The sequence below is a fragment of the Oncorhynchus clarkii genome, chromosome 26 (genome assembly GCF_045791955.1).
Source record: "Oncorhynchus clarkii lewisi isolate Uvic-CL-2024 chromosome 26, UVic_Ocla_1.0, whole genome shotgun sequence".
Lineage (NCBI taxonomy): Eukaryota > Metazoa > Chordata > Actinopteri > Salmoniformes > Salmonidae > Oncorhynchus > Oncorhynchus clarkii.
The window spans coordinates 32147249-32291427 of NC_092172.1; the positions used below are offsets into that span (position 1 = coordinate 32147249).

Sequence of the window (144179 nt, forward strand, 5' to 3'; positions counted from 1 at the left end):
GTTTGTCTACTAATAAAATAATAATGGGCAAATGTTGCACAATCCAGGTGTGGAAAGCTCTTAGAGACTTACCCAGAAAGACACACAGCTGTAATCGCTTCCAAAGGTGATTCTAACATGTATTGACTCAGGGGTGTGAATACTTATGTAAAATAGATATGTCTGTATTTCATTTTTTTAAATCTAAAAACATGTTTTCACTTTGTCATTATGGGTTATTGTTTGTAGATGGGTGAGAAAGAAAATCAATTTAATCCATTTTGAATTCAGGCTGTAACACAACAAAATGTGGAATAAGTCTAGGAGTATGAATACTTTCTGAAGGCACTGTAGGTCCTTACCAGCTCCCTACTGTGAATCACAACGTTGGACAAAATACATCACATAATTATGGGTATTCTTATCAGATCACACTAAAACAAACACTATTCTAACATTTCATACGTTTTACATGATAAAGAACCAGATGGTGATGTGGAAACTACTCACCTGTAAAGGTGAGCTGAGTCCCATTCCCAATCTCAAATACATTATCTCTCCACATGCCACAGTAATACAGGCCCAGGTCACTGTCTGTTAGGTTCAATATGGTCAGGTCAACAGTTGGCACAGCTTTGTTATATACAGGCACAAATCGTCTGCCAAATTGGGCCGTGGATCTTAGATTCTTATCCTGTTTTACAAAGGTAAAGGTGGCCTGCGACAGTGTGGTATTGGGACGCAGAACAAACCATATGATGTCGTATTTCACCGTGATATCACATTCTAGATTGATGGTGCCTCCAAGTGTCACCTGTTGGACAGTCACATCAGCTGTGGCCAGCACCCAGATCAAAGCACCTGGAAAAGTAAGAGCATGTGTTAGCATGGGACATGTCTGCTTTATAGGGAATGTTATTACATAATTGACCAAACACTGAAAACGTTTTTATGTGGCTCTTTACTTCACTTTTTCTTTATTTTATACTATTTTCTACATTGTAGAATAACAGTAAAGACATCACAACTATGAAATAACAAATATGGAATCATGTAGTAACCAAAAAAGTGTTAAACAAATCAAAATATATTCTTCAAAGTAGTGACCCTTTGCCTTGATGACAGCTTTTCACACTCTTGGCATTCTCTCAAACAGCTTCACGAGGAATAGTTTTCCAACAGTCTTGAAGGAGTTCCCACATATGCTGAGCACTTGTTGGCTGCTTTTCCTTCACTCTGCGGTCCAACTCATCCCAAACCATCTCAATTGGGTTGAGGTTGGGGGATTGTGGAGGCCATGTCATCTGATGCAGCACTCGATTGCTCTCCTTCTTGGACAAATAGTCCTTACACAGCCTGGAGGTGTGTATTGGGTCATTGTCCTGTTGAAGAACAAATGATAGTTCCACTAAGCGCAAACCAGATGGGATGGCATATCGCTGCAGAATGCTGTAGTAGCCATGCTGGTTAAGCTTGCAATGAATTCTAAATAAATCACAGACAGTGTCACCAGCAAAGCACCCCCACGCCATCACACCTCCTCCTCGATGCTTCATGGTGGGAACCACACACGCTGAGCTCATCCGTTCACCTACTCTGCTTTTCACAAAGACACGGCGGTTGGAACCAAAAACCTAAAATTTGGACTCATCAGACCAAAGAACAGATTTCCACTGGCCTAATGTCCATTACTTGTGTTTCTTGGCCCAAGAAAGTATCTTCTTATTATTGGTGTCCTTTAGTAGTGGTTTATTTGTAGCAATTTGACCATGAAGGCCTGATTCACGCAGTCTCCTCTGAACAGTTGATGTTGAGATGTGTCTGTTAGTTGAACTCTGTGAATCATTTATTTGGGCTGCAATCTAAGGTGCAGTTAACGCTAATGAACTAATCCTCTGCAGCAGAGGTAACTCTGGGTCTTCCTTTCCTGTGGCAGTTCTCATGAGAGCCAGTTTCATCGTAACGCTTGATGGTTTTTGCGACTGCACTTTCAAAGTTCTTGTATTGACTGACCTTCATGTCTTAAAGTAATGATGGATAGTCGTTTCACTTTGCTTATTTTAGCTGTTCTTGCCATAATATGGACTTGTCTTTTACCAAATAGGGTTATCTTCTAAATACCACCCCTACCTTGTCACAACACAAGTGATTGGCTCAAATGCACTATAAGAAGGAAAGAAATTCCACAAATGAACTTTTAACAAGGCACACCTGTTAAATGAAATGCATTCCAGGTGACTACCTCATCAAACTGGTTGAGAGAATGCCAAGAGTGGAGCTGTCATCAAGGCAAAGGGTGGCTATTTGAAGAAAATATAAAATATAAAATATTTATTTATTTGTTTAACACTTTTTTTGGTTACGAAACTATTCTCAATGTGTTATTTCATTTTTTTCACTATTATATTACAATGTAGAAAATAGTAAAGAATAAAGAAAAAACCCTCGATACACTATGACTTGTAGGCCTCTCTTGGTCTCTCACCCACTGTGAAATTTAGTGGAGGATCGGTGATGATCTGGGGGTGCTTCAGCAAGGCTGGAATCAGACAGATTTGTCTTTGTGAAGGACACATGCATCAAGCCACGTACAAGGTTGTCCTGGAAGAAAACTTGCCTCCTTCTGCTCTGACAATGTTCCCCAACTCTGAGGATTGGTTTTTCCAGCAGGACAATGCTCCATGCCACACTGCCAGGTCAATCAAGGTGTGGATGAAGGACCACCAGATCAAGACCCTGTCATGGCCAGCCCAATCTCCAAACCTGAACCCCATTGAAAACCTCTGGAATGTGATCAAGAGGGAGATGGATGGTCACAAGCCATCAAACAAAGCCGAGCTGCTTGAACATTTGCGCCAGGATTGGCATAAAGTCCCCCAACATCAATGTGAAAGACTGGTGGAGGGCCTGCCAAGACGTGTTGTTGTGTTGTTTAAAAATGAATTTGAACTTATTTTCTTTGCATTATTCGAAGTCTGACAACACTGCATATCTTTTGTTATTTTGACAAGTTGTCATTGTCTGCAAATAAATGCACTAAATGACAATATTTAGATTTGGAATTTGGGAGAAATGTTGTAAGTAGTTTATAGAATAAAACAAAAAAAATAATTTTACCCAAACACATACCTATAAATAGTAAAAACCAGAGAAACTGATAATTTTGCAGTGGTCTCTTAATTTTTTCCAGACCTGCATATATATATATATATATATATATATATATATATATATATATATATATATATATAGAGAGAGAGAGAGAGAGAGAGAGAGAGAGAGAGAGCGAGAGAGAGAGAGAGAGAGAGAGAGAGCGAGAGAGAGAGCAGAGTTTTCCATCGTATTCCCCCATGTTAGGCTAGCTTCCTCTCTGTAGTGTATGTAGGTCTTTGTTAACAAATATTTACGGTGTGATTTTTTGATAACACTTTACATTACAGTGCTCTTATTACTGTGTAATTAGTCCTGTAAGTACAATTTAAGTATTGCAATCACTCATTACAATCATTACATTGTACCTAGGGTAGGTTACTGCTGTAAGTTAGTGTAAGTACAATGTAACAATGCTTGTTCATCTGCACGTACAGGTATAATTACACAGTAATAAGGGCACTGTAATGTAAAGTGTTACAGATTTTTCCAAATGGTGGAACTAAATAGAGTTGAAGTCGGAATTTACATACACCTTAGCCAAATAGATTTAAACTCAGTTTTTCACCATTCCTGACATTTAATCCTAATAAAAAGACCCTGTTTTAGGTCAGTTAGTATCACCACTTTATTTTAAGAATGTGAAATGTCAGAATAATAGTAGAGAGTATTATTTATTTCAGCTTTTATTTCTTTCATCACATTCCCAGTGGGTCAGAAGTTTATATACACTCAATTAGTATTTGGTAGCATTGCCTTTAAAATGTTTAACTTCAGGTAGCCTTCCACAAGCTTCCCACAATAAGTTGGGTGTATTTTGGCCCATTCCTCCTGACAGAGCTGGTGTAACTGAGTCAGGTTTGTAGGCCTCCTTGCTCGCACACGCTTTTTCAGTTCTGCCCACAATTTTTCTGTATGATTGATGTCAGGGCTTTGTGATGGCCACTCCAATACCATGACTTTGTTGTCCTTAAGCCATTTTGCCACAACTTTGGAAGTATGCTTGGGGTCATTGTCCATTTGGAAGACCCATTTGCGACCAAGCTTTAACTTCCTGACAGATGTCTTGAGATGTTGCTTCAATATATCCACATAATTTCCCTTCCTCATGATGCCACCTATTTTGTGAAGAGCACCAGTCCCTCCTGCAGCATGCACCCCCACAACATGATGCTGCCACCCCCGTGCTTCACAGTTGGGATGGTGTTCTTCGGCTTGCAAACCTCCCCCTTTTTCCTCCAAACATAACGATGGACATTATGGCCAAACAGTTCTATTTTTGTTTCATCAAACTAGAGGTAATTTCTCTAAAAAGTACAATCTTTGTCCCCATGTGCAGTTGCAAACCGTAGTCTGGCTTTTTTATGGCAGTTTTGGAGCAGTGGCTTCTTCCTTGCTGAGCTGCCTTTCAGGTTATGTCGATATAGGACTCGTTTTACTGTGGATATAGATACTTTTGTACCTGTTTCCTCCAGCATCTTCACAAGGCCCTTTGCTGTTGTTCTGGGATCGATTTGCACTTTTCGCACTAAAGTGCGTTCATCTCTAGAAGACAGAGCGCATCTCCTTCCTGAGCGGTATGACGGCTGCGTGTTCCCATGGTGTTTATACTTGCATACTATTGTTTGTACAGACGAACGTGGTACCTTCAGGCGTTTGTAAATTGCTCCCAAGGATGAACCAGACTTGTAAAGGTCTATCATTTTTTTCTGAGGTCTTGGCTGATTTCTTGTGATTTTCCCATGATATCAGGCAAAGAGGCACTGAGTTTGAAGGTAGGCCTTGAAAAACATCCACAGGTACACCTCCAATTGACTCAAATGATGTAAATTAGCCTATCACAAGCTTCTAAAGCCATGACATTTTCTGGAATTTCCAAGCTGTTTAAAGGCACAGTCAACTTAGTGTATGTAAACTTCTGACCCACTGGAATTGTGATACAGTCAATTATAAGTGACGTAATCTGTCTGTAAGCAATTGTTGGAAAAAGTACCTTTGTCATGCACAAAGTAGCTGTCCTAACCGACTTACCAAAACTATAGTTTGTTAACAATAAATTTGTGGAGTGGTTGAAAAATGAGTTTTAATGACTCCAACCTAAGTGTATGTAAACTTCTGTCTTCAACTGTACATAAAGTGCTTTTATTCTAAATGGTCAAACTATTTGTCTCATATATTCATTATTTGATTTTCATAGACAATACTCACTTTTGATGATGAGAATCATCATGGTCCTCATCATGCGTTGTAACAGGAACAGCCTCCCAGTCCTCACTTACAGAAACTCTGACTTAAACATGAAATGAAAGTGTGTTGGGGGTGTGGTGGAGCACAATAACCACTTCCTAAAAGGCATTCACATCCTTCTTTCAGTAACTGACAGGAAACAATGAACAAGAGAACAGCTCTAACAATTCTATGCTGTAAGTAGAAATGCATTTTATCCACTTGGGAGATACATTGTTTATATTTCATTAGTTTTAAGTACTCTGTTAATTTGGTTTAAAACATGTAAATGTGTTATGAACATTTTATTTAAATAGCCTCAGTCAATAATATGGTCTTTGTTTTTATGAAAGGTTCCATGTTCTGTGAGGCTTTTGGAGCAGTTCAAAATGAGATTCTAGTGGAACCAGGGGACACAGTCACCCTTGGCTGTGACATTACCCTGGAGTATGAGGTCATGTGGTTTGTTCTTCGTCCTGATGCCACTCTTTCAGTAGCCATCACTATAAAGACAAATACACCCCTGAGACTCAAAAGGTTTGATGGTCGTTCCGAGTCAGTGTATGACACAGGCCTGTTCCGAAGCAATCTGAGCATACTGAACATCTCAGAGAGTGACGTGGGTCTGTACTACTGTGTTGAGCAGAGGGCTAACATATTTGAGATCGGAAGTGGGACCAAGCTCTCCCTTATCAGTGGTGGTGAGTAAACTGCATTATAACTGCATAACTGTGGTTTTGCATTGGGAGCATTCTAAAAAATATACACCTGGTTCAATAAAGTTTAATCTCAAGTCAATTCAGGATATGGATTTCAATTATAAATATATACCATAACATAGTAGGAAGAAACAAATATAATAGTTATGTACTCACATGCACTTGATACATTTCTTGATTGTTTTCAATACAGTATGTTTAGAATTGTTTTTCAATTGTGATAAATATAATGAAGTCTGATTAAATCTTTATATTCCCACACCAAGAAGGCATTCTGTCATTCTGTCATTTCAGATCAGCTCTCTACTACTGTTGTTGGGATGAAGTTGTCATGGTTTATCACCTTGATCATAGCCCCCATGTTCTCTGTGCTGGGGTCTGCTCTCTGTGTCTTCTGCTGTTGACGACCTGCTAAGAAATGATTTGCACCCAATAATTCTAATTTTCACATGGAATCAGCTTTCTGAAATGTATTTTTTTTATACTTATGTGGTGCAACTCACTGTCTGTAAATCGGGTATTGGTGTTTATTGCGCATTTCATGAAGATAAAAAAAAATAGCTGTCCTCTTACACTGTAGATCCTGACAAAATGAGGATTCTGGAACAATTTGGTTGAAGCCTGTCATCTAGAGGACCAAGAGTGAATATAGGAGGACAAACAGGAATAAAATGTAAAGATGCTGAGAGTAAAAGTAACATTTCTGATGTTTTATGAAGTCTCCTGTGACACACGGGGTTAAACTTCTGCCACTCCATACATCTAAGTAGGTGGACGATGGGATCTACATGTGTCCAGATTGGTTTCACATCTTTTTATTTATTGTGTTATTCCAGTGTTGATTGCATGACCAGTATGTTCAGGGTGTTAGAGATAGAAAAGTATTGAACAAGATCATTTTAGGCATCTGATCTTAAATCATTTACGTCATATCTACCATTCCATCCAAGGACCAATTAACAAAACAGTACTGGTTTAACCATAAATCTGCAACTATAAATATATTTTTTAATCTGCTGTTATACTGTATATAGTGTATTCGGAATGTATTCAGACCGCTTGACTTTTCCCCGCATTGTTACGTTACAGCTTATTCTAAAATTGATTAAATTATATTTTTCTTCATCAGTTTACACACAATACTATTTAATTACAAAGCAATTATTTATTTTTTTACATTTTGGCACGTGTGCACACATATATATATAAAAAAAAGAAGTAGTAAATATCACATTTACATAATTATTCAGACCATGCTTCACCATATGAATGGTGCCAGTTTTCCTCCAGACGTGACAATTGGCATTCAGGCCAGAGTTTAAAAGGTCAGTCCTTTAGCTGCCTTTTGGCAAACTCCAAGTGGGCTGTCATGTGCCTTTTACTGAAGAGTGGCTTCCGTCTGGCCACTCCACCATAAAGACCTGATTGGTGGAGTGCTGCATAGATTGTTGTCCTTCTAGAAGGTTCTCTCATCTCCACAGAGGAACTCTAGAGATCCATCAGTGACCAACAGGATCTTGGTCATCTCCCTGACCAAGGTCATTCTCCCGATTGCTCAGTTTGGCCGGATGGCCAGCTCTAGGAAGAGTCTTGGTCGTTCCAAACTTCTTCCATTTAAGCATGATGGAGGCCACTGTATTCTTGGGGAACTTCAATGCTGCAGAAATATTTCAATACCTTTCCCCAGATCTGTGCCTCGACACAATCCTGTCTCGGAGCTCTACAGACAATTCCTTCGATCTCATGGCTTGGTTTTTTACCTCTGACATGCACTGTCAACTGTGGGACCTTGTTTAGCTTTCCAAATAATGTCCAATCAATTGAATTTACCACAGGTGGACTCCAATCAAGATTTAGAAACAATCAAGGAGGATCAATGGAAACAGGACGCATCGGAGCTTAATTTCGAGTCTGAATACTTATGTAAATAAGGTATGTTTTAAATGTTTTATTAATTAGATAAAATTTCTAAAAACATGTTCTCCTTGTTATTATGGGCTATTGTGTGTAGATTGAGGAAAACAACAAATATATTCCATTTTAGAATAAGGCTGTAATGTAACAAAAAGTGGAATGCAGTGAATAACAAAGACCTTGGATACAAATCAGAAAAGAGCAAGATTTTATTCAAAAGGTTAGAAACATTTGTGTCACTCCACAACTGGTTGACAATACAAAATATATATTTTTAAAACACATTGTGGACCACACAGTTGAGACACTAAAAGCAGTCAGTCAAACATTGCACATAATTTTCCTTGGAGTCCTCTAAAATAGATTAAATCTAAACATTATTGCTATCTATACATAAACAAAGTACAGTAAATAAGAGGACATTCAGGAACTTCTAAAAGGTCTGTGATAGAGGATGAGACAGCAAGCTTTGAAAAGACATTCACATTGTTACCTGATCAAATGTAGCATTTCATTATGGCTGGACAGTTGTCAAAAAAGATCCCTAATTTTTCTTGGGAACCATCATTACAAAAAGAACAGTCACGTTTATCTGAAGGGAATGTTTGTGTATCGACCAGTCTTAATATCGCGAGGGGCCAATTCACATCTACATTAGCAAAAATATTCATTAGATAACTGTACATACATCAGGCTGTCACAAAAGTGCATTTAAAAACAGCAGTGTGCACAATTTGTTACTTTCAAATTACTTTCAGTAAAAAATACAAATAAAATCCAACTATGTTGACCTTAAAGAAAATCTTGGATCATAAATACGTATTTGAACGATCCCATCATCATAAGAGGTGTAATCATACAATAGAACATAATGGTTTTAATATCAGTATAATGACAGTACAGTAAATTGTGCACATCTGTATAAACGTCTCCCCGAATAGGGAACACAGAATGTAATGCTGACAATGATCAAGCGTTATAAAGGTTGAAGAAAATCATAAGTACAGTAGTTGTACAGTAAGGCTGAGGGTTTAAAGTGATAGTTTAGGATTTTACACAACTTATTGTTAGGCTCCTCACTCTGTCAAGTCTTTGGGCCAGGAGAAACCGTAATGCATGGTTCAGTTCCCTTTAAAACAGCCACTTCAAAACGTCACATAACTTAAGCCACCACTAGCTGACGCCCAATAGAAGTGAATGGGACATTGCATTTAGAAAGCACTTTCAAAAAGATTCCACCGGCGCAAAGCAGCAATCAACATGCCCCCGAGTTTGATTTGATTGATTAGAAATGTTCATGGCAAGACCACAGACAGGGCAAAATCATAGTGCCTAGCCAACCTTAGTAATAACAAAGCCATCATTTTCGTTGTTCTGCTGTCCGTTGACATGTTTTTTTTTTTTTTAAGATAAATTTCACCCCTTTTTCGTGGTATCCAATTGTTTTAGTAGCTACTATCTTGTCTCATCGCTACAACTCCCGTACGGGCTCGGGAGAGACGAAGGTTGAAAGTCATGCGTCCTCCGATACACAATCCAACCAAGCCGCACTGCTTCTTAACACAGCGCGCATCCAACCCGGAAGCCAGCCGCACCAATGTGTCGGAGGAAACACCGTGCACCTGGCAACCTTGGTTAGCGCACACTGTGCCCGGCCCGCCACAGGAGTCGCTGGTGCGCGATGAGACAAGGACACCCCTACCGGCCAAGCCCTCCCTAACCCGGACGACGCTAGAGGCCAATTGTGCGTCGCCCCACGGACCTCCCAGGCGCGGCCGGTTACGAAAGAGCCTGGGCGCGAACCCAGAGTCTCCGATGGCACAGCTGGCGCTGCAGTACAGCGCCCTTAACCACTGCGCCACCCAGGAGGCCCGTTGACGTGTTTTGATTTAGAACACAGGTGGATGATGGGATCTACAGCACGGCCGAGAGAGGTTCTTCATTCAACTTTTTACGATTCCTGATGTGTAGTACTACGCCGCCTAGGCATACTGGTACCAGTACCAGCCAAGCAAGATGTTCGACAGGTAGACCTTCAAAGGCAGAAAAAAAATTACTTATAGTACTCGATTACTTCCTGGTTCTAGCATTAACATAAATGAACACAAATTGCCATACAATTGAACCAATGTCATGTCATGATTTGTCATGACAGAAAATGACTTGATAGCACTACTGCGGGGAAGTCATTGTTGCCACAATACTAACATTGACTTTGATATATTTGTGGTATTAGATAAGCAATATGGTGAAAAAAATGCCACAAAGTCAACGTACTGTATAAAACATGTGGTTAACATTCCATCTGAAGAGCTAATGGGTATGTAGGCTTTAGTTACAGCCCTGCTCAAACACCCAATTCTGCTTTTCAAGGTCCTATTGAGCAGTAGAATCTGGTGTGCTAAAGTATTAATAAAACATTGAAACAATTACAATACTTTTTGAAAAACCTGAAATTAAAAAAAGAAAGGCCTAACTCCCAGTTAAAATGTTGACAAACTTTGAAGCAAGCTAATGTGATTAATATTTTACAAAGTAGCGTATGCATTCAGGTATCAGGGCAGATATAGACAAAATTGAATTATCAATTTCCATGTGTTCTATATTGCTAACGTTCTCTGAATCATTGTAGGGAAGAATGCAATCTCAGCAGCTTTCATGTGGTCCAAAACTTGAGCGAATGACAAATTGACTTATACAAATTATACTTTTACAAAGGTAATGCACCTGCAGCACTGGAAAGTTGTTCAGGAGTCGCCTGAAGTGTGAGAGGAATGGGAGATAGTGGAATCCTGCAGTGCTGAGAGCTTGTAGAGTGGACGACTGGCTACTACTCTGAACTTAGTGTGGTGAGCTAGCGGGGACTCAGAGCTGCTGAGGCATCACCAAAGTGGTGGTACACAGAGTGGAAGAGGAAAAGTCCAGTGGTCTAGCAGAGTACCAAATGTGTACGCAGAGTAGTGTTGGGATTGTTTACTTTCTGAATTCAAGCCATTTCTCCAACTGTCTACACATTCAAATGAATAGAGGACGCGTACTGGGAGATGCATTGTTAGGAATTGTGGGGAGGTTCGGCGGTCGGGCTGTGCGTTCCCCGCAGTTGGTGGACTCAGAGCCACGTAGCTATGTCACAACAGGACACAGGACTACCGCGTCTCAGCGTTTCATTAATGGTCCCCAGATAGTGGACGCATCAGATATTAAACTGACAGGAACAGATACTACACTTTATCTTAGCCAAAAGGCAGTCAAGTATCTTAACTGTCAAACTAAATATGGCCAGAGGAGCCAGATGTGTGCATACATACAATCACACACATTCCAAAACATATTGGCACATAAACCAGATCCGACCAACTTCTAACTCCTAATCAGAGGTGATCATGACATCGAGTTAGACAACTTTACTTTCTAGTTCTACATGACAGATCCCAAACAATAACTTGGAATGCATTTGATTTCAAATATAAACAGATCTCCCATTATTTAGAATGTTGCTGTGCATTAGTTCACACCATCGCTGTCTCTGCGATGTTAAAATGTGGCCTTTCAATGACAGATTGACAGGGTTTTCACTTGATACAATTCTGTTGGTTCTACTGCAACACAAACTCATTAAGTGCTTGGTAGATTTTTGTTATACTATTTGAACCCAGTTCTGCTATTACAGCACTACACAGCTCATAATCTGCTCAGTAATCTAGTTCAATTTAAAGATCAAATGATGACTATACCTGGTGTGGTTGAAAATGGTTGGGGGGCTGCTGTGGTGGTTGAACTCTCAGTGCTACCTGAAAATATATTGTAAGCTAAATACAATTGTCATGCTTGAATAACAAATACTTCTGCACTACAAAAACGGTTATCTCAGCATTTCCCAAAAATGGTCCTGGGGACCCCAATGGGTACACGTTTTGTTTTTTTTGCCTTATCACTATGCAGCTGATTCAAATAATCAAAGCTTGATGAGCTCATTAATTTAATCAGCTGTGTAGTGCTAAGGGGGGAGGGGGGAATCACAAATGTGTACCACCTGGGGTCCCCCGGTTTGAGTTTGGTAAACCCTGGTCTATGTACTTCCAGGTTAAAGATCAGGTGACAATAATACCCCCTGGTGTGGTTGTAGATGGTTGGGGGAATGCTGTGGTGGTTGAACTCTCAATACTTCCTGAAAATAGATAAGCAAAATACACTTGTCATGCTTGAATAACAAATATCTCTGTACTACAAAAACAATTATTATTATTATTATTATCATCATCATCTACTTCCTAGTCAGGGGACAACAATACCTCCTGGTGTGGAGGTTGTACTGAAAAAATACTTCATAAGCAAAATAAGCTTCATTAGTTTGTGTTAAATAGTGCTGCAATGTTTACAATAGCAATAACAGATTATAACTGATGTTTAATCCCTTCAGTACAGCTAAGCAACAGTGGAACTTCAGAAACTGCTCTACTGTCACATGTACTTCCACTCAAACTTTTTTTGCATTAAAAAATTGACAGGAGGCTTCTTACTTGAAATTTGAATTACAAATCTCTTTAGAATTGTAGAAGCGCAGTCCACATAATAGTGTTGCTTTACATCTTCTTTGGTTACATTCCAAATTACAACAGCAAGGCCGTTGGCGTCATTCTTCAACTGGATCCTGTCCTGATAACGTGGATCCACAGTCAACTCTGACAGCTTCTTGCTATACTCGAACACTTGGCCAATTTTCTCTGTACATACACTGAAGTTTGACACAGGACACTGGTCATCATCAGGTATTTCTATGGATAGGGATTCCCCCACACGACAACAAAGTATATCCAAGAAAACTGTAAAAAAATGAGAAAAACCATATTCACTGCACAATTTTTACAGCCACAACGAAAATTAAACATTAACATTAAATAATGTTACTCTCCAGGCTTATTTTCAAGATGCTGGTGCTATCTACATACACCTTCCCTCAGCCAACGCTACAGAAAAAAAATCTAAGCAGTATTTTTAAATATTGACTAATAAAGGTGTCAAGATTATTTTCAATAAAAACATTTTTTAAAGGCTATAACGATGATTAAAAATGTACCCTAAGCGACCGATAAATGGACAATGGCAGATTTTCTTCAATCCCGTCAGTCATGTTGACTGACTCAAATTTATGCTGGTGGAACCTCTGCTGTAGTGCAGCCATGTAAATGAGCTATTGATATAATAGCTGACCATGCAATAGCTGACCATTGTAACCTGGGCATGACAATCTTTCGGTGAACCAGTGTCAGTGTCTGGTGGGCAAAAAATAGTCACCAGCCACTCAGACTATTAACTAGCTCTCAAGAACCCAAGGGGCCATACAGCCATTGGGTTCTCATTCAAACCATTGATAACAGAAAATGTGTACAACACCCTGGACGCTCTGTCTAACCGTTAATAATCATTACATACAATATGCCTTTGAAATCTCACACTACTTTCATATCACCCCATTTTAAAAACACAGATTCCTACAGAGGGGAATCCTGAGCTAATTAAAACTCTGGTCAGTGTTCAATAAAAATCAGTGGGAAAAAAACATTTTGTATCTCTAAAAAGTTATTTTGGATAATAATTGAGTGTTTAAGACTTGCAAAATCCTAGATTTTCATTAAATGCAATAAGAAATTACATTCAAATAATGTTTTTGCTTTTTAAATAGAAATTCAAAAGCCCAAATTGTGAACATTAAATTGCCAAAACATTGAAAATATACTTAGTTTGCATTTGATGACTATTTTTTCCATTCCTTAGTCATCATCTCATCTCTGCTCAGGCAGTTACAGCCAAACATTAACTATGTACTCCCCATACTGTTCTGTGTTTAGTTATCCTATTTATACTGAACAAGAATTTCAACACAAAATGTAAAGTGTTGGTCCCATGTTTCATGAGCTGAAATAAAAGATCCCAGAAATGTTCCATACAGACAAAAAAAAAAAATCTTAAATTGTGCACACATTTGTTTACATCCCTTTTAGTGAGCATTTCTTCTTTGCCAAGACAATCCATCCACCTGACAGGCATGTAATATCAAGAAGCTGATTAAACAGCATGATCATTACACAGCAACTTGTGCTGTGGAAAATAAAAAGGCCAATAAAATGTGCAGTTTTGCCACAACAAAATGCCACAGATGTCTCATGCTTTGAGGGAGTGTGCAATTGACATGCTGACTGCAGGAATGTCCACCAGAGCCGTTGCCAGAGAATTTAATATTAATTTTGCTCACAACTGCAGACCACGTACGTGTAACTACACCAGCCCAGGACCTCCACATCCGGCGTCTTTGCCTGTGGGATCGTCTGAGACCAGTCACCCGGACAGCCGATGAAACAGTTATTACAACCAAATAATTTTTGCACAAACGGTCAGAAACTGTCTCAGGGAAGCTCATCTTTGTGCTCGTCATCCTTGCCAGGATCTTGACCTGACTGTAGTTTGGCGTCTTAACCGACTTCAGTGGGCAATGCTCACCTTCAATGGCCACTGTCACTCTGGAGAAGTGTGCTCTTCACGGATGAATCCCGGTTTCAAATATACAGGGCAGATGGCAGACAGCGTAGCGTGTACGGCGTTGTGGACGAATGGTTTACTGATGTCAACGTTGTGAACAGAGTGCCCCATGGTGGTGGGGTTATGGTATGTGCAGGCATATGCTATGGACAATGAAGACTATTGCATTTTATGGATGGAAATTTGAATGGACAGAGATACCATGACGAGATCCTGAGGCCCATTGTGCCATTCATTCGCCACCATAACCTCATGTTTCAGCATGATAACACATGGCCCCATGTCGTAAGGATCTGTACACAATTCCTGGAAACTGAAAATGTCCAAGTTCTTCCATGCCAGCACCCATTGAGCCTGTTTGGGATGCTCTGGATATACGTGTAGGACAGCGTGTTCCAGATCACACATATCCAGCAACTTTGCACAGCCTTTGAAGAGGAGTGGGACAACATTCCACAGGCCACAATCACCTATGCAAAGGAGATTACACCTGATACTGACTGGTTTCCTGATCCACGCCACTACCTTAAATGTTTGTTTTTTTAAGGTATCCGTTTTCCCAGTCATGTGAAATCCATAGAATAGGACCTAATGAATTATTTCCTGATATGAACTGTAACATCTTTGTAACAAATTGTTGCGTTAGTATTTTTCTTCAGTGTAGCTACGCTAGCTGCAGACCTGTGACAAAAATTATTTTACTAGCTCTTCAAATTAGATAAGGCATCATTTCACGAATTTTATTTGCCTACAAAATGATTCGATTTATCTCCAGATAAACGGCGCGTTAGGTGCACAAAAACGGACTAAACAGAATTCAAGTAATCTGAACAGACATCGGTCAATTAGTTGTTTAATAAACCCCCCCCCCCAAAAAAAGTTGGTTAATTGTTCATTACTAGTCAAGAAGAGATACAACTTGGATTAAAGGTATTTTAGTTGAGGAATGAGAATTTTAGGGAAGGTAACATTGATCTACTGTTTTGCACTCAGTCTGTTCGACTAATTTTCTGGTGTACATTTTCAAGTATGTTGTAAAAATACTAAATTCCAATGGTATAATTAATTAAAACAAACCTGTTTTCAACTGGCTGGAAGGCAGGATGGACAAGAACAAGATTATAACTGGGCCAACACTCAGACACCTAAAGAGAAATTGACAAACCCATTTTCAATAATCACATTCATAGTAACTTTATAACCAAGTGACTGTTAGGATATACCATTATTTATGTATTAGTTAACGTTAATGATATCCTTAGCTAAGAATTGAACTCCAATGATGTTGACATCAATTTTAGCAAACAGATCATGTTCCATTGTAGTTCGAATCAATATAGCGTTGCTCAGTAAAGTGAATTAACGAATGACTCAGATATAAGTACAAGGCAATAATTTACGTTTGAAACATAGGTAAATTAGCTAACGCTAACCCACTTGCTCCCGGAGTTCATTTCGACGAAGGATAGGTCATGGAAAGCTAGCTACAGTTACCGTTAGTTAACCTCTATCCTAACTTCAAGCCATACATTACACAGATACTTTTGTCTTCAGCTAGCTAGCTATAGCTTTTAAACTAGACACCGGTCAATGAAAAAAAATGTAAATGCAACTTCGTAAGCCTGCTAAATTTAGCTAACTTTACAATTCGAAAGGCCAAGGTAGCTAACGTTAGTTAACATTGACTTGTCTTCTTAGCTAGCTTGCCTGAGATAGCTACTGTAGCTAACACATCTACGAACTAGCAGAAGACTCACCAGCGAAAATCCATCTTGATTAACTAGCTAGCTACACTGGGTTGTTATAAGACCAAGCTTTGAAGGTGTAACAAGCTAGGTAAAGGACTGTTCTGTAGTGAATGACGTCACGACCATTCCATTCACGTGTCGCCTAATATCACTTTCTTGTTTTTAATTCTCGCGCTAAAGTGGCCATTGAGGGAGTTCTATTACGCTGTCCCGGTCTCAATCGAACGGTCATCGAAAGCGGGGAGGGAAGAGCGCCCTACTCAAATCAAACAGTAATCTGCTCCGCTCGATCACGTTGTCAACAAGGAATCTAGGTACATCGTCCAGAAACATATACAACATCTCTTTTCCATCAAATACATGTTTGAATTTTCAAACTAGATAAACCGTTCTCATCAAAAGCAATAATTATTTCTACCCGGTGTATGCCAGAATGGGGCACCTGTCTCTCACTCCCGGGAGTAATCCCGTTCTCCATTCGCGGGAGTTTCATAACATATGCCTCCCGGGAGTGAGACAGGTGCCCCGTTCTGACATACATCGAGTAGAATTAATTATTGCTTTTGATTATCTTACCTCAGTAAACAATGGACCTGATCGGACAGCTCAGAGCTTCTGCTCCTTTCTGTCCATAAGAAACAAATGGATTGGTGGAAGAGGCAGGGCAGGCCAGGAGCAAGGAAGGAGGGTGTGATCAAGCAAGGCATCCCCTGAGGCTAGATGCCCTAAGGTTTTTATCAGAACGGGCGTAGATTAGTTTCACCTTTCTCTTTTCATGAGTTTGTGGTGTTTACTTTAAAAAATAAAAGTAAAAAACGTAATTACAATTATAGCTCACAACTGTGTAGGGGGAGGGGGGAGAGGAGTGCATTCACATATATCTACACACACACTTGATTGTATTTTTTTTCTTCTTCTTCTCCTTTCTCCCCTTTCCTCTCTTCTAGGTCAGTTTCAGCATTATGGACATGGGTGTATCTGTGGTCCATTTGGCCTGTCCCACGGCTTCCTTCAGTGATGGGTTGTGAGTGGCTCTGTTGATGAACTTCTGGCCAATGATTGACTGTCTATTGTCGATTGATGTCAGTCCAGATATGCTGTTAACGTAGTGATTGTTGATGTATCTTGGTAGTCTGTAAGCCATTTTTATTGCCATGTTTTGGACTATCTGTAGCCGATTCATCTGCTGCGGTGAAGCTGTTATCCAGGCTGGTAGGGCGTATTCAAAGAGGGATCGGATGTAGCTGATGTAGACTTTCAGCACTCTCTGAGGTGAGGCTCCATATTTTCTTCCGCACAGCGTTTTTAGGTGGTTTAGTCTTTTTCGTCCCTCTCTCTCTATGTTCGCTATATGGATTTTTCAGTGCATGTGCATTTTCAGTGCACCTTCTTCTAGAAGGTGACTCCAAGGAATTTAGCTTCTTTTTCTACTTTTATTGTTTCACCGTAGAGTTTGAGATCTATGGGTTTCCTGTTTTTTTTTGCTGGTGCTTCTTGTGAAGAGGACACATTGGGTCTTTTGTGGGTTCAATTTTACTCGCCACATGTTAGACCATGTCTCGATCATTTAAATAGACTTCTGGAGTTTTTTTGCAGCAAGTTGAGGACATTTGGAGCTGGACCAGTAGCAGAGGTCATCGGCAAACTGTGAGACTTGACCTATGGTGGGTGGAGGGTAGTAAATATCTGATATGTAGAGTAGAAAAAGTAGCAGGCTTAGAACTGCCCCCTGTGGGACACCTGCTTCAGGGGTGAAAGGTGAGGATATTGCTGTGGAGACCTTCACTTTAATTGTACGGTTGTGGAGAAAGCTAGTGATTATGTTTCTGATGGAGAGTGGTAGTTTGAGATTGGAGTCTGCAAGCCGGTATCTTACCTCATTTGCACACACTGTATATATACTGTAATGGAGCAGGTCTCAAACCCTCGACCTTCCAGCCCAAAGTCCAGCACGCTATCCACTGTGCCACAAAAGCATGCTCCGAACGGCAAGGTCGATATCCCAGGGTCGTTACACTACTCCCTCCTTTCAAAGAGCGCATCCTCGCGCTAGCTTGCGACTCTACGTCTTACACGGAACCCAAAACAGCTGTGCTCGTGCGCTATCGTGCATAAATGTATTTTGTCCCCCTACACCAAACGCGATCACGACACGCAGGTTAAAATATCAAAACAAACTCTGAACCAATGACATTAATTTGGGGACAGGTCGAAAAGCATTAAACATGTTGCTTCTCAGCCAAGGGAGTGGGCTCACTCACAATTTTGCCTAAGAACTCAGCCATGAATAAAGAATGGTACCAACACATCCTCCAAGAGCAACTTCTCCCAACCATACAGGAACAGTTTGGTGACGAACAATGCCTTTTCCAGCATGATGGAGCACCTTGCCATTGGTCAAAAGTGGCTTGGGGATCAAAACATCGATATTTTGGGTCCATGGCCAGGAAACTCCCCAGACCTTAATCCAATTGAGAACTTGTGGTCAATCCTCAAGAGGCAGGTGGACAAACAAAAACCCACAAATTCTGACAAACTCCAAGCATTGATTATGCAAGAATGGGCTGCCATCAGTCAGGATGTGGCCCAGAAGTTAATTGACAGCATGCCAGGGCGGATTGTAGAGGTCTTGAAAAAGATCAACACTGCAAATATTGCCTCTTTGCATCAACTTCATGTAATTGTCAATAAAAGCCTTTGACACTTATGAAATGCTTGTAATTATACTTCAGTATTCCATAGTAACATCTGACAAAAATATCTAAAGACACTGAAGCAGCAAACTTTGTGAAAATTAATATGTGTCATTCTCAAAACTTTTGGCCACGACTGTACATCTGCTCTCCTTTCTAGCCAATGCAGCTAAAAACCCAGTGCAGGCTCCTGGCAGGTTTTTGCAGATAAAAGGGGAATTTATAACGTTAACATAACCACAAAAAGATAGCCAACCATTTGAGTTTATCTGCACGAACCCAGCCTTTACTATGAATCATCCATACACCAATTGGCTTAATCATTTATCTACTAACTAAATAATCACAGAAATGCATAAACAAACAACACAGTAGATATGGTTACCTTACAAGGAAATGATAGGGAAGGTTCCCTAGTGGGCTAAGCCGATATGACGGCTTGGTGGACAAAGGGAAGTTGGTGTGGACTGAGAACAGGAAGGGAAAGACAAAAAGGGAGGGAAAGACAAAAAGGATTCACTACACAGTTGATCATTATATTAATTTAAATGCTAATCCTTTGCACATGAACGCTCACTCATTCGGGAATAACTGGAATCAATATACAGTGTATCACAAAAGTGAGTACACCCCTCACATTTTTGTAAATATTTGAGTATATCTTTTCATGTGACAACACTGAAGAAATGACACTTTGCTACAATGTAAAGTAGTGAGTGTACAGCTTGTATAACAGTGTAAATTTGCTCACTCACTTTTGTTGCCAGCAGTTTAGACATTAATGTCTGTGTGTTGAGTTATTTTGAAGGGACAGCAAATTTACACTGTTATACAAGCTGTACAATCACTACTTTATATTGTAGCAAAGTGTAATTTCTTCAGTGTTGTCACATGAAAAGATATACTCAAATATTTACAAAAATGTGAGGGGTGTACTCACTTTTGTGATATACTGTATATTTACGCTCAGTGTGTCGTCCGTCTGCCTGTTGGAGAGTTCATCCGAGCGTCTCACTGCTTCCCTGGAAAAGTATTTTGTGGTTAGAATGGATACTTCAGAGTACCATTCAGAACTGTTCTCCTAGGATAGATGTTTCGGCAGTTGTCGGGCTTCGCATCCCAGGTTGACATCATTTCTAGCTGCAGACTAGTAATTAGTATCTAAGATTTGCTCTTATTCTGTCGGGATCGATAGTCTCAGAGTCTAACTATTTCCTGCCGTGTAGCCAATGCTAGTTAAACTTTAGGGAATACAATTCTTTCACATTACAGATTTAACATCATATTACATCATTTCACAAATAGTTTAATCTTTACTCATTCATTTTATACAATAATTAGATGCAAACCCCATAATTGAGAAATGTACATATTCAGAGATATAGTTATGTGTTTCCTGTCCTCTCTGAGGTCACCAAATGAAACACACTCATCATACCCGTCCCTTAAGTGTCCACGGACCACAGGGGAGAGTCTCCGCCAGGAATTTACGACCTGAGATAACAGAACCTGGGTGTAGGAGAGAGAGGGATAGAGGGGGATGCCACAATCTATACCCAGAAAAGGCCACATGACACAAGGCAAAAAATCTGTCGTTCTGCCCCTGGGCAAGGCAGTTAACCCACTGTTCCCAGGTACTGAATACATGGATGTCGATTAAGGCAGACCTCTGTACCTCTCTGATTCAGAGGGGTTGGGTTGAATGCAGAAGACACATTTCAGAGGAATGCATTCAGTTGTACAATTGACTAGATCTTTCCCTTTCTTGGTCACCTCCCTGACCAAGGCCCATCTCCCCCGATTGCTCTTTTTGGCCGGGGGGACAACTCTAGGAAGAGTCTTGGGTGGTTCCAAACTTCTTCCATTTTTGAATGATGGAGGCCACTGTGTTCTTGGGGACCTTCAATGCTGCAGATGTTTTTGGTACCCTTCCCCAGAGCTGTGCCTCGACACAATCCCGTCTCGGAGCTCTACGGACAATTCCTTCAACCTCATGGCTTGGTTTTTGCTCTGACATACACTGTCAACCGTGGGACCTTATATAGACAGGTGTGTTCCTTTCCAAATCATGTCCAATCAATTGAATTTACCCCAGGTGGACTCCAATCAAGTTGTAGAAACATCTCAAGGATGATCAATGGAAACAGGATGCACATGAGCTCAATTTCGAGTCTCATAGCAAAGGGTCTGAATACTTATGTAAATAAGGTATTTCTGTTATTGATTTGTAATACGTTTGCAAACATTTCTAAAAACCTGTTTTTCGCTTTGTTATTATGTGGCATTGTGTGTAGATTGCTGAGGATTGTTTATTTTGTTATCCATTTTAGAATAAGCCTGTAACGTAACAAACTTTTGAAAAGGTAAAGGGGTCTGAATACTTTCCGAATGCACTGTATAGAGAGCGAGAGAGAGAGCAGAGTTTTCCATCGTATTCCCCCATGTTAGGCTAGCTTCCTCTCTGTAGTGTATGTAGGTCTTTGTTAACAAATATTTACGGTGTGATTTTTTGATAACACTTTACATTACAGTGCTCTTATTACTGTGTAATTAGTCCTGTAAGTACAATTTAAGTATTGCAATTACTCATTACAATCATTACATTGTACCTAGGGTAGGTTACTGCTGTAAGTTAGTGTAAGTACAATGTAACAATGAGTAATTACAATACTTGTTCATCTGCACGTACAGGTATAATTACACAGTAATAAGGGCACTGTAATGTAAAGTGTTACAGATTTTTCAAAATGGTGGAACTAAATACATAAAGTGCTTTTATTCTAAATTGTCAAACTATTTGTCTCATATATTCATTATTTGATTTTCATAGACAATACTCACTTTTGATGATGAGAATCATCACAGTCCTCATCATGCATTGTAACAGGAACAGCCTCCCAGTCCTCACAGAAAACTGAAAACATGAAATTAAAGTGTTGGGGGTGTGGTGGAGCACAATAACCATTTCCTAAAATGTTTACCCCCAGACATATCAGTCAGAAAAGCACATTAAGAATGTATTTCTCAGAACAGCGACTAGATTTACTGATCCTTCGCATGTTTTGACTAAAATGTAAATGTTCAACTTTCACTGTCACAGTGTACTTGCAAAAATCTCATGAATTTGATGAAGAACATTGTGTTTTATTCCACAGTGTTTGTTAACAGAAATGTATTTGTTCCATGACCTCTGCACTGCATGGAGCTGTTCATTTCCAGTATCTATTCAATAGAACTGTGCTATTGGCTGTTCTATGAGCAAATACAAAACGTTAAATGGAGGAATCTTGAAAACATGAGAGCAGTTTTTTTTTAAACATTCTGATACAGTTCAAACCATGGCTTGATGGGCTCTTGGTGGCCCTGTTTCCTGTACCGGTGGTAGGTGGACTTGTTACCCACAGAAAAAAAGAAATGTGTTGATGCCTTCACATCCTATGCACAGTTCTTTCAGGAACTGACAGGAAACAATGAAAAAGAGAACAGCTCTAACAATTCTATGTTGTGAGTAGAAATGCATTTTATCCACTTGGGAGATACATTGTTTATATTTGATTAAGTTTCAGTATTCTGTTAATTAATAAGGGTTAAAACCTTTAAATGTCCATGCTCTGAGGCTTTGGGAGCAGGTCAAAATGAGATTCTAGTGAAACCAGGGGACACATCGGCTGTGACATTACCCTGGAGGACGAGATCATGTGGTTTTCGAGGCAGTGTATTACACAGGCCTGTTCCGAAGCAATCTGAGCATACTGAACATCTCAGAGAGTGACGTGGGTCTGTACTACTGTGTTGAGCAGAGGGCTAACATATTTGAGATCGGAAGTGGGACCAAGCTCTCCCTTATCAGTGGTGGTGAGTAAACTGCATTATGACTGCATAACTGTGGTTTTGCATTGGGAGCATTCTAAAAAATATACACCTGGTTCAATAAAGTTTAATCTCAAGTCAATTCAGGATATGGATTTCAATTATAAATATATACCATAACAGTTGGATGAAACAAATGTAATATATTTATGTCACAAGCTGCTATATGCACTAGATATATTTCTACGTTTTTAATACAGTACGTTTAAGATTGTGTTAAATGTGATTAAATCTTTATATTCACACACAAAGAAAGCTGTAAATAACAGTTGAACTGTTATGAACATTCTGTCATTTCAGATCAGCTCTCTACTACTGTTGTTGGAATGAAGTTGTCATGGTTTATCACCTTGATCATAGCCCCCATGTTCTTTGTGCTGGGGTCCGTTCTCGGTGTCTGCCTGTTGACGACCTGGTAAGAAATCATTTACACCCAATAATTCTAAAACGTTCACATAATCAGCTTTCTGAAATGTCTTAGTATTTACATGGTGCACCTCACACTGTCATCCAGCTGTTCTTTATTTTCACATTTATGATGGATAAAAAAAATACATGTCTTCTGTTATAGATCCTGACAAATGTGGATTCTGGAACAACTTGGTTGAAGCCTGCCATCTAGTGGACCAATATCCAGAAAAGCACATAAATTAGGGTAGAGGACCAAACATAATAAAATTGAAAGATGACAAAAATAACATTTCTGGTGTCCCGTGATCCACTGGGCCAAACTTCTGTCACGCCTTACATCTAAGTAGGTGGTCGATGGGGACTACAGATGTTCACACATTTGTTGCACACCTTGTGTGTCTGACTCGTGTTGATTGCATGAGCAAAATGTCAGGGCGTTAAGAGATAAATAATATTGTTTTATTCAATACATTTCTTAGACATCTTAAAACCATGTGTCACATTTACCATTCCATCCAAGGACCAATTTTCAAAACAGCCGTGGCTTTACCAGCAAGCTGAACAACCTGCTATGTATACAACACACTTCAACCAAATCAGAAAATAGCAACATTTTATTCAAAGGTTAGATGTAAAATGTATAAAAGTCACTCCACAACTGGTTGAAAATACAGAATAGGATTTAAAAACACATTGTGGTGCAGAGTTGAGACAGTAATAGTAAAACATTGCACAGTATTTCCTTTGGCGCCCTCAAATATATTAAATCATCTAAATATTATTGCTATCAGTTATCATACATCCATACACATTTGAAACAGTTTCATAGTTGAACACCTCTTAACTCACTTTCTACAAAGTAGGCTACTGACCTTGAGATACTGAGAAAGGTGAGGATTGTCTAGTTGTTTAAAAACTCATTTGGGAGGTTATACAAAACACAGCTTAAAACACTGTCCTGAAACAGGTCAGTGTTGTATACAGTAATGCATGGTTCAGTTCCCTTTAAACAGCCACTTCAAAACGTCACATAACTTAAGCCACCACTAGCTGACGCCCAATAGAAGTGAATGGGACATTGCATTTAGAAGGCACTTTCAAAAAGATTCCACCGGCGCAAAGCAGCAATCAACATGCCCCTGACATGTTCATGGCAAGCCCACAGACAGGGCAATATTTTTAATTTCACCTTTATTTAACCAGGTAGGCTAGTTGAGAACAAGTTCTCATTTGCAACTGCGACCTGGCCAAGATAAAGCAAAGCAGTGTGACACAGACAACAGAGTTACACATGGAGTAAACAATAAACAAGTCAATGACACAGTAGAAAAAAGTATATACAGTGTGTGCAAAAGGCATGAGGTGGTAGGCAATAAATAGGCCATAGGAGCAAATAATTACAATTTAGTAGATTAACACAAGTGATAAATGAGCAGATGATGATGTGCAAGTAGAGATACTGGTGTGCAAAAGAGCAGAAAAGTAAATACAATAAAAACAGTATGGGATGAGGTAGGTAGATTGGGTGGGCTATTTACAGATGGACTAAGTACAGCTGCAGTGATCGGTTAGCTGCTCAGATAGCTGATGTTTAAAGTGAAATAAGTCTCCAACTTCAGCGATTTTTGCAATTCGTTCCAGTCACTGTCAGCAGAGACCTGGAAGGAAAGGCGGCCAAATGAGGTGTTGGCTTTGGGGATGATCAGTGAGATATACCTGCTGGAATGTGTGCTACGGGTGGGTGTTGTTATCGTGACGGGTGGGTGTTGTTATCGTGACCAGTGAACTGAGATAAGGCGGAGCTTTACCTAGCATAGACTTATAGATGACCTGGAGCCAGTGGGTCTGGCGACGAATATGTAGCGAGGGCCAGCCGACTAGAGCATACAGGTCACAGTGGTGGGTGGTATAAGGTGATTTGGTAACAAAACGGATGGCACTGTGATAGACTGCATCCAGTTTGCTGAGTAGTGTTGGAAGCTAAATTTGTAGATGACATCGCCGAAGTCGAGGATCGGTAGGATAGTCAGTTTTACTAGGGTAAGTTTGGCGGCGTGAGTGAAGGAGGCTTTGTTGCGAAATAGAAAGCCGATTCTAGGTTTGATTTTGGATTGGAGATGTTTAATATGAGTCTGGAAGGAGAGTTTACAGTCTAGCCAGACACCTAGGTATTTATAGTTGTCCACATATTCTAGGTCGGAACCGTCCAGGGTGGTGATGCTAGTCGTGCGGGCGGGTGCGGGCAGCGAACGATTGAAAAGCATGCATTTGGTTTTACTAGTGTTTAAGAGCAGGAAGGAGTGTTGTATGGCATTGAAGCTCGTTTGGAGGTTAGTTAGCACAGTGTCCAAGGAAAGGCCAGAAGTATACAGAATGGTGTCGCCTGCGTAGAGGTGGATCAAGGAATCGCCTGCAGCAAGATCGACATCATTGATATATACAGGGAAAAGAGTCGGCCAGAGAATTGAACCCTGTGGTACCCCCATAGAGAATGCCAGAGGTCCGGACAACATGCCCCCCGATTTGACACACTGAACTCCGTCTGCAAAGTAGTCGGTGAACCAGGCGAGGCAGTCATTAGAAAAACCAAGGCTATTGAGTCTGCCGATAAGAATACGGCGATTGACAGAGTCGAAAGCCTTGGCCAGGTCGATGAAGACGGCTGCACAGTACGGTCTTTAAACGATGACGGTTATGATATTGTTTAGTACCTTGAGCGTGGCTGAAGTGCACCATTGACTGGCTCGGAAGCCAGATTGCACAGCGGAGAAGTTTCAGTGGGATTCGAAATGGTCAGTGATCTGTTTATTAACTTGGCTTTCGAAGACTTTAGATAGGAAGGGCAGGATGGATATAGGTCTGTAACAGTTTGGGTCTAGGGTGTCACCCCCTTTGAAGAGGGGGATGACCGCGGCAGCTTTCTAATCTTTAGGGATCTTGGACGATACAAAAGAGAGGTTGAACAGGCTGGTAATAGGGGTTGCAACAATGGCGGAGGATAGTTTTAGAAAGAGAGGGTCCAGATTGTCTAACGAGATATCATTTTCATTGTTCTGCTGTGGCCATTGATGTGTTTTGATTTAGAACTTGGAGCTCGGCCAAGGGAGGTTCTTCCTTCAACTTTTTGTTTTTACATATCCTGATGCATACCACCACCACCACCACCAGCCCCCCTAAAGGTACCAGCCCAGCAAGATGTTCCACAAGTAGACCTGGAGAGACAGGAAAAAAAAAAACGTTCTAGTACTAGATTATTTCCTGGTTCTAGTACTAACATATTAATGAACGCAAACTGCCATACAAGTAAACCCATGTTATGTAATGATTTCTCACGACAGGAAATTACTTGATAGCACTACTACAAAACTAACATTGACTTTGATATAATACTTGTAGTATTAGATATGCAATATGGTGAAAAAAGTCAATGTACTGTAGAAAACATGTGGCTAACATTCCATCTAATGGGTACAGGCTTTTGTTACAGCCCTGCTCAAACACCCAATTCTGCTTTTCAAAGTCCTATTGAGCAGTAGAATCTGGTGTGCTAAAGTATTAATATAAAATGTTGAAACAATTACAAAAAACATTTTTAAAAAGGCCTAATTCCCACAGTTAAAATTGAAGCAAGGTAAAATTGAAGCAAGGTAATGGGATTAATATCTTAGAGTAGCGTATGCATTCAGGTTTCAGGGGAGATATATTGACATTAATTTATACATTTCCAGGCGTTCTATATTGCTAACGTTCTCTGAATTATTGTAGGAAAGAATGCAATCTCAGCAGCTTTCATGTGGTCCAAAACTTGCACAAATGACACCAAAATGACACTTCTACAAACGTAGTGCACCTGCAGCGCTGGAAAGGTGTTTAGGACATGTTCTATAGTTGCCATGTCGTCTCCCAGTAGCGGCCTAAGAACAGAGCTCCCGTAAATTTGTACATAGTTGTTTTGAATTATTCATTTTTGATAACATTGTTTTTTTTTGCATATATCTGGGGGTTTGAGCCACGGATTTGCAAATTAACTGACAGGTTAACACTTAGGCTGGCTAGCTAGCTGACTAGTGTTTTTGTTAGAAAAATGCATCTGGACACAGTACAATCTTTTTTGTTTCTTTTGAGAACATCATTTTAGTTGGTGGCTGAAGTGTGAGAGGAATGAGACAGTGGAATCCAGCAGAGCTAAGGCAGAGGGCTCGTAGAGTGGACGACTGGCTACTATTCTGAACTTAGTGTGGTGAGATGTCTGGCGCGCAGAGCTGCTGAGGCATCACCCAAGTGGGTGCTACAGAGTGGAAGAGGAGAAGTCCAGTGGCTATACGACTCAGGCTGGTTCCCAGACTTGCCATCTACAAGATCTTCAGCAGACAGCAGACTCCCTTATCGTTATCTACCATCCTCTGTCTCGCTCCCGTCGCTCAAGCCATGAACTGACCCTCCATCTTTGGAGGATGCAGCTTTGAAAGACTTGACCTTTGCTTGTTTGTTTTGTTGCTCTTTAAGCACTTTGAAATTCTATGGAAAGTGTTAAAGAAATGTAATAAATTATTATTAATTAATACATAGTTAACTAGCGAGCTAACTTTTGATCTATCTAGCTAGGCCTAATGTTTACAATTTGACATCCAACCGCTAATGTATAGTCTCAACATTTAATACCATGCTGCTGCACTGACCCTGCTTCAGCACTTAAGGGTCTATCAGAGTATCAAACATGTACGCACAGCAGTGTTCTAAAATATTGGAGCATTGGGATCGAATTCAAGCAATTTCTATAACTGTCTAAACATTTAAATTAATAGAGGACGCATACTGGGAGATGAGTCTCAGAATTGCGTAGCTACAGTGCCTTGCGAAAGTATTCGGCCCCCTTGAACTTTGCGACCTTTTGCCACATTTCAGGCTTCAAACATAAAGATATAAAACTGTATTTTTTGTGAAGAATCAACAACAAGTGGGACATTTATTGGATATTTCAAACTTTTTTAACAAATCAAAAACTGAAAAATTGGGCGTGCAAAATTATTCAGCCCCCTTAAGTTAATACTTTGTAGCGCCACCTTTTGCTGCGATTACAGCTGTAAGTCGCTTGGGGTATGTCTCTATCAGTTTTGCACATCGAGAGACTGACATTTTTTCCCATTTCTCCTTGCAAAACAGCTCGAGCTCAGTGAGGTTGGATGGAGAGCATTTGTGAACAGCAGTTTTCAGTTCTTTCCACAGATTCTCGATTGGATTCAGGTCTGGACTTTGACTTGGCCATTCTAACACCTGGATATGTTTATTTTTCCCATTCCATTGTAGATGTTGCTTTATGTTTTGGATCATTGTCTTGTTGGAAGACAAATCTCCGTCCCAGTCTCAGGTCTTTTGCAGACTCCATCAGGTTCTCTTCCAGAATGGTCCTGTATTTGGCTCCATCCATCTTCCCATCAATTTTAACCATCTTCCCTGTCCCTGCTGAAGAAAAGCAGGCCCAAACCATGATGCTGCCACCACCATGTTTGACAGTGGGGATGGTGTGTTCAGCTGTGTTGCTTTTACGCCAAACATAACGTTTTGCATTGTTGCCAAAAAGTTAAATTTTGGTTTAATCTGACCAGAGCACCTTCTTCCACATGTTTGGTGTGTCTCCCAGGTGGCTTGTGGCAAACTTTAAACGACACTTTTTATGGATATCTTTAAGAAATGGCTTTCTTCTTGCCACTCTTCCATAAAGGCCAGATTTGTGCAATATAAGGATTGTTGTCCTATGGACAGAGTCTCCCACCTCAGCTGTAGATCTCTGCAGTTCATCCAGAGTGATCATGGGCCTCTTGGCTGCATCTCTGATCAGTCTTCTCCTTGTATGAGCTGAAAGTTTAGAGGGACGGCCAGGTCTTGGTAGATTTGCAGTGGTCTGATACTCCTTCCATTTCAATATTATCGCTTGCACAGTGCTCCTTGGGATGTTTAAAGCTTGGGAAATCTTTTTGTATCCAAATCCGGCTTTAAACTTCTTCACAACAGTATCTCGGACCCGCCTGGTGTGTTCCTTGTTCTTCATGATGCTCTCTGCGCTTTTAACGGACCTCTGAGACTATCACAGTGCAGGTGCATTTATACGGAGACTTGATTACACACAGGTGGATTGTATTTATCATCATTAGTCATTTAGGTCAACATTGGATCATTCAGAGATCCTCACTGAACTTCTGGAGAGTGTTTGCTGCACTGAAAGTAAAGGGGCTGAATAATTTTGCACGCCCAATTTTTCAGTTTTTGATTTGTTAAAAAAGTTTGAAATATCCAATAAATGTCGTTCCACTTCATGATTGTGTCCCACTTGTTGTTGATTCTTCACAAAAAAATACAGTTTTATATCTTTATGTTTGAAGCATGAAATGTGGCAAAAGGTCGCAAAGTTCAAGGGGGCCGAATACTTTCGCAAGGCACTGTATGTCACAATGGGACGCAGGACGACGTCTCAGCGTCTGGATTATGATTACGCTTTACTCTCCCGCTCCGGTCAGACGCATTTGAACAGAAACGCACATGATACAAACGTTGGCCTACACCAAAGAGACACAAACAAAACTTCCTGAAAGGATATTTCCCACTGATTTGTATAAAAAATGTCAAGCGTTGAGAGACGTTTGATCGAACGAGTACAGGAAAATCTTCATATTGGATTTTATTATTATTATTATTATTATTATTATTATTATATTACGCACTATTACCGACGGGAAAAGCAATATACATGCAACCCTACCCTGCAGTTGAAATTTGACCATTTTTAACCCAACCCCTTCGAAAGACACGCATACATATACAGGTTGGACAGGTCTAACCTGTCTAACCTGGAGCAGTTGTGTGTGTGTGTGTGTGGGGGGGGGGGGGGGGGTTCACTTTCCTCACGACTCGGGATTCAAACTGGCAACCTTCTTGTTGTTGGCTCACCTCTCTAACCACTAGGCTACCTGCAGCCAGAGAGGTGCACCCTTCCTGGAGAGCCTGCATTACTAGGTTGATGCGTGCAAGCCCCTATTCCATCTCCCCGTTCCAAAATACAATTTCATATATGGTCCCCAGATAAGGGACGTAGCAGATATTAAACTGTCAGGAACAGATTTTTAAGAGATACTACACTTGATCTTAGCCAAAAGGCAGAGAAGCCAAAAAAGTTGAAAAGTATCTTGACTGTCAAACTAAATATATATATGGCCAGAGGAGCCAGATGGGGGTAAATACACAACCATACACATTCCAAAACATATTGGCACATAAACCAGATCTGACTCACTTCTAGCTCCTGATCAGAGGTGATCATGACATCGAGTTAGACAACTTTACTTTCTAGTTCTACATGACAGATCCCAAAATAACTTGGAATGCATTTGATTTCAAATACAAACAGGGATCCTGTTATCTCTCTGATTCAGAGGGGTTGGGTTAAATGAGGAAGACACATTTCAGTTGAAGGCATTCAGTTGTACAACTGACTAGATATCCCCTTTCCCTCATTTAGAATGTTGCTGTGTGTCATTTTACAACACAGCTGTCTATGCGAGGTGAAAATTTGGCTTTTCAAAAAGACAGATCGGTAGGGTTTTCACTTTTGGTACAGTTCTGTTGGTTCTACTGCAACACACAAGCTCATTAAGTGCTTGGTAGATTTGTTATACTATTTGAACAGAGTTCTGCTATTACTGCACAACTCACAATCTACTTAAACTTAAAGATCAGACGATGATTATACCTGGTGTGGTTGAAGATTGTTGTGGGGCTGCTGTGGTGGTCAGACTCTCAGTGCTACCTGAAAATATATCATAAGCAAAATACACTGTTGTCATGCTTGAATAACAATTATTTCTGCAGTACGAAGATGGTTCTTAATCTCAGCGTTTCACAAACTTGGTCATGGGGACCCCAAGGGGTGTACGTTTTGGTTTTTGACTATGTAGTGCTCGGGAAAAAATAATGTACGTTTTGGTTTTTGACTATGTAGTGCTCGGGAAAAAATAACACCAACATGTGTATCCCCTGGGGTCCCCCGGTTGAAGTTTGGGAAACCCTGCATTATCTTCTTCCAGGTTAAAGATCAGGTGACAATAATACCTCCTCGTGTGGTTGTAGATGGTTGTGGGGCTGCTGTAGTGGTTGAACTCTCAGTCATGTCTGAAAATATACCATAAGAAAAAGCTTCATGAATTTGTGATAAATAGTGCTGCAATGTTTACAATAGCAATAACAAATTATAACTGATGTTTAATCCCTTCAGTACAGCTAAGCAACAGTGGAACTTCAGAAACCGCTCCGTCACACTTTTCACTGAAGCTTTTTAATGCAAAAAAGAGGAGGCTTCTTACTTGTCATTTCAAGTACAATTCTCAGTTGACCTGGAAGACCTCCGTCTGTATAATAAACTGTCTCTGTATCTTCTTTGGTTACATTGTGAATTACAACAGTACAGCCACTGGAGTCGTTCATCAGCTGGATCCTGCCCAGATAATTTGGCCCCTCGGTGATCACGTTGTTCTCATAAGTGACCACTGGGCCTTTCCTCTCTGTGCATAATCCGAAGTCCGACTCAGGACATTGGCCATCAGTTATTGGTATAGTTACGGACCCTCCTCTGGTTACACTAAGATAACGTATACCTGAGTGTAGCACTGTAAAAATGAGAGAAAAACACCCTTGTCATTTTTACCGCCACAGCAAAAGTTATTTAACATTATAATGTTGCTTCCGAGGCTCTCTTTCAAGATGCTAGTGCTATTTACATACACTTTCTCTCAGCCAACAAGGCAAGTAATTACATAAACAGAAGTCATGTAAAGCAGTATTGTTATGAATTGTATTAAAAGGTGTCTGACAGGATTATTTTTTTATAATTCATAAAAGATGCTGGGATTGTGTACAACAATCCCGACACTGTCTAACCGTTAATCATATATAATATGGTTTTGGAAAGCTCAAAATACCCTTATATCAATTGTACAGAAGATATATGTAGTACTGTGCACCATTTTAACACAGATTCCAACAGAGATGTTTTGCACTGCACATTTTCCCCAAACTTCATCACTTTCTGAGCAAATGGAAACATGGGAAGGAACAGAAAATAAACGTCCACTCAAACTATGTCCCACCAAAAACAAATACTGAAATATATGGTAAAACACAACAGTAAAAGTGTATATCTTCTATTTGTAAAGTCATTTAGGATGATAATTATGTTTATTACTGGTTTCCAAACCAGTATTGCAATTAAGGATAGAGCGTTTCACACCTTCAATTCCACTCAGCTAATTATAATGAAGTTGGTCAGAAAGGCAAACTTTACCAGCCACCAGCAGAAAACAAACATGCTTCGATGTCTCCAACTTACAATAGGAGTGTAACGGTACAGTACTCATACCGAACCGGTCGGGGACCGGTGTATGAATACATAAAAATAAAAAAAAAGAACACTAGGCCTGTGCCTACTCCGCATTGTACAGTGATCTCCAAAAGTATTGGGAGGTTAAAGGTACAGACTCAGCGTTTTTCCCTCATATCGGGTGAACTGAATTACAGCACTTTTTGTACATAGTGCCCCCCCATTTGAGGGGACCAAAAGTATTGGGACAAATTCACTGAAATGTGTATTCAATTAGTCAAACGTGTAGTATTTGGTGTCATAAACCTGGCACGTAATGATGACATCAAACTTGTTACTTTACAAACCTTTTGGATGCATTTGCGGTTTGTGTTTCAAATTATTTTGTGGCCAACAGAAATGAACAGTAAATAATGTATTGTGTAATTTTTATTGTAAATAAAAATAGAATGTTTCTAATCACTTCTAAATGAATGTGGATGCTACCATGATTATGGATAGTCTTGAATGAATCATGAATAATGATGAGAAAGTTAGACACACAAAATTGTCTGTAGCGGTGGTGTTCTCTATTCTGCTCTACGACCCCGACAAGCATCTTGGGGGACTCTGCCAACTTCTGTCTGTAGCGTCCAAACAGTTTGGGATACCCCTCTGTGGAAAGGTGAGACTCACAAACATGTACATGTGGCTTGTTTTTCTCTAAGACCATGGCCACAGGAAGTAGGAGTGCTGAGGGTGCTGCAGCACCCCCTGAAAAATCTGAATATTAATATCAGAATTTCACTAAATTAGTTCACTGGACTCACTAGTCCTGTATTAGCAGACAGATATAGCCTTCTCTAGCACAGCCCCCCAAAAATGACAGCGCTGCAATATATATATCAGTGTATTGCAGAAATCGTGCATGCATTGGATTGCAATGCAGGTGTGATAAAATAATCCAGTCCAGTTTAATGAATTATAGTGTAGGCTAATTCGAGACCGAGTGGCACAGTGTTTAAGACACTGCATCGCAGTGCTAGAGGAGTCAATTCCAGGCTGTATCACAACCAACCGTGACCGGGAGTCCCATAGGGCGGCGCACAATTGGCCCAGCGTCGTCCGGGTTAGAGAAGGGTTTGGCCATCATTGTAAATAAACGTGAATCATTTACAATAAAGGCCTACCCCGGCCAAACTTGGATGACACTGGGCCAATTGTGTGCCGCCCTATGGGACTCCCAATCACAACCGGATGTGATTCAGCCTGGATTTGAAACAGGGACTGTAGTGACACCTGCGCCACTCGGGGGCCCAGAAGAACACAGTGGCCTCCATTCTTTGACAAAGTTTGAGCTGGCCACCCAGACTCTTCCTAGAGCTGGCTGCCTGGCCAAACTTAGCAATCGAGGGAGAAGGGCCTTGGTCAGGGAGGTGACCAAGCACCTGATGGTCACCCTGACCGAGCTCCAGAGTTCCTCTGTGGATATGGGAGAACTTTCTAAAAGGACAACCATCTCTGCAGCACTCCACCAATCAGGCCTTTATGGTAGAGTGACCAGAGGGAAGCTACTCCTCAGTAAAAGGCACATGACAGCCCACTTGGTTTGGCAAAAAGGCACCTAAAGGACTCTGACCATGAGAAACAAAAATCTCTGGTCTGATGAAACCAAGATTGATCTCTAGTCTGAAAGCAAAGCGTCACACCTGGAGGAAACCTCGTACCGTCCCTATGGTACCCCCTGTATATAGCCTCACCACTGTTATTTTACTGTTGCTCTTTAATGATTTGTTTTTTTTATTTCTTATACATTTTTTACTTCACACTTACGTTTCTAACAACTGCATTGTAAATAAGCATTTCACTGTAAGGTCTGCACACCTGTTGTATTCGGCGCATGTGACAATTTGATTTATTTAATTAAAAACCAACCGGAGTTCGACTGGCTGGAAGACAGGAACCAGATGACTGCAACACTCAGACAACTAAAAAGAAATTGACAACTTGTTATCGACAAACTTTCATAACCAAGAGACTGTTAAGAGATGTTATTAATATAAACGGTCATCAGACCTGTTTGAAACTTCATAACCAGAGCCATATAACTAAAGTTAACTGTTAATAGATGGCTCTGATCGTTTCAAGCTCATTTGGTCTCTGGCTTCGTATTGAACTTATCTGACGTTAACGTTACTTCATCATGGTCAAATTAGCTGACGTTACATAGATATTATAACTAGTGACCTGTAGTCAGCTTTAACGTTAATGTAGGTTACCACAGACGCCGGTCAATAAAAAAAAACGCGACGTAGCCAAGTTAACTAGCTACAGGCCGAGAAGGTAGCTAGCGTTGACTTTGCTAGCTAGCTTGCCTGAGAGAGCAAACTCTCAGAAAATGTATACTTAACCTTGACTAAACAGTAGATATCGATCAGAATTGATGCCACATACATCGCCGAACAAGCAGAAGACTCACCTGCGGAAATTCATCTTGATTAATTAGTTACAGCTGAAAACGAATTTTAGTCCTGGAAATCTATAACCTAACTCGAACAGCACTAGAGGTATGCTGGAATATTGTAATGAAACAGCTATCGACTGTGCCGCAAAAGCATGCTAGTGGTAGGCGGAGTCAGAGGGAGCGTTCATTTTGTGCCCCGGTTCATAAATCAGTGCATCCTTTTTCCTCACCCCATCCTTAATATTGCGATTGGCAACTTCCATAAATTAGGTGCATTACCGCCACTGACCTAGTTCGTCTTCAGTCACCCACGTGGGTGTTAACCAATGAGGAGATGGCATGTGAATACCTGCTTCTATAAACCAAGGAAGAGATGGGAGAGGCAGGACTTCCTCGTTGGCGCTCGTGAGCAGTGTGGGTTGAATAACATGGATTTCTAAATGTATTTTGCAGTGTGGTCAGTGTTGCAAAATAAATGTAGAAATCTATGTTATTCAATTATTGCACCCACACTACTCGTGCGTCAACGAGCGTCTGCGTTGCCAAGACCACGGAACCCAAAGGCTGCGAGTGCGCCATCATGCATACATTTATTTTGTCCCCCAAAACCAAACGCGATCCCGACTTGCAGGTTAAAATATAAAAACAAACTCTGAACCAATTAGATTAATTTGGGGACAGGTCAAAAAGCATTAAACATGTATGGCAATTTAGCTAGCACTCGCTAACTAATTTGTCCTATTTAGCTAGCTTGCTGTTGCTAGCTAGTTTGTCCTGGGATTTAAACATTGAGTTGTTATTTTACCTGAAATGCACAAGGTCCTCTACTCCGACAATTAATCCACACATTAAATGGTCAACCTAATCGTTTCTAGTCATCTCTTTTGGGGACAGGTCGATACATTTATGCACAATGGCGCACGCGCGCAGCCAGTTTGGGTTCTGTGTTAGGCTACTCCTGTCTGGCAGACTATATCGGAACAAGGGGTCCGATACCAACAGGTTTAGACCGTTTCTGTCTACAAGCCGTCAGACTGCTGAACACTTGAACTGGATCTGCTCTGATTCTCTACACCTTAACACACACCCACACAGACATCCACAAACACACACATTAAATCAAATGAAAGTTTATTTGTCACGTGCGCCGAATATAACAGGTGTTTCACCTTACAGTGAAATGCTAACTTACAGGCCCTAACCAACAGTGCAATTTAAGTTTTTTTTTAAAGGTATTAGGTGAACAATAGATAAGGAAAGAAATAACAACAACAGTGAAAAATAACAGTAGAGTTACCTGTTCAGGAGTCTTATGGCTTGGGGGTAAAAACTGTTGAGAAGCCTTTGACCATTTTTAGGGCCTTTGACTGACACCGCCTGTAGAGGTCCTGGATGGCAGGCAGCTTAGCCCCGGTGATGTACTGGGCCATACGCACTACCCTCTGTAGTGCCTTGCGATAGAAGGCTGAGCAGTTGTCGTACCAGGCAGTGATGCAACCAGGCAGAATGCTCTCAATGTTGCAGCTGTAGAACCTTTTGAGGATCTGAAGACCCATTGAAAATCTTTCAGTTTCCTAAGGGGGAATATGCTTTGTCGTGCCCTCCTCACGACTGTCTTGGTGTGTTTGGACCATTCTAGTTTGTTGGTGATGTGGACACCAAGGAACTTGAAGCTCACAACCTGCACCACTACAGCCCGTCGATGAGATTGGGAGCGTGCTCGGTCCTCCTTTTCCTGTAGTCCACAATCAACTCCTTAGTCTTGGTTACAGTGAGGGACAGGTTGTTATTCTGGCACCACCAGGCTAGGTTTCTGACCTCCTCCCTATAGGCTGTCTCGTCGTTGTCGTGATCAGGCCTGTCGTCTGGCCACCCAGTCGTGGGTGAACAGGGAGTACAGGAGGGGACTGAGCACGCACCCCTGAGGGGCTCCGGTGTTGAGGATCAGCATGGCAGATGTGTTGCTACCTACTCTCACCACCTGGGGGCAGCCTGTCAGTAAGTCCAGGGTCCAGTTGCAGAGGGAGGTGTTTAGTCCCAGGGTCCTTAGCTTAATGCTACACACACATCACAGCTGCTGCTACCAGACTCTTATTATGATTGCTAAGTAGCCTAGGCTGCTGCACAATTTAAACACTTGACCCCCAACACCCCACCCCCTTCCCAAAAATTGTGCCTTCCTGTGTTATACTGATGCTAACATGTTTATTCTATTCTACTGAGCCATTTACTTTGTTTGTATACACTACGTGACCAAAAGTATGCGGACACCTGCTCATCGAACATCTCATTCCAAAATCATGGGCTTTAATATGGAGTTGGTCCCCCCTTTGCTGCTATAACAGCCTCTACTCTAGATGTTGGAACATTGCTACAGGGATTTGTTTCCATTTAGCCACAAGAGCATTAGTGAAGTCGGGCACTGATGTTGGGCGATTAGGCCTGGATTGCAGTCGGTGTTCCAATTCATCCCAAAGGTGCTCAATGGGGTTGAGGTCAGGGAGCTGTGCAGGCCAGTCATGTTCTTCCACAGCGATCTCGACAAACCATTTATGTATGGACCTCGCTTTGTGCATGGGGGCATTATCATTCTGAAACAGTAAAGTGCCTTCCTCAAAAAGTTGGAAGCGCCGAATCGTCGAGAATTACATTGCATTTTTTCATTTTTTTTATTTCACCTTTATTTAACCAGGTAGGCTAGTTGAAAACAAGTTCTCATTTGCAACTGTGACCTGGCCAAGATAAAGCAAAGCAGTTCGACAACTAAAACAACACAGAATTACACATGGAATAAACATACATACAATCAATAATACAGAAGAAAAATCTATATACAGCATGTGGAAATGAGGTAGGATAAGAGAGGTAAGGCAAAAAATAGGCCATTGTGCCGAAGTAATTACAATATAGCAATTAAACACTGGAATGGTAGGATGTGCAGAGTGTGAATGTGCACGTTGAGATACTGGGGTGCAAAGGAGCAAGACAAATAAATAAATAAATACAGTATGGGGATGAGGTAGATTGGATGGTGCAGTGATCTATGAGCTGCTCTGACAGCTGGTGCTTAAAGCTAGTGAGGGAGGTAAGAGTCTCCAGCTTAAGAGATGTTTGCAATTCGTTCCAGTCATTGGCAGCAGAGAACTGGAAGGAGAGGCCGTCAAAGGAAGAATTGGCTTTGGGGGTGATCGGTGAGATATACCTGCTGGAGCGCGTGCTATGGGTGGGTGCTGCTATGGTGACCAGTGGGCTGAGATAAGGCGGGGCTTTACCTAGCAGAGACTTGTAGATGACCTGGAGCCAGTGGGTTTGGCGACAAGTATGAAGCGAGGGCCAGCCAACGAGAGCATACAGGTCGCAGTGGTGGGTAGTATATGGGGTTTTGGTAACGAAACGGATGGCACTGTGATAGACTGCATCAAGTTTGTTGAGTAGAGTGTTGGAGGCTATTTTGTAAATGACATCATTGAGGATCGGTAGGACGGTCAGTTTTACGAGGGTATGTTTGGTAGCATGAGTGAAGGATGCTTTGTTGCGAAATAGGAAGCCGATTCTAGATTTAATTTTGGATTGGAGATGTTTAATGTGAGTCTGGAAGGAACGTTTACAGTCTAACCAGACACCTAGGTATTTGTAGTTGTCCACATATTCTAAATCAGAACTGTCCAGAGTAGTGATGCTGGACGGGCGGGCGGGTGCGGGCAGCGATCGGTTGAAGAGCATGCATTTAGTTTTACTTGCATTTAAAAGCAGTTGGTGGCCACGGAAGGAGGTGTATGGTATTGAAGCTCATCTGGAGGTTAGTTAACACAGTGTCCAACGAAGGGCCAGAGGTATACAGAATGGTGTCGTCTGCGTAGAGGAGGATCAAAGAATAACCAGCAGCAAGAGCGACATCATTGATGTACAATTTGGGCAAAAAAGTATTTAGTCAGCCACCAATTGTGCAAGTTCTCCCACTTAAAAAGATGAGAGAGGCCTGTAATTTTCATCATAGGTACACTTCAACTATGACAGACAAAATGAAAAAAAAAAATACAGAAAATCACATTGTAGGATTTTGAATGCATTTATTTGCAAGTGGTAAGGGTAGTGGTAAGGGTAGGTAACAACAAATCCGACACATTGATCATCAACACGGGGGCCCCTCACGGGTGCGTGCTCAGTCCCCTCCTGTGCTCCCTGTTCACTCATGACTGCACGGCCAGGCACGACACCATCATTAAGTTTTCTGATGACACAACAGTGGTAGGCCTGATCACCGACAACGATGGTACAGATTATAGGGAGGAGGTCAGAGACCTCACCATGTGGTGCAAGGACAACCTCTCCCTCAGTGTGATCAAGACAAAGGAGATGCTTGTGGACTACATGAAAAAGGGAACCGAGCACACCCCCATTCTCATCGATGGGGCTGTAGTGGAGCAGGTTGAGAGCTTCAAGTTTCTTGGCGTCCACATCAACAACAAACTAACATGGTCCAAGCACATCAAGACAGTCGTGAAGAGGGCACGACAAAACCTATTCCCCCTTTGGCGTGGATCCTCAGATCCTCAAAAAGATTTTACAGCTGCACCATCGAGAGCATCCTGACGGGTTGCATCACTGCCTGGTATGGCAACTGCTCTGCCTCCGACCGCAAGGCACTACAGAGGGTAGTGCGTACGGCCCAGTACATCACTGGGGCCAAGCTTGCTGCCATCCAGGACTTCTATACCAGGCGATGTCAGAGGAAGGCCCTAAACATTGTCAAAGACTCCAGCCAGAGGCTTCTAAACAGCTTCTACCCCCAAGCTATAAAACTCCTGAACAGCTAATCAAATGGCTACCCAGACTATTTGCACCCCCCCACATGCTGCTACTATTCTGTTATTATCTATGCATAGCCACTTTAACAACCCTACCTGCATGTACATAATTATCTCAATTACCTCGACATCGGTGCCCCCGCACATTGACACATTGACTCGGTACCTGTACCCCTGTATATAGCCCCGCTATTGTTATTTACTGCTGCTCTTTAATTACTTGTTATTCTTACCTCTTTTTAAAAAATATTTTTAATTTTTAGGTATTTTCTAAAAAACTGCGTCGTTGGTTAAGGGCTTGTAAGTAAGCATTTCACTGTAAGGTCTACCTACACCTGTTGTATTCTGCGCATATGACAAATAAAATTTGATTTGATCTAGGATCAGTCGTGATGGATCATATGCAGAGGCCGTAAAACAGATTGGTAGAACTACAGCGCGGACTGATGGAGTTTACATGGATGTACCTGTAGTAAGTGGACCTACTGTCAGACTGATGGAGTTTACATGGATGTACCTGTAGTAAGTGGACCTACTGTCAGGCTGATGGAGTTTACATGGATGTACCTGTAGTAGGTGGACCTACTGTCAGACTGATGGAGTTTACATGGATGTACCTGTAGTAAGTGGACCTACTGTCAGGCCGATGGAGTTTACATGGATGTACCTGTAGTAAGTGGACCTACTGTCAGGCTGTTGTAGTTTACATGGATGTACCTGTAGTAGGTGGACCTACTGTCAGACTGATGGAGTTTATATGGATGTACCTGTAGTAGGTGGACCTACTGTCAGACTGATGGAGTTTACATGGATGTACCTGTAGTAGGTGGACCTACTGTCAGACTGATGGAGTTTACATGGATGTACCTGTAGTAAGTGGACCTACTGTCAGGCCGATGGAGTTTACATGGATGTACCTGTAGTAAGTGGACCTACTGTCAGGCTGATGTAGTTTACATGGATGTACCTGTAGTAAGTGGACCTACTGTCAGACTGATGGAGTTTACATGGATGTACCTGTAGTAAGTGGACCTACTGTCAGACTGATGGAGTTTACATGGATGTACCTGTAGTAAGTGGACCTACTGTCAGGCTGATGGAGTTTACATGGATGTACCTGTAGTAGGTGGACCTACTGTCAGGCTGATGGAGTTTACATGGATGTACCTGTAGTAAGTGGACCTACTGTCAGGCTGATGGAGTTTACATGGATGTACCTGTAGTAAGTGGACCTACTGTCAGGCTGATGGAGTTTACATAGATGTACCTGTAGTAAGTGGACCTACTGTCAGACTGATGGAGTTTACATGGATGTACCTGTAGTAAGTGGACCTACTGTCAGGCTGATGGAGTTTACATGGATGTACCTGTAGTAGGTGGACCTACTGTCAGGCTGATGGAGTTTACATGGATGTACCTGTAGTAAGTGGACCTACTGTCAGGCTGATGGAGTTTACATGGATGTACCTGTAGTAAAAGGACCTACTGTCAGGCTGATGGAGTTTACATGGATGTACCTGTAGTAAGTGGACCTACTGTCAGACCGATGGAGTTTACATGGATGTACCTGTAGTAAGTGGACCTACTGTCAGGCTGATGGAGTTTACATAGATGTACCTGTAGTAAGTGGACCTACTGTCAGGCCGATGGAGTTTACATGGATGTACCTGTAGTAAGTGGACCTACTGTCAGGCCGATGGAGTTTACATGGATGTACCTGTAGTAAGTGGACCTACTGTCAGGCTGATGGAGTTTACATGGATGTACCTGTAGTAAGTGGACCTACTGTCAGGCTGATGGAGTTTACATGGATGTACCTGTAGTAAGTGGACCTACTGTCAGGCTGATGGAGTTTACATGGATGTACCTGTAGTAAGTGGACCTATTGTTGGGCTGGTGCATCTGGTGGTCCTGGCAGGGTTTCGAGGCTCGTTTAGAAATCTTGTGCTCATGAATGTGTGGTGTTAAAGGACACTGAAAATGAATAAAGTTAACTTCATAGCTTTTATTGTTAAGGTTGTCAGTACGCCTCGGTTGTGGAAAGCACAAATGCTAGGTTGAAGGTTATTGTGGAGAAGGCAAAAGAGATCATGCGGGTAACAGATGTTACTGTTTTTGGGGGAGGGGGGGGGGGGGTGTGGTAGAGGGTAGGGATTTATTTTGGTTTTGAATGTTATTTTCATGATACTACAGAATTGGGCAGATCAAGATTGATAGTACATTCCAGCCCAGTAGTTGGCAGCATGCACTTTAAACGTTTGTTTTCGGCCCCCATGATATCATAGAAGAAGAAGATGTGTAGAAGGCGTATGATATGATGTGGAAGCAGGGAGTGTTAATCAAGCTTGATATTATGGGGTAGGAGGAATAATGTTCAACTGAATAAAGGATTTCCTGTTTGGAAGGTCTATCCAGGTGAGGGTGAGAAAGTCACTATCAGGCAGCTAGCTACCTGGTGGATAATGGTACACCACAGGGGAACGTGATTAATCCTCTGTTGTTCTCAATCATGATCAATTATGTTTACTCTCAGGTACAGCCGGATATTGGGAGGTCGTTACTTGCAGAAATGTGCCATACATAGTCAGGAAGGTACAGAAAGCAATAGATGAGGTAGATCGGTGGCCATTAATGTGGGGATTCAGGTTCTCTAGAGAAAACTCAGACAGTGTTCTTTACCTGGAAGAAGGTGAGGTATGCTTGAGGTTGTATGGGAGAAACTTGGAGAGGGTGGGGGCCTTCAGGTTCCTTGGGGTATACTTTGACACTAGACTGACCTGGGCAGAACACATTGAGAGAGTGGTGGGAAAGTGTAAGAATGTCTCATCCTACAGGCATGTTGGGAACATGAGCAAAGACAGAACACAAGCTTTGGGTGGGTAATACCCAGGCAAAGGAGATGGGACTGTATGGAAGGGAGTTTAGTCCAACGGTAGCTTTTCATGTAAAACCACCATGGCTACTCCCACCTCCAGTAGCTGATCTAGAAGAGTGTTGAGCCATCTGATTTGTTTAACAGACATATGATTTTTTTTTCCTTAACTAGGTAAGTTAGTTAAGAACAAATTCTTATTTTCAATGACAGCCTAGGAACAGTGGGTTAACTGCCTTGTTCAGGGGCAGAATAACAGATTTTTACCTTGTCAGCTCGGGGATTTGATCTTGCAACCTTTCGGTTACTATTCCAACACTCTAACCACTAGGCTACCTGCCACCTCCTGTCCTTGGATATTGTGTATCAGGATTTTGTGGCCATTTACACAGATGGTTCAACAGATGGTCAGCATTTGTAGTGCAGGAATGTGGGGTGGAAGTCAGGAAATGTATTACAGATGCTATGGCTGTATATATGGCAACATTGATGGCCATACTGTTGGTCTTGCAGTGGGTGGAGGAAGTCAAGCCAGAAAGAGTAGTTATTTGCTCTGATTCATGTGCAGTGTTAATGAGTCTCCAGTCCTTTAGATCACGTAGCAGACAAGACCTGCTTATGAGGTGCTACAAACCCATTGCAGGATTAGACAGATGGGTATACAGATAAGATTTACTTGGGTCCCAGCCCATGTGGGGTTGGAGGGAACGAGGCAGTTGATGTACTGGCTAAACAAGCACTAAGAAATGGGGATGTTGTAGTTTCAATGAGCAAGGCAGAGGCAAAAAGACTGATATGGACAGTGATGGTGCAGAGATGGCAGGAGCAGTGGAATAGATATACTAAGGGCAGGCATTTATTTCAAGTACAGAGGAAAGTCGGGGAGGGGAGGATGGCAGGAAGGGACAGAAGAGAGGAGTCTATTTTTTACAAGATTAAGGGTGAGACACAGTCGGTTAAATAAGACTTAAATGTGACAGGAAAGCATCCAACAGGAAAGTGTGATTATTGCCAGGAAACAGAGACCGTGAAGCATGTATTGCTACAGTGTGGGCAGTATCAGAGGGAAAGAAAGAGGCTGATATCTAGTATGAGGGAGAAGGGGATACAGGAAATTATTTTAAAGAGTGGATTGAGTAGAACGTCATTAGATATAGTCTCAAATATTTTCAATTTTTTTAAGAGCAACGGGGCTGTCAGATAGGATTTAGTTTCTCTCTGTCTCACACTCCAGTACAGTAGGTGGCGGTAATGCCAACCGCCGATAATCTCCACCGAAGAAGAAGTAGTAGTAGTAGGTGGCGATAATGCAACATTTATTGGATGCCAACCGCTGTTAAACTTCACCGAAGAAGAAGTGAGGTATCGCTTGAAAGCTGTCAAAGGGGAAAGAGGCGAAAAGACGTCAACAAAACGATATAGCCACTTCGTAAGTAACTTGTTGCTTAACTATCATCGACAGTTATATATCTGGTTTAATGACTACGAGTACTAGCTAGCTGAGTCACGGGGGGCATTGATTACATACAAAAATGGCATGAATACAGACTTGATTACATAGCTAACTAGCGTTACCAGTCTTAGCTAGTTTAGCTTAGCTTGCAAACGTAGCTAGCTAACGTTACTGTTATGTGTTCAGCTATCTAGCTATGATGCTAATGTTATTTATTATTATTATTGCTCTGTTATTTAAGATGGCCTAGGTAGTTAACTATAGCTAGTATTATTCGAGGTGTTCGGATAAAATAGCTAACGTAGCTAGCTAATCTAACCTAGCTTTCTGATTTATTCACACTAACGTTAGCTAGTTTTGATCATGGTTTTGAAGCCGAGAACAAATTAAGTCTTCTCTCCCTGCCCCTTGGATAAGAGGGCCGAGGTTCAACCCTCATGTTGACACAACGACATATCAGGGCTTTAAAAGAATAGGACAATCAACATCTCGCAAGATGTAACATTGATTTGATGAAAGACTGCTGCGTGCATCTGTGCATCTGCAACCGTTTACAACTCTCTCGTCAATGCAGGATGTGAGTGTTCACTTAGCCCTATAAATAGGATGCGAAATTCATTATATTAATAACACATATTTACATTTGGATGTAATTGTTTATTTATGTTATGCTTTAATAGACATTCTTTACACACACAAAAAGACAATATGTAAATGTTTATTAGTATCATGAATTTGATCATGAATCTCAGTTCCATTACACAAGTTATTGGACGAAGATGTCTTATGTATGGGGGAGTACATAATTTTTTTATTTTTTTATTATAAAACGTTAAATTGAGACCTTTTTTTTTGTGTGTGGGGGGGGGGGTGTAGTGTTCCTACACGGGCATATCTCCATGTTACACTGCGTGAATATGGAAGATAGAGGGACCACCTGTTCTAATTAGCTATCTAGAATGCTCAGAACACCTGTGTGTAACGAAGGCAGCCACAAACTTACTGAAAGATACTGTTGGCTGCAACTGATAAAGCCGGGTTGAAACAGTGCACAGTAAGTGTTTTTTGCATTTGTGAAATAATTGATCTGATATGAAAGTAGAGGGCTTTATGGTTCTAGGACTGTATCGCAAGTGACAATTGATTCAAGTTTAGATGGAGTGATTGGCTCTTTTGGCTGTCAGAGCCAGTCTACCTCTACCTCTGCCCTCTAGGGGTAACGATAGGCTCCTTAAGAGTACATCATGGGCTAGAATTTGGCATACTGTTTATAGGACTAGTGTTCTGTGCAGTCAGCAACATCAGATTGTTTTTATATTTAGGTAGTGAGTTGCTACATTCTTTGGTTACCTGACATTGATATGGAACAAGAGAAATCTTAATTAGCAAAGATTATTTTGTTTTAAAATTTCAACTCTATTGGACTCTACCTGGATGCACCGCACAGGTACATAAAACCTATTTGTAAGTTTGTCTGAGATGAGTCTTATTGTTAGCCAGTGTAGCCTAATGACCCAAGAGAAAGGAATAGCTCTCACCCCATGCTGCCCCTGCAGCCCTGAGTGAACAGGTGTAATAGAGGAGTTTAAACCATAGCTCCAAAGCCCTGGGTAATCCCCTTAAGTTAACTAGGGAAAGAGTTTAAATAAATAAACTGCATGCCAAGATGTAAAAGGGATTTTCCTTATGTTTACCTGGGTTTTAATCTAATACTATTTGATGCCATGTGTTACTGACTGTCCTCTGTTGACAGATCAAGACTGGTGTGTGAGAGATTGTTAATAGAAAAAAATCCTTCTAATGGTACGTCCCCTCTCAGCTTGTAGGGCTTAACCTCTCTTGGGTACGTGAGACGTTAGCGTCCCACCTCTTCAACAGCCAGTGAAACTGCTGGGCGCCAAATTCAAATACAGAAATACTCATTATAAAAATTCAGAAAACAAAACATATTTTACATAGGTTTAAAGATTAACTTCTTGTGAATCCAACCACGGTGTCAGATTTAAAAAAGGCTTTACGGCGAAAGAATACCTTACGATTAGTTGAGAACATAGCCCAGCAGACAAATCATTACAAACAGTAACCAGCCAAGTAGAAGAGTTACACAAGTCAGAAATAGAGATCAAATTTATCCCTTACCTTTGATGATCTTCATATGGTTGCACTCAGCAGACATTCATTTACTCAATAAATGTTCCTTTTGTTCGATAAAGTCTCTTTATATCCAAAAACCTCAGTTTTGTTCGTGCGTTTTCTTCAGTATTCCACAGGCTCAAATGCAGTCAAAACAGGCAGCCAAAAATCCAAGTATCCGTAAAGTTCATAGAAACATGTCAAACGATGTTTATATTCAATCCTCAGGTTGTTTTTAGCCTAAATAATCAATAATATTTCAACCGGACAATAACGTCATCAATATAAAAGATAAACAAGAAAGGCACTCTCTCGGTCGGACATATGAAAAAGCTCTATGACACTTTAGGGCCCACCCATTCAGACTGCTCTTACTTCCTCATTTTTCAGAATACACGCCTGAAACTATTTCTAAAGACTGTTGACATCTAGTGGAAGGCAGAGGAACTGCAATTTGAGTCCTAAGTCAATGGATACTGTAATGGCATTGAATAGAAAACTACAAAACCAACAAAAAAAACTACTTCCCGAATGGATTTTTCTCAGGTTTTCGTCTGTCAAATCAGTTCTGTTATACTCAGACACTATTTTAACAGTTTTGGAAACTTTAGTGTTTTATATCCAAATCTACCAGCATATCATATCTTCTGGGCCAGAGAAGCAGGCAGTTTTGGGCATGCTTTTCATCCAAAATTCCGAATGCTGCCCCCTACCCTAGAGAAGTTAACCGGCTTACTTTGGTGTGCAGATTGATAGATTTGTGAAGATTAATCAACTCTCATTATGATTTTTCAGTTAGATTCATTACTCACATGGATAGCCTAAATTGTCTTTGAGCTTTTTCACGGCTAATAGTCACTGTAACGGCATCTAGCCTACCATTAGTGATGATGGCCAATGTACCATGGACTTTGCTACTTTCACACAGTCAGCAGAACTGAGCTTTGTATGGGAGTTGGGGGCAGATATCAAACAGCAGTGTTCTGTTTGTGCCTAGCTTTCATTTAGTCAGTGCTGGCAAGTACAGGATTTTGTGTTGACATTTCTGTCTCTCTATGATGTGATTTTAATGCAGCATCGTTCAAGTAGGTAGAGTAATTAGAGACAATGGCCAATGGTTCTACACACTCACCTGCAGTTCCTCCTCTACACCTACCTAGTTCCTATATTGTAGGTAATCACGTTTTAGGCTTCTCCATTTTCTTCGCTAGGTTTTTTGTTGTTGACATGTCCAGGCATGTAAGATGCTTTTGTGCAGTAATTAGGCAACATATTTTGTAGCCTGACTAGGCTATTCTATAATACTCAGCCAGGCACAGAATATTAGTAACAGTCTGTGAATAACAGCTCTCCTGATGGGAATCAACTGGCTGGATATTGTCTCTACAAGAGGCTTGTCTTCCAAAGTTCTGTATGATGTGGCAGGTTGTAATGAGTGGTAACAGCTAACCGAGAGCTTAGTAATCGGCGATGTAGGCTAGTGCTGCTCTGTCATGGGACACAGACCTGCGACCACAGTTCAGCGCTGATGTCAAATCATCCACACAACACATACAACAGATGTGTTCTTCCTAAGGTTTTCCAACGCCTGATTACAGGGTTTTGCTGATGTCAGGGCAGGCGGTGTAACATTTAGTGTTTGGAGGGGAATCGATGCTCCCTCATGCCACTGCTGTGTGCTCTTAACAGATGAGCTTGGTCACACTCTGGGGCGCGGACGCAGTGTCCAGTTTTACAGAGCAATTATCAGTATGGAACTGGGCCTCTAGCCCCTCCCCCCCCGGTCGTAATATGGATGCTGTTGGGAATCCTATGGGCCAGTGGTTCCCAAACGTTTTATAGTCCCGTACCCCTTCAAACATTCTACCTCCAGCTGCGTACCCCCTCTAGCACCAGGGTCAGCGCACTCCAGCGGCGTACCCCCTCTAGCACCAGGGTCAGCGCACTCCAGCGGCGTACCCCCTCTAGCACCAGGGTCAGCGCACTCTCAAATGTTTTTTGCCATCATTGTAAGCCTGCCACACACACACTATACAATACATTTATTAAACATAAGAATGAGTGAGTTTTTGTCACAACCCGGTTCGTGGGAAGTGACAAAGAGCTCTTACAGGACCAGGGAACAAATTATAATATAATAATAATAATAATAATAATACATTTTGGTCTTTATTTAACCATCTTACATATAAAACCTTATTTGTTCATCAAAGATTGTGAGTAACTTGTGCTTGAAAGGATGCTCATAACAACCCAATTTTGGGTTGTATCGGAGAGTCTCAGCATTAAATCATTTCCCACAGTCTGTGCCTGTATTCCGTTTTCATGTCAGTGCTGGCTGAGAATCCACTCTCACATAGGTACATGGTTGCAAAGGGAATCAGTGTCTTAACAGCGTGATTTGCCAAGGCAGGATACTCTGAGCGCAGCCCAATCCTGAAATCTGGCAGTGGCTTCTGACTAAATAAAATTTTCACAGAACCGCTTGTTGTAATTTTCGATGAGGCTCTCTTGTTCAGATATCAGTAAGTGGACTGGAGAAACTCGCCATCATGCAGTCAGACAAGTGAGAATTATGGTCAGTAAAAACTTTAAGCTTGTTTCTCAATTTTAAAAAACGTGTCAATACTTTGCCCCTTGATAACCAGCGCACTTCTGTATGTCGTAAAAGCGTTACATGGTCGCTGCCCATATCATTGCGTTGTGCAGAAAATACATGAGTTCAGGGGCCTTGCTTTAACAAAGTTAACCATTTTCACTGTAGTGTCCAAAACGTATTTCCCTTAGCAGCAAGAGCCTCTCAGTGGATGCTGCCATATACCCAAATAGCGTCGGGAGCAACTGCTTGCACGCGCGTTACCACTCCACTATGTCTCCCTGTCATGGCTTTTGTGCCATCAGTACAGATACCAACACATCTTGACCACCGATGTCCATTTGATGTCACAAAGTTGTCCACTACTTTAAAAATATCCTCTCCTGTTGTCCTGGTTTCCAGTGGTTTGCAGAAGAGGATGTCTTCCTTAATTGACCACCCATAAACGTAACGAACACATACCAGGAGCTGTGCCAGGCCCGCCACGTCTGACTCATCCAGCTGTAACGCATAGAATTCACTGGCTTGTATGCGAAGCAATAATTGTTTCAAAACATCTCCTGCCATGTCACTGATGTGTCGTGAAACAGTGTGTTGTTTGATGAAGGAATTGTCTGTGTATTTGTTGTTGTTGCCTTTTCTCCCAGTATTGTCCCAGCCATATCTGCAGCAGCAGGAATAATTAAGTCCTCCACAATAGTATGGGACTTGACTGTCCTAGCCACTCAGTAGATCACCATATAAGACGCTTCTAGCACCTTCTTATTAATGGTATCTGTTGCTTTTATACATGTCTTACTACTTGAAAGTCATCTTATTTCTCGCCGAAAGAACACCTGTTGCTTATTTTTCAAATTGGGATGTTTTGTTTCTAAATGTCTGCGCAAGAGTGACGGTTTCATCGAGTTGTGAGATAGTACTTCTGCACATATACTGTAACACGCTGTGCCTGAGGAATGCACTACTCTCAATATAAGTGAATTTCAAATCAATGTAGTTCTCATCATATTTGTGCATCTTCGATCGTCTAACGTCATTGTCTGTTCGGTGCTTTCCCTGGTAAGGGGGCAGTAGCTCTTCGGCTGCATCAGATTCACAACTGTCAGTGTCCATGCTAGCTGGTCCTTCACATGTTGAATTACTGATGCTAGCATTGGATGTGCTCGTGGAAGCAGAACAACTTGTGTCATCGACAGGTGCAGGTGTAGTACTGCTGGTAGTAGCAGTACTATTTCAACTTTTTTATAGTTTTTGTATTTACATGTGAATCACATTTTTATTCGCCGCATTGCGTGTACCCCTGGGGTACCTGCTATTGAATATCCTCTATAATCTCTCTGTTTCATTTCTAGACTCTGTTGATCTTGGACAAGCATAGAGGAATGGGCTGTGGTCCCATTATAGTTGGATCTACCCCTACTAGTCCTGAGACCACACAAGAAGCCCAGCCCCAGGCCAGGCCCGAAACATGAGATCTTTAACCGCTAAGTAAAGAATGAGGCTCAGCAACCCCACCCCAGAAACACCATCACCACTACGACTAACATAGTCTGTCACACACCTATTACAACTTAACCCTCAACACATTCCCCCCTGCCCCAGGACCAGCTCTTGTATCCCCTTCCCTTCCTCACCCAACCCCCTACCACCCCCAACCCAATACACCCCACAGAGCAGTTTAGCCCACCTCGAGACTTGAGTCACCAGCCAATCAGCTCCTAGTAGGCCTTGTGCGCCTCCATCGGCGGCCCTCCCCGGCGGTGTGTTGGTGTGCGATGGCGCGGCGGGACGCTGAGGGCTGCCGCCGGGGATTGTGATGTCAGAGCCCGCCAGCCCGGGCGAGAGCCAGCGCGGCGCTCCCAGATTCTTCGTGGGCTGCGAGGACGATGAGAGCGAGGGCCTGGAGGACTACGACGGCTGCAGCATGAGGACCGACATGGAGCTGTACGAGGACGACGAGGACACAGACTCGGTGAGACCGCATGAGACGAGACGACACAAGATTACATCAGGCCTCATGATGTCACACATGAATCACCCGCATGAAAGTACATTAGACAACTGGCCCTGATATGGTAACCTCCATTACTATTACAGTTGAAGTCAGAAGTTTACATACACTTTGGTTGGAGTCATTAAAACTCGTTTTTCAACCACTCCACAAATTTCTTGTTTACAAACTATAATTTTGGCAAGTCGGTCAGGACATCTACTTTGTGCATGACACAAGTCATTTTTCCAACAATTGTTTACAGACATTATTTCACTTACTGTATCACAATTCCAGGGGGTCAGAAGTTTACATAAACTAAGTTGACTGTGCCTTTAAACAGCTTGGAAATTCCAGAAAATGATGTCATGGCTTCATAAGCTTCTGATAGGCTAATTGACATAATTTGAGTCAATTGGAGGTGTACCTGTGGATGTATTTCAAGGTCTACCTTCAAACTCGGTGCCTCTTTGCTTGACATCATGGGAAAACCACAAGAAAAAAGCCAAGACCTCAGGGGGAAAAAAGTCTGGTTCATGCTTGGGAGCAATTTCTTCCTGAAGGTACCACGTTCATCTGTACAAACAATAGTACGCAAGTATAAACACCATGGGACCACGCAGCCGTCATACCGCTCAGGAAGGAGATGCGTTCTGTCTCTTAGAGATAAATGTACTTTGGTGCGAAAAGTGCAAATCAATCCCAGAACAACAGCAAAGAACCTTGTGAAGATGCTGGAGGAACAGGTACAAAAGTATTTCTATCCACAGTAAAACGAGTTCTATATCGACATAACCGCTCAGCAAGGAAGATGCCACTGCTCCAAAACCGTCATTAAAAATGCCAGACTACGGTTTGCAACTGCACATGGGGACAAAGATTGTACTTTTTGTAGAAATGTCCTCTGGTCTGGTGAAACAAAAATAGAACTGTTTGGCCGTAATTACCATCGTTATGTTTGGAGGAAAAGGGGGAGGCTTGCAAGTTAAAGAACACCATTCCAACCGTGAAGCACGTGGGTGGCAGCATCATGTTGTGGGGGTGCTTTGCTGCAGGAGGGACTGGTGCTCTTCACAAACTAGATGGCATCATGAGGAGGAAAATGATGTGGATATATTGAAGCAACATCTCAAGACATCAGTCAGGAAGTTAAAGCTTGGTCACAAATGGATCTTCCAAATGGACAATGACTCCAAGCATACTTCCAAAGTTGTGGCAAAATGGCTTAAGGACAACAAAGTCAATGTATTGGAGAGGCCATCACACAGTCCTGACCTCAATCCTATAGTAAATTTGTAGTCAGAACTGAGAAAGCGTGTGCGAGCAAGGAGACCTACAAACCTGACTCAGTTACACCAGCTCTGTCAGGAGGAATGGGACACAACTTATTGTGGGAAGTTTGTTTTGAGGCTACCTGAAACGTTTGACACAAGTTAAACAATTTAAAGGCAATTCTACCAAATACTAATTGATCGTATGTCAACTTCTGACCCACTGGGAATTTGATGAAAGAAATAAAAGCTGAAATAAATAATTCTCTCTATTATTATTCTGGCATATCACATTCTTAAAATAAAGTGGTGATCCTAGCTGACCAGGGAATAATTTACTAGGATTAAATGTCAGGAATTGTGAAAAACTGAGTTTAAATGTATTTGGCTAAGGTGTATTTAAACTTCTGACTTCAACTGTAGATACCATCACAATGGAGGCTACAGATATTAGGGCTAATTCCACAGCACAAGATCATGTAAGACATCATGAGACTACTCAACTGTAAAGCACTTTTGTGACAACTGTTGAACCATTTCATTGACTAGTTGGTTGACTGGTTGTAAAGCTACTCAAGACTGTCGTCAATAGACAAAGTAGCCTAACTCAATAAAGTGATCTCCCCCCCCCCCCTCAGCCTCCGGAGCGACAGATCGTGGTGGGCATCTGTTCCATGATGAAGAAGTCCAAGTCAAAGCCCATGACCCAGATTCTGGAGCGTCTGTGCAGGTTTGAGTACATCACTGTGGTCATCTTCCCTGAGGACGTCATTCTCAACGAGCCCGTGGACAAATGGCCCCTGTGTGACTGCCTCGTCTCCTTCCACTCCAAAGGTGGAACACACACACACACACACACCAACTCTGTTCGCTGATGAAATAACTGTATTCAACTTAATTACCCCACCCATTATTCTATAGTCCAAAAAGTGATTACACATATTTAAACACAGTCACATGCACACTACATCATACACACACACAGACAGCCCGTTCTCGTACCACGCTGTGTCAGCATTACTCGTCTTCAACCCATCTTGAGTAATTCTGTCTGACACCACAAACAGCCTGTTTTGACTAATGTGACTAAATTTGCTACCATTGATTTTAGCAAAGTGTTGGAGAAACCCATTTGAACAATGTTTGCCCACTCATTTCAATTTCTTTCACTTGTCTGTCTTCATTAATGTGTCCCATTCTTGCCCCTGGCGAAGTTTACACATACTGTGTAGCCTGCGTATAGGATTTGCTAACAGTTGGTGTTGCATTTGAATTTGTAGGATTCCCGCTGGACAAGGCAGTGAGCTACGCCAATCTCCGAAACCCACTGCTCATCAATGACCTGAACACACAGTACTACATACAGGACAGGTACAACCAAAACTAGAGATGCATACTGTAGGGTTGTCATGACAACAGTATCACAATACTCTGATTTAGAAGTATCATGGCAAGCTAATAAAACAAGAAGCAGACTTTATTTCTTGAGGAAAACAGTCCTGATGTTGGGAAACAAACGGCCTTATTCTGTTACCCAGAGTCACGTGTTTATTATCCAAGTAATAAGACACAATATTTACCATATTTTCCATGTATCGGGACAACCCTAGCGTTCTGTATAGAGGGGTGTAGCTATCACAGAGCGTCATGGTTAATACTGTGCTGTTCTGGAGGTCTTATGTGGAATAAGGACCGTATGATGTTATATTATGGTGATTACTGGTGGTGATGTGTGACCAGCATTGTTTGGACTGGTGTCACGTGGTGATGTGTGCTGCCTTCGATATACAGCGTTCATGTTAAGTGAGATGGCTGACTATCTCTCACTTGAATGCTGAATGTTATGTTTTGTCTGTTTTGTAGGAGGGAGGTATATCGTATCCTGCAGCAGGAAGGCATCGATCTGCCACGCTACGCTGTGCTGAACCGCGACCCAGATAAACCAGACGGTCAGTGTGTGTTCCCCATAGGTCAAGCGTTGACTGTCCCATCAGGAATGGTCAATATTCTGTCCCTGTCGCCTCTACTGGTGCTATAGCTTTCTTGTCACTCTTAACTTTGTACTGTTTTCACAATACTGAGCCAAGCTGTACTGTACTGTGTTGGGCTGGCCTGGTTATCCATCCACCACAGTTGCTGGAACTCTGCTGGAAAGGACAATGTGAAAATAAAATAACTGAGCCAGTACAGTTCTTGTTCTCGGCCCTGTAGTGTAAATCAGTCATTAGGGTTCGAAGATAACTGGGCGTGTTCAGCAGGGCACTATGTTTTAGAACGTTTTGATAGAAATACATACACTTCCGTTCAAAAGTTTGGGGTCACTTAGAAATGTCCTTGTTTTTTTGAAAGGAAAGCCATTTTTTGTCCATTTAAAATAACATAAAATTGATCAGAAATACAGTGTAGACATTGTTAATGTTGTAAATGACTATTGTAGCTGGAAATGTTATTTACATGTTTTTTTTATAAAATAAAAAAATGGAATATCTACATAGGTGTACAGAGGCCCATTATCAGCAACCATCACTCCTGTGTTCCAATGCCACGTTGTGTTAGCTAATCCAAGTTTAGTATTTGAAAAGGCCAATTGATCATTAGAAAACCCTTTTGCAATTGTTAGCACAGCTGAAAACTGTTGTGCTGTTTAAAGAAGCAATAGAACTGGCCTTCTTTAGACTAGTTGAGTATCTAGAGCATCTTTCTTTCTTCTGAAACTCGTCAGTCTCTTTTTGTTCTGAGAAATGAAGGCTATTCCATGCGAGAAATTGCCAAGAAACTGAAGATCTCGTACAACGCTGTGTACTACTCCCTTCACAGAACACCGCAAACGGGCTATAACCAGAATAGAAAGAGGATTGGGAGGCCCCGGTGCACAACTGAGCAAGAGGACAAGTACATTAGTGTCTTGTTTGAGAAACAGACGCCTCACAAGTCCTCAACTGGCAGCTTCATTAATTAGTACCTGCAAAACACCAGTCTCAATGGCAACAATGAAGAGGCGACTCTGGGATGCTGGCCTTCTAGGCAGCGTTGCAAAGAAAAAGCCATGTCTCAGGCTGGCCAATAAAAATAAAAGATTAAGACGGGCAAAAGAACAAATCAAAATCAAATGTATTTCTATAGGCCTTCGTACATCAGCTGATATCTCAAAGTGCTGTACAGAAACCCAGCCTAAAACCCCAAACAGCAAGCAATGCAGGTGTTGAAGCACGTTGGCTAGGAAAAACTCCCTAGAAAGGCCGAAACCTAGAGAGGAACCAGGCTATGAGGGGTGGCCAGTCCTCTTCTGGCTGTGCCGGGTGGAGATTATAACAGAACATGGCCAAAATGTTCATAAATTACCAGCATGGTCAAATAATAGGTCTGGGACAGGTAGCACGTCCGGTGAACAGGTCAGGATTCCATAGCCGCAGGCAGAACAGTTGAAACTGGAGCAGCAGCACGGCCAGGTGGACTGGGGACAGCAAGGAGTCATCATGCCAGGTAGTCCTGAGGCATGGTCATAGGGCTCAGGTCCTCCGAGAGAGAGAAAGAAAGAGAGAATTAGAGAGAGCATACTTAAATTCATACAGGACACCGGATAAGACAGGAGAAGTACTCCAGATATAACAAACTGACCCTTGGCCCCGACACATAATCTACTGCAGCATAAATACTGGAGGCTGAGACAAGAGGGGTCAGGAGACACTGTGGCCCCATCCGATGATACCCCCGAACAGACACTGGACAGAGGAACTCTGCCTAGAATGCCAGCATCCCCCCACACACACACACACACACACCTCCTAATTCATCGAGCCATGGACTCTACAAGGTGTCTAAAGCGTTCCACAGGAATGCTGGTCCGTTGTCTCACAGTTCAGATGCTCCCTTACTTACCACTGTGCGTCTTAGGCAGGATGTATTTCTCACTACTTACGTAGTGTTGTATTCTCCCCAGGAACTTATACAGTATATCATATCGAACAAACATCACATCTCTGACATGTGGAATAAGGAATCATGTAAGCTCCATTTCTGACACATTTTTTTCAACGTTCCCCAAATGACTGATTGGTTGAAATAAGTTGATAATAAGAAGATTATGGGAGCTGTAATGTTAGATTTCAGTGCAGCCTTTTGATATTATTGACCCTAACCTGTTGAAAAAAATATGTGTTATGGCTTTCAACCTTAGCTCCGAATCCACAATATGGCAATCTATCTAATAGAACTCAAAGGGTTTGACGCTTCCATTAAAGAAAACATGTAAAGTGTGGTGTACCGCAGGGCAGCTCTCTAGGCCCTTTACTCTTTTCTAATTTTTCCAATGACCTGCCACTGACATTAAACAAAGCATGTGTGTCCATGTATGCTAATGATTCAACCATATACACCTCAGCAACCACAGCTAATGAAGTCACTGAAACCCTTAGCAAAGAGTTGCAGTCTGTTTTGGAATGGGTGGCCAGTAATAAACTGGTCCTGGACATCTCTACAACTTAGAGCATTGTATTTGGTACAACTCATTCCCTAAGTTCTAGACCTCAACTGAATCTGGTAATGAATGGTGTGGTTGTTGAGGAGACTAAATTACTTGGCGCTACCTTATATTGTAAACTGTTATAGTCAAAACCTGTAGATTCAATGGTTGTAAAGATGGTGAGAGGTTTGTCTGTAATAAAGAGATGCTCTACTTTTTTGACACCACACTCTAAAAAGACAGTTCTGCTGTGAATCTTGTTTTGTCGACATTTGAAAAATGAACCAACAAATTAACAGTTTTCTTCAGGCCTGTTGTGACTTTTTATTTATCTGATGTACTTTACTTGCATAAAAAGGTTGGATGGAAACCTGGTTATAGTCAGAGAAAGAATAAAACCACTTTCCAGTGAGGTCTCGGTTTTTCTCTCTTAAACACCAGACAGACTTCTCCAGCCTTAGAACAACACTGCCTTGGGAGGATGTCGGACAATGTCCCAAATGGCACCCTATTCCCTTCATCCCTATGGGCCCTGGTCAAAGGTAGTGCACTATATAGGGAATAGGGTGCCATTTGGGACACTGACTTGATTTACTTTGGTTCCTGTGGTAAATATTGCAGTTATGAGTGTCTTAGGTTGTGAGCATTCTGTGATTATATCTGAGTGTGGTGACGTGACTTGGAGGCCATTCATTTTCCCTTTTAATGCTCTGATTGAACACAGTCCCGCAAGGTAGAGTTCACTAGATGGGTTAGGTCTTCTTCATCCCTGATGGGTGTAATGGCGGTAGAATAGCGACCTCAATTTACAGTTTAGAAGTCACGCCAGTAGGGCCAGTAGATGTAACAACGAGCTTGACCTTCATGACTAATGTTTGAACTTAGTCTATCAAGGTTCTGGTCTAATGCTTCTAAAATGTTACAACCCTTTCTCAGTAAAGGTAGAGCTGTCAGTGTTATCATGATACTTGATTTTCAATGTCAAAAACAGAACATGAAGCAGACTCCACTCAATGGTCCTTTTAAGAACCTGCTTTTTGTCAAATACTGTGTGCTGTAGCTTGAAGAGTAAACATGTGACCAGCTGTTAGTTTCTAACATTAGGACTCTGATTTCCTCAGGGAATTCAGTCTGCTCAATGTTTTGTTTGCTTGCCATGATACTTTGAGAATTTTGATAAAACAACACTATTCAGTGTATGAGGGCATGGTTGTACGGACTGTCAATGGTATACTAAGACATGTAATTGTCTGTTTTTGAAACGGGGACTATAATGTACAGGTTCAACTGGTTGAATCCTACTATTTACAGTTGAAAGGGCTGACCATCGTCTGAATATGACGATGAACTGACAATATGCACCTGGTTCGTATTTACTACAAACTGAATGGAAGAAGTGGACCGAAACTAGGAGGGGCTACCTGAACTTGTCCAAAAAAACAAATTTTCTTTGTATAATGTTTTCTGTTGCAAAACATTTAGCTGCGGTGTGCAATAATGAAAACAACTTTGTATTGGTGTGTCTTCCCCAGAGTGTAACCTGGTCGAGGGAGAAGACCATGTGGAGGTGAATGGGGAGGTGTTCCCTAAACCCTTTGTGGAGAAACCCGTCTGTGCTGAAGACCACAACGTCTACATCTACTACCCCACCTCAGCGGGAGGGGGAAGCCAGCGCCTCTTCAGAAAGGTCACATTCTGATCCCTAAGCCGTTAAACCCTTAAAAAAAATGACCCCAATACGTTCCTCTGTCTAACCCACATGGGAAAGCCCCTGGGGTAGCTTTTTGACCAGGCTTCTTTCTCCCTCACACTTCCTCTCCTCCCTCAGCCCCAACCGAAGAGTTCCTCATAGCCATAATAGCACTTATTCTAAAGCACATTAAGGGTACTTAAATAGGTGAAGCCACACCAGGCACTCACTCTGGCTGGGCTCATCAACAAGGCAGGAACACGATGACATTAGAGCTGTGTCGACACTTGACATGCAACCTCTGCTATCAGATTACGAAGATCGCATTGAAAAGACAGGTGGTCGTGTGGTCAGATTGCGTTCAGATCTGGCTGACCACTTCAGGAGTTGGTCAGGGATGTATTGTGTGTGGATTTCTCCTCAGTCTGGACGCAATCAGGCTACCGAAAGCGCATACAGTGGGCAACGTCATCAGCAGTCTGCCCACAGGTCTCCAGAAATTGTGTGTTTTTGGAGCGAGAGGCACCTTTTTTTCATTAAACATTGGAGGAAATGCATTCTTAGCATGTGAGGAACGTGTTTTTCTGGCTTCAAATGCTAGCCAGCTAGCTTATTTAGAAAACATATTTTTGGTTTGGCTAGAGTTATGCTAACCTCTTTGCAATCCCTTTAACGTTGCTTTCTGGCTAGTTAGAGGTTAGCTACAGTAGTTGGCTACTGCTATCCAGTTGTTGTTATCAGATTTAGCCAGTTCCACCGTTTGCAGAATGAATACATGCTTTTGAATATTACGTGGGAAAAGGGAATCCAGACACAATGTGGACACGGTAGACACATTTAAATGGAGGTCTAGAATTCCATGGTCAGAACTCTAATCAGAATACAAAAGCTGCATGAACTGTCAAGTGTAGACACGGCCTAGGTTTTATCTATTCTGCGTCCCAAATGGCACCCTATTCCCAATATAGTGCGACACTTATGACCAGAGCCCTATGGGCCCACGTAGTGCACTACATTGGGAAGCAGGGTGCCATTTGTTATGCAGACCTCCTATTCTGACAGTGGGAGGAGAACAACCATCACTTTACCACAACAGTAATTTCAAACGAAGAAACGGAACCTGTTATTTTCTGATCTGACGGATGGTCCGGATTCAGTTATCACCTGTGATGCTACTGCCAGTAGGGTATAACACACACCGTGCATTCGGAAAGTATTCAGACCCCTTGAGTTTTACCACATTTTGTTATCTTGCAACCATATTCTAAAATGGATTAAATACTCCCCCCCCCCCCCCCCCCCCCCCCCCCCATCAATCTACACACTGCCCCATAATGACATAGTGAAAACAGGTTTTTAGAAATTTTTGCAAATGTATAATAAAAATAATAAAAAAATATGCTTTATTTACAAGCATGCAGACCCTTTGCTATAAGACTCGAAATTGAGCTCTGGTGCATCCTGTTTCCGTTGATCATCCATGAGATGTCTCTACAACTTGATTGGAGTCCACCTGTCGTAAATTCCATTTATTGGACATGATTTGGAAAGGCACACGCCTGTCTATACAAGGTCCTACAGTTGACAGTACATGTCAGAGCGAAAGCTTAGCCATTAGGTTGAAGGAATTGTTCATAGAGCTCTGAGGTAGGATTGTTTCAAGGCACAGATCTGGGGAAGGGTACCAAAACATTTCTGGATGAAGTTTGGAACCAAGACTCTTCCTAGACCTGGCTGCCTGGCCAAACTTAGCAATCGGGGGAGAAGGGTCTTGGTCAGGGAGGTGACCAAGAACCCGATGGTCACTCTGACAGAGCTCCAGAGTTCCTCTGTGTAGATGGGAGAACCTTCCAGAAGGACAACCATTTCTGCAGCACTCCACTGATAAGGCCTTTATGGTAGAGTGGCCAGATGGAAGCCACTCCTCAGTAAAAGGCACATGACAGCCCGCTTGGAGTTTGCCAAAAGGCACCTAAATGACTCTGACCATGAGAAACCAGATTGAACTCTTTGGCCTGAGTGCCAAGCATCACGTCTGTAGGAAACCTGGCACCATCCCTACGGTAAAGTATGGTGGTAGCAGCATCATGCTGTGGGGATGTTTTTCAGTGGCAAGGACTGGGAGTCTAGTCAGGATCGAGGGAAAGATAAACGGAGCAAAGTACAGAGATCCTTGATGAAAACCTACTCCAGAGTGCTTAGGACCTCAGACTGGGGCGACGGTTCACCTTCCAACAGGACAAAGACCCTAAGCACACAGCCTGGAGAGACCTGAAAATAGCTGTGTAGCAATGCTCCCCATCCAACCTGACAGAGCTTGAGAGGATCTGCAGAGAAGAATGGGAGAAACTCTCCAAATACTGGTGTGCCACGCTTGTAGCATCATACCCAATAAGACTCGAGGCTGTAATCGCTGCCAAAGGAACTTCAACAAAGTTAGGGGTCTGAATACTTATGCAATTGTGCAATTTCCTTTTTTTATTTTTTTATTATTAAACTTTTTTCTTTGTCATTATGGGGTATTGTGTGTAGATTGAGGGGAATTTAAAAAAATCTATTTTAGAATGAAGCCGTTGCCTAAGAAAACGTGGAAAAAGTCAAGGGGTCTGAATACTTTCCGAATGCACTGTAGATGATAGAACTAAAGGTCATGTAAAGATGGTTTAGTTGTTTGTGTCTTTAGTCATAACATTCTTAAAGGGGTACTTCAAGATTTTGTCAATGAAGCCCTTTTTCAGATGAACTCGTGGATGAAAAAAAACATTCTCTGCATGCATTTTGAAGGAACTTGCTAACATTACCAATATAGTTTTAGCGCAATGACTGGAAGTCTATGGTAACTGATAGCATGCTAGGTTATACCATAGACTTTTAGTCATTGTGCTAATGCTAGTCTCTTGAATTTCTTTCATACTTGATGTAGAGACTTTTAAAAATGGTATCCATGAGTTCATCTGACTCTGGGGAATTAGATAAAGGGTTTCATTACCAAAAATCCAAAGTATCCCGTCCCTCACAGTTGTTTTAAATACTGCCTGAACTGTGATACTTTCAGTCAACTATTATGTTTTCTATATCTAGCTATATTCTATTGGGCTGTTTCCCAGACACAGATTAAGCCTTGTCCTGAACTAAAGAGCAAGCACTTTTTAATCCAAGGATGTATTCACTAGGAATGAAACGGAACCAAGCCGACTGGAATGGAACGAAACTGGGATGGACCAACCTTTAGTTTCAAAACATCGTCCGACACTTTGCTACGGTGTGCAACTAATGAATTCACCCCAGGACTAGGTTTCGTCTGGAAAAACGTCCCGATTTAGAATATAGCTATCGTGATTGGCTCTATATGTTCCATATTCTATTTGTATGTGTTTAACTGTACACACCAGTTGCTTGATTATGACAACTGCCAGGCTTACCTCCTGCTCTATTAACAGGCTCTGAGGTGAAACGTCATCTAGGTACAGATCTTGGATCAACTCCCCAATCATAACCTTAACCATTAGTGGGGAAAATGCAAAACTGACCCAAGATCAGCGTCTTCCCCTTACAATAGTAATACATAGTCCTCCAAATATACAACAGCACATTGAAATTATATTTGACTCAGTCTATTTTATTCACTGTGATCTCACCTAACATTCTCAGAGGGCTTTTGGGACTTTCATAAAACGGACCAATGTTTTTTTTGTCAGGATTTATAACCATTCGATCCCAATAGCTGATTTTATCACACACATTATTAGCATCCCAGTCGACTGTAGTAAGCTGCTCTGTGTTCTTCCTCTGAAATGGAATAGATCATAAGTGATGTGCAACACTGTCTACTGATGAATGAACCCTAGTCTCTTTCTTTGACTCTGGTTACAGTTGAGTATTATGGCAGACGTTCATTCAGTCCTAATGTTATCCTATCGTGTGAAGAGCAGCGTTTCCCAAGTGTTTAGTCCACTGGGCGCCTGTTGGTGGGTGGTTTTATTCTGAGTTGTAGAATAATTGGTCTGTTTAGTTGGTGGTTCACACCAACAGCTTTCAGTTGATCACAGAGCTAAAGGAGTTTGGGAACCACTGCTGTAGACAGTACGCAGTTCTCCCAGTTCTGACGCTGTTGCCTCTGTCCTGTAGATCGGGAGCCGGAGCAGTGTGTACTCACCAGAGAGCAACGTGAGGAAGACTGGCTCCTACATCTACGAAGAGTTCATGCCGACGGACGGGACGGACGTTAAGGTGTGTGTTATGCGATTGTCAGTCTGTATTTCTGTGTGTCTGTCTGTATCTATGCATGTTTGTTTATTTGTCTTATGCGAGTGCACTGTGTGTGTCTGTGTACTAAATCTCCATGTGTATGTGTCCTCAGGTGTATACGGTGGGGCCTGACTATGCCCACGCTGAGGCCAGGAAGTCTCCTGCCCTGGACGGGAAGGTGGAGAGAGACAGCGAGGGGAAGGAGATCCGCTACCCCGTCATGCTCACCGCCATGGAGAAACTAGTGGCCCGCAAGGTCTGCCTGGCATTCAAGGTCAGTTATGACTCAGTTGGTTGTGGGTTCGATTCCCTCGTGGTGCTGAATAGATTGCCACATTATACTGAATAGCCGATAGGTGTGAACTATTTGCTGCTCTGGATAAAATCTACATCAAGTGCCTCTGGGTAGGGGCTATGGGTCGACGTGGAATTTGTCATTGATTTGCCCCTCTTCTATTTAATGAGCTGGTACACAGTTCAGACCTGGATTCAAATGCTATTTTAGATACCCTATCTGTGCTTGCCTGTTGCAATGGAACCAATAGAAAAGTGCAAACCCCACCCACCTAGCACCCCAGGCAGGCTAAAGAAAGGACTTAAAAAAAAGAACCCAGGTCTGACGTACTGTAGCTCCAGGCAGCCTGTTGAGTGCACTCTCAACTTGATCGATCACTTTGATAAGGGAAGTGACAAGAGAAAACAGAACAGAGGCTGAAGTCATATAAAGGAGAATCAACAAATACAGACCCTCAATAAGTACATTTTCCCCCTCTTACCCTGATTGATATTCTTGATAATGCCACCCCCAATTACACTACATGTCATTCCTATCTGACTGTCTTTTCCCCCTGCAGCAAACAGTGTGTGGCTTTGACCTTCTCCGAGCCAACGGTCACTCCTACGTCTGTGACGTCAACGGCTTCAGCTTCGTCAAGAACTCCATGAAGTACTACGACGACTGTGCCAAGATCCTGGGGTACGATGTGCCAGAGGGCTATTTCGGTCATATTGTGTTTTCATAGGGTTACATTATGCCAGGGCTATGCCGGTTCTGACTCCTGGTCCAACAGGGGCATAGTGTTCTGACTCCTGGTCCAACATAGTGGTCTGACTCTTGGTCCAACAGGGGCAGACTTCAGATCCACCCCTGCTGTAGCACAACTGATTAGACTAATTGTGGTCTTTGTTGAAGACTGGTTATTTGAGTTTAGTGTTGGTGCTGGTTTGTAAATTAACCTGGCACCCTCCAGGATCAAGGTTGCCCCACCCCCTTCTGTAAGCCAATAACAACTAGTCCAGATCAGCACAAACTGATTAAAGGTAGCCTAGGGTGTTTGGGACAGCTGATCCTGAATCATTTCAAGTTTTTTTTTTTGTGATTTTTAGCAGACGCTCTTGTCCAGAGCGACATGTAGTTAGTGAATTCATCTTAAGATAGCTAGGTAGAACAACCACATTTCAGTCATAGTAAGAACATGTTTCCTCAATAAAGTAGCTATCAGCAATGTCAGTGGGGAAACAAATGGTACTACAGATGACTTGCTATTATTAACTCACTAGTTACATAGAAGTTAATAATCCGTCAGAAGATCCAGATGTTGGTAAATGTTGACTGTATGTTAACCATAATGTATTTCTATGATGTGAACTGTGTTTCCTTGTCCTCTGCAGTAATATAGTGATGAGGGAGCTAGCTCCTCAGTTCCACATCCCCTGGTCCATCCCTACTGAGGCTGAGGACATCCCCATCGTCCCAACCACATCTGGCACCATGTGAGTCTTACACACACAGACTAGTATGTTAGTGCATATGATCGGTAAAACGTTGCCAAGACAAACTTGTAGGCGCAAAAACTTTGAGGTAGACAAATGTACAGTTTTACTGTAGCCGCAACATCAAAACCACTGCTGTCTCAAAGATAACAGGCTTCACTGTGAAGTTTCTGCTTATTTAGACATGCCAGTGATGGGGTAAAAGTCATTACCCCGACTTACCATCATTGTTCACTCATATTCCTTTTTACTGTCACATTCCTTCCAATCAGGATGGAGTTACGCTGTGTCATCGCAATAATCCGCCACGGAGACCGAACTCCTAAGCAAAAGATGAAGATGGAAGTGCGGAATCCCATGTGAGTTCTTGGGTAACCCTGTATGTAAAGTCTAGGTGTAATGCCTTAGATGTCATGATCGTCAAGGACCCCTTAATTGTGTTTAACATTTTTAATTGAATCTTTATTTAACTCTTTTAAATCTTTAAACCGTGTCATTAATCCTGACAAATTACCAGTCATTAAGTTTCATGACATCCACTGTTCCATGACGACTCGGCAGGTAGCCTATGGCCATTAACCGAAACGTCAAAAACAATTTATATATATATATATTTTTGGTATAAAATACAATGTCTTTCTCTCTTCAATAGGTTTTTTGAATTGTTTGACAAATACGGGGGTTACAAGACAGGGAAATTGAAGCTGAAGAAGCCAAAACAACTGCAGGTAACTAAATAGAATGAGCGACCAACAAAGCCACACGAGAAGAGGGCATTATAGTTTCAGCGTTTCAGTACAAAGGCCTTTCTGGTCTTGAGAGGCTTTTGTACTGGAAGGTTGATATTATACAAACTATATCTTCTTTCCTTGTTTCTTCTATAGTATGTAGCCCTTTAGGGGATATACTTCACTGTTTATCTTTATTTTACTCACTTTAGCCAAGTAATAAATCAATTCCTGTCACATGTTTGTGTGAATCTCATTTTACATGGCTGACTTTACGTAACTTTTTAACTGTACTTATCCATGTGTTTGTGTTAACCACGAGACTGGAAATAATTTCCTCCTTGGAGGAGGACAATACGCATGGAAAGTGGATTAGTGTACGTCACATTTTGGTCAAATGTAAACACAACTGTGGCCACTTCGTCATTTTTGGAAACGTGTTACGGTAGCTAGCGCATGAGTGTAACGTGTTACGGTAGCTAGCGCATGAGTGTAGGAGGGATTGTTAACTAACTGTAAATAATACATCTGGCTAACTTACTTACAGATGCGGTCAAATATATTGGCACTCTTGCATGATTCACTTCTAAAATCTGTTAATTTTTGTTTTGTTTGATTAACAACTGCATAGGATCAAGAAGAAGAAAACCATTGTAAATTGTGATTTTTCTCTTCATTTGACTACATCTGTACTTAGTTATATCTTACTAACTTGGCTAGATGTGGGTTGAAATAATCCACTTACTTAGTTAGCCATCGCACCGCTCTTTGATCGCAAATGTATCAATTCCTGTGTTTAGATGGTCAAAGCTGTATGTAGGAATCCCATTTCACACAACTCATTTCAACTGTCCATTTTGTTTGTGTAAACCACAAGGCTGTTAAAATAATTTCCTCAAAGTAATACATTCTATTCCATCTCTCTGATGGCTTTGTCATTTTGTCCATTTCCTTTGTGTGGTTAGGAGGTACTGGACATAGCTCGGCAACTGTTGCTAGAACTGGGTGATGGAAGAGAAGACTGCGAGATCGAAGAGAAGAAATCCAAACTGGAGCAGCTGAAGACCGTTCTGGAGATGTGAGTGACATGTCTAACTAGGCCAACGTGTTATTAGGCACACAATCTCACCTGGGGCTTCTTGACTTTCTGGGCCATCGTAGTTCTATCGAAATGTCATCAAAACTAGATTGCGGAAAAATATGAACTGGACAATGCACATAATGTCCAGTTTTGTCTGTGCAATCACAAAGCTGTAAAGTAGTGTATGGAACCTGTAGGTTAGTCCAATCAGATGTAATTCTTAGACATTTGAAAGATTGAGGAAGAGTGAATCAGTTCTCTTTGAACTGGTAACTAGTTTATGATAATGACAAAGGATTTACAAGTAGCCAGAACAAAGTTGAGGCTGTTAAAAAAATAAATGTCAGTGACTAACTGGTTCTGCATTCAACAACACTATCATTGCGTAGTCCCTGATTTCCAGGCACGTTTTAGCTAGCTAGACAATGGCAAGTTGGCTGAAGCAGACAGACTGACACCCAGGCTATTCAATGCATGATTGACTGAACATGGATGACAGTCATAACACATGGTTCTCCCTTTTCTTCTATTCCTGTCTTTTCCAGGTATGGCCACTTTTCTGGGATCAACAGAAAAGTGCAGATCACCTACCTGCCCCACGGGCAGCCCAAAACATCCAGCGAGGAGGAAGGTAGGAAGCAGAAAACGGGGAAACGGAGGAAGCATTTCACCTCTACTGCTTAGATCATAAGGGGGCAGCTTTCCTCCAGCCACCATCACCATGTACTATATGTCTGAGTTGCATTTGTGGAAAAGGTGTTCCATCGTAAAACGTCCCTTACGCGCCAAGCCTCCAGCAAGCATCAGTGTCTTATGGTAGCCAGATATCACTTGACATTCCAGCATAAACACTGGTCTCTAGTAAGAGCTGGGTATCAGTTTCTCCTCACATGAACACATCAAATTGCAACTCTGCTCCAGTTCATAGTCATTGTTTCTCTATCTAGCGCTAGACGTTTGAGCCCTGCATGACAAAAATACTGTCGGCATTGCCAATTAGTGAGTTTTATCACAGAGTGGTAGGTAGGTTATCTGTAGTTACTTTTGCGTAATCTTCATTTTTTTCATTTTGTAACAAATGCTTTGTGTGCTAATTGTAACAAAAGTGTTGTCAATTTTAAACTGTGCTATCAGTGATACGAATTGTATTAAATGCCTGAGTACAATACGTCACCAACCAAACTCAACTTCACACACAGTTAAAGCCAGCCTGGGCATTCAATTGAGGTTTTAGGATACGTAGGATTGAATTGATTGCTAGTTAAGCTGATGTGTTGTTCCACAGACACACGTAAGGAGTGCCCTTCTCTGCTGCTGGTGTTGAAGTGGGGAGGGGAGCTGACACCAGCAGGCAGGGTACAGGCTGAAGAGCTGGGCAGGGCCTTCCGCTGCATGTACCCCGGAGGACAAGGTGAGAGACACACACACACACCAAAACACTGTTGCCAACTATGTTCTCTGAAAAAATCATTAGATCATTGTCTGTCGTTCTAGGAGACTATGCTGGGTTCCCTGGCTGCGGGTTGCTACGGTTACACAGCACGTACCGACACGACCTCAAGATCTATGCGTCTGACGAGGGCAGAGTGCAGATGACTGCCGCAGCTTTCGCCAAGGTAATGTCGTGGAAATTTCCTTAATTACCAACTGATGAGAGAGCAAATCACACGAGTCAGAGTTATGCTTAATCTTCACCTTTAATAATAATTAAGCTTTTGCAATAGCATTTTGACTTTCAACAGTTCAGTATCTCTAATGAAAAGTTGAGAGTGCCCAACATAATGGCAAATGGGTTCCTTTATAGCAAAGATCCAACCCCCTCAAGACGACATGACAAAACACAGGTCTTAGGAACTTACACAAAGAAAAGACTTTACAACTGAGAGGAGTATCCCCAAAGAAGACCGAGTTGGCTATAAATTATCGTTCAGTTTGGTCTCCTAAACAAAGCTCTTATCTCGTCCTTGGTACAAAATGGTACCAAGACATTACCACCTATGATATCTATCAAATTGTCATTTAGATAGAACCAATTCTAAATACAACCAATCAGAGGACAAACTCACGGAGAGGAGAGTGACCCTATAGGTCAACAAAGAGGGAGCATAGAGTGATTCCAGACACTGTCACCCTCCTTTCCCCGATGAGAAAATTAGGGAGTCACTGGCACACAGAAAAGATATGTTTACACATGATGACCCCTTCCCTCTCTGCGGCCCATGCAACTTAGTCCTGACATAGAACAGATAACTGCCAATGGCCACCACTATAGTACAACAAAATACATTCTTATGAGAAATAACTCTTAAGCATATCATGGAAATAAAACATCTTATCTATGTTACCCAACTAATTCTGATCATTCCCTAACAGTAACCACTAAGCGTCACAGGGGTCAGAGGTTAGAGGTCAAAGCTCTTTGTGTGTAAATGTGTTTACCTGAGTGTTTGCCTGGCAGGGTCTGCTGGCGTTAGAGGGAGAGTTGACGCCCATCCTTGTGCAGATGGTGAAGAGTGCCAACATGAACGGCCTGCTGGACAACGACAGCGACTCGCTTAGCGGCTGCCAGCACCGCGTCAAGGCCCGTCTCCACGAGATCATGCAGAAAGACCAGGAGTTCACAGAGGAGGACTACGATAGGGTAATTGATTTTATTGAATTCCTGCTCAGCCAATCACCAAGTGCAACTGACCTGGGTAGTGTTCATGGCACACCGTAGCAAAACTGGTTTTGTGCCTCAGGTATCAAACTCGGGTCGTCTGTGTGCCCTAGCCTAGGCATTAGCTTGGGGCGCTAACATGAGTCTTATCAGGCCTAGGCATTAACTTGGGGTGCTGACATGAGTCTTATCAGGAAAGCATGGGTAGATCACCATACTTACCTCCATTAGACACACAAGCTGTGAAAAAGAAAAAGGCATTGTTACAAAGTCTAAAGTAAATCTAGCCTCCGGAAGGGCTTAATCCTAATGAGGTTTGCAAGCAGAGCAGAACAAACTCCCTTTTCCACAAATCCTCTCTGAAGCTTTTAGTTTCCTTTTTAATGCGTCTTACTGAATGGGAAGGGACAGAAGCTAGGCTAAATCAAGCTGGAGCTAGGCTAAATCAAGCTGGAGCTAGGCTAAATCAAGCTGGAGCTAGGCTAAATCATACATGAGTGAGATGATGTATAGAAACTAGTAATTGCTACAGGAGGGTGGAAATTGTTCTGTGTTATTGCTCTGCTCTTTGGTCATTCTGGGCTTTGTAATTGGTTGTAATGAAAGCAAAGCAGATTTAGATGTTTTAAGCTGTTCATTATTGCATAATGTTCTTTAGCGAGTTGTGTGTGTGTGTGTGTATGTGTGTGTGTCCATCCATCCATCCAGCTGGCCCCTACAGGTGCATCCTCTGTGGTTAACTCTATGAGAATTGTGGAGAACCCTGTGATGACATGTGACCAGGTCTACACACTCATCCAGAGTCTCACCTCCCAGATACGCAAGAGACTAGAGGACCCCAAATCTGCAGGTACACCCTTATGTTAACACAGTATAGCACTGTGATGGTGTTATTTCAGCTCGGTACAATGTTGAACGCTAACCATACATTGGCAATCAATACAGCACAAGGCGAGGTGGATCTGCTGCTACTCTCTGTTATCCTCTATGCATAGTCACTTTAATAACTCTACCTACATGTACATATTACCTTGACTAACCGGTGCCCCCGCACCTCGACTCTGTACCAGTACCCCCCTGTATATAGTTTCACTATTGTTATTTTACTGTTGCTCTTTAATTACTTTTATTTCTTATTCGTTTTTAATTTTTTAACTGGGTTGTTGGTTTGGGGCTTGTAAGTAAGCATTTCACTGTAAGGTCTACCTACACCTGTTGTATTCAATGCATGTGACTAATACAATTTGATTTGATCTGTACCAATCCCAGACTACTGTGTTTCTCCTACCTGCCCTCTACTTCCTCTTCTCCTCCATCTCCTTTTCTTCCTCTCCTCCTGACCGTCAGACCTGCAGCTGTACCACAGTGAGACTCTGGAGCTGATGCTGCAACGCTGGTCCAAGCTGGAGCGGGACTTCCGGATGAAGAGCGGCCGCTACGACATCAGCAAGATCCCGGATATCTATGACTGCGTGAAGTACGACGTGCAGCACAACGCCACGCTGGGCCTGGAGGACACACTGGAGCTGTTCAGGTTGTCCCGAGCCCTCGCCGACATCATCATACCACAGGTGAGGGAGGGAGGAAAGGAGGGGTGGAGTGGATGGATGGATGGAATGGTGAGTGGAGAGAGGTGTGGATAGATGGAGTGGAGAGAACTGGGTGGGAGGGTGGGTGCATGGATGTTTGGAAAGATGGATGGATGGAATGGTGAGTGGAGAGAGGTGTGGATAGATGGAGTGGAGAGAACTGGGTGGGAGGGTGGGTGCATGGATGTTTGGAAAGATGGATGGATGGAATGGTGAGTGGAGAGAGGTGTGGATAGATGGAGTGGAGAGAACTGGGTGGGAGGGTGGGTGCATGGATGTTTGGAAAGATGGATGGATGGATACTCTGGAGCTGTTCAGATTGTCACACGCCCTCGCTGATATTATCATACCACAGATGAGAGAGGGAGAGTTGGGTGGGTCAGTTGTAAGCGGTAGGTGGATACTCTGCAGCTGTTCAGATTGTCACACGCCCTCGCTGATATTATCATACCACAGATGAGAGAGGGAGAGTTGGGTGGGTCAGTTGTAAGCGGTAGGTGGATACTCTGCAGCTGTTCAGATTGTCACACGCCCTCGCTGATATTATCATACCACAGATGAGAGAGGGAGAGTTGGGTGGGTCAGTTGTAAGCGGTAGGTGGATACTCTGCAGCTGTTCAGATTGTCACACGCCCTCGCTGATATTATCATACCACAGATGAGAGAGGGAGAGTTGGGTGGGTCAGTTGTAAGCGGTAGGTGGATACTCTGGAGCTGTTCAGATTGTCACACGCCCTCGCTGATATTATCATACCACAGATGAGAGAGGGAGAGTTGGGTGGGTCAGTTGTAAGCGGTAGGTGGATACTCTGGAGCTGTTCAGATTGTCACACGCCCTCGCTGATATTATCATACCACAGATGAGAGAGGGAGAGTTGGGTGGGTCAGTTGTAAGCGGTAGATGGATACTCTGCAGCTGTTCAGATTGTCACACGCCCTCGCTGATATTATCATACCACAGATGAGAGAGGGAGAGTTGGGTGCGTCAGTTGTAAGCGGTAGGTGGATACTCTGCAGCTGTTCAGATTGTCACACGCCCTCGCTGATATTATCATACCACAGATGAGAGAGGGAGAGTTGGGTGGGTCAGTTGTAAGCGGTAGGTGGATACTCTGCAGCTGTTCAGATTGTCACACGCCCTCGCTGATATTATCATACCACAGATGAGAGCGGGAGAGTTGGGTGGGTCAGTTGTAAGCGGTAGGTGGATACTCTGGAGCTGTTCAGATTGTCACACGCCCTCGCTGATATTATCATACCACAGATGAGAGAGGGAGAGTTGGGTGGGTCAGTTGTAAGCGGTAGGTGGATACTCTGCAGCTGTTCAGATTGTCACACGCCCTCGCTGATATTATCATACCACAGATGAGAGAGGGAGAGTTGGGTGGGTCAGTTGTAAGCGGTAGGTGGATACTCTGCAGCTGTTCAGATTGTCACACGCCCTCGCTGATATTATCATACCACAGATGAGAGAGGGAGAGTTGGGTGGGTCAGTTGTAAGCGGTAGGTGGATACTCTGGAGCTGTTCAGATTGTCACACGCCCTCGCTGATATTATCATACCACAGATGAGAGAGGGAGAGTTGGGTGGGTCAGTTGTAAGCGGTAGGTGGATACTCTGGAGCTGTTCAGATTGTCACACGCCCTCGCTGATATTATCATACCACAGATGAGAGAGGGAGAGTTGGGTGGGTCAGTTGTAAGCGGTAGGTGGATACTCTGGAGCTGTTCAGATTGTCACACGCCCTCGCTGATATTATCATACCACAGATGAGAGAGGGAGAGTTGGGTGGGTCAGTTGTAAGCGGTAGGTGGATACTCTGGAGCTGTTCAGATTGTCACACGCCCTCGCTGATATTATCATACCACAGATGAGAGAGGGAGAGTTGGGTGGGTCAGTTGTAAGCGGTAGGTGGATACTCTGGAGCTGTTCAGATTGTCACACGCCCTCGCTGATATTATCATACCACAGATGAGAGAGGGAGAGTTGGGTGGGTCAGTTGTAAGCGGTAGGTGGATACTCTGGAGCTGTTCAGATTGTCACACGCCCTCGCTGATATTATCATACCACAGATGAGAGAGGGAGAGTTGGGTGGGTCAGTTGTAAGCGGTAGGTGGATACTCTGGAGCTGTTCAGATTGTCACACGCCCTCGCTGATATTATCATACCACAGATGAGAGAGGGAGAGTTGGGTGGGTCAGTTGTAAGCGGTAGGTGGATACTCTGGAGCTGTTCAGATTGTCACACGCCCTCGCTGATATTATCATACCACAGATGAGAGAGGGAGAGTTGGGTGGGTCAGTTGTAAGCGGTAGGTGGATACTCTGGAGCTGTTCAGATTGTCACACGCCCTCGCTGATATTATCATACCACAGATGAGAGAGGGAGAGTTGGGTGGGTCAGTTGTAAGCGGTAGGTGGATACTCTGGAGCTGTTCAGATTGTCACACGCCCTCGCTGATATTATCATACCACAGATGAGAGAGGGAGAGTTGGGTGGGTCAGTTGTAAGCGGTAGGTGGATACTCTGGAGCTGTTCAGATTGTCACACGCCCTCGCTGATATTATCATACCACAGATGAGAGAGGGAGAGTTGGGTGGGTCAGTTGTAAGCGGTAGGTGGATACTCTGGAGCTGTTCAGATTGTCACACGCCCTCGCTGATATTATCATACCACAGATGAGAGAGGGAGAGTTGGGTGGGTCAGTTGTAAGCGGTAGATGGATACTCTGGAACTCCACAGGCTGTCAGAGGCTCTGGCTGACATCCTCATACCTACTGTTGATGGATACCAGTCACTGTTTATATGCTCCCAGACTTTGTATATAGCAACGCTCTGACCACTGTGTGTCTTAGTCAGGGAGTAATTCTCACGACTTGTGTATTCTCCTCAGGAATACGGCATTAACAAAGTGGAGAAGCTGGACATAGCGTACGCCTACTGCCTACCTCTGGTCAAGAAGATCCAGCTGGACCTCCAGAGGACCCACGAGGATGAGTCAGTCAACAAACTCCATCCACTGTGAGTCTTGACTCGCAGGGCAGCAATAGTCAAGTTGCACCTAGATGCTGATTTAAGGTCAGTTGCGTTTCCTCTCTCTGAATGGTTAAGATTTGGAAAGGGTGAGCTGATCCTAGATCTGCATCTAAAGGCAACTGCAACATGAAGTTGTAGCTCACTCAATTATGTCCCACATATGTCTTTGTTCACACGGTCCATGTTTGACGGCAACTTAAATAAAACATTGATGTTCTGTTTCTCTGGCGACTCAGGTACTCTCGAGGAGTGATGTCACCAGGTCGCCACGTGCGGACACGTCTGTACTTCACCAGCGAGAGTCACGTCCATTCTCTACTCAGCACCTTCCGCTACGGAGGCCTGCTCGACGTAAGCACACAACTACCACAGAGGAACTACGGTTACCTAGAACTACATTTCCCTGAACAACAGCAACAGAACTACATTTGATCCAATAATTGGTGTGTGTGTGACAGGAGGAGAAGGATCAGCAGTGGAAGCGGGCGATGGACTACCTTGGTGCCGTTTCTGAACTCAACTACATGACCCAGATAGTTATCATGCTGTATGAGGACAACAACAAGGTAGTGGTGTGTGTGTTTCTGTAGTAGGTGTGTGTCTGTTTCCCTTTCTTTCACTAAGCCCTCTCTGTGCTGTCCCTCAGGACCCGTCGTCAGAGGAGCGTTTCCATGTGGAGCTTCACTTCAGCCCTGGGGTCAAAGGTTGCGAGGAGGAGGAGAAAGCACCAATGGGCTTCGGCTTCCGTCCCGCTTCCGCAGAGGTAAGTGTTTAATGTCTGGTCCTAATGTTAATCTAATAGGATGTTTTCACATATGAAAGTCACTACCCTGGTTTGGTTTTGAGGCATCTCTGAGAATTCTACAAAATATGTTATGGTTTAACAAGAACAGAAAATAACCGTTTCACGGTGCAATTTGCAAGATGTACATTCTACATGACTTAGCAAGCTAGCTTGTTTACAACAGGCAGAAGTTTAACCCTACTCGGGCTGCCGTGGCACAAAGCCTGGTACTCTGGTCCTGGATCTTGAACCCACCACTCTGGCAGGTCCAGGATTCATTCAACCAAGGTTTGTTTGAGTTTCACACATGCTTTATAGCGCGGATCAGGGTACCAACCAATCTAGCTTCCGGATCATACAGGGAAATGTGAAAGTGCCCATAGTGGTACATCAATGCCCTGTGAAGTGTGTGGGTATGGTATATTGTGTTTTTTAAATGTGTTGTGTGCACGCGCCCCATGTCTGTGGCACCCTCCTTCCTGGTTCAGAATGATCAGAAACAGACAGACCCCGGCAGCTTGGAGGATCTATCACGTGACGAGCCCGACCGGGCCCTACCACTCTCTGAGCCAATGGGCATCCACCGGAGATCCCCTCTGATTCGCAACCACAAGACTGGGTCTATGGAGGTAAAATCTCTCTCTCTCACACACACACACACACACACAACCTTCTATTGTCAATAAAGCCAGAGGTAGGAGTAGTTGTAGTGATAGTAGTGAAAGATGAGACAAGGATTGCAAGCATCTTTTGACCATAGAGATATACTATAAGACTTTTGTGTTCCGTGAGTTAGGATGCAGCCATAAGCCAGGGCTTTCCTGCTGTTGTTGCTCTGAGTTACCTCTCTGTCTGGCAGAGGTTACATGTGGTCCTTCAGTCTGGCAGCCAGTGATGGAGATCTGTGTATGGTGTCAAATGCTCTGAATTTGCTCCTTACCATATAATGTGTGTGTCACCCCAGGTCCTGTCGGAGACATCTTCATCCAAAGCAGGCAGCTACCGTCTCTTCCCCTCCTGCTCTCGCCAGTCCCCTGAGATGAAGCAGAGTGGTCTAGGTGGGTGTCTCCTTCCTCCCTGCTCCCTAACACGCTCAGATCTAGGATTAGTTTCCCCTCCCCCAATCCTAGCCTTAACCATTAGTGGGGGGAATGCAAAATGAACCTAAGAGCAGCGTCTAAGGGCAACTTTACCCAATCCTTCCCTTATACTGTAGCTATGGCAACTGTGTTTACCTATATCACCCCAACTGTCATTAAAACCTATGGTGGTAGAGGGAGGGGTGGCATTGGTGCTCTCACTGTCTATTTCTGAAAGAAATCAACCTGGAGTTAGATACTGTGCTAGAGGCCTAGCTAGGTACTAGTCCCGTGTATCTCAGTTGGTAGAGCATGGCGCTTGCAACGCTAGTGTTGTGGGTTTGATTCCCACGGGGGACTGGTATGAAAATGTATGCACTCACTACTGCTCTGGATAACAGCGTCTGCTAAATTACTAAAATGTCAAATGTACTATGGACGATAGTACAGGCCTAGCTAGGCACATACGGACCATGCTAGAGGCCTAGCTACTGTAGGTACATACGGACCATGCTAGAGGCCTAGCTAGGTACATACGGACCATGCTAGAGGCCTAGCTACTGTAGGTACATACGGACCATGCTCGAGGCCTAGCTACTGTAGGTACATACGGACAATGCTCGAGGCCTAGCTACTGTAGGTACATACGGACAATGCTCGAGGCCTAGCTACTGTAGGTACATACGGACCACGCTAGAGGCCTAGCTATTGTAGGTACATACGGACCATGCTAGAGGCCTAGCTACTGTAGGTACATACGGACCATGCTAGAGGCCTAGCTACTGTAGGTACATATGGACCATGCTAGAGGCCTAGCTACTGTAGGTACATACGGACCATGCTAGAGGCCTAGCTACTGTAGGTACATACGGACCATGCTCGAGGCCTAGCTACTGTAGGTACATACGGACCATGCTCGAGGCCTAGCTACTGTAGGTACATACGGACCATGCTCGAGGCCTAGCTACTGTAGGTACATACGGACCATGCTCGAGGCCTAGCTACTGTAGGTACATACGGACCATGCTCGAGGCCTAGCTAGGTACATACGGACCATGCTAGAGGCCTAGCTACTGTAGGTACATATGGACCATGCTAGAGGCCTAGCTACTGTAGGTACATACGGACCATGCTAGAGGCCTAGCTACTGTAGGTACATACGCACCATGCTAGAGGCCTAGCTACTGTAGGTACATACGGACCATGCTCGAGGCCTAGCTACTGTAGGTACATACGGACCACGCTAGAGGCCTAGCTACTGTAGGTACATACGGACCATGCTCGAGGCCTAGCTACTGTAGGTACATACGGACCATGCTCGAGGCCTAGCTAGGTACATACGGACCATGCTAGAGGCCTAGCTAGGTACATACGGACCATGCTCGAGGCCTAGCTACTGTAGGTACATACGGACCATGCTCGAGGCCTAGCTACTGTAGGTACATACGGACCATGCTCGAGGCCTAGCTAGGTACATACGGACCATGCTAGAGGCCTAGCTACTGTAGGTACATACGGACCATGCTAGAGGCCTAGCTAGGTACATGCGGACCATGCTAGAGGCCTAGCTACTGTAGGTACATATGGACCATGCTCGAGGCCTAGCTACTGTAGGTACATACGGACCATGCTCGAGGCCTAGCTACTGTAGGTACATACGGACCATGCTAGAGGCCTAGCTACTGTAGGTACATACGGACCATGCTAGAGGCCTAGCTACTGTAGGTACATACGGACCATGCTAGAGGCCTAGCTACTGTAGGTACATACGGACCATGCTAGAGGCCTAGCTACTGTAGGTACATACGGACCATGCTAGAGGCCTAGCTACTGTAGGTACATACGGACCATGCTAGAGGCCTAGCTACTGTAGGTACATACGGACCATGCTAGAGGCCTAGCTACTGTAGGTACATACGGACCATGCTCGAGGCCTAGCTACTGTAGGTACATACGGACCACGCTAGAGGCCTAGCTACTGTAGGTACATACGGACCATGCTCGAGGCCTAGCTACTGTAGGTACATACGGACCATGCTCGAGGCCTAGCTAGGTACATACGGACCATGCTAGAGGCCTAGCTAGGTACATACGGACCATGCTCGAGGCCTAGCTACTGTAGGTACATACGGACCATGCTCGAGGCCTAGCTACTGTAGGTACATACGGACCATGCTCGAGGCCTAGCTAGGTACATACGGACCATGCTAGAGGCCTAGCTACTGTAGGTACATACGGACCATGCTAGAGGCCTAGCTAGGTACATGCGGACCATGCTAGAGGCCTAGCTACTGTAGGTACATATGGACCATGCTCGAGGCCTAGCTACTGTAGGTACATACGGACCATGCTCGAGGCCTAGCTACTGTAGGTACATACGGACCATGCTAGAGGCCTAGCTACTGTAGGTACATACGGACCATGCTAGAGGCCTAGCTACTGTAGGTACATACGGACCATGCTAGAGGCCTAGCTACTGTAGGTACATACGGACCATGCTAGAGGCCTAGCTACTGTAGGTACATACGGACCATGCTAGAGGCCTAGCTACTGTAGGTACATACGGACCATGCTAGAGGCCTAGCTACTGTAGGTACATACGGACCATGCTAGAGGCCTAGCTACTGTAGGTACATACGGACCATGCTCGAGGCCTAGCTACTGTAGGTACATACGGACCATGCTAGAGGCCTAGCTACTGTAGGTACATACGGACCATGCTAGAGGCCTAGCTACTGTAGGTACATACGGACCATGCTAGAGGCCTAGCTACTGTAGGTACATACGGACCATGCTCGAGGCCTAGCTACTGTAGGTACATACGGACCATGCTAGAGGCCTAGCTACTGTAGGTACATACGGACCATGCTCGAGGCCTAGCTAGGTACATACGGACCATGCTAGAGGCCTAGCTACTGTAGGTACATATGGACCATGCTAGAGGCCTAGCTACTGTAGGTACATACGGACCATGCTCGAGGCCTATTCAAGTGGTAGCCAGGTTTTTGGTTTTAAGATTGTAGGGATGTGTAGTTATCTTGTCACTGATTTTCTTTTTTTTTTTTATCAGAGTTTTGGTAAAAATGTATTTTTTATGATTAACCATCCTAATGACAATTCTTTTGAGTTTCCAAGTGCATCTACTCAAATGTAGGATTTTCTAACAATTGAGAAACTTACTTTGAACTTACTGGTTTGAATGCTAATATTAGCTTCATAACATTGAATCAGCTGGGCCACGGTCATGAACACCATATTAGGAAGGAATAGGGTTCCATTTGCTCAATGGTGTTTTCCTGCTTTTTAAATGGAGGTCAATGGAGAAAGATTTTTAAAGCTGATTGAATGGCTATTTTTACCAGGTAGGCACCAGCAACTTAAGTAAATAAATTATACATAAACAAGAATCACTTGCCTCCAACCAAATTAATTAGAATTGTGTAATTTAGTCCAGGCCATAATTATTTATTTATTTTACAAAAGAAGACAATTAGATTTTTCACTTCAAAGTAAAATTATGTGCAGTTGTAAACCAAACAAATACACGTGTGCACAAAAAATGTCAACTTATTTTAGAAGAAATAGTGAAGCGTGCAAAGCTGCCAATATATTTGACCGCATCTGTGTAACTAGGAAGTGACATGTACCAACTTAAACCCATTTCACACCACTCTTCTGAGCCAAGCTCAGCCATGCTGGCCTGGTTACGCACCCACCATAGTTGCTGGAACTGTGCTGGAAAAGAACATCACAATCTAAATATAATGATAATATTCCATTTAGCAGATTATTTTATCCAAGGTGACTTACAGTACAGTGAGTGCCTCAATTTCTTATGCGTGTGTGTGATACCTTTAGGAATTGATCCTACGACCTTGACATTGCTAGCGTCACTCTCTTACCAGCTGAACCATATACTATCAGAGCCAGTAAGGTCTGGTCGGAGCGCTATTGTGAAAAGGGTATTAAATAAGCCTAGTGGCTCATAATAAGTCTATTTACAGTAGTTCCCTTGGCCTTGCATAGGTTAGGAGTTGGGATGTTGAATGACCTTGGTATGGGGAGTCATGTGACTACTACACCTGGGTTCAAACACTATTTGAAATCTTGCAAATACTTGTGGTGTTAGCTCTAGTCTGCCTAGAGTGAGTGCCAGATGTACGCGGTTGTATTTATATATATTTTTTATTTAATCTTTATTTAACTAGGCAAGTCAGTTAAGAACAAATTCTTCTTTACAATGACGGCCTAGGAACAGTGCCTTGTGCCTTGTTTGGGGGTAGAACGACAGATCTTTACCTTGTTAGCTCTGGGATTCAATCTATCAACCTTTGGTTACTGGCCCAATGCTCTAACCACTAGGCTACCTGCCGCCCACGGTTTCCACTTTAAAACGGTTCTGTTGGTTCCTTTGCGCCAGACAAGCTCAACAAGCCCAGATACCGTATTTGATAGGATTTCAACCCATATTTGATAGGATTTCAACCCAGGTCTGCTAAGTACCTCTCTCCCCTCATGCTAACTGAGTCAGAGCATTGTTTGAATAACTGCATGTTGTGTTGTGGTGACTAAATCCCCCACCCCTCCCACAGGATCTCAGTGTGCGGGACTCTTCAGCACCACTGTCCTGGGAGGCTCCTCTAGCGCCCCCAACCTGCAGGACTACGCACGCACACACCGGAAAAAGTTCTCCTCAGGCAGCCTGTCCTATAAAGACGGTATGTGGCCAAGATCCTGTTTCTAATTCCTCTAGCCTAGAGAGAGACACAGTGGATGGGTATTGTTAGACCTGGGGTGGGCAACCCTGGTCCTGCATACCCTGTGGCTATCTAGGACCATGGTTGTCTAACCCTGCATTAGACTGTAGACCTCCAGACCTCCATACCATCCCTCACATTGCATAGTCGCACACCAAGCAGGGCAGGTTTCCCTTCATGCTTGTAATGCACCTTGGTGCTTTTCACACTACTGAGCTGAACCGTACTGAGCCAAACTAAGCTGAGCTGGCCTGGTCACATCCACCGTAGTTGCTGGAACCATGCTGTAAAGGAGAAATATGAAAATAAATTATCCAAGCCAGCACAGTTCGGGTCGGCACGATAGTGTGAAAATGGTCATTTCTAGCCAGTAGCCAAGTTGTTGTCTTGCCAAGACCACGATGCAGCCTGCATTGATACACGTAGAAACGGTGTGGCACCCAGGTTAAGGAGCTTTGACATTTTTGGAATATGGAACATAAGTTTGTCAGATGACGATGGCATTTCTTCCTTAAAGACTAGCAAAGCACAAAGCCTGAAAAGATCAAGGCCACAAGGTAGTAGCCACAGCTGAACATATTCCCTTAGAAACCCTGACCTAAACCACATGTTACACCACTGGTGTGATCTCATATTTGTTGCATGGTTCTTATATGTTTCACATGGTCTTACAACTATTTACACGCAATAAGGCTAACGGAACACTTATCTAACTCACTACTGTAGGTATCCTGCCTCCTTCAATATCAACCTGCTGGCACATAGTGCTGCAGTATAATTAAGAAATATCTGTATAGACTTCATGTGAAATATCTGTAGTGCTTCCATATCAAGTGTCCAGTAGAAACTAGGCTAAATGTCAAAGCTGTATAAATAATCTTCAGTTGAATGGAGAAAAAAATAATCTGTAGGCCTATTTATAATGTTGACTTGTAAGACATTCTAAATGGACTTGTAAGATTTATTTATATAAATATGTATGTTTTCAAATTATTTCTAGAACGTTCCCATGGTTTCCTGATCAGAGTTGTATGTATTTATGAGACTCGGTCAGCAGATGGCTCTGGAGCTCTAGTAGAAAGTCCCAGTAGTTGATTTAGCAGAAGTCCCATTCAATGATGAGCACAGTATGCCATTGTCCATACTCTTACTTGGCCATGTTTGCTCTTACAATACGCACATATTTGCATATATGCACATATTTGCGCTGATATCACGACGCAGACATATGAGTGATTAGGCCATTCTGTATTTGGATCTGTTTGAGCCTAAATTACAGTTTTTTTTTTTTTTTTTTTTTTTTTTTTATGGAGAGGACGCCCTCGTCATTAATTGCTGTCATTGACGGTCAAGAGATGCCATTTTGTGTTTACCTGTACATACCAACTTTACGTAGCGCTCAAGCTTTTGAGTTGTTCATTGTCTTTTGTGTTGTCTAAACCAGCAGACATGGGACGACAAAGCTGTCTGTAGTTGGCTGTCCACATGGTGTCACTGTGATGTTGTCATAGCTGTTTTCCTATTGGGCTGCCATCTTCTCGGTTGTCTTGTTGCGTCTCACTCAGTGTCGAGTCACACTCATCATGTCTGCTGTTCCATTAAGTATATCATTTGCGTCCTTACTCTTGTTACTGATCATGAAAACATCTGAATCGGAGATCACTGTGATCTTTGATGTTCTCATACATAGTCCCTTTTGAAGAACCTATATTGACATGATTAGTGCTTGTGTGTGCGTGCATGTGTCTGTGAAGCTGGCCTTCCAGAAACATGATGTTGTTGAGCAGTACTTTGCTGCTGTCAGTCTTGATGCTTTGTTACTTCGAACAATACTCCAAGCTTTTGATATAGTTTGCCCAGCACCGTGGCACACCTGGAGGGCTGATAACCTAATTCACAATGGAATGGGCAAGCTAAATCAAATGCACCATATCTCCTCCTGTATTTGGGATGCAACACATCTGAAGGGAGTGGTTGGTGTTGGGGGTGTGTATAGGCCTACATCATAATTGTTGAGAAGTTGTCAAGATGGGAAATGGGTTTTTGTCTTCCTTTTTTGTCTTCCATCTCCTACATTTCCAGCCGTCTCATTTCGTCCTGTCACCATGAGAGATTTTCATCCAATGTGCCTGTAATTTGACCTTGAAAGTGTCCGCACTTCAAACACACATGTCAATTATAGCCCATCTAGCATGTTCCTACAAAAGATCCTGCCTGTCTGTCCCTTTTTTATCTTAACTCCTCTTAGAACCACAAACACTTCACATGGAGTAACTTGTGGACTTTTCTGCTATGGCCCCTAAATGCTTCCTACTGTACCGAACGCCAGAAAAACTCTTCTTGAAATAGTTAACACCCCTCCCACCAAGACCTCAAGTGTACACACACAAACCCTTTGCAGGTGTTCTGTGACCGATGGTAACACTAGTGACCTTTCTCTATTTCCTCAGAGTTGTTGTCTATGCCGGCAGTAAAGAGATTTTCTGTGTCGTTTGCAAAGCATCCGACTAATGGTACGTCTGCTTCTTTCCGGTATATTTCCACTTCTCCACCTCCGTTTGTCTTGCATGTCTTTGGAAATCTCTCTTTATTTGTACATTTCGGTTCTACTTCACGTGGCCGTTACTACCATGTTTCCCAACCCTCTGGGGTTTTTAGTTTTTCTGCTGCCTACCCATTCACTTTATCACTACCCCACATTCTCTTTGTTACAACATGGTCACCCTCACCTAATGATTCAAAGTTTGTCAGTGAAGTGTGTGTGTATACACACACACATCTATTATTTATGTTGACGATGTGTATTGAAACCATCTCTTGAAAACACCAACCAAAAACCCTCACCAACTCCTAACCCTTCCCCTGTTTCTTGTGACTTCAGTCCCCACTATTCTCATTTAATATTCTGCATTGGCAACCTAAGCTACAACTTATACCCTACACTTTTGAATAGGTGACTGGATAACTGAATAAACTGTCTTGACTGGGACAGAACGATTGGCGGTTACTGCTAAACGGGGAAAGGGTTCATGTGGTTTTTTAGTTTTTTGTTTTGTACCACGTATGGTTGTCATGATATGGATGAATCTGCATATGACCAATGTGTTTTGATTGATTGTGAAATACCTAGCTCATTGTTTTCCAGGACCTTTTTCAGTACCTTGGGCTTTTGAACACTTTCCTTGAGACACCGGTTATATTCACTGGGTAGTGGGCATCAGAAGTCAACAGAAGTCAAATGTTTTTAAACAGAAAACGAGAATTCTAATCACTCTTCCGTTTTCTGAAAATATGTTCCTCCTGGTTGGGTCTACAAGATATGTAGTGAACGTTTAAACATGATCATTATATTGGAGGGGTTTAGACATTTTCTTTGCAACACTGTCAAGGAAGAACTGGTTTTCAAGAGAAATTTTGGAAGCTCCTTTATCCAAAGTGTGCATAATTTTTTGTTCAAGTGCCCCCAGGAAGAATCAAACCCACACTCCAGGCACTATACTCTACCAAATAAGCCACACAGGCAACTACAACACAAAACAGACCGCTGTGTATCAACTGTATATTTCAGAGGGTCTATGTAGTGTATACTGCAGGGCTCTCCAACCCTGATGTAGGTTTTCATTCCAACCCTAATATAACACACCTGGAATTAAGGCTTTTATTTACAGTCTTGCATTCGTTGCAGTCAGGAGGAACTCCATGTCCAATGCTGGAAAATGATAATTAGATTGACACATGAAAACAGTAGATTACCTGCTCTGAGCACACTTCACACTCTGGGGTCCAGTATTCTGACTGTAGGGATGTTGGTTAGGGACAGGTGTACTTTGCCACTGCCTGTGGGGTCCAGTATTCTGACTGTAGGGATGTTGGTTAGGGACAGGTGTACTTGGCCACTGCCTGTGGGGTCCAGTATTCTGACTGTAGGGATGTTGGTTAGGGACAGGTGTACTTGGCCACTGCCTGTGGGGTCCAGTATTCTGACTGTAGGGATGTTGGTTAGGGACAGGTGTACTTTGCCACTGCCTGTGGGGTCCAGTATTCTGACTGTAGGGATGTTGGTTAGGGACAGGTGTACTTGGCCACTGCCTGTGGGGTCCAGTATTCTGACTGTAGGGATGTTGGTTAGGGACAGGTGTACTTGGCCACTGCCTGTGGGGTCCAGTATTCTGACTGTAGGGATGTTGGTTAGGGACAGGTGTACATGGGTAACTACCACCATTGGAGCCAACGCTGCTGGAGAGCAGAGCCACTTCTGGAGAGTAGCAGGTTCTGGAGAAGACCACCTGTTCATTTGGACTGTGTATTATATACTGCGCTGCCTATGGGATCTCAAAGCAGAAGTTGAAATACTGTACATAGTCTGTCTGTTTAGGACTACTAGGATATTCAGTCCAGTTCAATGAGAGATGGCCGTGGTCCTTTGTTGTATGGCTACTTAGGGAACAGGAACCCATCACAGACAGAAAAGGTGAGGAATATATTCTGCAATGGTTATAAAAAAGAAATACATTCCTATGTCCCATTTTTGTTTTGGATTCCAATAATAATAAAAGATGTTCTGCTCTTTTCACTAATGGAAAATGTCTGCCTCTTGTTATATTTTCCAGTTTTTTAGTAGTTTTTTGGATAAGAGCGTCATCATATCCTGTATTTGCACAAAATACTTGTCTGCTTGCTATACAACCACTAGAAAATGTGTGTATGTATGGCCTTAAGTTTGCGGGGAGGTAAGGAAAACTGTCTCACTCATATTTCAGGGTATATTTTGTGCATACCAAACGTTTATAAATGAGGGCCCTAAAATGTAATTCCAGTACATCAACACAGCACCTAATTGCTTTTATGGGATTTTTTTAATGACCGTCATTTCATTTTAAGCAACTTGAAGCATGTCAATTCACAACTGTGTGTATATATTGACTTTGATAGGGACACAGGATGACACGTGTGCTGTGGCTGTTCCCCCTCTGTGGTGGCCTGTGTCAGGTACAGTAATGAATGAGGCTAAGGTTTACATCCAACTGCAGCTTTATGCAACCTGTCAAACAGGATTGATTGTACAAAACGATTGTGACACGGCAGAAAACGCTATGCACGCTGGACCGCTTTCGTGTAGTGTGTTTTTATTGGACACCAGATTGAGTTCTTTTCTCTCTAGGATTTGAATGTATTCACAATGACACAAACATATTTGACATATCTAAGCATGTGTTGCTCCACGTCTCAGCGTTTTCAACGTCTTCAGTTCTATCACAAATGCTCCTATGTGGTCTCTCAACTTGAAACTAGTCAATGCTGTTAAAAAATGAAATGCATTAAATACAAACGCAATATTGACATTTCCTCTGTGGATGTTCATTGGATTTGTTTTTCTGTCTTCTAAACCTATAGATTGTATCCCAGAGCTTTTTCCGTAACCAAGATGAGATTGCAGTGGAGCCATGTGATACGCTATTCTGTCTTTTGGAGTTTGAGGCGTTTCTCTCTGTCAATGCTGGCGACAGTTGGATGGAGCAGATTTTGCTGAGGTCTTTGTGCAAACCTGTGGGATGATTGGGTTGGATGGGGTCTGCTGAATGTTGCTTGAAGCTTTTTGCCATTTCTGGTAGCTGGTCCAGAGCATGGAGGAATGGAATGGTTGACAGGAGAAGGTTGGCTGTTAGAAATAGCAGTAATTTACTGTACCTCCAAGTCACCCATCTCTGTCCACACAATGGGTGATACCTCTCCTCCCTCCCAGTCACCCCTTTCTGTCCGCACAATGGGTGATACCTCTCCCCCTCCTGCCAGTCTCCCCCTCTGTCCACACAATGGGTGATACCTCTTCTTTGTCCTTCCCCCCCATTACCTCTGCTGTGTCATTCATCCACTCCCTCTCCTAATTTTACCCCCCCCCCCTTACTGTCCTTCTTTCCTCTCTTCCCCCTCTACTTTCTATCCTCCTATTCCTCTCTTCCCCCTCTACTGTCTATCCTCCTATTCCTCTCATCTTCTTCCCTCATCCTTTATGGTCATCCTCTGCCTCCCCTCCTCCTTCCATCTCTGCCTCCCCTGCTCCATCCGTCCTATCCTCTCTCCTCCTGTTCCTCCTTCCCCAGAGCCCTTGGAGGAGCACCACGTGGCCCAGCTGTTGAGGCGCTTCTCCACTGATGCCAGCCTGTGCCGCCCTCTCTCTCTGGACGGGGCGCTGGCCCACCACCTCAACCAGTGCTCCTACCACCTCCGCCTCTTCCGTAACTGGCTCATCTCTGGCCAAGACCCCCTAGAGTACTTCTACGGTCAGCCCCCCAGCCCCTCTTCAACCCCCTGCCCTCCTATGCCCTTTAAACCCTCTGCTGTACTGCTTGCAGATCTGAGGTTTCGTTTGGTACTGGTGTGCTGCTAGTTACTGCCGCCGCAGTTGACTTTTGCCGCTTTGCCTTCGGGGGTTTGTTTGACGCATGCTTGCCTGAGACTTTTGGGAGAGCGGCTTGTCATTGGTGTGGTTTGGCTTTTTCAGGTGTCTTGCATTAGTTATCTTAACTGAATCTTATTTCCTCCCTGCAGTTCAGTTCTTATTTGATCTTGCTTCTTTTTAGTGCTAATGGTCTTAATTTGAGGGACTGTTGACAACGTAGATCTTTTGAACCAGGACCTGGCTGAAGTTTGGAATGTAGCTGAGCTAGTGGATGGATGTTGTCAGATGCTGTTTGTCTGAAATTAAACCCATTGTGTTGTATAAAACTGCACAGCCTGTGACTAGATCACTTGTCTGAGATTAAACAACTACCGAGGTATTACTAGAAAATGGCAATTACATATCAACTAGTTTCTGGTTATAATGACATTAGTTCAACTAGTTTTGCCCACTAGGATGTTCCTGATACAACATACTCAAACCGTGTGGCAGTTCAATTTTGCATAGTAACAGCATCCCTGTCTGGTTGGTGTAGACTTTGGTTAATGCTTTTCTATCCAATAGAGTGAACTTGGTTGTAAACTGTTTTTCGCGATTGATGTGAAATGTACACGGATTGCAGTGAACAGTGAATGGATGGTCTATCAACTGGACTGATTTGTTGCTTTGTAGACACCTTGGGCTGTATGATCTGAAGTGTTCCGGTGCTTTACTGACTGTCAATAAGACCCGTTTCACACTACTGAGTCGAGCTGAACTGTACTGCCCTGGTTACACATCCACCATAGTGGCCGAAAAAGACAGTGAAGAAAATATTCAAACCAGTACAGTTCGGGTCGGCGCAGTAGTGTGAAAGACAGCGTGCATGTCTGTCCTGCTTCCTGGATATGGTTTGAGTCGTGTGTCCACTACAATGGATAAAAATGTGTTATACAGTAGACAGAAAGCGTACCCAAACTCGCTTCAACCCAGCCTGGACAAAAAAGGGAATCGAGTGCTCGACTGAGGGACTGGAAAATCCCAAATAGCTTTTCTTACCCCAGGACACTTCAGCAGGTGACAATATATGAAAAGGAGCGCTCTGTGTCTGCATTGATCTGAGTATGTATTTATTTATGGGACATACGTCGGCTTTGGGCGCCTTCTTCAGAGACTTGGGTAGGAAACCCACCTATATAGCTGAGCCATGATTAATACTCACGTAGTGCCGTGTGATCGCATCTTTACTCTCCTGTTAGTGTCCTGGGGTAAGGGATGCTTTTTGTGTTGTACAGTCGTCTTGAATGAGATGTGTCTTGTACAGTAGCAGTCAAAAGTTTGAACACACCTACTAATTCAAGGGTTTTTCTTTATTCTGCTGTCCAACTCATCCCAAACCATCTCAATTGGTTTGAGGTCGGGGGGTTGTGGAGGCCAGGTCATCTGATGCAGCACTTCATCACTCTCTTTCTTGGTTAAATAGCCCCTACACAGCCCGGAGGTGTGGCCTGGGTCATTGTCCTGTTGAAAAACAAATTATAGTCCCACTAAGCGCAAACCAGATGTCGCTGCACAATGCTGTGGTAGCCATGCTGGTTAAGTGTGCCTTGAATTCTACATTTATCACAGACAGTGTCACAAGTAAAGCAACCCACACCACCTCCTCCATGCTTCACAGTGGGAACCACACATGCAGAGATCATCTGTTCACCTAATCTGCTTCTCACAAAGACACTGCGGTTAGAACCAAAAATCTTACATTTGGACTCATCAGACCAAAGGGCATATTTCCACTGGTCTAATGTCTATTGCTTGTGTTTCTTGTCCCAAGCAAGTCTCTATTATTATTATTATTATTATTATTATTATTATTATTATTATTATTATTATTATTATTATTATTATTATTATTATTGGTGTACTTTAGTAGTGGTTTCTTTGCAGCAATTTGACCATGAAGGCCTGATTCACGCAGTCACCTCTGAACAGTTGATGTTGAGATGTCTGTTACTTGAACTCTGTGAAGCATTTATTTGGGCTGCAATTTCGGAGCCTGGTAACTCTTATGAACTTATCCTCTGCAACAGAGGTAACTCTGGATCTTGCTTTCCTGTGGCGGTCCTCATGAGAGCCAGTTTCACCATAGGGCTTGATGGTTTTTGCGACAGCACTTGAAGAAACTTTCTAAGTTCTTGAAATTTTCCGCTTTGACTGGCCTTCATGTCTTAAGGTAACGATGGGGACTGTCGTTTCTCTTTGCTTATTTGAGCTGTTCTTGCCATAATATGGAATTAGTCTTTTGCCAAATAGGGCTATCTTCTGTACCTCTCCTACCTTGTCACAAAACAACTGATTGGCTCAAATGTGTTAAGAAGGAAAGAAATTCCACAAATGAACTTTTTAACAAGGCACACCTGTTAATTGAAATGCATTCCAGGTGACTACCTCATGAATCTGGTTGGCAGAATGCCAAGAGTGTGCAAAGTTGTCATCAAGACAAAGAGTGGCTACTTTGAAGAATCTCAAACATAAAATACATTAATTTAATTTGTTCAACACTTTTTTGGTTGCTACATGATCCCATATGTGTTATTTCATAGTTTTAATGTCTTCACTATTATTCTACAATGTAAAAAAGAAAAGCCCTGGAATAAGGTGTGTCCAAACTTCTGACTCCTCCTGTATGTGGTTACATGAATCAGACATGTCCAGTGTCTGCCCCCAGTATTGTTTGTGTGGAAACCAACCGTAGCAGAAATACACCATAATATTAGGGCAGTGTTCACCTTCCACCTCTAGTTCCAGAGAGTTACCCGGTGTGCAGGCTTTGGTTCCAGCCCAGCACTAACAAGCAAATGGAACTCTTTGTGATCAGCTGATGATAGTGCAGGGCTGGAACAAAGAACTAGGACGGCCGGTGATGACTGCAGTAGGGTGAGTGACTGGCCTTGGGGACTGGGGAGGTGGTTTTGGCTGTAGTAGTGGTCCTGCCTGCTCCAGAGACCCCTCTAACCACCTCTCCTAGCCCAGTCTGACTGAAGGATGGTGGGGCTGCGGGCCTGGGTCTTTCCCCTCTCTGACTGCAGGCTTTGAAGGCTGCTCCATGGTGCCCTCCATCTACCCACTGGAGACGTTGCACAACTCGCTGTCCCTCAAGCAGGTGGATGAGTTCATCACCGCCGTGTGTGAGACTGGTGGAGATGCCCACTCCAGGACCACAAGAGGTAATGGACTGTTACACACACACACACACACAGGAAAACCACATGGAAATGTCTTGACTTGACAGATATAAGATATCACTGGTTAATGAAACGCTTACTGGATCACAGTCCTGTGTCAACCGCTCTCCTCCTCACAGTCCTGTGTCAACCGCTCTCCTCCTCACAGTCCTGTGTCAACCGCTCTCCTCTCTCCTCACAGCTCTGTCGGCCATGTTTGACTCTCAGAACCAGCCGTCGGTGGACTCCTACATGCCTCAGAGAGTCCTCTCCTCCTCCGTATCCCCCCGACAGCGCTCTGACAGACCTCCCTGGTGTGAGTGTCCATTCTCTTTCATGTAATTCATTTACCTTTTTAGTTTGACCGGTTAAGTTGTTTTTAGAGTTGCAATGGGGAGTATTTGAGAGTGTTGATTTTGGGTTGGTATCTAGCATCAAATGACTGTCAGTAGGTCTTATTCTGGTGTGTGTACGTGTACAAAGTGTTTATTAGAAGTTGGAGTTGAAATTTCTCATTTTAAGGCTTACATGTAATTGCCTACCACAATATCCCTAGACTCCACTGTCTGTGGGCTATTTAAAGTGATTTACTACTACAGTGGCCCACCACAGCCTGTGTTGACTATCTGGGTTTCCAACCCTCTCCCACCGCTGTCTTCTATCCTCTTCTGTAAACCACTTATTTCCTGATTTTCAGAGGTGTGATCAAGGACAGAAACGTTCTGTGTTTTAATGGTGGTTTTGTTCTAAGTGAAATCCCCAGGTACCATTTTCCTTAGCGGTGGGTAGGTTTGGCTTTTTTATGTGCTAACTAGCTCACAGTTCTTTCCTCTCTGGTCATGTCTTTCCCTGCACTCAATTGTAACCTATTAGCCACAATTTCAATATGATTAACATTACCTTAGTAAACATAATTGAATTGATAGATGACTGATTGCTTGGTACATTGATTAATTGATCATTTGTTTGGTCTCTGTAGACAGCAGCGGTCCGTCCAGTACAGTGTCCAGCGCTGGCCCCTCCTCCCCCACCACGGCAGACGCCTCCCCCCATTTTAGCTTCAGCGACAAGACGCCCTTCACCCCCGAGAACAGCGAGGAGATCCACTCCTGCCATCACAACACAGTTCAGCAGGCCCCTACTGCTGGCCCCCAAAGCCCCAAATTCTCCAATCCCACCAGCCCCATGGAGGACCCGACCACCCCCTGCCAGACACCCCCAGAAGACAATCCTGAGGCCCCAGCCACCCCCAGCCACCTGCCCCTGAGTGGAAACTCTGAATCAAGGCAGGAGGAGCCAGGCGAGTCCCCTGCTTCAACTGAGGCCACTTGCGGTGAAGTTCCAGACCTCAGCCCATTGAGCCCGTCATCTTCCCCCCTGGCCGACCTCTCTCTGGGCCTTTTGGATGGATACCTCCCCGGTTCTCTCCCGGTGCTCCTGGAGCTCAGAGAGAGCGGCAGTGAGGCAGGATCCAGCGCACAGACGCCCCAGTCCCCAGAGGGGCCTGACGAGTTCTTTGACACCCAGGAGACGACGGAGATGTGGAGGGGCAGCACGGGGAGCCTCCTCCATCCTGGGACGCCACTGGAGGTGGGAGCCCCTCATGCGTCAGAGCCCTAGGTGGGGGCTCAGAGAACCAGAGAAGGAGCCTAGGTCTTCTAAGAGGCTAGAAGGAAGTAAGGTAGAACTTCCAGGGGGCTGGAAGAAGGCTTCCAGGAAGCACTTTAAAAACTCTCCTCTGCCAGTTCCATGTGGTGAACCCCCAGTGGAGCATTCTAGTGACCTAGTCTTAGACCAAGGCCCTGTGGCTTGTAACTTATGTCTGGTGAATAGTGGATCAGGCTGCTGCTTCTTAGTGCTTCTCTACCCTGGTCGTGTTCATGAGGCACAGAAACGGAGAAAAAGGGAGAGGACTTCCTGGACTTGTCCGTTAATTGTGTCCATAATTTTCCATTTCCGTTACATAATGAGCACGACCCCAGTCCCTCTCCCACAGCTGTCTGTGAACCAGCCGTTGTAGGAGAACTCAGTGTGACCATAGAACTACCACAGAGTACAGTACAACATCCTTATCATGACTGTCATATATGGATGTTTTTGTCCCTGTGTCCGATAGAAAGCCACTTGTTCTGAAGTGAACCTTTGATGTTGCTGGTGTAAACAGTCTATAATGGGTGACATCTTCTATCCACTGAACAGCCCTCAGTGTGCACCATCTTCTATCCACTGAACAGCCCTCAGTGTGCACCATCTTCTATCCACTGAACAGCCCTCAGTGTGCACCATCTTCTATCCACTGAACAGCCCTCAGTGTGCCCCATCTTCTATCCACTGAACAGCCCTCAGTGTGCCCCATCTTCTATCCACTGAACAGCCCTCAGTGTGCCCCATCTTCTATCCACTGAACAGCCCTCAGTGTGCCCCATCTTCTATCCACTGAACAGCCCTCAGTGTGCACCATCTTCTATCCACTGAACAGCCCTCAGTGTGCACCATCTTCTATCCACTGAACAGCCCTCAGTGTGCCCCATCTTCTATCCACTGAACAGCCCTCAGTGTGCACCATCTTCTATCCACTGAACAGCCCTCAGTGTGCGCCATCTTCTATCAACTGAACAGCCATCAGTGTGCGCCATCTTCTATCCACTGAACAGCCCTCAGTGTGCCCCATCTTCTATCCACTGAACAGCCCTCAGTGTGCCCCATCTTCTATCCACTGAACAGCCCTCAGTGTGCACCATCTTCTATCCACTGAACAACCCTCAGTGTGCACCATCTTCTATCCACTGAACAGCCCTCAGTGTGCACCATCTTCTATCCACTGAACAGCCCTCAGTGTGCACCATCTTCTATCCACTGAACAGCCCTCAGTGTGCACCATTGTGGAGATCTCGCCAAAAATAACTGAAACAACATTTCAATTTGACAGGTGGGCTAGCATATTGCATCATGTACATCGCTACATACATACCGTTTACTATAGCTAGAATTGCAGCATGTCCACCAACTCATGGACATTGTAAAAGAAGATGGTTTGAGAGACATCTCATTTCAAGTAGTGTGAGTAATACGTTTATTTTTCCTGCTGGGAAATGTACATGTCAAAATGTCATCAAGTCGTTTTGAAATGCATTTTCAGTTGGCAACTTTATTGCAGTATATTGAAATCATGGTCTTGTCACCCATTGAAATGATAAATGCACCACATGACTGGTCTGTGACATTTCATCAAACAGAAGATGTCACCCTGTGTGTCTCCCCAGTTCTCCTATTCTAGGCTCTCCTCTCCCTGTGATGGTCTGTAACACCGTAAAGGTCTGTTCACTTGATATGCGCCACAACTGTATTGCATCGAGCCAACAATAGCCACGGTAGGCTCTTTCTTGTTACTCTGTTCTTGCGCTGCACCCGACCAAGCAGCGCTCCACACCTTGTGCCAATCAAGTGAACAGGCCTTAGAAACTCCTGACTAGCAGCTGAGGTCTTTTCTTAGGGGTAAAGAAGATCTCCACTACATGTGTGGTGAGATTTATTATTTCCGTTTCCTCTTGAGATTCAATATACTCAAATCCGAGCCTGGTCCCCCACTGCACAGATGTAGGATCTTAATTTGAACCAGTTTGCTACAGCAGGAAAATCATCCTGCAGGAACTGGAAATGTGGATTATTATTAATGGACATTTTTGTAAGGAGTCATTTGATACATTTTTAGGTGGAAATCACAAACGTCAGAATCCCTTTTAAACATCAAATACACTACACAATTTACATTTCCTGCATTGCAGGAAAGTTCTCCTGCAACATCGTGATCAAATGAAGATCTTACATCTGTGCTGTAGCTAGCTCTTCTATTGTTGTCAAGCCATACATGTTGTCACGACAATGAACGCAAACACACAGGAGTTGGCTAAAGCACAAACGGACTGGAGCACCAGGCTACTATCCCTGTAGCCCCTAGTCACTTCCCCTAGCCCCTAGTCACTTCCCCTAGCCCCTGAAGGACCTGCATAGGAGGGAGCAGTACTCTACTGACTGTAAAAAATAATCCACGTTTGATTCGATCACAACTTGTGCACTGCTTTTTTTTTTTTGCCAAATTCCTTAAACCTTAACTACCACTTTAATATAAGTAATCATATAGAAACCATATGAGGAGAGATCTATATTTAACTTTGAATGACTCCTAGTGAGGTGATATTTTTAATGCAGAGCCATCAGATTTATTAACAGTTTTAACTTGTATCATAGCAACTGTATATTTTTGTAAAAGATCACCTCAAACATTACTGTATTAAGCAATCTTTTTTTTTCACTGAACAAAGGAGGTCGGGGTATTTTTGGATGGTTCTCTGTGGTTCCATTGCGTTAGACAGTTTTTGTTGCAGGGCCTGTTCTGTGTGTGGACTGTTATCAGTGTGTGTGTGTGAGAGAGTAAATGAGATTCTGTATTTGACTATTGGGGTTGGTACAGTCGTATCGTGATGTACTGTAGAGATGATTATTTCTGTCACGTAACACAATTTCATGTCAGTCAAAGAATGAACAACACTGCTGCTGCATAGAAGCAACATTAACACTGTAATCTGTCATTGTTTCAGTGGACATTTACAGATGTGTAAAAATCTAAACAATGAAATGATATCTGATTGTGTGTAATACCTCTGGTCTGTGTCTCTGGCCTACAGTAGTGGTTAGTGTTGTCTGTTGTAAAGTGTTTGCAACTTTCATCTGCAATTCAGGATGCTAAACTACACTGAAATGCTATATCTGTTTGGTTTGGAAAGAGTGATTCATTTTGAGTCAACTTTTTGAAGGAGATGGAAAGTGAGGAGATAAAATGAAATAGCATAATGAAGAATTCCCTGTTTAGCTGCTATGCACTTCTAAACTCTTCATGGAGGCTTTACGAATGAAAAATGCACTTAAATGCTTTTGGAGCTCTCAGTGATTTCAGCCTTTTAACTTAAAAGATTCAGCTGAGAAAACGCACTCTGCTTTAATTTCTATGCTATTTGCTGTGTGGGGTAATCGGCTCAATGGCTCTATGGTTTCTACAAATGCAGCTTTATTTCTCTCAATGATGTTCTGAATAAAATGTCCTGTGAAATGATATTTCTCCCTCTGTGTGGATTTGACTTGCATGGCATGTGAGTACATGGCTGTCTGAGGAATGACTGGCCTTTTCATATAACCAGGCTTTTCCTGTTTTATATTTGTGAGCATCTGGACGGTACACAACGATTCCACAACAACCAAAAGACAGTATGGTGGATTGTACTTGCAGTACATAGCAACCCTTTACCAGCAGATAACAATATGGTTTACATTGACAATGCTTTTGTCTAGATAACATAAAAATGTCATCTAAATTGTGATTTGAATTGGTATGTTGGTGGCAGCGAGCGGTGGGTTATTGACTGATTGGGTCTACAGGGGTGCATCCTCACCCCTTTTTACGTTGACAGTATTTCCTATCCCCCAGTAGGTCAGTGACGTGAGCACTAGCATTTTGTTAATGGTGTCATACAGCCCAGTAATGTCCATTGGGGCAACAACTGCCAGATGCCTCGTGCAACAGGGGCCTGTTCAACGAAACAGAATGTTCTGATAAAAAATGTGTTGTCTCATGTACCATTGTCATGTATACCAAACAAAAATATAAACGCAACATGTAAAGTGTTGGTCCCATTTTCATGAGCTGAAATGAAACAACTAAAACCAGATAAAAAGTAATGGAACAATTACATTTTTTAAATACGATAGTCTTAGAGAACAAACAATCAGGGTTCTTCTAAAATGTAAAAAATGTCATGGCATTGAATTTGTTCCAATATTTGAGTCACTCAGATACTCTAAGAACAAGGCAAAGCCATGAGAAAATGTGTATTATTGAAGAAAATTGGCTTTAAAACTGAATGTGTTCTCAGCCGCATGGTGCGGCAGGTAGCCTAGTGGTTCGAGCGTGGGGACAGAAACCAGCAGGTAGCCTAGTGGTTAGAGCGTGGGGACCGTAACCAGCAGGTAGCCTAGTGGTTAGAGCGTGGGGACAGTAACCAGCAGGTAGCCTAGTGGTTAGAGCGTGGGGACAGTAACCAGCAGGTAGCCTAGTGGTTAGAGCGTGGGGACAGTAACCAGCAGGTAGCCTAGTGGTTAGAGCGTGGGGACAGTAACCAGCAGGTAGCCTAGTGGTTAGAGCGTGGGGACAGTAACCAGCAGGTAGCCTAGTGGTTAGAGCGTGGGGACAGTAACCAGCAGGTAGCCTAGTGGTTAGAGCGTGGGGACAGTAACCAGCAGGTAGCCTAGTGGTTAGAGCGTGGGGACAGTAACCAGCAGGTAGCCTAGTGGTTAGAGCGTGGGGACAGTAACCAGCAGGTAGCCTAGTGGTTAGAGCGTGGGGACAGTAACCAGCAGGTAGCCTAGTGGTTAGAGCGTGGGGACAGTAACCAGCAGGTAGCCTAGTGGTTAGAGCATGGGGACAGTAACCAGCAGGTAGCCTAGTGGTTAGAGTGTGGGGACAGTAACCAGCAGGTAGCCTAGTGGTTAGAGCGTGGGGACAGTAACCAGCAGGTAGCCTAGTGGTTAGAGCGTGGGGACAGTAACCAGCAGGTAGCCTAGTGGTTAGAGCGTGGGGACAGTAACCAGCAGGTAGCCTAGTGGTTAGAGCGTGGGGACAGTAACCAGCAGGTAGCCTAGTGGTTAGAGCGTGGGGACAGTAACCAGCAGGTAGCCTAGTGGTTAGAGCGTGGGGACAGTAACCAGCAGGTAGCCTAGTGGTTAGAGCGTGGGGACAGTAACCAGCAGGTAGCCTAGTGGTTAGAGTGTGGGGACAGTAACCAGCAGGTAGCCTAGTGGTTAGAGCGTGGGGACAGTAACCAGCAGGTAGCCTAGTGGTTAGAGCATGGGGACAGTAACTGGAAGGTTGCTGGATCAAATCCCTGAGCTGACCAGGTCAAAATCTGTCGTTCTGCCCCTGAGCAAGGCACTGTTCCCCAGGGGCCGAAGACGTGGATGTTGATTATGGCAGCCCCCTCACACCTCTGATTCAGAGGGGTTGGGTTGAATGCGGAAGACATATTTCACTTGAATACATTGTTGGGCAACTGACTAGGTATCCCCCCTTTCACAAAATGTGTAGAATTGCAGCAAACTATCTTTAAAAAAAAAGCAACATTTTGTCTCATTCTGAATGCAACCTCCCAGAATAGAGCCGACAATTGATCAGATACATTCTACAGAGCTGTGTCCACGGAAGTGAGGAGGCTGGTAAAACCAATAACCCAACATGTGAACTCATTAAAACACTGCATGCTGGCAGTGCGAAGACCATTTTTGTTGTGTGCTTTACCCCGTTAGCCTCCATATGCAGATTTGATTGAATAAGGCCTCTGAGTGACTTGGCTGAAAAAGAAAGTGGAAGCTTGTGAGACGTTCTTTAATCGAAGTGCAAATCACGAACGCTGCAGTAGGGATTCTATTGATTGCCTCTGCTCCCTTTGTCTATCTGTGAGGCTGTGATTGTGTTAGCAGGAGACAGACTGCTCATAATGATTTCCACCAAGGCTGTGTCTGTCTCCTGCCTGAGAGAAATGTCGAGAAAGGGGTGGAGAGAGGCCATCTGGTGGGAAAGGCCAGCAGCGCTAGCTAGCTACTGTCTGTAGCTAGCTCTTTGTTCTTTACACAAGTTCAATGATGACTCAGAAACCAATCCAGCATTAATCTGTTGCTATGACATTAACCCTCGCTCGTTGCTGCCACTATAGAGAGGTCGGAGTAGACCGCTGTACAAACGCTGGAGGGAGGGAAAGTAATAACATGTTATTAGGTGCGGCAGGTAGCCTAGTGGTTAGAGCGTGGGGACAGTAACCAGCAGGTAGCCTAGTGGTTAGTGTTGGGCTAGTAACCAGCAGGTAGCCTAGTGGTTAGAGCGTTGGGACAGTAACCAGCAGGTAGCCTAGTGGTTAGTGTTGGGCTAGTAACCAGCAGGTAGCCTAGTGGTTAGAGCGTTGGGACAGTAACCAGCAGGTAGCCTAGTGGTTAGTGTTGGGCTAGTAACCAGCAGGTAGCCTAGTGGTTAGCGTTGGGACAGATACCAGCAGGTAGCCTAGTGGTTAGAGCGTTGGGACAGTAACCAGCCGGTAGCCTAGTGGTTAGAGTGTTGGGTCAGTAACCGAAAGGTTGCTAGATCGAATCCCCGAGCTGACAAGGTAAAAATCTGTTGTTCTGCCCCTCAAGGCAGTTAACCCACTGTTCCTGAGCCGTCATTGTAAATAAGAATTTGTTCTTAACTGACTTGCCTAGTTAAATAAAGGTTACATTAAAAATAACCACGACATCGTCCAATTTAATATCAATAAAAGCCTTTATCCCTTGAAATGCTGTCAGCTGCTGACTCAGCAGTCCAATGCATTTAACTGTATAAGTGTTAACAGCAGGGGAGGTGAGTTAGTTTCCGTCTAGTGCTCTGTATTGTCCTCATTGCTCCATTGAGAGTAGTCAGGTGGGTCGTTCTTCAATTGCTATGGAATTTTGAAAGAAATGTACTTACCTTTCCAATTCCAAATATGGTAGCAAAATTACTTTCTTTTAACAATGCATAAACAAAGTTTAGCAGTATAAAGGACTTGCATTATGTTTTATCATTGATAACCAGTTCAATACTCTGGTCAGCAGGAAAAAATGATGTTGGAAACATCCTAAAAAGGTCTTTAGGGACATCCTGAGCCGGGAACTAGATAAAAAAAAACCTCTAGGAGACTAAGACAGAGCGTTCTAAAAACGTGACATTACCCCATTGCCCAGTACTGACAGTTGGAACACAAACACACAGGAACACTGCTCCACATTCATTCCATTTCAGAAAAGAGAGGAGAAAAGGAAGAACAGGCTCCGGCTACATCTGTTGGTCCTACTACATTGAGCTCATGTGACCCTGCGGATGATGTCATAATTGTTGCCATTCAGCGTGTGCCAGCTGGGGTATTCAACAGATCGCTGCTCATTCGCCAGCCGCTCAAAGCACGGATTGTACCCCGAGTTCGCCTCAAGACAATGGCTGATAAATTGTGTAAGCACAGTGGCAGAGTATTTGATCAGATCAATTCAGGCACAATCTAGACCTATTCCAAATACTAATTATACAGATCGAATAACTGCTCTGTTGTAGATTAACTGTATCTTTCCACCATGTCAGTTTTACAATGTAAACACTCATCACTGTAACTGACCTCAGTGACAGTAGAAAAAAAGGGCCTTACTGCCTTCAACATTACATCCCTTGCCCAAATTGTGGAAATTCCCCACACCCTCCTAAATACAGACACTGATGTGCTGCCAAGGCTGGCCAATCTGCACATTGTCTCCCTGTCCAGACCTCCTTTCATATGCAGAGGGAGATTATTCAGGGTTCAGTCTCCCCTTCTTCACCACAGCATGACATCATCCCTAAATTCACTGTGACATAATCCCCAAATTCACCATGACATCATCCTGAATTCACCATGACATCATCCCCAAATTCACAGGCATGTTGGGATACAGACGTGGGGTCCTCAGCCAGTGCTATTATACACAAGGCTATGGCTGTGTCCCAATTCTCCCCCATCTCCTGAAATGTGCACTTTCTCACATTTAAATTTGCGCCATTTAAAAAATAAATTATTTCACCTTTTATTTAACCAGGTAGGCCAGTTGAGAACAAGTTCTCATTTACAACTGCGACCTGGTCAAGATAAAGCAAAGCAGTGCGACAAAAACAACAACACAGCATTATACATGGGATAAATAAACGTACAGTCAATAACACAATAGAAACATCTATATACAGTGTGTGCAAATATAGTAAGACTAGGGAGGTAAGGCAATAAATAGGCCATAGTGGCGAAATAATTACAATTTAGCATTAACACTGGGGTGATAGATGTGCAGATGATGATGTGCAAGAAGAGATACTGGGGTGCAAAAGAGCAAAAAAATAATATGGGGAGGAGGTAGTTGGGTGGGCTATTTAAAGATGGGCTTGTGTACAGATGCAGTGATCGGTAAGCTGCTCTGGAAGCTTCAGTGACTTTTGCAATTCGTTCCAGTCATTGGCAGCAGAGAACTGGAAGGAAAGGCGGCCAAAGTAGCTGTTGGCTTTGGGGATGATCAGTGAAATATAACTGCTGTAGCGCGTGCTACAGGTGGCCAGTAAGCTGAGATAAGGCGGGGCTTTACCTAGCAAAGATTACCTGGAGCCAGTGAGTTTGGCGATGGATATGTAGCGAGGGCCAGCCAATGAGAGCATACAGGTCGCAGTGGTGGGTAGTATATGAGGCTTTAGTGACAAAACGGATGGAACTGTGATAGACTACATCCAATTTGCTGGGTAGAGTTTCGGAGGCTATTTTGTAAATGACATCGCCGAAGTCGAGGATCGGTGGGATAGTCTTATGAGGGTATGTTTGGCAGCATAAGTGAAAGATGCTTTGTTGCGAAATAGGAAGCCAATTCTAAATTACATTTTTGATTGGAGATGCTTAATGTGAGTCTGGAAGGAGAGTTTACAGTCTAACCAGACACCTAGGTATTTGTAGTTGTCCACATATTCTAAGTCAGAACCGTCCAGAGTAGTGATGCTAGTCGGGCGGGTGGGTGCAGGCAGCGATTGGTTGAATAGCATGCATTTAGTTTTACTAGCATTTAAAAGCAGTTGGAGGCCACGGAAGGAGTGTTGTATGGCATTGAAGCTCGTTTGGAGATTTGTTAACAGTGTCCAAGGAAGAGCCAGATGTATACAGAATGGTGTCGTATGCGTAGAGGTGGATCAGAGAATCACCAGCAGCAAGAGCGACATCATCATTGATATATACAGAGAAAAGAGTCGGCCCAAGAATTGAACCCTGTGGCACCCCAGAGACTGCCAGAGGTCCGGACAACAGGCCCTCCGATTTGACACACTGAACTCTATCTGAGAAGTAGTTGGTAAACCAGGTGAGGCAGTCATTTGAGAAACCAAGGCTATTTAGTCTGCCGATAAGAATGCAGTGATTGACAGAGTCGAAAGCCTTGGCCAGGTCGATGAAGACGGCTGCACAGTACTGTCTTTTATCGATGGCGGTTATGGTATCGTTTAGGACCTTGTGCGTGGCTGAGGTGCACCCATGACCAGCTCGGAAACCAGATTGCAGATCGGAGAAGATACGGTGGGATTCTAAATGGTCGGTGATCTGTTTAACTTGGCTTTCGAAGACTTTAGAAAGGCAGGGCAGGATGGATATAGGTCTGTAACAGTATGGGTCTAGTGTCTCCTCCTTTTGAAGAGCTTTAGGGATCTCAGATGATACAAAAGAGAGGTTGAACAGGCTAGTAATAGGGGTTGCAACAGTTGCGGCGGATAATTTTAGAAAGAGAGGGTACAGATTGTCTAGCCCAACTGATTTGTAGGGGTCAAGATTTTGCAGCTCTTTTAGAGCATCAGCTATCTGGATTTGGGTGAAGGAGAAGCGGGGGGAGCTTGGACTAGTTGATCCAGGGGGTGCAGAGCTGTTGGCCGGGGTAGGGTTAGCCAGGTGGAAAGCATGGCCGGCCGTAGAAAAATGCTTATTGAAGTTCTCGATTATCGTAGATTTATCTGTGGCGACAGTGTTTCCTAGCCTCAGTGCAGTGGGCAGCTGGGAAAATTTGGGGAATTAGTCATACAGGATGCAAATTTCTGTTAGGAAAGCAAAGGCTAGCTTTTTCAAACTGATTGGTTCCTGACTTTCCTGAAAAGTTGCATATCGCGGGGGCTATTCGATGCTAATGCAGTAAGCCACAGGATGTTTTTGTACTGGTCAAGGGCAGTCAAGTCAGGAGTGAACCAGGGGCTATATCTGTTCTTAGTTCTACATTTTTTGAATGGGGCATGCTTATTTAAGATGGTGAGGAAAGCACTTTTAAAGAACAACCAGGCATCCTCTACTTACGGGATGAGGTCAATATCCTTCCAGGATACCCCGGCCAGGTCGATTAGAAAGGCCTGCTCGCTGAAGTATTTTAGGGAGTGTTTGACAGTGATGAGGTGTGGTCGTTTGACCGCGGACCCATTACGGACGCAGGCAATGAGGCAGTGATCGCTGAGATCCTGGTTGAAGACAGCAGAGGTGTATTTGGAGGGCAAATTGGTCAGGAGGATATCTATGCGGGGGCCCATGTTTACGGATTTAGGGTTGTACCTGGTGGGTTCCTTGATCATTTGTGAGAGATTGAGGGCATCTAGCTTAGATTGTAGGATGACCGGGGTGTTAAGCATATCCCAGTTTAGGTCACCTAACAGTACGAACTCTGAAGATAGATGGGGGGCAATCAATTCACATATGGTGTCCAGGGCACAGCTGGGGGGTCTATAACAAGTGGCAACAGTGAGAGACTTATTTCTGGAAAGGTGGATTTTTAAAACTAGAAGCTCGAACTGTTTGGGCACAGACCTGGATAGTAAGACAGAACTCTTCAGGCTATCTCTGCAGTAGATTGCAACTCCGCCCCCTTTACCAGTTCTATCTTGATGGAAAATGTTGTAGTTGGGGATGAAAATTTCAGAATTTTTGGTGGCCTTCCTAAGCCAGGATTCAGACCAGGCAAGGACATCCGGGTTGGTGGAGTGTGCTAAAGCAGTGAACAAAACAAACTTAGGGAGGACGCTTCTGATGTTAACATGCATGAAACCAAGGCTTTTGCGGTTACAGAAGTCAACAAATGAGAGCGCCTGGGGAATAGGTGTAGTACTGGGAGTTACAGGACCTGGGTTAACCTCTACATCACCAGAGGAGGAGTAGCATAAGGGTATGGCTAAAGGCTATAAGAACTGGTCGTCTAGTGCGTTGGGAACAGAGAATAAAAGGAGCAGATTTCTGGGCGTGGTAGAATAGATTTAGGGCATAATGTACTGAAAAGGGTATGGTAGGATGTGAGTACAGTGGAGGTAAACCTAGGCATTGAATTCAACATTTGTATTTATTATGGATCCTCATTAGCTACTGCCAAGGTATCCAGGCACTCATTTCAGAAGTTACCTGAAATCAGACACAGTTGAGGCTTTTTGTATTCTTCAATACATGTTTTATTGATGATCACCACACTTTCCCCCTTTGACAATAAATCTGCTGAAGTTCTATGTTCCTAAAGATAGAGAAGTATATTGCACTTAAAACAAAAGATTTAAGAACAGTCATGAAGCTTGCAAAAAGAAAGAGGAAAGCGATCCCAACGCCTTCCTTCCAGCACAGCCAGTGGAGGCAAGACGACGGCCTTGCACCAGCCTTCCCCATACCATCCACAGTTAGCTTTATAAATATGCATCTTTTAAAATAGAAAGGCTATTTTATTCATTTTTAAACTATTACCTACAGGATTAGAACCAATAAGGTAGCATGCACAGACAAGCAGAGTTTATTGGAATGATGGACAGTCTTCATGAGGATTTTCTACATCAGGATTCTGAGGAGTTTTGGAGAATTCAACTGAATTATTATTTTTGCACAATACATTGTTACTGTTTTTGTTCTGTTAGTTTTTTTTATTTGGAAAAATTCACTGTGTGAACCATTATAAATACCCTAGATATAAAATGTATTGATATAGTGATCCGAGTCACTATCTGGCAGTCAGTTTTGTGTGTTGTGGTTTGTGTATGTCTATGAATACAATGTTAATTCTAGTCTTCAGAATGACGCTGACATGAGTTAACAGTTGATGTCTCTGTTAAGACCACAGGAAAACTGGTTAAATTACAGCACAAGAAGATTGAGCATCTTCTCATATAGTTGCTGAGATATAAAGGGATACTGTTGTTCTGAATCCCATTCTCTACATGAAAGACAATTGCAAGCACTGGAAAATGATCCACTATTTGTTATACAGAATGTTCTCTCAGCTAAACAATATAGCAGGCATGTTCGTTTCCCTTTGACTGTTAGTAAGACAGTTAGTTACCTGTACGGTCAAAAATCAGTCTCTTAAAATGTAGAACTTGTCCAGTTTTCTTTAATCAATCGCTGACTAATTAATTCCCCTCGTTTCTCAGGGCAACCATTAGAAATAGACAGACTTCAGACAAGAGTAAGGAAATAAAATAACAGACATTCTGCCCTAAAAATAAGTTTGATATGCACTGTATTCACACACAATAGAGGAGACAGTCTGACTTTGACTGACAACCCTTTTGAGTTGATGGAGCAGAAATATATACAACTACTAACTAGTATGTCACCAAGGCAACCAAGATATCAATGTCCTCCACGGAGAACGTAAAGGTTAATCTGCTTCTTCACATTCGGATCAGCTGGATCACTCAGAACTAGCCTGGTTAAACCAGACGGAACGCTGCTCTCAGTATTGTTATCGCAGCCTGGTTAACAGACAGAGCAGTTCTGTCTCAGAACTAGCCTGGTTAAACCTCTCAGTATTGTTATCGCAGCCTGGTTAACAGACAGAGCAGTTCTGTCTCAGAACTAGCCTGGTTAAACCTCTCAGTATTGTTATCGCAGCCTGGTTAACAGACAGAGCAGTTCTGTCTCAGAACTAGCCTGGTTAAACCTCTCAGTATTGTTATCGCAGCCTGGTTAACAGACAGAGCAGTTCTGTCTCAGAACTAACCTGGTTAAACCTCTCAGTATTGTTATCGCAGCCTGGTTAACAGACAGATCAGTTCTGTCTCAGAACTAGCCTGGTTAACAGACAGAGCAGTTCTGTCTCAGAACTAACCTGGTTAAACCTCTCAGTATTGTTATCGCAGCCTGGTTAACAGACAGAGCAGTTCTGTCTCAGAACTAGCCTGGTTAACAGACAGAGCAGTTCTGTCTCAGAACTAACCTGGTTAAACCTCTCAGTATTGTTATCGCAGCCTGGTTAACAGACAGAGCAGTTCTGTCTCAGAACTAGCCTGGTTAACAGACAGAGCAGTTCTGTCTCAGAACTAACCTGGTTAAACCTCTCAGTATTGTTATCGCAGCCTGGTTAACAGACAGAGCAGTTCTGTCTCAGAACTACTCTCTCTGATAATCTACATGGTCCGGTACATTTGAGCATCGGCAACGAGAAGAAAAAGACATTGCAGGATTCAAAGCATGTTTACTGAAAGTATTTGACAATTCATTCTATTTTCTTTGTCTCTATGATATTACTTACGTGTGTGTGCCATATGTGTCTCAGAAAAACTGGAATACATTGCTGAATATTCTGATTGGCCTCAAAGATTGCGCAATGGTACAATTTGTCTAGACCCTCGAACAAGGCATGTTATAATTTGTTCTTTGTAAGCCTCAACTCAATGTCATGATGCAATAAAATGGAATTAAAACATGTCTCTTTGTCTCGTTTTCTAACAGTTAGTTTCTAACAATCTACTTAGTTAGTCCCAATTCACAGTAAAACTAAAGGATACAATTAAACTGTGCACACAAATGAAAACCCATCTTAAATAACACTGAAAATTACATTCTAGACACACTGACTATAATCACATAAAATCAAAAGCAAATTGTACATTTTGTCTTTAAAAACATTCCAAGGCATTGAGTCAAGGTGAATGTGGTAGAGCAAAAACCTTTTGGCCTCTGGTCCCAAAGCTAAGGATTCTAAAACAGCCCTAGAGCAGAACACCTATTTCCCTTTCCATGGGCATCATAAGGATGAAGAAAATAATACGTCTGTCTGTGAGTTCACATTTCCAACAAAACTCTCTCTTTTTCTGATTAAAAATGACTGCTTTTGTGTTAAAGAACATAAACACAATTGGTAGAAATCCCAAATTAGAGTATTTTCATATGAGTAGGCCTAAAAGTTCTTAGAATAAGGGTTTGATCACAGTTGGTTCTTGTTAAGTTGTTTGATAATTTGTGCTTCATGTTCACTATCGCCGACAGAGAATATCAGACCCTGTGATCACTGACTGGTAAACGAACCATGTTAGTTTGCTAAGTAGGATGTGCAAATCATATTTTTGGACCTTTGCTTTTAGTTTAGTGATCATACTACAACACTGACCTGCCCACCTAGCCACTACTTTACCATGGCAACCCATCCTCCATGTCTGCACCAAACATGCCATGATGAGAACATTCTAATCTGCATCTTGAAGCTTTCAGTGCCAACATGGCGTTCGTTCAAATTCTGAGACTGAAACGGTGTTTGCCGAACACTGAATATCTATGGCTTTGCCACAAGGGCCATTTCAAGCATCTGAGTCTTCCTTGAACATACGACAGGACAGAAAGGCACATGTGGGTGACAGTCAAACCTCTATCATCTATGGAACCGCCCCACAATGTTCATCAACGTTTCATCAACGTGGTCTTAATGCACGGCGCAAACACCTTACAGACAAGTCTTCAGACACTCAATCAAACTATTACCCTGTACAGATGATGGGCCATGAGCTCACAACCACATGGTCCTATTGCTGTAGTCATAACCAGGTTAGGTATGACTGCTCCAAATGGCACCCTATTCCCTATACAGTACACTACCGTAAGGCTCTGGTCAAAAGAAGTACACTACATAGGGAATAGGGTGCCGTTTGGGACGATACCATGATGGTCATAGCTGGAGTACATACCACTAGTCTACACTATCTTCACCTTACACAAATCCCAAATCACACCCATGTCTCTTAAAGGGTCAATACTAAATGTGAGAATAATCATATGATCTGTGATACCTTCCCAAAGTGTGGACCTACTCCAGTTCCCAGACAGTGTCGCTCTGTAGCTCTGCAGTTAAATAGCGGAGGGTTGTTGTCTTTACGTTGTGTAACATCTTTTAACCTGACAGCCTCCTTTCTATCAATGAGTTCATGAACACAAACAAGCTGCTTAAGCTATTTGTCATTTAAAAAGCCACACTATTCCAAGCCAATGTGTAATGCTTACAGTATGTTATACATGCGTATAAATGCTATGACGAGGAAGTAGTACATTGAATGTAGCAACATTGCAACCTGACATACAGTCATGAAAATGTTGCAATGAGAGTATTCTCCTTTCCTTTCACACAATAGCATACGTTGGCTTGGTCCAAGATATTTTTGTGGATGCAAGCTTGGAAAATAAATGCAAGGGTAATCTACTGTGCATGTTGTATATTGTACAAAATACACCAGCCCTGTTCAACAGATCCGGATGTGTTCTAGCTGGGAACATTCTCAAAAGACTTCACTTTACAACCAGACAACACTGATAGTTATGATTTACTGTACGCAGTATGGCGCTTGAGAAATCCATTCAAAGTGAATTTCACCTTGCAGAAGTGACATGAAAACTGAATGGCACACACAAAACCTTTGAGTATGACTCCATTTGTTTTTTCCACCCTATTCTACTACAAACATAATTATTCAACATCTAAAAGACTCTTAGAGACAATCTACTTAGAATATCATCTATGTCAATGTGTCAATATTAGGCACAAAGTTCAATGAGTGGCACGTGGATGAGAAAAGTACCATTGGCATTAGCATGGTGTATTCAGTTCTACAAAACATATAAACACTAAAGTACAAAATGTGTTTTGATGTTGTAACTTCTTTAAACAAAGATTAAGTCTGTTGTTGATGACTCTAACATTATAATAGGGCATACTTGTGAATGAGTTATGCCTATTAGAAGAAAATCTGTCTTAACTTGAAGGAAACAGTAACCATTGCGTGGACATTTTGCCTGGATTTCTACCGTATGCACAACCATACTTGTTTCCTTGAATAAACCTTATAATTATAGTAGAGGAGCATTAAAGTCTGAAGAGCACCTTTATAATACAAACAATGACACTAACCATAATCAAACGTGTGGTTGTTGAATATCTCTGTGTCTAAAATGACACCCTACTCCACATACAGTCCAGTGCACTACTTTAGACCAGAGATGGTAGCTATAAGACCAATAGGGTGTAATTTGAGATGTACTGTTATGATTTACCGTAAGAAATAAATCCCTAGAAAAGGCAGATCCAAAATATTTAAACAGACAGACTGAACCAGGGGAGCTGTGTGTTGTCCCATTACAGAGGGGAAGAGAGGGGGGTGGGGCTTAAAATTCGATCTTGCAGGCGGGGAAAGACTCATCCTGCATGACCACGGTGCTGCTGGAGGCCAGGACCATGATGTTTAGCTCCTGTTGCCGTTCATGGGTTTGCTGGTACCACTCCCGAGTCACATCTGTGTCATGGGTGGGAATCAACGTCACCTGCAAGAGAGAGAGTGAGAGGCAGAGAGATTGAGGTAATGGATAGAGGTAGGAGGAAGAAAGGAGGAAAATCAGAGGAGAAGAAGATGGGGAGAGCATTAGAGAGAGAAGGGAGAGATGAAAAGGAGTAGGGGGAAAGATGGGAGATGGTGATTTAATCAGGTGTTAAAGCAGACAAAAAAATCCCATGACTGAAACTGAAGTCCATCTCAGATGGATTGTCTGGGGCCAAGTTCATTTCCCCTTTCATGAAAAAAGTCATGACCATCGTGCTTTTATGGAAAGAGGATAATTTTGAACATGTATTAAACTACGAGTTTGATCAATTCTAGTCCCCTTGATCTGCAGGCCTATAAAAGGTCCTGTCCCTTGGTCTATATTACCAGATGTGCTATTAACAATAAGCTTTATCACCTGTGGCCCACCTGATGCAGCATAGTGTCTACACATACATAGGCTGAAGTATGGGGTTTATCATCTGTATTTACCCCATTGGACACAACATCCTGATTGATATTATTATTATTTATAATTATTGTTAATAATTATTCATTATTATTAAATCGGAAAAATCTGTTTTATTTCTTGGTTTCTATTGCAAAGTATGTCATTGCCCCTTTAAGAGCTCTGTTGCACAGCTGTGCCTAAACCATACGAGCTCTGTTGCACAGCTGTGCCTAAACCATGCTTGAAACTCAGGTTGTAACTGCATTTTTTAAATGATGCCACACTGGCAATTGTGGGAGTAGGGAAATAAATGTGGCAGCAATGGAAAGCTGGGATTCCCCTCTCTTTAAACAAAAGCCCAAACTGCTTTCTGAAGTGTTTTCCCCACGCTTGCATTAACAATGGTTGTGCATTGACTGCTTGTCAGAATACGTTTCCCTCCCTATGGCTCTCGCAACTTAAATGCTCATCGAGAGGAATATTTCTCCCGCATAGAACACACAACAACAAGCCGTCCAGGTAAATAGGTCAACTATTCTACTATGGGGTTGTCTGATTGTTTTAACAACACCATTACATGGCAGAAATAGTAGCACTGGTTCCATCCTGAGTAATAAATTAGAGGCTTTGAATTAATTTGCAAGGAGCAACAGTAGGCTACACTCCGCTGTTTGAGTTGAGCGCCACAGGTAGTCAGGTGTGCTAGTTAGTTAGTTCATTAAGATGCATAGGGAGTGAATGTCATGCACAGGTGATGTATTGATCCATCAACTGAATGATTGAGCTCCATCTAATTCTATGGTAGTGATTTGTTACCTGTAGGTTGGATCCCCACTGGGCTTTGCCCTCCAGTAGAGCATCCAGGACCACTCGGCTGGGCTCGTCATTGCCCACATCGTTCCCGCTCACCACGTAGTATGCAGAGCGGACGCGTTTGAAGAACTCCTGGTCCACGTTCTTAGAACTGCAGTGGTTGGGGATGTAGGCCAAGTCTACGTAGATAGGAGGGCCTTGGGGAACCACGGAACTGGACCTCTGAGAGCCTAGGGGGAAGGAAAGATGTTTCCATGCAATTTGATGCTTTCCACAAGGTCGCTGGTTTAAACTCTGCTCCAACTGTTTATTTCCTCTCTCTCCCCTCCTTTCCTCAATCACTTTCCACAGCCTAGCAGCCTTGACTTAGCCTGGTCCCAGATCTGTTTGTGCTATGTTGTGCAATGTGTAATGCACTGTGCTGTATACTACTAGTCATTTTATGCATAACATAATAATACGATTGTTGAATAAATATACTGTAATATACTGTTACCTGAGGTGCTCTTAACTCCGTTGGCCACCCTGCCGGCGTTGTAGCTGGACCTGGAGAGGTCATCGTCTCTGGAGCCCTGTCCGTCTGACAGATGGGACATCCTCAAGCTCTTCTCTGTCTCCTTCTTCTTCAGCGAGGCGCTGCGAGGGGATGGCAACTGCTTCACTGGCATGGGGGACCGCTTGCGGCGAGCCGGAGATGCCGACTTGGGTTTCCCTGTCTTCCGCACGCCTTTCATCTTGGGGTCCTTCTTGAGGGGCGACTCTGAGGTTGCCCGGTTCTGGTCATTGGCCAGAGCGTCGGGGTCCACCATGCAGACGTCGGGGTGAGGGGGGTTGGGGAAGGGGTCCATGAGGGGGGCGGGAGGGGGGTCCCGGGGGCTAATCCTGGAGGAGGAGGAGGAAGAGGAGTGATGGTGGCCCCCTCCCATCGTGGAGAACTTATCCACAGGCAGGTACTCAGTGTCCTCGTCCGAGTCCATGTTGCTGTTGCCCGTGATGAAGGGGCACTCCTTTGTCCCTGGGGGAACGTCTGAATCTGACTGCGACGGTATAGACTCGCTGTCGGAGGTTGGGGGGGTGTCTTCTCTGGCTAACCCCAGCCCAGCCGTCCCGGCGTGGGGGACCGAGCCGCCCTGGAAGTGGGGGTGGTGGGGCTGTTTGTTGGCTCTCTTCTTGACTGACAGGTCATGTTCGTCCCCTTCCTGCGATTGGTCGCTCCTGCGTCCCCGCTCCTCGTCTTCCTCATCGCTGGACTGCTGTTGCATACTGGGATTGATGAAGGAGGGCGAGAGGTCTCCCTTGCGGTGCCTGTGTTCCGAGGAGGAGTAGCCAGGGGAGGCTTTGGAGGAGGACGTGGAGGAGGAGGCGCCCATTTCAGGAGGGAGTTCCAGGTCGCTGTCATCATCATCATCTCTTCCTCCTGCTTCTCCTCGGCACGACGCCTCCGTGGAGAAGGGGGAGCCGAAGGTGTGATCAGTGGAGGAGAGGGAGAGCGGGCGGGCGGGGCACTCAGGTTCCATTTCGCATTCCTCCTCAAACTCGTCCTCGTGGCGGTAATGAGGCGGGGAGTCGCCAGGAACCATGTCCATCTGGGGCTTCTGCATGTTCCACTCATAGGAGCCCCTCACCTTTTTCTCCTCAGCTGTACCCAGACCTGGGCTCACGCAGCTGGCTGCCGGCCCTGCACTGATGGGGGAGCTCATGCTGCTGACCTCCATGGGACCATTGACTGTGTCTGGCTTGGTGGGTAGCAGAGAGGAGGGTATGTACGAGGTGAGCACATCAGGGAGACCAGCGCCATCTATCTTACCTGAAGTGGTGATGCTGCTGCCGTGTTTTTCGGAGAAGGACAGGCCCATCTCACGCATGTAACCTTCCTCGTCATCCTCTTCCTCAGTACTGTCAGAGTTTTCAAAGTAATGTTTGCCTGTTGAGTCAGGCCGTGGGGACGAGGTGACACCAAACAAACCCATGGCGATGGCATCCTTCTCCTTGGGTGACTGGGAGAAAGGCCCATAACCCCCTGCAGCCTGCAGCTTGGACTCATCCGCCCATTCCGGTTTATAGAAGCAGTCCGACTGGGGGCTTTTGTTCACAACACTTCCTTCCATCGAGGCAACATGCTCCTTTTTGTCTTCCGAGGAGGAAGCGGAGGAGTGTGAGTGGAAAGGTTTGATCTCCTCAAAGGGGCTGTGAGGAGAGAAGCGGGCCAGCCTGGAGGTGGATTCTGCGGTGGTGGTGGTGGCCATCGTCATCTGCTTCTCCGAAACCTCCAGGTACTCGTTCTTAACCATCCCGCAGGAACTGGAAAAGGGGGAGGAGTCCATGGCCGGGGAGTGTTCCTCTTTAAAGGAGGAGTGTTCATCTTTAAAGGAAGCGTGTTTGTCTTTAAAGGAGGCGTGTTCATCTTTAAAGGAGGCGTGTTCATCTTTAAAGGAGCCGTGTTCATCTTTAAAGGAGGTGTGTTCATCTTTAAAGGAGGCGTGTTCATCTTTAAAGGAGCCGTGTTCATCTTTAAAGGAGATGTGTTCATCTTTAAAGGAGGCGTGTTCATCTTTAAAGGAGGCGTGTTCATCTTTAAAGGAGCCGTGTTCATCTTTAAAGGAGATGTGTTCATCTTTAAAGGAGGCATGTTCATCTTTAAAGGAGCCGTGTTCATCTTTAAAGGAGGAGTACTCGAAGCCGGCACTGTCTGTATCGTGTTTGAAGATGTGGTCGGAGGCGTTGGCTGGGGTCTCCAGCTCCTCGCCAAACTGCCGGCTGGTGGAGAGTGACGGACCGGACGTAGAGGAGGAGTAGCTGTAGGAAGAGGAGGACGAATATGCCGTGGCAGAGGTGGTGGTGTAGTGGAAGCCTGATGAGACTCCTACTGTGTCTCCTGTTTTCTTACCACCGTCAGCTCTCTCACTGTGGAAATAGTCATCTTTTCCCTCTTTGTCCTTCATCTGGCTGGACTGAAATGTGTCTTTCTCCCCACCATAAGTATAATCAAACCCAGAGGAGTACCCAGAGAACGCTGTGGCGCCCATGTCACCTTTGCAGGTGGTGGAAGAAGGTGGCGTAGTCGGCTTCGCCTGGCTGTTGTAACCGTGGCCTGCCATGGAAACCATAAACTCTGGCTCATTCGAGCTCATGCCGTCTGATGAAATCGGCTTTGCCTGGCTGTGTGTGTCACGCTCTTTATTGTACTCCTCATCATCGTCATCATCGTCATCATCATCCATGTCGGCACCCTCATCCTCAGACTTCTCTCCAAGTTTGGCTGGGGATTTAGTTGTTATCACCTCATCAGGGAGTTTGGAGTCTGTGAAATCTGTCTCTTTTGAGCTCATTCCGTCTGGTGAAGTCGGCTTCGCCTGGCTGTTGTAACCATAGCCGGCCATGGAAACCATAAACTCTGGCTCTTTCGAGCTCAAGCAGTCTGGTGAAGTCGGCTTTGCCTGACTACTGTAACCATCTGCACATTTCTTTAGTACATCCCTCTCTTTGTTGTACTCCTCCTCATCATCCTCATCATCATCCATGTCGGCACCCTCGTCCTCAAACGTCTCTCCAAGTTTGGCTGGGGATTTAGTTGTTATCCCCTCATCAGGGAGTTTGGAGTCTGTGAAATCTGTCTCTTTTGAGCTCACACAGTCTGGTGAAGTCGGTTTTGCCTGACTGTTGTAACCATAGCCGGCCATGGAAACCATAAACTCTGGCTCTTCTGTGCTCATGCTGTCTGGTGAAGTCGGCTTTGTCTGACTGTTGTAACCGTAGCCAGCCATCGAAACCATAAACTGGGGCTGTTTTGAGCTCACACCATCGATGAATGGACTTTTTACTTCCTTTTCCGATTTCTCTTTGGCACCTTTCTCCATGTCTGAGTCAATAGCATCCTCCTCTTCATCGTCCTCATCCTCTTCTTCATCATCTTCTTCATCATAATCATCGTAGTCTTCCTCATCCCTGGCTGTTAGCTTCCTCATGTCTATCTCCAGTTCCACCTCTTTGTCATGGTAGCTCATTGAAGAGGGTTTGGCTGCAGCACTACCTGTTACAGAGGTGTAATCACTGTGAACTTTATAAGGGGAGGAGTCTCTCTCTGATGATAAGGATGTGGTTGAAGCCTCTGGTCTATCAGCCATTGATGGGAATCTGCTCTCTCTGCTGTATCCACGTGGTTCACTTATCTTCTCTATTGATTCAGAGCCATGGAGCCATGGAAAGGGGGAAGAGGAAGAGGAGGAGGAAGATACATATTTTCCATGAGAGCTAGTGAAACCCTCCTTGTCTGAGGGGAAAGCGGAGTCCTTTTTCTGTGTGTCCATCTCCTTCATACTGTCCTTCCCCATTTTTTCTGACTGGTCCTTCTGATAACTGGTTTTGTTGTCATAGATATCACTGTAAGAGAAAGTCTTGCCGTGTACATATGGGGTGTCCTGTCTTATTTCTTCTTCTGAGCGTTTCTCTCTTCCCTCTCGCTCCGGGAAGTCATACAGATTGAACTGGACACTTTTCTCTGGCTCTTTCAAAGTTACATGGTTCTTTTTTCTGGATAATGCTGCATCCTTTTTGTCATCTTCAGAGTCCAATTTACTTTGCTCTACTGATAAAGCTCTAGACCCTGTTCCACTTGGTTGAACAACATCATCTTCATCATCTTCCTCCACCTCGTCTTGCTCGTCGGAATGCATGATCTGGGGTTTGGTTGTTTGCTCCATGTAACCAGAGAACTGTGTCTCGTCTGTCAACCCCGGTTTATTCTGCAGATACTTGGACTTGATGTCATCCTCTGCTAGTCCTTTGTCCCTCTCAGACAACTTCTCTTCTTGAGGTGATTCATCGTCCAAGAACCTACCCTCCTTCTGTTCCAAATACTTAGCTTTAACACAGGGTTTGAGATCCCTTTTCTCATAATAGTCATCATCATCATCATCCTCATCTGATTCTTCAAAGGGGGTCTTGTCACCAGAAAGCCCCATTTTATGGAGCTCAGTTTCAGTGTTGTCCATTTTGTTGTTTTTCTTCTCCTCTGTGGGGGAGTAGCCACTGCTGATGGGGACCGACTGGGTGGGTGAGGCCAGCTTCCCGGTGCTGTCGCCTGGGCTAAGACATCTCTCTTCACCTTCAAACATGGTACTAGGCTTAAACCCGCTGGAGAAAGAGGGAGGAGAGGGAGGTGCAAAGGCAGTGGAGGGGGATTTATCCTTGTCCTGGAGCAACATGGCTGCCGTCGCCTGCTCGTAGCCCTCTTGGAGTTTCCCCAAGGGGATATCAACGTTGGGAGTCTGGTCCTCGTCTTCATCGTCCTCTTCGTCATACTCCTCATGGACGGGTTTGGTCTTCCTCCCAGCCTCCATCTCGGTAACAAAAGGCTGGTACTCCTTTGAAGGAGGAGAACTGAAGTTCTTGTCCTCCTCCAGGGAGGAGGTGGGAGAGATGGTTCCAGCCGAGTGGAGGTAGTCCTTCCCGTGAGTGGCCTCGGTGCGGTAGGGGATGCTATTGACCGTGTCCAGGTGAAGAGAGCTCCTCCCTGTCTCTGTCTCTGTCTGCGGGGCGGTCACAGATGCGATGGACTGGTCGTCCGCCATGGAAGTGGCGAACGAGGACAGTTTATCGTACTCTGTGATGGACGTGGCTGAGGAGATGTGCTCTTCCTCGGCGAGCGGAGCTGTGATGATGCTTGTATAGGCTGCCAACACTGGGTCATGTCTTCCCACAAAGCCTTTGGCTTTGAAGTCTGAGGCGTCAGACGTAGCCGAGGCTCTCATCTCCCTAACACCATACACAGAGTCAAAGGATCCTGGAACGTCGGGAACGGTGATGTCACAGGAAGCAACGTCGTAGCGGAGGTGTGGGATCCTGTCCTCGGGTTCTTCATGGATCTCCTCATCGGAGATGGTCTGTTCCGTTTCGGAATAAGCGGGAATAGTCTCATCTTGGATGAAGGACACTTGCTCAGAGGCAGCGGTAGTGGTTTGTCCAGAGGCGACTGCGGTTGAAAACGATTTAAAGTCGGTTGACTTGGTGTCCCATTCTTTTTTATCTTTTTCTGAGTTGTATTTATCCTCATAATCCTCAATTCCCTCCAGATCTGCTTTTTCGATAACGTCACCCTCCTCTTCTGAGCTGACACTCTTCTTCGAATTCATGTCTCCCTTAGTAGAGTAGTCGTCGTCGTCTTTCTCCATTTCATCCTCATATTTCCTATCCATGCCAGCATTTCTTTTAATGTCCTGCCATTTTCCGACATCTGCACCTTTCTTTAGTACATCACTCTCTTTATTGTACTCTTCCCCATCATCATCACCATCATCCATGTCAGCACCCTCATCCTCAAACTTCTCTCCAAGATTGGCTGGGGATTTAGTTGTTATTCCCTCATCAGGGAGTTTGGAGTCTGTGAAAGCTGGACTTCCAGACATGACATCATTCTGAATGGGTTCACTCCCTAGCTTCGAGAGCTCATCTCGTTTTAAAGCTTCGAAGTCCTTGGTGAGGTCTTCTGGAGAGGATACAACGGACCCGTCTGCCAAAGCAGCAGTGGATTTTGGGGGGGCTTTCTTTGGGACAGACTTTTTCTCAGCTGTTTTCTCTTTGACCGGTTTGGCTGTTATGTTTTTGTCAGTCTTGTCCGTCTTGGGTTTGGCCTGTGTCTTGTTTGCCTTATGGAGGGTTTTCCTGACTTCTGGGGTAAAGGGTTTCAGGTCTGGCTTGGTGATCTTCCTCAGCTCTGGCTTACTCAGATCCTTCTTTTTCTCCTCCTTCACTGCTTTTGTTTCTTTTTTCTCCTCTTTTTTAGCAGTATCATCTTTCTTCACTTCGCGTTTGTTGTCCTCTTTCTTTACTTTACTGATCTCTTTCTTCTCTTTGTCCTTTTTCTCCTCCATCTTAGATGGTTGTTCCTTGGAGTGTTTCCTCAGTGTTTTCTCCTTGGACAGCTTCTTTCTCTCCAGTTTGGCTGCTTCGGGTACTGCCTCACTGTTTTGTTGTTGTTTGGTGGCTTTGGTGGCTTTGGTAGCTTTGGCGCTCTCACTCTTCACCTTCTTCTCCTTCTTCTCCTCTTTCTTTTCAATTTTGTTCTCTTTAGCCGAGTCATTCTTGGACTCCTCTTCATGCCCTTTAGCTTCCTTCTTGCTGGCTTTTGAGGCCAACTGTGTTTTGGTGGAAGATTTCAGGCTCTCCTTGCTTTCTGTTCTTGATCTCATCTTTGTTTGTTTTATGATTGGAGGCGGGGCCCCAGAGGATATGTCTTTCTGAGTGGCTACTGGGTAGCGCAGGAAGTCCAGGTGCTTCAGCTTTTCAAGCCCCTCCAAGATTTTGTTCTGCGGTGCATTTCCAGGGAACAGCACCCTGACTATCTTCTCTGTTGGACTATGCGGGATCCATACGATAAGAGCTGTTACTGAGGTCAAGTAAGGGACGGATATTTCTCCTTCTTTGCCATTGGACATCACAATCCCAGTCTTGGCCTTACTGTTCCCAGCCCACTTCTGCATAAGGAACTGCATCTCCTTGCTTTCCTTCACAGGGTTCAGAATGTACATGTCTAGCTTGCCAACGCCCAGCTTGTGGAAAAGCGTGATGGGCTCAATGGTGTTGCTAACGACCCTGTAAAGAGGTTCTGACTTGATGCCAAGCTTGTTGAGATACTGCAGTGTGAGGGATGCCTCCTCGATGCTCCGTTTGACCTTTAGCGTGGACTCAGGCATTCGTAGCTTCTCGGGGACGTTGAAGAACACCACACCGAGCTCGGGCGAGATCAGGTTCTTCATCCAGTCCCCGTATGTGTTGGATCCGCCAGATCCCTGGGACTGCTCCTCCTCCTGCTCAGCGATCTTCCTCTGGAGCAGCCCGTTGATGCCTGGGAGGTTGTCCGCCCCAATGTGGGTCAGCAGGACTGAGTCTATCCTGTCCAAGTGCCTGACCAGCTTCCAGAAACAGGACCTGCGTTCGGACCCTCCATCCACCAGGATGTTGAATCCGTTCACGGCGAACAGGGCAGAGTCACCCCTCCCTCCGGGGAAGATGTAGCAGCAGGGCTTGGATAGCTTCAGGAAACCACCCGAGGTGGGCGGTTCCAGGTTGTCAAAGGGTGACGGGACGTCCACCGTCTCCGAGACGTACTCTGTGAACTCCGCGACTCCCTCCATGTCGGGAAGCGTGGGCTCAGGGTTTAGGCGGTATTCCAGAAGGTTCTGGAGGTGCTGCTGCTCCTGGCTGTGGCCCAGTGAGCTCCAGCCCCCGTCTCCCAGGCACGATACTGTTAGCCTGGGCCGCTGGTCCGATGCTGAGTTGGACAGGACCTCAGTCACCTGGAGGTCGGACCATAACACAACATAAACATACTGTTAGACATAGCTTATGTAAAGAAACATATTTTAATAGCAAGTATACCTATTCATCAAAACAATATTTTATTTGAGCATATAACAAGAACATATTTAAATGAATCAACCCATCCCTAAAATAAAAGAATCACACATATTGATTGAGAGAGTCAAGTCTGGATACTACTAACATAACAACAGAGTAACTAAACAGTATAGTCTATACAGTGTAACGTAAACTTATAGTAAAGTAAAGATGAACAGTTGATCTTACTCCAGGATCAGAGATGATGTCAGAGAAGTGTCTCCAGGTGAAGGCTCCACCCTGCAGTGTGATGTCACCTCCCTGCTCAGAGCTCTGGCCACTTAGGACTAGTAGCTTGTGTCCAGCAGAGTCAGTGACCAGAGAACGGATCTGGACGGGAGGAGGAGAGGGACAAATAGAAGAATAAATGACATTAGTGGATTATCATCACAGTTGATTGACCTCATCAGTAAGCAGTATCTTTTCAAAAAAGGTTTCCATTGAGAAACATCAACCGTACCATATGTTGTGTATAAAGGTGGTTTCTGTGAAGGCAAAAGCCCTCAGTTGTCAGGTATGTCTGGGTCACACCTACCTCTGAAGCAGTAGTTTCCTCTGACGGGTTCACCAACACAACTGTCTCAAGGACATCACTCTTGTACTGCAGGGTCCTCTGTCCTGGAGAGGAAACAAACACAACAAAACACAGGGATAAGAATGATTAAACAACTAAAACAACAGTTCAGTCAGTAGTCGCAGTTCCTACAATATTTCTGTGCGTGGAAATACTAAATATTGTAACAATCCTCGCTACATAAGGCATGTTACAATTCCCACCAAGTGGCTTAACCCTAATGATGCAATGGGTAGGGTGTTTGCCTTTCTCGCCAGTGACCTGGGTTCGCTCCCCTGCACCACTGTTCACTATAATACTGCTTAGAATGCTGCATGTGAAAATAGACTAGACTTATAATTGAGGAATTGTATTATGTGGTGATGTGATAAGCCTTAAGCATTGAGGGTCCATTAAGGAACATGACCAGCAGTTTAACATGTGAGACCTCATGTTTTCCATGATAAGGAGATAGCTAGAAATGTACTGCAGTCATGAGTAACTTAGTCAAATGACAGTACAAAACCAGAGAACATGGATCAGAATGATCCTCTGCAACCGTGCTTTAATATTATTGGAAGCGTAGACGCCATAAGTATTGTGGCCCATCATTATTGTTATTATTAGTAGTAGTAGTATTACTATTATTATTATAATAATTATTGTGATTATTATGATTATGATGATGATGACGATGATTATTATTCTTGCTATAAGATGAGTGTTCCTACAGTGTCTGACAGGGACACTTCCAGGGTGCACTGCAAGTCTACAGCGGCATTACGGCAGACAGGGCTGTCTGTGAATTTCGCATATTAGACAAGCCAATTAACAAAAACAGCAAAACGCTGGGACTGTATGAAAACATGGCTGAAACCGATTACTGATAATACAACATCTGGGCTTGTAGCATTAGTCAAACACAATTAGCTGCAGACTAACACTGTGAGCCATACACAGGCTTCCCCTCCCTCCAAGGTCCCCTCACTCGCCATCCTATTTCCTCTCTGTTAATGTCTTAAACATTCTCTTCCATGCCACGTAAACAACAACAATATTGCAAAAGCCTGATTAACTGCAGCCTGCAAACCCCATTGGCTGTTGCCATGGGGATGCTAAGCTAGCTAGCTATGTTGCCGCTGGCTGAGTTACACTGACCCACTCTTGGCTATGGGAGACGCATTGCAGCATTTCTGAGGGGGAGGGAGGGAGCGACAAGAGGGAGGGAGGGCCAGACGTGCTGCATGGGAGAATAGACAGCAGAGTAACACAGGAGGAGACAGCAACTGCCAAGGCAGCAGTAGAAGCAGCATCCTGATCCTGCATGCAGGTGCTTCATCAGGGAAACTATTTTTAGCACAAAATGGTTTACTGGCTCATCTCCAACTGGAAGAATATGAGAGGGGTTTAATATCATGGGTGTTTTTTTCTTCACTGCAGAGGGGAAGCAAGGGCATTAGGAGGTAAATAGATGGAAGACGGAAGGAGAATGACGTCTTGTTATCCAGGGGTTACGTGTAAGGTCAAAAAAATACACCTCACCCACGTAAACGAGATGCACAAGCTACCGCCACGGGTGACATTTAACACTAACAGCTTTTTCAGCATCTGTGCCTAGTACCAGCTGATGACTTCCTCAAATTATGAGCTAGTTTGTGCTTACAAATGACCAGAATGTGCTCTGTAGTGTGTACTTAGCAAGTAAGCAGCACATATTGGCCTAGTTTTGGAGATTTATTTGTAGTTTTAGTTTCACGTTCGGCTCCAAAAAAGGCTAACTGCTGTAATTTGTTCAGCTGCCGAGAAAGTAAATAGAGTGGAATGAATTGTGTTGAACCTCAGGAGACTGGGGTTCCGTCCAAAATGGTACCCTATTCCCTATATAGTTGACTACTTTTGACCAGGGTCCATAAGGCTCTGGTCAAAAGTAGTAAATAGGGAAAAGGGAGCCATTTGGGACTTATGTTGGGATTGTGAGTGTTAGAATAACAATGCCAGCGGAAAGGCCAATGTGTGTACATTTTCATGCTGGATGAATACACTACAGGAAGAACAACGGTGACAAATCAGACATTTTGACTTTTTCAAATGAAGCGTGGAACTTCTCTAATGTGAATGTCAATGATACTGGAGGAGCCTGGTAATGTTCACTGAGGGCTAATTCTCAAAAACTACCCATCAAACTCTCAATACACTAACGCTGGATACAATAGCCTACAATTTTTGACTACGAGTGGCAATGTCTTTGGGGATTGAGATAACTGGTAAATGTTTAAATCACATACGCAGTATTACGCACCCACCTTACACAAATACACATGCACCCACACACACACCTTTTTCTGTTACAAAGGGCTCACGAACTCAAGGTACAGTATATAACGTAAACTCACCCCATTCCGTACAAATGTGCTTAACCGCAACATTCAAACGAGGCTTCAAAGAAAACTAATGGGACTGTAGCGACTGTGTTGACTTCAAAATCGGGGGTGTAAACTAGGTTTCTATTCAAGCGTTGATCGACATGGTAATGGCTCTATAGTATTGGAGAAAAGTTGAAAAAACAGACCCTCCGTTACATCTAGACGTGTCATGTCGAAACGTACAGCACGCATAAAGCAACTATTTCTGTCTTACAATCTCTCTCCACCAGGTGTAGCACTTCTCTCATCCTTTAAAAACAAGAAATGGACAGTGACGGGGGTAAGGGGGATACCTAGTCATTTTTTGTGTCATCATTGCATGTGATCATCATTCTCAAAGCCGCTGTTAACTTCTAAGATCACTTTAGCACCGCCCTAAAAACCCGATTCAAATCCGAAACAAACCTTCAAATAGGTATGTAATGACACATTATATAAACTCTTTATAGTGTTTTATTTACATTTTAAAGGCAATAAGGTGATAAGTTGGACAGATCGAGTGAAAAAAAGCCATTTTCCCACACGACATCTCTCCTTCTCACTATCACGCATTAGTTTCGCTTCCCCACCCGCCATTTTTAAAAAGACCCGACGGGGCTCATTGCCTGCTTGAATTATGCAGAAACGGGCAGTGTTTAGGTCATGTAATTGATTCTGTTGGAAAGGGGAGAAATTGTGCTTTACAATGGTATTGACATTACAGCTGATCTGGAAGTATTACGTTTTTGGGTTGCTAGAATAAGGGCAAGGGCAATTGTACGGACCAAGGCGATGTACGAGTTTACGTGAGTTTACATTAGAGGCAAAATGTATTCACTATTTCTAAAAAGCTGCTTCATTCCTGTTGTGTCTTCTGTTACAAGGGACATACCAGGGGTCCAAGAGGTTAAGCTGCATGAGGAAACACAATCATGCTTTGAGCCTTTTCTTTACCCACTTAGGGTCTATAAAATTCCCTGTCTGTTATTCTGCCCAGGGGTCTCATTCAATGAGCAGGGCCCTGTATCTGAGAGGATCAACCTTATCTCTACAATCAAATTGAAAATCACCAGGATAGCTAGGCCACTGTATGACCTCCAGATGTGTCTTCTTCACAGAGAATAATAGAAAGCGCACAATAGCATCACTTCCTGATCTCGGAAAAGCACTCTCACCCACTGACATTGAGAATGAAGACAACACAGAGATAGAAATGTCCAACAATGTAATCCACAGACACAGCAGAGATTTGATTTGATTTGATTAGGATCTCTTTTAGTCCTCATTCTGACTAATCTTCCAAGAGTCCTCGAACATTAAAATACAATGTATAATACAATCACATTTTCTCATATAACAAAGTGTTACAAACAGCAGACATAATACCCTGCCTTACTGACCAGATAAATACTCTAACAGTCTGAAAAGATTGGTTCCTTCATCTACCATGGTCCTGCACAACCTTCCAATTTATTATATTTAAATGGTTCTAAAGTATTGTTTGAATGTATATATTGAAACGTTTCTGGTTTGCTAAATTCTTCCATTTCTTTAATGCTCGGAATCTAAATGTTATTTTGCCCACTTCTCTTTTCTCCTGGGATAACACATACAGTAGATGACTGACAATCTATTCCTAGTATTGTCTGTCTCTTACCAACTGAATACTGTTGTGAATGGAGTTTGGCCGTTTTAAATGGGGGAAAGAAACATGTTTTTTGTATTATCTTGTTGATTAATGAGCACCCAAGAGCATTGTGCATGACTACAACAGAATAATCATATCTCCACCTTAAAGCAATCCTTGCTGCTTTATTCTGTGCAATCTGCAGCCTCCTATTTTCACTTGCTGATGCATTTTCCCAGAACACAGAACAGTGGTCACCTGACTCCCAATTAATGCTTGGGTTATTTGCTTAAGAATCTTTCCCGGTAAATATTTAGCTATCCTTCTGATCATGCATGCATATTTTTTATTTTTTACATAGATTAGTTATTTGAGACGACCATGATAAGCAGTTGTCTAGCTGCACACCTAGTAGTTTGGTTTCTGCCACTTCCTCAATTTGTACTCCCCCATACTTATTTGCATCCCATGTTGTGTTGGCCTTTTCCCGGTGGAACAGACCAACATAACTTTGGTTTTCTTGGCGTTCAAAAAAGTTTGTTCCAGCAAACCCACTCCCTGATATTTCCCATATCTACTTGTAGACCTTGCTGTACCTGTTGAACCGATTGTCTTACTGTATAAGTTGTTGTATCATCTGTAAGTATAGTAGCTTGAGATAAGGCATAAGGAAGATTGTTGGTATATACTCTGTATTAAGTAAAGAAGTGGCCCAAGGCAGCTGCCCTGCGTTATTCCACATGGTAAAGCACGAGGGGAAGAAAACGACCCATTGATATAGGTTAACTGTTTCCTGTTAGTTAGATATGACTGTACCCAATTCAATGCTGCCTCCCTAAACCCATAATGCAATCATTTTGTCAAAAGTATTTCATGATCCACTAAATAAAATTAAATGCTGCACTGAAATCTAAAAATAGTACACCCACATACCTGCCATTATCTGCCATTATCAATAGCATTGAGCCACTGGTCAGTCATGTCAGTGGAATGTTTTTGCTGTAATCAAATCAGAGGGATGGTTCAGGTGATATTCCACCCAAACTCTGTATGCCATGGGCTCTCCAACCATGTTACTGCAACTACACAGTGCTTAATTTGGGAAACCAAGTTAAATCTGTTTGTGAACATCGATGGTAACATGTTTTCACAACAAAACATATTTCATTAAACTGTTGACAGACCCTCTCTCTGCGTGCTTGAGAAAGGAATTGTCACGTTGGGTGAAGGATCGGGAGACAGGCGCAGGAATGCGTAATAGTTTTTTTATTTCACCCAAATTACAGCGTGCCATGTAAAAGCACGGGGACGAAGACCAAACAAACACGTATACAGACCCCCAAAAAAGAGGAGTAGCTCAACTAAATACACAAGCGCACAATGATACCACACGGGACGAGACCCGTAATCATCTGCGCAAAACAAGCGGCACGAAAGCCAAAACAACAAGGCACAGGTACTCACAGGCAAAACAGACATTGGAACAATAATCGACAGCCCAATGGAAACCAAAGGGCAAATTTATACAACTACAATCAGGGAAATTGGGACCAGGTGTGCGTAATGACACAGTTCCGGAGGGATCCGTGACAGGAATGAAGGAGAGATGGGAGGAGATGGAAACACACGGTGGTGAGATATTCTTTAGTTAAAGGCAATTGTAGGCTAACTCTGTAAGCCGCCCTGCACAATCAATGAACCAACAGCATCGCCTTGGCCTATACGTTCTTTCCCAGACTCATGGATAGAAGGTTTGGAGGGTAGCACAAGGTCCATCCAGTATGCAGAATAATACAGTCCACACTCAAAGGCGATTACTAGAATTTGTTTCATTTTGGAGTACGTTAGACCAATTATGTACCAATGACATCTTAAATCAGTTTTTTGGAATGTTTTTCTGCCGTGCATAATATGCGGTAGGGTATGTATTGTATAACGGCACAATCGTTATTTTAATTCCGTTTTTTTCCTGGGCTCATAGATAGGCCTGTGCGTATGTACGTATGTGTGTTTTGAATGAATCATCAACTTAGAAAGCACTATCCATTTCATTTAGTTAGGCTCTGAAACAGCGTCCATAACGACCATGTTTTCCTCTCAGTTTCAACCTGTTACTGAACATCTTTCTTCAAATGGATCAATCACAGAAAGGTGAGTTTTATAAGTAAAATACGGTTGTGATGATAAGTGTTTGATGTGATTCTGAATTGCATTTGCATTGATGTCAGAGTGGTTAGAGGTGGTTAGAGGGACAATAGAGCCCTGGGTACCAGGCCATTAGGACCTGATGGAGGGACAATAGAGCCCTGAGTACCAGGCTATTAGGACCTGATGGAGGGACAATAGAGCCCTGAGTACCAGGCTATTAGGACCTGATGGAGGGATAATAGATCCCTGAATACCAGACAATAGAGCCCTTAGTACCAGGCCATTAGGACCTGATAGAGGGACAATAGAGCCCTGAGTACCAAGCCATTAGGACCTGATGGAGGGACAATAGAGCCCTGAGTACCAGACAATAGAGCCCTGAGTACCAGGCCATTAGGACCTGATGGAGGGACAATAGAGCCCTGAGAACCAGGCCATTAGGACCTGATGAAGGGACAATAGAGCCCTGAGTACCAGGCCATTAGGACCTGATGGAGGGACAATAGAGCCCTGAGTACCAGGCCATTAGGACCTGATGGAGGGACAATAGAGCCCTGAGTACCAGGCTATTAGGACCTGATGGAGGGATAATAGAGCCCTGAGTACCAGACAATAGAGCCCTTAGTACCAGGCCATTAGGACCTGATGGAGGGACAATAGAGCCCTGAGTACCAAGCCATTAGGACCTGATGGAGGGACAATAGAGCCCTGAGTACCATACAATAGAGCCCTGAGTACCAGGCCATTAGGACCTGATGGAGGGACAATAGAGCCCGAGTACCCGGCCATTAGGACCTGATGGAGGGACAATAGAGCCCTGAGTACCAGGCCATTAGGACCTATTGGAGGGACAATAGAGCCCTGAGTACCAGGCCATTAGCAACCTGACAGTCATTAGCAAGTTGTGTGCTACCAACGCATGTCCAGAATGCATAAGAGGAAATTACCGTGACTCAACAGTCACGTGGAATTTTTCTGCGGTCATGACTCATGACTGCCGGTGTGGCGGTAATACGGCCACCGCAACAGCCCCAGTTCTATATCCTTTCAAATGCCGGTTTCCATTTTCTCTCGGCTTGGCTGCAGGGGAGGCAGAGAAGCCTGACAATGGCGCTGTTGGCTGTAACGAATTCAGCTGCTGTAACAAACATGGGAGTGTAATAGGCGAGACGACCACTGTCTCCCTCTTCTTTCCTTTGTGTTAGAAGTGCCTCCGACTGAGATTCAACAGGTACTGAGGCTGAGCTGACTGTCTGAATATTCAAACATTAACATTCAACTTCCACCCCCAGCTGGATCTACTTGATATGCTGATTGCCAAAACATCTGAGAGACAAAAAAATATGCTTACTGAGGAGAACACTTATATAATGCAAAAAAACAAGGACCTGCTTAAAATCATAATAACATCATACTGATGTTAACCTTTTACACTCCTGTGAATTGACCTATATGGATAGGAATAAATTGAAATGTTTCTTACAGAAGAAATATGAAAAGCAAATGCATAACCATGGTAGCAATTGAAAGGGAACAGTTTGGAGATTATGGGGAAATGATTAGACCAAAGGTGAGTACACAACAGTTCGCCTGACACGAGACTGAATCCAAACATTGATCCAAACATGATTTTATGGGCATTTTACCTTTTCTGTACTTTTTGCAGAATTTTGTTGATAACGAAATCAGAAAATACTAAATTCAGAGAAACAGATGGTAATTTTGGTGCACATAGAAATGAGTCATGTCATGAGTGCATTCAGGTGCTGCAATTTTTCTCTCACAATAAACAAACATTGGTTCGTTCTGTTCAGAACAACCCAGGGTATGATGCCATGTCATCTTGTAACTGAACATCAAACATAGTGATTATAAACGTTGACACTGTATATGACATTTGTTTTTTTATTCAGAAATGTGAAGTGCACATTTGGACTGTATGACATCAAAGCGGTATTTATTATAATCCTCAACGTCTCATCTTTCAAAATACATCGAGTCCTCTTCATTTACAGCATTTACCCTCACACAGACAATAAAAAGTTGCCCAATTAGCGGGAGGTGCGTTGCTCAAGTTCAGAACAGCAGTCAGTCAAAACACATACAGAGCTGTGAAGCGCAGAGCCTGAGCTCTGTACAGCCACTATGTTCCAAATCTGCCATTTTGAACCTGCATACGGGTGTGAAGCGCAGAGCCTGAGCTCTGTACAGCCACTATGTTCCAAATCTGCCATTTTGAACCTGCATACGGGTGTGAAGGGCAGAGCCTGAGCTCTGTACAGCCACTATGTTCCAAATCTGCCATTTTGAACCTGTATACGGGTGTGAAGGGCAGAGCCTGAGCTCTGTACAGCCACTATGTTCCAAATCTGCCATTTTGAACCTGCATACGGGTGTGAAGGGCAGAGCCTGAGCTCTGTACAGCCACTATGTTCCAAATCTGCCATTTTGAACCTGTATACGGGTGTGAAGGGCTACTGAAAGATGTCGTGCTCTGATTAGTCCAAAAGACTAATTAACATTTCCAACCCAATAATTATCAAGTCCAAGGACTATCTCCAGCTAAGCCTCTTCCTCTTCATGGAAAATGGGCCTGTGAGCCCACATCAGACCTGGGTTCAGATTCTATTTCAAATAATTTTAGATACGTTATCTGTGCTTCTTTGACCTTGTCTGGCTTAATGGACCAATAGAATAGTCCCAGAACTGATATACCTGCCCATCTGGCACCTTAGGCAGGCTAGAGCAAAAGATATCAAATAGAATTCGAACCCAGGTCTCGCCCCCCACACCAGCCTGCAGAGACAGCCACATTATTTGAAAGTGTATCCTTCCTTCCTCCCTTCTTTGACATAACCACTGACTAGAAAGGACTGGACAGGTGAAATCTGTGGTGAAGCCCTTGCGTTCACCTGTAAAACCATGTTTAATACATGATTACTTCAATGAAGGGAGGAAGGGAGCATACAGACTCACACAGCCCATCAAACACATTCTTCAGGCTCAGATATTCGGTCTGATATTAATAAAGGGGTAGGATGAAGTAACCCTTATACAGATGTAGGATCTTCATTTCAGCTAGTTTGCCACAGCAGGGAAATAATCCTGCAGCAACAGGAAATTTGAATTAATATGTGGATTATAAATAATGCACATTTTTGTAAGGGTTGATACATTTTTCTTTGGGCTATATCAAGTCTGAATTTTAAAGTGGAAATAACAAACTTTAGAACTTTAAATTAAAATACACTACAAGTTTGCAAGGAAACTTCTCAACAAAAAAAGAGTGATCAAATGAAGATCCTACATCTGTATGCTGATCTGTGGTCAGCTTTCAATTGTCCCATCTAATGGTTAAGGTTGGGATTGTGGAAAAGTAAGTTGATCATAGATAGATCATAGTCCATGTGGGTAACTTTCACCCAGAGCATCATAGTAAAGCAAGGAGTACAACCGTTAGATGCAGTACAACAGTATTTGTTCTACAGGTGAATACTTTCATGCTTTTATTACTCAGTTGGAACTCTTGACTATGTTTAGCAGATGCTTTCATCCTTCCGTAGCTTGATAACTCACCCTGGAAGAGAGCATCTGTTAAATAAATGATATGTAAATATGGGGTGGGTTGTAGTGGGTCCATTCTATAGGCCGAAGCCTCTTATGGCTCTGGAAAAACATGTCTGTGTCCAAATTGCACCATATCCCCTATATAGTGCACTACTTTTAACATGGGCCATAGAGCTCTGGTCACAAGTAGTGCACTATGTATGGAATAGGGGGCCATTTGGGATGTACTGAGGGTCTAATTAGAATGGTGTCAGGCTCAGAGCTGATCCTATTGTCCAGCTAACACCCTACTCTAACACTGTATAGTAAACACACTGAGGGTGTTTTGATTAACTGTATATGCATGATTCTATTCCTCCGCTCACTGTGTTGTGACATCATGACACATGATATGGACAGTGTAACAATGATATATAGCTAAGGTCTTATACAACCTAAAATACAGGTAACTGCCAGAATAAAGGAAACACCAACATAGTGTCTTAATAGGGCGTTGGGCCACAACGAGCCAACAGAACAGCTTCAGTGAGCCTTGGCATAGATTCTACAAGTGTCTGGAACTCTATTGGAAGGATACGAACCTATTCTTCCACAAGAAATTCCTTCATTTTGGTGTTTTGTTGTTGGTGATGTAAAACGCTGTCTCAGGCACTGATCCAGAATCTCCCATAAGTGTTTAATTGGGTTGAGATCTGGTGACTGAGACACACACTCACACACACACACACACACACACACACACACACACACACACACACACACACACACACACACACACACACACACACACACACACACACACACACACACACACACACACACACACACACACACACACACACACACACACACACCCTTTAAACCCTCTATGCTTCTTTGAGACACCTCTTTTAAAGTCACTTAGATGTCTTTTCTAGCCATGGTAGCCAAAATAACGATCAACTGGGCATTTTCTTACTTGACACATGGGATGTTTAAATTGCTTAATTAACTCAGGAACCACACCTGTATCGAAGCACCTGCTTTCAATATACTTTGCATCCCTCATTTACTCAAGTGTTTACTTTATTTTGGAAGTTACCTGCATATCTACCATAGCCTACTTATGCCACTGCCAGTATTCATTTTGGATGTTTTTGGGTTGTTAATCTCTCGTGGACAGACACACGTAGCATATTTTAGCGGCTCTCAACAGATTGTGCGATGCAACAACTAACGAGGAACATTGTTCCGCTGGATTTTCGTCACTGATCATTTGGACAAATCACAATTTTGAATTTCAGAAGGGAAGGGAACATTTGGCCCATAGACTTTCCAGAAACATGCAGAGAGAGGGGGGGGGGGGGGGGGGTGCTAAGGCCCTGCTTCTGCTGCTTGTTCTAGTATATTTTGTAATATGTCACCCCCCCAGAACTAAATCGTGTAGCTGGCGCAAGATTTTAGTTCTGGGTTGGCCAGATTAGTGGGTTGGAGATTCAATATTTTTTTCTGATTGAAAGACACAGCCATACTGCTGTATATCCAGAGATGTAAAGCTCAGTGCCAAGCTCTTCCTAATCCATCCCCAAAGAGCAATAGCTGGCTTTCTAGTAGGTAAACATTTAATCCCTCAAAACTGCATTATCTGCGCATCTGAAGTCCATAAAAAATGATTATCATCATTTGTGGGATCCAGATAAATTGCTTTTCGAGGGCAGCTTAAGGTTTCTGCATTAGTTTATTCCCCAATCATAACATGAGTACTTTTGTTGTAAATAACAAAATGCCCCTCATTAGATATTGCTCCTCTCACTTTCAGAACCATAGACAGCGGCATTTGCAACATTCTTTACGTCGCATCACAAGGGAAGTTATGGCTGATTAAAGTCAACATTGTTACGTTCAACCCTATCACTTTCATAGTCACTTTTTATCGCCATTTTCTTCATTTAACCTCTTGAGATGGAAATGTTTTTATGAAGTTGAACATGTGCTCTTTATGACAGAATGTTAAAATTAGGTGAAATAAAGAGTTATTTTATAAAATTACTCTGCCCAAAAGGTACTCTATTCCTGAAATGAGCCAAATAGTGAGCAGATATTTATTTTATTTTCAGGAACTGGAGGGTGTGTAATGGATCTCACCCTCCTCTTCTGAGGAGGAGTAGCGAGAAGGATCGGAGGACCAATGCGCAGCGTGGTGAGAGTCCATAATGTTTCATCAAAATCAACACTGAAATACAAAACAACAAACGTGAATAAACGACACAAACAAAACAGTCCCGTGTGGCACAAACACTGACAATAAACACCCACAACTCAAAAGTGAAACCAGGCTACCTAAGTATGATTCTCAATCAGGGACAACGATTGACAGCTGCCTCTGATTGAGAACCATACTAGGCCGAACACAGAAATCCCAAATTATAGAAAAACTAACATAGACAACCCACCCAACTCACGCCCTGACCATACTAAAAAAAAGATATAACAACAGAACTAAGGTCAGAACGTGACAGGGTGAGCACAGGGTGACTGTACTAGGCCACGTGTAAGGCTTTTCTGATGTGACAGTGTGTTGTTTGCCAGAGTTGTTTGATGACTAAACATAATAGAATATAGCCAAGGAAGCAGTTTAGGCTATTTTGCTGAGTCAAAGTGTGAAGGAGACATACCTTTATGTGAAAGACACTGGGCTCTATTACTAAATAATTCATGCAAAGATTGTGTCATTTTCTACTGTGACAAAAGCTGAAATAATATTTAGCAATTAAGTATTGTATACAAATGCTTAAAAACACAGACATATATCCTTGTTGGTGATAGAGGTTTATATTTGAGCTGTCTTCTATTGGTTGAGTAGCAATGCAATCATTCTGAAAGAACTCTACACAGTCAGACTTCCATAACATTCCTTTCATAAAAGCTGCAAATGATCAATCTCATTCTAGCTAATTATTGCCCTAATTCATCCAGTAAATTACAGGCCAGGCAGGAAGCCATTTTGTGTCTTCGCTGCCATGCTGATGGACATAAAAAGGATGTGTTACCAAAACAACGTTTTGCTGGCTCCATCTCATGCCCTTCTCTTTTTAAAAGAGCAATAAAATCCAGCCAAAGCCTTGGACTCACCACTTGATAAACACAAGTGAGATGTCTAAGAGTGAGTGGGTGATGGGAAGGCAGGTGGGGGAGTCAGCAACGGCCCTCCACAAGGCGTCAAGGGATAAGAGAGAGAGAGAGAGAGAGAGAGAGAGAGAGAGAGAGAGAGAGAGAGAGAGAGAGAGAGAGATAGCTCAGCCTCTGACTGATGGCTGATGGGTGATGGCTGATGGGTGATGGGAAGGTGGGTGGGGGAGTCAGCAACAGCCCGTCAAGGGATAAAAGAGAGAGAGAGACAGAGAGACACAGAGAGAGAGAGAGAGAGAGAGAGAGACAGAGAGACAGAGAGAGACAGAGAGAGAGAGAGAGAGAGAGTAAGAGAGAGAGAGAGAGAAAGAGATACAGAGAGAGAGAGAGAGAGAGAGAGAGAGAGAGAGAGAGAGAGAGAGAGAGAGAGAGATAGCTCAGCCTCTGACTGATGGGTGATGGGTGAGCTTCAGGCTGCATCTCAAATTACACTCTATTCTCTTTATAGTGCACCTCTATTGAACAGGGTGCATAGCGCTCTGGTCTAAAGTAGTGCACTATATAGGGAATAGGGCCTTTTGGAATGCACAACAATAACAAGATGCCTGGCTAGCTGGCAGAGATGCATTTTTTCTGTCCACTCATCGCTGAGTTGAGTCCAGCAACTCTTGATGTGCTCTTATGCCACCTGAGCGATGTCAACTGTGAGCATTTGGCCTGGCAGCAAAGGCAAGAGGATTTGTGTGTGCATTTGTACACTGAGTATACAAAACATTAAGAACATCTGCTCTTTCTATGACATAGACTGACCAGGTGAATCCAGGTCAAAGCTATGATCCCTTATTGATGTCACTTGTGAAATCCACTCCAACCAGTGTAGATGAAGGGGAGGAGACAGGATAAAGAAGTATTTTTAAGCCTTGAGACAATTGAGACATGGATTGTCTATAGTGTGCATTCAGAGGGTGAATGGGCAAGACGAAAGGTGCCAGGCACAACGTTTTGTGTCAAGAACTGCAACGCTGCTGGGTTTTTCATGCTCAACAATTTCCCATGTGCATCAAGAATGGTCCACCACCCAAAGGACATCCAGCCAAATTGACACAACTGTGGGAAGCATTGGAGTCAACATGGGCCTGCATCCCTGTGGAATGCTTCGGACACCTTGTAGAGTCCATGCTGTTCTGAGGGCAAAAGGGGCATGCAATTCAATTAGGAAGGTGTTCCTAATATTTGGTATGCTCAGGGTATATACATTTGTGTGTATGTCTACATTTGTGAGTTTGTGTGTGTGTGTGTGTGTGTGTGTGTGTGTGTGTGTGTGTGTGTGTGTGTGTGTGTGTGTGTGTGTGTGTGTGTGTGTGTGTGTGTGTGTGTGAACTGCAGTGGCAACACTAGGCCATGTCCAATGTATTGTATGTAATGTTCTCTGACTCCGTGGGCAGGATTCTCCTAGAACCCTGCTTCACCACACATTGCATGCCATGTTGAGTGGGTGAGAAACGTTGCTTGCGGCCATTCCAGAGAAGGATTTACATAACTCTGAATAAATGGTACAGATGACAATGACAATGACAATGACAATATTTGCTGAATGAATACAATACTCTGAAAACCAGGCATAGATCAAAACATTGCCATTGCTCACTAAATCAAAAAGAAAATGACACTTTTTGGCAGCATACCTAGCAAACCAAAAACATTCCCTGGACATTAGGTGAAATTCCCGTTAACATTCCCTATATCAGTGTGTGGGTATGCCTTTCAAATACTTAATATTCCAGTCACATATTATATCATAACACTAGCAGCATTGATGAACGGCATTCCCTTGATATGACCCGAGGGGTCCATCACTGCCCATATGGGGTTGATGGGAGAGGAATGGGGGTAAAGAATGAGGGGGTGGATCCATACAGTCATTGGGTTTACCCCCTACTAAGTGTCACACTACCAGAGGTGTGGCTACCTCTTAGTGGCAGTATGGAGCAGGATAATTCAGAGTACCTGATAATTCTCTCCTGTTCTCTGCTTAATCAATTAGACCCCTGCTCCATCACCCTGTCATATAACTAGCTGGCTCAGGAGAACCTATAGGGGACACACAGCTCGGGGAGACTACTATCAGGGAAATCACATACTAGGACGCAAAGCAATGACGGACTGCAAGTGTAAACAAAGGAGTGTACTCCCCCCAGCACTCACACACTTGAGTCAACTAATTGGTCAGTGAAGGCAAGTTAACCCCCAACAACAACTGTTCCCTGGGCACTGATGACATGGACGTTGATTAAGGAAGCTCCCCAGAATGGCTGGGTTAAATGTGGAAGACACATTTCAGTTGAATGCATTCAGTTGTACAACTACTAGGTATCTCCTTTTCCCCAAATGATCCGGTCACTGTAATAACCATTCGAATAGCAACAACAACAAAAACATGCACATTTTCTCCTCTTCTCTGCTCGTGACTGCATGTGCTGCTGCGTCAGGGAGGGGGGCATCGCCTAGGCAGCCGAAGACTTGTTTTCTACAATAACTTGCTTGTTTCAGCAAAGAGCAACGTTGTAGAGTTCACGTTACAGCAGAAACGGACTCATCCTCATGAATGCCCAGCATATAACCTGTATGATATATTGATATAACCTGTATGATATATTGACATAACCTGTATGATATATTGATATAACCTGTATGATGATATTGACATAACCTGTATGATATATTGATATAACCTGTATGATATATTGATATAACCTGTATGATGATATTGATATAACCTGTATGATATATTGATATAACCTGTATGATATATTGATATAACCTGTATGATGATATTGATATAACCTGTATGACTATATTGATATAACCTGTATGATATATTGATATAACCTGTATGATGATATTGATATAACCTGTATGATATTGATATAACCTGTATGATGATATTGATATAACCTGTATGATATATTTATATAACCTGTATGATGATATTGATATAACCTGTATGATATATTGATATAACCTGTATGATGATATTGATATAACCTGTATGATATATTGATATAACCTGTATGATGATATTGACATAACCTGTATGATATATCGATATAACCTGTATGATATATTGATATAACCTATATGATATATTGATATAACCTGTATGATGATATTGATATAACCTGTATGATATATTGATATAACCTGTATGATATATTGATATAACCTGTATGATGATATTGATATAACCTGTATGATGATATTGCCACAGTATAAATGCTGTCTTAAATGAGAAAATACTTTTTTTTAGTTGTACATTTAAATCACCTTTGAGTCTGCTCAATCACCAGGTTTTTTTTATTGATAATTTAAAAGATAATTCCCTGTAGAGGGTGAAAATGTAAAGCTCAGCTTTTAGGGAGCAGGAAATGTTGGAAGCAAGCAATTGAGATCAGCTGTGCTGGCGATTACAATATTGTTTACAATGATTTTTCTTGTCAGAGTGCACTTACCAGACATTTATATCATGAAAGACACTTAGTGGGATAGCTCAGAGAGAATAAAACTGTTGATAGGCTGCAAAGTTTCTGAATATGAGACATATAAAACCAGTTAGCACATCTTGCCCCTCCTTAAAGATCTTGGTTTTGGAACTGAAAGTATGGCTGTGTGGCAAATGGCACCCTATTCCCTATGTAGTACACTTCTTTTGATGAAGCACTAGGGAATATGGTGCCATTTGGGATGTAGACTAGGAAACACTGACCCAGTGTCACAGGTGTGGCATACTCAAGAGTTAATAGCTTTCATATAGGGCTCCAAATGGGACACACCTACAGATGTTGGATCTTAATTTGACCAGTATTGTATCAGCAAAATAAAACTTCTGCAACAGGATTTTAATGTTTAGTCCATAACATTGTTTGATCGGTGGTTAGGCTATTAGCTGGCCAAAATTAGGCTACATGAAAAGTGCAATACTATGTGTAAGTGCAGGTTTTCAGTGAATTTATGTAAATCATGAAGTTCATCTGCAGGAAAATTGTCAGTGAAAAAAAGAGTGATCAAATTAAGATCCTACACCTATGTTCTCTGTCATGGTATCTGCTTATTGGACACTGAGATAGGCCTGAGATGATGGTTCTATTAAGGAGAGAAAGAACCCATAACTGATATGAACCATGTATGTCCAAAAAAGGTCATTCCACTAAAAGCAAGAAAACGTTTAATGAGTAAATGTCTGCAATAAACTAGGCCTGCTCATTGTATTTAATATGACTACATGGACTCTACGATGTATGATCGATCCTCAGGTGTGTCTCTGCCTTTAGGAAATAGACATTTTCACTATTGGTTTCTTCTGGTTTCAGAAGCCTATTCAGAATATGATATGCAGTCTAAATTCCAATAATAACAATGATATGATTCTTAGTATATACTAAAGTATTATCCAGGCTCTATAACTACAGTACCAGACCTAGAATGAAACCATTTCAGCCATGCACATCCTTGTTTTCACTGTGATTGTTGCATTTGAGTGTCATTCAAAGCGCCCTGTCCTACTCAAAGACATATATATTCATGTAGCCTTGTCGTGTAGTGTAGACCTACAAATATGTTGCTGTGTTGACGTAACATTCTTTCTGTGGAATGAAAGGAACGGCAGCATGTCAAGAAGCATCTACACTGCATTTTGATGCACAGTGGGTTACTTCGGTTTGTGATTCATAGACCATTCGGTTTTTATTTTGGTTATGAAACTCCGCTGCTGCCTGGGCCTACAGGTCGGCAGATACGCTGTTTATAGACGGTTGGATAAATCGCATCGACATTTGGGTCACCCAATTCTTCTCGTCCGAATTACCCGCAAGACAGCGCCATATCTTGACACTTCGTTAATCATGCTGTGGACCAACATCTTCGACATATTGTAGTGCTCGTGTCTAATAAGGGTGGTGAATATGCCTATTTTTGTGCTTTTCAAAATCGGTATATTTCACATAGCCTAAACTACATCGCCATCGTTTTATCCCTTTTAAAATCTACCTGTTATGTGAAATAGGCTATCATTCACATTTCCATACAGAGCTGCTTCATCCTAGTCTGTGTTTTTCATACAGGCCTTTAGCTCTTAAAACCGGGTGTAATATTAACAAACGGGCAAATACCCAAATGTGTTAATCCTTCCTTTCCTATGCAATCGGATTCGGGATTCCTCCACGGTCTCTATACGCAGGGCCAGAGTTGCGATTGCTTTTTCAAATTTAGACTACTACAATAACCTACAAAATATAATTATGTTGTATTTCATTTTGACCGTACAAATAGAGAACACAAGGCATCTTCACTGACACGCAATCCAAATCAATGCAGAATATACTAGCCTACCATTACTGTCCAGTAGGCTAATTCCTTTTTTTTTTAGGAAGGAACCATGCAGTCCCGCGAGGTATAGAACATCGGAAATATGACATGACACAAATAGGCTATGGAGGTAAAATACATATTCCACTAACACCTACCTTCTGTGATGCTGGGGAGAGAGCGCGGCACGAAGGGTAGCGAACGGGGAGTGAGAAATCTCGTAGTGTCATTTGAGTGTGCGTGGGGCTGTGGGCGAGTGAGTGAGTGGGAGGGGCACCAATGTGAGAGAATATTGAACTTGTCGATAGAAGGCTGTACGGTATGGTAAAACATTGACACAACCGAGCCGGTGTTCGGCCGATGGTCAGGGACAAGCTCAGTGCCCCAGCAGACATTTAACCCTTTTCACTGGCAGAGAGAGGAGTGTGGCCATTGACTAGCCAGTATTTTCAGAAATACATTCTTATCTGTCTCGTATCTAGGGCTCGATCAGAGCATGTAATTAAATGGATATTATTATATATCTCTACGCCCCAGTGTGCCCGGGCCTAATCTTGGTTAACCCAGAACTAAAACCTAGAGTCATTTAGTCAGAATCTGGCCATCAGAGATTAGCTCAGACCCGGGCACATTTTTAGTACCCACTTCTGTTAAGGGGTCCCTCCTTTCCATATACTAAACATCACGTTCTTGTTTTGTCTTGGACATGACAGTCTGGAACTCATTAGTGGTACTGGCTCTCATTTTATAACACACTGAAACAAACACAGGTCCAAGATCTAAAGGGGAGGCAATCAAATATTAAATTATAGGTTAGTGAACCGCCATCGAGAACCATTCATAATCTGCCTCTAAGGGTGCTTTTCAAAGATGACAATTCCAAGTAGCAAAAATACTAAGAAACAGAGACACCCATTTCAGATCCAGTCAAAGGGTCTGATCTGCTGTATTCATATCTGTGTTTTAGTTTCCCTCCATCAGCCCGACTGTATGTGTGCTACTGTACTGAAGACCGTATCTGCTAAGATGTGCTGTTGGCAGCCAATTCCCTTTCTGATGGGGATTTAGCATTAGTCCATAGGCTCAGTAATAAGTGTTGTGTGTGTGTGTCTGTATGTGTCTGTCTGTGGGTAAGTGAGTGCATGCAAGTGAGCAAATGTCACAAACCAGCTCTCCAACTCCCTGTCAGATTAACAATCTTTGGATGCGTCCCAAATCGCATCCTATTCCCAAGCTATGTAGTGGACTACTTTTGACCAGTGCACTACCTTGACCAGGTCTAAAGTAGTGTACTATATAATGAATAGGGTGTGATTTAGAACACAACCATTCTCATTACCCCTAAATGGCTGGTATGCATCAGCTGCTGGAGTGGGTACACACAACTACTGAAGGACCTGAAAACAAGATTGGTCATCAAGCCTCAAAATATCTCCCAATCTACCCTGAGCCCTGGCCCTGTTATATCCAAACATCCAATCTACCCAGAGCCCTGACCCTGTTTATATCCAAACATCCAATCTACCCTGAGCCCTGAACCTGTTTATATCCAAACATCCAATCTACCCTGAGCACTGACCCTGTTTATATCCAAACATCCAATCTGCCCTGAGCCTGTTTATATCCAAACATCCAATCTACCCTGAGCCCTGACCCTGTTTATATCCAAACATCCAATCTACCCTGAGCCCTGACCCTGTTTATATCCAAACATCCAATCTACCCTGAGCCCTGACCCTGTTTATATCCAAACATCCAATCTACCCTGAGCACTGACCCTGTTTATTTCCAAACATCCAATCTATCCTGAGCACTGACCCTGTTTATATCCAAACATCCAATCTACCCTGAGCACTGACCCTGTTTATATCCAAACATCCAATCTCCCCCGAGCCTGTTTATATCCAAACATCCAATCTACCCGGAGCCCTGACCCTGTTTATATCCAAACATCCAATCTACCCTAAGCACTGACCCTGTTTATATCCAAACATCCAATCTGCCCTGAGCCTGTTTATATCCAAACATCCAATCTACCCTGAGCCCTGACCCTGTTTATTTCCAAACATCCAATCAGCCTGTTCTGCCTTATTATTATTCGACCATGCTGGTCATTTATGAACATTTGAACATCTTGGCCATGTTCTGTTATAACCTCCACCCGGCACAGCCAGAAGAGGACTGGCCACCCCACATAGCCTGGTTCCTCTCTAGGTTTCTTCCTAGGTTTTGGCCTTTCTAGGGAGTTTTTCCTAGCCACCGTGCTTCTACACCTGCATTGCTTGCTGTTTGGGGTTTTAGGCTGGGTTTCTGTACAGCACTTTGAGATATCAGCTGATGTACGAAGGGCTATATAAATACATTTGATTTGATTTGATTTGATGAATGCTCCCAGTCCCAGGTGGCTCTGGTCATCATTAAATTTCCCATCCCAGCAACATGGTGTCTTGATTACCATCTTATTGGTTATTGCAGCGACCCTACCCACACCACTCTGTTGAACTGGATGGTTGGGTCTAGGTTGGGGGAGGAGAAAAGCCTGCACTGCGATTGGCTCATATATAATCATCTAAATGATACACATATTGTATTCTACCATTGTGTTGGATAAAATACAAATAAGTAATACATAATATTCAATAAAAACATAATGATCACCTCAATAACCTAATAGTCCGGACTCCTTTTCCTGGAGTGTTTGTAGAGCTATAGTCATCATAACATTGTTAGAGATGTAAGACTCTATAGGACCTCTTTTAATAAATACAGTGGAAATGGTCTGTCGTGGGTAGAGTGATGCTGATGGGAGGGGATGAGCTGGACTAGTGGAAATGGCCTGTCGTGGGTAGAGTGATGCTGATGGGAGGGGATGAGCTGGACTAGTGGAAATGGCCTGTCGTGGGTAGAGTGATGCTGATGGGAGGGGATGAGCTGGACTAGTGGAAATGGCCTGTCGTGGGTAGTGTGATGCTGAATGGGAAGGGATGGGCTGGACCAGTGGAAATGGTCTGTCGTGGGTAGAGTGATGCTGATGGGAGGGGATGGGCTGGACCAGTGGAAATGGTCTGTCGTGGGTAGAGTGATGCTGATGGGAGGGGATGGGATGGGCTGGACCAGTGGAAATGGTCTGTCGTGGGTAGTGTGATGCTGATGGGAGGGGATGGGCTGGACTAGTGGAAATGGCCTGTTGTAGGTAGAGTGATGCTGATTGGAGGGGATGGGCTGGACTAGTGGAAATGGCCTGTCGTGGGTAGAGTGATGCTGATTGGAGGGGATGAGCTGGACTAGTGGAAATGGTTTGTCGTGGGTAGTGTGATGCTGATTGGAGGGGATGAGCTGGACTAGTGGAAATGGTCTGTCGTTGGTAGTGTGATGCTGAATAGGAGGGAATGGGCTGGACTAGTGGAAATGGCCTGTCATGGGTAGTGTGATGCTGAAGGGAGGGGATGGGCTGGACTAGTGGAAATGTCCTGTCGTGGGTAGTGTGATGCTGAATGGGAAGGAATGGGCTGGACCAGTGTAAATGGCCTGTCGTGGGTAGTGTGATGCTGAAGGGAGTGGATGAGCTGGACTAGTGGAAATGGTCTGTCGTGGGTAGTGTGATGCTGATGGGAGGGGATGAGCTGGACTAGTGGAAATGGTCTGTCGTGGGTAGTGTGATGCTGAAGGGAGAGGATGGGCTGGACTAGTGGAAATGGCCTGTCGTGGGTAGTGTGATGCTGATGGGAGGGGATGAGCTGGACTAGTGGAAATGGTCTGTCATGGGTAGTGTGATGCTGAAGGGAGGGGGTGGGCTGGACTAGTGTGAAGGGACTTTCAGCTGTGACTCAAGCAGCAGCTGCTGGGTGGGACAGCCCAGACTGAAATAGATTCACAGTGCCACAACATCCACACTTACACTTGGCATAGAGGGGGAGAGAGAGAGAGTGAGTATGGGAAAGGGAGAGAGAGCGATGTATGGGAAAGATAGAGAGTGGGAAAGAGAGAGAGAGAGAGAACAGATAAGCATAGGCAGGAGATAGATAACGCTAGAGAGAGAGGGTTTGTGTATGTGTTCACGTGTGAGTGTGTGTAAGAAAGAGAGAGAGAGAGAGAGAGATAATACAATTCCTTGGACCAATTTGAAGTGCCTCTGTCTCATAGTAGGAAAGGCAGTTTTGACATTGTACACTGTCTCTGTTTTGACTGGATTATAACATGACTATTCTCTGATGTAAAAATAGTCTTCAACAATGAGTTCTGGGAAATAAAAGCAATCCTACAGAGGGACAATATTAAATTATATTACTACTTGGGAATTACAATGAATATCTCTATCGGTTCTTCCTGTATTTTATCAGCAGATCACCCCAGCATCGATGCAAAGAATAGTGAGGTATTACTATTACTGGAGCCTGTAACTTCATGTTAATTACAGTTAAAGTATTTTATATACATTGTATGTTGTGAGCAGAATCTTTTGCTATAACCCCATCTCGCTCCCGATTTAAATTCATGCAGCGTACTAACAACACCCAGGGCTGGCTATAGGCTACAATACCGTACAACTGCATCACCTCAAATGAGTTATGGGCTAGTTCTAACCTCAGACAACTGTAAGAGCACAGATCAACCTGTCTGCCACACCCTTTCCTCCAGACAGACATGCTGCTTCTCTCCTTTATGAATTATCTCAGCTATTCCACCCTTCTTCCTCCTCCCTCCCCTCCTTACCATCCCTCAATCCCTCCAACATACACACTTCTGCATGCCCAGACAGACAGACAGACAGACAGACAGACACAGACAGACAGACAGACACACACACACACACACACACACACACACACACACACACACACACACGGCAGCTGGCCAAGGTCAGTGGGCTGTCCACAGCGTGTATGTGTTTCTGAGAGGCTGAAGCATTAACACCCTCTCTATAAACAGTAGAGTCAAATCAGAATAGTTTTCAACTGTTGTTTTGTAATTGGATCCTATCAACTGTGATTCCATGGGGGAATTACTGTCATTTGTCTCTTCCAAGTATACAGGTCAGAGAGTTAAGGGGCAGGGTGGTGTGATATTCTTTATTTTACAATCCCAAGATAAATATATTTAAAGATATGTGCGTTATCCAGAGCCATATACTATAAATACAACTCTGGTTATAACCATTAGTTAACCATTAGTTAATAATTAGTTATTGATTAGTTAACATTAGTTAATCATTAGTTAACCACTAATTAACTATTAGTTAATCATTAGTTAACCATTAGTTAACCATTCATTAATTATGAGTTGACCATTAGTTAGCCATTAGTTAACTATTAGTTAATCATTCGTTAACCATTAGTTAACTACTAGTTAACCATTAGTTGACTATTAGTTTTGTAATCTGAAGTCTTTTAGTCTTTTCTTCTGTAGAGAGTGTCACTGACCGAAGTGGGTGTTACTCATGGAGATTCTTTAGTCAGAATAGAATATCCCATTGTTCAACTGTCCCAGGGTCTCCTTTATGAAATGTTCTTAGACTTATACAACCTTTTCTGTGTACAATAGTTTCTTAAAATATGAGAAAATCAGGTTTATATAATGGATACACCGATGAATAAAGTTGTGTTGTTCACAAATTAGCATTTATAAATTACACAATTTAATTGAAATTTTTCACACAATTTCATTCACATTGTTGCTATGGATGAAGGTTTTTATAAATGCATCCCCAGGACCCTTAAGCTGCTATTTCTGAGCTCAGATCCTATTGTATGTCTGTATGGTCTTGTCCTCTAAAGACATCTTAACATCTGTTTCCATCAGATTTCTCTATTGACTGGGCCCAGCCCCTCTGGCTGACATCAGAACCTGGGTAGGATTTGTGTGTGTGTGTATATCCATGTGTGCCTTCCTGCATGTGTGTATGCGTACTTTAGCGTGTGTGTGTGTGTGTGTGTGTGCATGGTGCAGCACCCAGCAGAGCAACAGATCAAAGGGACCGGACCAGAGGAGACTCTCTCTGCTGATCTACGGTCCTCGGTCCTCCTCATGTGTCAACTGCAGGGGACCAGAGGAGCAGATCAATAACCGGACTCTGAATTATTAATCAGACGTTATAATGCTGAAAAGACTGATGATGTCTTCACAAGGACTGGGATTTTACCAGAGTGATACGTTTTTGACAGTACGGCACTTAACAATGATTAAAAACCTAACGGCATGCTCTATAATGACTCTATGTCTTTGTCCCAAATAGCAACCTATTTCCTATAGTGCACTACTTAGACCAGGGTTTTTTCCCATAGCCTGTAGAGTCAATAACTTACAGTACAGTAATGTAGAGGTAAGTAGATTTATATGATTGTAATTGAGCACTAAATACACTGTGTGGATATGAGTGAGCTTTACATTACATTTTTTAAGTCATGTATTTGAATGAATAGCTAAGGCATGGGGTCTTTCTTAGTCCATTTTTCTGGAATTCCTTGCTTCCTATCTCCTTGCCTCCTTTTCAACTGTAGTGGAGGAGAAAGTCCCTCAGACCTTCTCATCCAATGCCTTTTGAGAAGGAGACAAGACGAGAGGATGTGAGGAATCGAGGAAGGATACATCGAAAAAGAGACATGTTGATTTGAAGTGTGAATAAACTAGAATAGAAATCAATGTAGCTGTAGATGCAGTGGTGGAAAAAGTACCCAAATGTCATACTGGAGTAAAAGTCAAGATACCTTGATAGAAAATGACTCAAGTAAAAGTGAAAGTCACTCAGGAAATATTACTTGATTAAAAGTCTAAAAGTAAATATACTTAAGTATCAAAAGTAAATGTAATTGCTAAAATATACTTATGTATCAAAAGTAAAAGTACAATTATAATCATTTAAAATTCCTAATATTACGCAAACCAGATGGCACCATTTTATTTTTTATGATTTGTATTACGGATAGCCAGGGGTACACTTCAACACTGACAACATTACAAATGAAGCATGTGTGTTTATTGAATCAGAGATCAGAGACAGTAAGGGAGGTCCTCTTGATAGGTGTGTGAATTAGACAATGTTTTTGTCCTGCTAAGAATACAAAATGTAATAGTACTTTTGGGTGTCAGGGAAAATGTATGTAGCTAAAACGACATCATTGTCATTGGGAATGTAGTGAAGTAAAAGTAAAAGTTGTCAAAAATAAAAATAGTAAAGTAAAGATACCCCAAAAAACAACTTAAGTAGTACTTTAAAGTATTTTTACTTAAGTACTTTACATCACTATGTAGATGTTGTATAGAAAAAACAAGAACCGGCCACTATAGAACAGGAATCATTCTGGAGTTCTACCCAGTCAGCATTATGATCAAACAGTAGAATGGAGGGAGAGGTAGAAGGAAAGTGTGATCACGGTGTTAAAAAATGACATCTCAAAGCCAGAGAAAGACAGCTTTACTGACACTGTGATACCATGTTACATAGTGAGGTTTGTCTGCGTTCCCAAAGGAGCGTGTCTGTGTGTGTACGTGCGTGTCTGTGTGTGTACGTGAGTGTACGTGCGTGCATGCATGCTTTGTGTGTGAGTGCGCATGCGTGCATATGTGAATTCATACACAGCAGCCTCACTAAAGGCTGTGTGTGTGTGTGTGTGTGTGTGTGTGTGTGTGTGTGTGTGTGTGTGTGTGTGTGTGTGTGTGTGTGTGTGTGTGTGTGTGTGTGTGTGTGTGTGTGTGTGTGTGTGTGTGTGTTCTAATGAGCTGGGGTTTAAATGTGGAGCTCAGCTCTTCTGTGTCAGCCTCTCTTCTCTGGCGGCCATCCATCCCTCATCACTTCCTGCCTGTCACTTTCCCCTGGTTACAGTGTCCGTTATTCCTCAGACGCCCAGTCAGCACTGCAGGTGCTGTGTGTGTGTGTCATATTGCGTAGCATCTCAACATTTT

The 144179-nt window shown here is 43.3% G+C and overlaps 3 protein-coding genes, 3 long non-coding RNA genes, 1 other non-coding gene and 1 pseudogene across 14 annotated transcripts in view; 3 read left to right on the forward strand and 5 right to left on the reverse strand.

The window, feature by feature from the left end:
* Positions 1-5503: 5503 nt before the first annotated feature.
* On the forward strand, positions 5504-7199 carry LOC139385013 (uncharacterized). The gene is made up of 3 exons (XR_011628904.1): positions 5504-5552; positions 5709-6056; positions 6369-7199. It is a non-coding gene; the product is annotated as an uncharacterized lncRNA (long non-coding RNA).
* Positions 7200-9264: 2065 nt separating this feature from the next.
* Positions 9265-16402, reverse strand: LOC139385181 (uncharacterized). Its single transcript, XR_011628918.1, has 5 exons — positions 16283-16402; positions 15603-15670; positions 12509-12811; positions 11723-12156; positions 9265-10021 (listed from the first exon to the last, which is right to left on the reverse strand). It is a non-coding gene; the product is annotated as an uncharacterized lncRNA (long non-coding RNA).
* Positions 11130-11244, reverse strand: LOC139385308 (U2 spliceosomal RNA; annotated as a pseudogene).
* A 6360-nt stretch (positions 16403-22762) lies between the features above and the next one.
* Positions 22763-23526, forward strand: LOC139385214 (uncharacterized). The gene is made up of 3 exons (XR_011628923.1): positions 22763-22821; positions 23137-23251; positions 23408-23526. It is a non-coding gene; the product is annotated as an uncharacterized lncRNA (long non-coding RNA).
* LOC139385213 (uncharacterized) lies at positions 23387-35363 on the reverse strand. 2 transcript variants are annotated; one of them, XM_071130327.1, is made up of 6 exons: positions 35073-35189; positions 34529-34581; positions 31602-31904; positions 31351-31410; positions 30992-31048; positions 23387-26459 (listed from the first exon to the last, which is right to left on the reverse strand). In XM_071130327.1, exons 1-6 carry the CDS (start codon positions 35084-35086, stop codon positions 26293-26295), a joined length of 654 nt encoding a protein of 217 aa, XP_070986428.1. In that variant the 5' UTR covers positions 35087-35189; the 3' UTR covers positions 23387-26292. The 2 variants fall into 2 exon arrangements, 1 of the variants encoding a protein (XP_070986428.1); XR_011628922.1 differs by lacking the exon at positions 34529-34581 and having other exon boundaries at positions 35073-35363.
* On the reverse strand, positions 30222-30411 carry LOC139385305 (U2 spliceosomal RNA). The gene has a single exon (XR_011628931.1). It is a non-coding gene; the product is annotated as a U2 spliceosomal RNA (small nuclear RNA).
* Positions 35364-44013: 8650 nt separating the features above from the next.
* Positions 44014-94778, forward strand: LOC139385008 (diphosphoinositol pentakisphosphate kinase 1a). Of its 6 annotated transcripts, XM_071129976.1 has the most exons (32): positions 44014-44166; positions 50272-50891; positions 52819-53014; positions 53461-53551; positions 54044-54129; positions 58175-58329; positions 62461-62562; positions 62693-62854; positions 63435-63556; positions 64252-64353; positions 64626-64712; positions 65006-65081; positions 66047-66159; positions 66708-66793; positions 67448-67573; positions 67657-67778; positions 68621-68803; positions 69530-69671; positions 70169-70392; positions 73304-73431; positions 73683-73797; positions 73905-74012; positions 74093-74209; positions 74719-74859; positions 75195-75288; positions 79902-80027; positions 82517-82579; positions 84999-85055; positions 86168-86347; positions 89532-89669; positions 89869-89982; positions 90646-94778. In XM_071129976.1, the coding sequence occupies exons 2-32, from the start codon at positions 50736-50738 to the stop codon at positions 91284-91286; spliced, it is 4353 nt and encodes a 1450-aa protein (XP_070986077.1). In that variant the 5' UTR covers positions 44014-44166; positions 50272-50735; the 3' UTR covers positions 91287-94778. The 6 variants fall into 6 exon arrangements, with proteins under 6 accessions (XP_070986077.1, XP_070986078.1, XP_070986079.1 ...); XM_071129977.1 differs by lacking the exon at positions 84999-85055; XM_071129978.1 differs by lacking the exon at positions 82517-82579.
* Positions 94779-103545: 8767 nt separating this feature from the next.
* The window catches only part of LOC139384416 (microtubule-associated protein 1Aa), a 78642-nt gene continuing 38008 nt past the window's right edge, over positions 103546-144179 (reverse strand). The window contains exons 1-6 of one of the 2 annotated variants that reach the window (XM_071129178.1): positions 136439-136469; positions 118050-118132; positions 117704-117844; positions 109617-117414; positions 109124-109350; positions 103546-107860 (exon numbers count right to left, since the gene is read on the reverse strand). In XM_071129178.1, the coding sequence (XP_070985279.1) occupies positions 107705-107860; positions 109124-109350; positions 109617-117252 (8019 nt within the window). In that variant the 5' untranslated portion in view covers positions 117253-117414; positions 117704-117844; positions 118050-118132; positions 136439-136469 and the 3' untranslated portion in view covers positions 103546-107704. Of the gene's footprint in view, positions 107861-109123; positions 109351-109616; positions 117415-117703; positions 117845-118049; positions 118133-136438; positions 136470-144179 lie in introns of those variants that run through there. The other variant, XM_071129177.1, reaches the window with a different exon arrangement.

Excerpts from the sequence above, each read along its gene's own strand:
- LOC139385213 (XM_071130327.1), bottom strand. Across the intron at positions 31,905-34,528 it reads TTCCAGCCAGTCGAACTCCG|TGCTACACTCAGGTATACGT; the intron begins GTTGGTTTTTAA and ends TCATTTTTACAG. Across the intron at positions 31,411-31,601 it reads AATTGTACTTGAAATGACAA|ACATGACTGAGAGTTCAACC; the intron begins GTAAGAAGCCTC and ends GTATATTTTCAG.
- LOC139385008 (XM_071129976.1), top strand. The coding sequence starts at position 50,736 with ATGTCAGAGCCCGCCAGCCCGGGCGAGAGCCAGCGCGGCGCTCCCAGA. Across the intron at positions 64,713-65,005 it reads ATGGAAGTGCGGAATCCCAT|GTTTTTTGAATTGTTTGACA; the intron begins GTGAGTTCTTGG and ends TCTCTTCAATAG. Across the intron at positions 85,056-86,167 it reads TCTGTGGTGGCCTGTGTCAG|AGCCCTTGGAGGAGCACCAC; the intron begins GTACAGTAATGA and ends CTCCTTCCCCAG.